Source organism: Musa acuminata, chromosome BXJ3-2, assembly GCF_036884655.1.
Source record: "Musa acuminata AAA Group cultivar baxijiao chromosome BXJ3-2, Cavendish_Baxijiao_AAA, whole genome shotgun sequence".
NCBI classification, from domain to species: Eukaryota; Viridiplantae; Streptophyta; class Magnoliopsida; order Zingiberales; family Musaceae; genus Musa; species Musa acuminata.
Genome location: NC_088350.1, coordinates 23,275,735 through 23,409,459, shown reverse-complemented (window position 1 = coordinate 23,409,459; position 133,725 = coordinate 23,275,735). Strand labels below are relative to the sequence as shown.

Below are 133,725 nucleotides of genomic sequence, written 5' to 3'. Positions count from 1 at the left end.
GAGTTGTGACCATGGCATCCAACCCTATAATGGATTGGCAAACTGTTGCTTGAACAAGACAGACCCTTTCACTTCTCCTTCACCTCCCTCCTCCCTCCTCCCTCCTCTGATTTGACTTATCTGCCATAGATCTGAATCTTTGATCCGGTCTTCGGGTTGAGGATTGGTGTTTCTCCATGTGGAAAAGATGCATCTAAAACAAGGATTTGAATCCCCCTCCCAATCACTTTTTCTTTAGATCATCTTTTGGCTCACATTCACCCCCTGCGTGTGCTGCTTACCTGACTTTTCTTTTGGTTTTGTTTGGTTTTGGAAGCTCACGCGCGACCAACCATCAATCAAGTTTGACAAAGCTTAGGTTATCCATTTCATGAAAGCCGTGCCACTCGTATACATACTAGAAAACTAGGGTTCTGACTATTTTATTTCTGGAACAGTGCGACTGTGAATCGAACAACATAGCACGAGAGAATCTCATTGGCTGGGGGAGGTGTCAATTTGATTTTTCATGAAAGCCTTTGCTTGGTTTCATGCCATAGATTATGTGGTTTGTTGAGGAAGCTTAATCTTCTCCAGAGTTGGTAAGTCATAAGATCCATTCATAAGTGAAATTTTGGTTTGCAGTTCAAAGCCACTCATCTTCTTTGTTATTGGACACTAATGACTGGAATTGCTTGTAGGCTGCTGTAGCTGTAGGGCAGACTTTTGGTTTAATTAATACAGGTATAGTTGGCAAGTTGGTGGTAATGGTCATATTCTAATGGTTCATGTGTAGGGCTCAGTTGTCAGGTCAATAGTCTGAAGTATGAAACCATGATAACAGGGACTTCATCATGTAGGGTTGGTTATATGACATACTCCTTTTTCTCTCTTCTTTCTATGACATTACTGGGATTTCTTTGCATGATTCATAAAGGTCAGCACATGCTAGTTTTGGAGGAGTTTGATAGACATCATTCTAACTCAAACATTAGTAGATGTGAATAAATGGAATTCAATGATGACTGAAGCATAAAGTTTTGCCTGTGGGATATTTGAAGATCTTTGTGTAGTGATCTCAGTGCTTTTAAAAGGATGTCAAGGTTTGGAAGAAGATGAGTGTTGAGTGAGAAGGTTACTATATATAACAGAGAAAGGTGATGGATGATACAAGGAAGGATTTGTGTGGTCAAGGGATCTCTCTATCTATATTTTCAGAGAATGAGCTACTTTGACCATCATTAAATCAATGGGGTCAATTACAGATGTAGCATCAATGTCTGTCATAGTTTGTATTTATTTCCAGCTTCAGGAAGGCTATCTGATTTGTTGGAAGTGAAAGTTTCATTTGTTTCTGGTTAGATGTCAAAACCAAAGTGAAAAGGAGACTGATCTCAAGTTCACATTTGAATTGTCTAAACTACAAGTCCAGCAGTGCTGTGGATGTGTGTAATAGAAAAAAACCATGCAAAGGGAGTTAACCTAAGAAGAGAAATTATGAGACTGATATAGAATTATTTTGATGCAGTTTGATTAAGGTTGTTCCTGCTTAGGGGAGCCAAAAAGGTGTTCTGTGCTTGGTTAGAAGCAGCATAGGAATATATTAGGAAAGCACTCTCTCTCTCTCTCTCTCTCTCTCTCTGGTGTGTGCTCGCCACCTGCCCTCTGTGTGTCATACTGTCCTACAGCAAAGGCAACCCTAATTTCCAACTCTTTCTTTCTCTCTTTCTCACTCACTAAATAGCAATTCCAAAGCATTACCAACCATTGAAGCACCAACCCCTCAACACCAACGGCAAACTAATCACTGCTTCCACCTTATAGTATTAAACACAGAAACAAAACCTCTCTCTCTCTCTCTCTCTCTCTCTCTCTCTCTCTCTCTCTCATCCCATGCAGTTCTCCCTCAATAGCTACTCCCAAGCATCACCTAACCATTCATCACCAACCCCACAACAGCAACATCAGACCAATCAGTGCCCTCACCATAAAATATTGAGCACAGAAACAAAACTTATCTTGTGCTCTCACCACACCAAGTCTTTCTTCTGGTCTTAGGGCATGCCCACTTGCATTCCTTGGTTTGAACAAAGACTATGAACAATATTATATTAATAGCTTCCCTCCCAAGAAAAAAAAAGAGCTAAGGACAAGATTATATTAATAGCTTCCCTCCCAAGAGAAAAAAGAGCTAAGTAAAGGCACATTTCTCAGCTCTTATCTCTCCATGATGTGGTTGTATTCTATCCCCCTCTTTCCTTCCTGCTTCCCCACTTAAAGCATGTACTGTCTACCTTCTCTATTCTGTACCCGGAAGAGAACATGGATATTTGAGCGTGTTCAGATCTTAATCCTTCATGTCGCTCGTGTATCTTTTTCTGTCTCGGTCAACCACACATGTTTAGATTGATGTAAGATCTATTGGGAGCCCGTAGCAGTTATTACAAGCGAAGGAAAAGGCTGGACAAAGCTCTGCAGGAGAAGAAGCGAGCAGACAAGGGAAGAGACTGACAAGCTGGCGGCTAACCGGTGGTGGGAAGGGCAGCTGAGCCTTCCAGGAGGGGAGGTCGGACCCTCCGATCACGAGAATCACAACCAGGAGATGGAATTGAAAGAACCCGATGCCGCCGGCACTGGCGGAGGAGGCAACGACGAGGACAACGATAACGACCGCGAGCCGAGGGAGGGAGCAATCGTCGTCAGCACCCGCCGCCCCCGCGGCCGCCCTCCGGGATCCAAGAACAAGCCCAAGCCGCCTGTGTTCGTCACCCGCGACAGCCCTAACGCCCTCCGCAGCCACGTCATGGAGGTCGCGGGCGGCTCCGACATCGCGGAATCCATCGCGCAGTTCGCGCGCCGCAGGCAGCGCGGCGTCTGCGTGCTCAGCTGCGCCGGCACGGTAGCCAACGTCGCCCTCCGCCAGCCTTCTGCGCCGGGCGCCGTCGTCGCCCTCCATGGCCGGTTCGAGATTCTGTCGCTCACCGGCACCTTCCTCCCGGGCCCTTCCCCGCCGGGGACCACCGGGCTGACGGTTTACCTGGCCGGAGGGCAGGGTCAGGTGGTGGGCGGCAGCGTCGTGGGGTCCCTGATCGCCGCGGGGCCGGTGATGGTCATAGCATCCACGTTTGCCAACGCTACCTACGAGAGGCTGCCACTCGAGGAAGGAGACGAAATCCCGGGCGGTGGTGGCGGCATCCCGGAGCACCTCCCTGGTGGACTGGCGCCGCTAATGCCCGGAGCCTCAGGACCAGGCCGACTGCCCGATCCCTCGGCGCTTCCCATCTACAACTTGCCGCCACATATGGCACACGACGAGGTCGGCGGGCAACTGGGACACGAGGCCTTCGGATGGGCTCATGCGCGGGCGCCATTCTAACAGCACAGAAGCTTCGCAGAAGGAGCACAACAGGTTGAGCCCTCTCAATTGTTTCGGCTTCATTTGATGCAGTAGCATTCAGTGTGTAGTTGTAGTCGTCCTATCATCTCATTGTCTTTGCACCGTGACGAACTAGTCAAACTCAGAAACACGTTGATGTTGTCGTGATTTCAAAGTGTTGCTTCCTCTGAGGGTTAATTTATGGAAGCCATTAATGTGAGCTTTGTCTTGACATGAATTGTGGACCCTATAAAACAGTGAAGACCTTCATTAAAGTTCATGGAACTTGGAACCCATCCATGGAGGCTTGATTCAGATGTGATAATCGATAGACCTTCTCCACTGTGTATCGTAACATGATGTTTGACCATATGCCTTTCCTTATCACATCTACTTGCTGTAGACATCACAAGGTTTAGTTTGACATTGTTTACGTTTTCTGTACTTCTAAAAGCAACAAACACAAACACTATTCATCATTTGTTCATGTTAATTTACTCCTCTTAGAAAGTTCATTTAGTAGACACCTCCAATATTAGGGGTCAATACTTTCTTTCTTCTTCTATAAAATTCTGCTTTCACTCCTAATATTTTAAAGGTTTTTTGTTGGTAAATTCCATAAAAAAAATAACAACATAAAAAGGTTCATCAAATTTATTTTCTTCATGTCTAAGTCAAAGTCATAGGGTTTCTAAAACATTTCTTGAGCAAATGTTCAGAACTTCAATGCATTCTTGAGGCCTAAATCTAATCACAAAATTTCTCGCCTTCTATCGTTGATGATTACTATAAGTTAGGCTTAATTTCTTGAATCACTTTTATTTAAATTAACAAGGCTAATTATTACAGCATCGACTGCATTACATGTTGCAGTAATGATGATGTTGCTCAGTTCCACATATCACATTGCCTCTCAATCTGATAGGACTATGTTGTTTGGATCCCTTCTTCCTATCCAGACACCAAGATGTGAGTACAATGTGGATCAACACAAGGCATACATAATGGAGACATCTGAACTGTGGGGAAAGGAAAGAGAAATTAAGCTGATCAGTAAGGAAAGTCTCAAAGGACATTGTTGTTCTAGGATCTGATTATTGTGGCAGAATAAGGAAGAAATCATATATAATTAATTTCTCTAGATTCAAGTTGCATATTCCAACATTTATTTTCTCAAGCACACATTTCCTTCACATTATTATGCTTTAATTTTGTATCATTTCCAACAATTAAGATAATTATATCATCATTATCAAATTTATCACTACATCTGTATAGCATGACTGTAATCTGATATGATGGTTTTAGTTGTATTGTCTCCAACAACTAAGATAATGTAGTTCTATCTTTGCAATATTAATCACCACCAACTGCATAGTATGTTTGATGAAGAAATCCTGCTTCGATCAGTATGAGCTACTTTCAAATACACTCGAGTGTTTGGTTGTAACCATTGAAGGAGTTGACTCTTCTATTAAGAATTAAGTGCACCTTAAAACCATTCATTGCCTTATCCTTTCATTTTTCTATTGGTTATATGTTGTCATAATACTTTGTCCACCTTATTCTTTTGATGCATTGTTTTGCATAATACTTCGAAGAATCCATGCTCAAATCACAGCTATCGATCTGTTTTATGTTGATTTCAACCCAATCATGTGTCTCTGAGCCAGAGGTGAAACTGCGCAGTATATTACGATTATATGGTCCTAATCATATGAGTTAAAAGCAAAATCATTGATGGAAGATAATATAATTAGCAACGAAGTCTCAAATACTACAATCAACTATACATGTTTGGATAGATTCTTATTGACAAAACAAGGGTAGGTTTCGATATAGGCTGTTGAAATAATTGAACTCGATGAGTTTATTAGTACATTCTTCTTCTCACTTACTATTTGCATGCAAACATAGTAATAGTAAAAGCAAAGCAAAGAAGTGCAAAGGAGAACTTAGCAAGCAAAAGAAACGCTTGCCGGTGGATATCATGTCACACTCTCTCTCTCTCTTTCAAGGACTGATCCTGGATAGACTAGAGAACAGTTCTCGGATGGGGAAGGTTCGATGCGCACTGCTTGACTTCTCGACACAAATGTCACATGGCGTTGCCTCGAGATCCTGTAGGACCAAGTCAGGCGGATGACCCACGTCGCCTGGTGCAAGGAGTTGATCCAGAAACGACCGGATTGAAGCGGACAAACCAGTCGTTGAGTCATCAATTGCTTTCGGTAAAGGAGCACTGTAAGATTACAAAGAAAGCAAGGCGGAAACAGTCTCATGCTCCCATCTGTCGCGGTCTTATGACGATGCCGCTGTGGAATCTCCATGCAGTAGTAATTAAGTAGCAGATGTAGTGACCATTGACTCCTCATTTGTTGTTTGTGTTCCCAAAACTACAAGCAATTATACTGATGCAACTTTCTAAGATATGCTACTCGACGATTTTAGTAGTTCTTTTTTTTTGTTTTTGGAAAAGCTTCCATTAGTTTAGTTTGCTCAAACATGTCAAATATAAAAATAAGGACTCATTTTTATATGAAAGAAAAATAAGATGTAATGAATACTTTCGGTATTTCTGAGCTTTTAGAAAGTTCTTAAAGAATATAAGAGAATAGATATATATATATATATATATATATATATATATATTATTCATAGCTTATGTGATTGGATATTCAAGAATATTTGTGTTTAAGTGAAAATAACTCAATGATCTTATAATTAATCTCGAATCGTGTTATCGATGGCTTGTTTACGGAAGAACTAACCCTATGTTAAACCCAAGGTAATAGGAAGAGCTCCAAAGTGCGGGTCATGCAGGAGTTGTTTGGATTCCTCTTTGGAGGAACTCCAAAGTGCATGTCATGCATCAACCTAACACATACAGCTAAAGACAAGGATGAAGTGATCTGTAGATGCATTTGAGTGTTGATTTAGAACCTGTTTGTGATATTAGATTAAGAGTAAGTATCGAAATAAAAGATCATATCTTTAGCTTCAAATTAAAATCAATTTATGTTTCAAGAAGATGCATCCAACGAAAGTAGATTCCTATATGGGACCGTTAATTAACTATATAACACAAACGAGAACTTTGTGTTGGACTATGATTTTTAAATCTCCCGAATAAAAATAAAATCCTCAGTCATTTGTTTACTCTTTATGTAATTTTTTTAGTGCTCCCTCATCTCATTTTAATGCTTTTCATGCATAAGCATTATTCATTTTTTAAATGATATAGTGACTGATTATGTAAATGCTAAAATTAATACGAAGCCTCGATATGGTGAAATAAGTGTTGTCATATGCCCTTCTTCACTTTTATTTTTATCAAGAAAAGGAACATAATATTGATCATCATAATCAACTATGGGTTGGAACAACATACAGGACTAATTATAGATTATCCTTTGTAAATAGTTACATTTAGCATCTCAGACTCTATACATTTAAAAGTTATATTAGGATCTTCATACATATGAAAGTAATTATTGAGATCCTTATACATGGTTAAAAAGATAATTTCAAAAGGTTAAAAATTAGGATTTTACTGAAACAATGAGATTAAATATTTTACTAGAGATCTCAATATAACTTTAAAAATATAGAGACTGAAATACTAAAAATAACTAATTATAAGGATAATATGTAATTAGTCATAACGTAGTTGATAGAAAATTATAACAATATAAAATGTTATATCGAAATGGTAAGTATGTTAAAATTTGACGCAAGAGATTTATACTCATTTCTTTGAACGGAGAGTGAGAGAAAAGAGATTATGATATTAATGATTTTATCTTACGAAGCTTTCAATTATGTTGGCAAATAGAAAACATCGAAAAATCGATATTTTTTGTGATTTTGAATACAAAAACAAACAAGAGATGAGTGTACAAGACTCCTCCGATATAATGCTTTTACCTTATGATGTTTAATGGGATCTCCAATATAAAAATGATTTCGAGAACGAGACTATTGAATTGGCACCAATGTGACATATATATATATATATATATATATATATATATATATATATATATATATATATATATATATATATATATATATATATATATATATATATATATATATATATATATATAGTTTATTCATTTTATTTTCACATATAATTAATGTTAAAGCATTAATGTTGGGCTGTGGATGAGAAGGCTCAAAGGCCCATTGGGTGCTTGAACCATCGGATCAGTCTCAAAGCCCATATGTATCCCTTCAAGTTTTTGAACTTTGCCAAAACTATAATTTTGCAAGTATATATCCCTCTAAGTACTTAAATCTTTGTCATAAATCATTTCCACTGACATCGGTCCAATTATCTCAAGTTAAATACTATTAATCACGATTATTAATCAATTTTAAATCTAAAAAACCTCTGATTACTTTGACCAATTATTTGACTCTCATATATATATATATATATATATATATATATATACAACACTTTTGAAAGGGCTTTTATTGCCAATTTAAGTTGCTACATACATCACTGTGCTAAAAGTCACCGAGAAAGAAACCACCAGAGAAACTAAGAGAAATAAAGAGGGGTTTTCTTCTGAAACTACATTGTGATCAAAGCTTCATGTTCTTGATTCTATTCATCATAAATAAGTCTGAACTCGATATAACTTTACTGGTTGATGTTATTATGTCCATTTCTTTAGACCGTAAGTGTGAAATATTTTCGCCGCAAGTTCTACAGATAGATTCGGAGAATCTAATACTCGGATCTTTACCGACAAGAGAAAGATTCGAATCTTGTGAATGAGTTGACTGTGTAGCTATCTTCATCTTCTTCAACCCAATAGTTTGTGGGCATAGAAAGGATCGATGTTGCGGACTTAGAACATTCTCACAAAGATCTTACCATTGACGGAGGTTTCGACATGAAAATGTAAGATAATAAGCTAAATGCCTCCGAAGGTGGTGTCCAAATATCTGATTCATAATGAAGGCAAGTTGAATACAATCAAGCCATTGGCCGATACCAATACACATAATTCACCTAACTTCCTAACCATTTAGAACTAATCATCACTCTTAATATGCTACCCAATCTCCTCCATCCATAATCATTCCTTTCCTACAATGTAAGTAAGCTATGCGAGTGGGAGATGAGAAACGTAATGAAATGATCATCAACATAAGAGACTCTACATAACGTGATGAATCATGAACATGAACAAGAAAAAGATGATGAAATTTGAGTCTGCCTAAGAAAATAGTGGAATCATTGAAGTTGTTTTATGACAAGTAGAACATGAAAAATATAGTTCGTTCTTCTTCCACTCGTAAAATGTATGGAATACACACACAGCCTTGGGAGACAAAATTGCATTCAAGTTGTTCTAGGAAATATATGATCCACCAAACCCTAAATACATGCTCGGAACTCAAGCATATGTTATAGCCCTTCGGTTCTTATCATCACACATATTCTTCTCCAAGAAATAAACGTAGAATTAATCGAATAGCAACCATTACGCCGTGGAGAGTAGAATAGACTAACCGAGTGGTGAAGCAGCGAGTGTGAGTCATGGGTCATGGCCGAGTCGAAGCTCCAAATCCACTTCTTCCATCTCATCATCTTCCTCCTCCTCCTCCTCTCCTCTATTCTTTACCGTCCTTTCATGCATCTGTGGGAGCAATCCCCCCTCGCCACTAGAACGAGTTGGTTCGCTCGGCCTGGCCTGCAAACTCCTGTCGGCACCAAGTGGTGGTGCTACTTCTCGACCCGAAGAACTCGATGACACGAAGCACACAGGACGAGACACCGGAGGATAAGAGCGTTGGTGGTCCACGCTGGGGTCATAAGAAGCGCCGCCACTACCTGATCCTTCACCGTCTTTCTTGCCGGAGACTCTCGTCCTGGCTCTATCCTTTCGGTGGATGTTCATATGGCCGCCCAACGCTTGCGCTGTGGTGAAACCTCTCCTGCAGAACGTGCAATCGTAGAACCGGCCGGCGCCAGGGTTCTCCTTCACTGGTTCCGACGAATCCATCTCGTCGTTCGATGGCTCCGTTTGCTTCTTCTCGCCACCTTCCATGACCGAACGACTTCTTCTGCCTTGACCTAGCAACGGTGAGTACAAAGGCAAACGAGAGCGAGGAGGGTTGATCTATGCGAGAAGAGGATGATGTTGTGTGTGTGTAAGAGAAGGGACAAGACAAGATACAGCTACTCTGGAGCTTGGTCTTCAGTGAAGAGATATAGCAGTGAGGAGGAGGACACGGTCTTGACGCAATAATAGCGTTGTAGTATATAATTCTTCGGCCGGCCTTGCAGCCATTGTTTTACTTGGTAAGGAAGTCTAAAGTGGCTGTGTAGCTATTGTTTCTATCTGCCAGGTTTTTTATTTTTTGCTTTGAAGGTGTCCCATGACTGAGACCAATAATCATTGGGTGGAGATGACTAGTCTATGTTGACACATCAGGATTGTTGGTATAATATTATACAAATGATAGATCTTAGGTTTTATATATATATATATATATATATATATATATATATATATATATATATATATATATATATATATATATATATAACATACTTAGAGTGGACAAGTAGATAATAGTTTCTTAACAATCATATTGAGATAAATCTAAAACATGTAATCTCTTTGCTTGTTATAATATAGGATGTTTTTGTAGTAATATATAAGGCTCAGAGCTCTGGTATCATACATGTGTATAATTACCTCACCAGAACAACCAGTCTCATCATGGTAAGATATATTTTGGGTCCAAGCCTCCTCAAAATCGATGTCATGCCACGCTATAGCCATGTCAGCAAGAGAAGCAACCCCATCCGTACCAAGGCATTGCTCAGTACGTCCCATCCCGAAAAGCCCAGGATAGCATCGCATGGCGTCGTTCCGTGTGCCCCGGGACGGTGGTCGCACGAAGGTACCATCTCACCTTTGGAGGATCGGTCACCATGCCAAATCCATGTATGACCGACCCTCGTACAGTAGTATAAAAACCTCGGGCTGGCATCCGGCCCGGAGGGAGGCAAAAAAAGAACAAATCAACCCACGACTAACTTGCTTGTCGGAGGGGCCACAATTAACAACCCCCGACGAAGGCTATTTTTGCAGGAAGGCAGCCACCCTCGAGCGACAAGCGTTCTGACCTTGGAGTCGTCGACCAGCGTCCAGACGACGAGCCGCTAACTAGCGTCGGGACTGAGAGACGCTGATCAACACCCCGGCATCGACACCCCATCGCAAGGGCTCGACCAACCTCGGCGACCAGCTTATCCGACCGAAGACTCCTGACATCGACCTGTGGACCAGGCCGTACTGACTCATTAGTCACGGCACATCAATTCACCAACATTTTTAGCGCTAGAAGGAGGGCCATGTCGCAGGAGCATCCCGCAGGAGCTCTCCTCAAAGGAGAACCACCGGTTGGTCACCCCTCTGTTGGGCCAGGAGATCAACCCCTCCCCATCGTCAGAGATGGGGGGATCCCGGCCTTGATGCCAGATCGCTACTGGCGCCTGTTTAACGACTCGGGGTTGTCGCCCCCTGACTTACCACAGGACCCTCGGCCGTGTCGCCTGAGGCGTTCCTCAGCCTGACCAAGCAAGTACAAGCAATGGCGAGGATGATGCAAACGATCATCCCACTCATTCCCTAGATCGTGCGGCTAGCGGCTCCCTCGACCAACCCGACATGGCAAAGGGCGAGCAGGGAGCAGGTCGGGACGGGAGAAGCCCGAGAGCAGACGATGGACCCAAGAGGTCTGTCTGAGCAGAGCATACTCACACCCTGCAGAATCACTCCGCCCCACTTCGAGCCTGACACCATATCGTCCGACTCGACGGATGACTTGTTCAGGATCCAACTGTCCTGGGTCAACCAATGCCTGGATGAGTTCCAACGTGAGTTCCAAAAGTCACGGGGTGAGTCGGGCGAAGGCAGCTTGGGCGGATCCCCCTTTACTCAGGAAATACAGGACAAGCCTGTACCCCTCAACTTTAGGCTGCCGGCATTGGAGACATACGACAGCGGCTCCGATCCCGCAGAGCACGTCGTCGTGTTCCGAGCTCAGATGACCCTCTATGGCACCTCTGATGCCCTGATGTGTCGGACATTCTCGACCACCTTCAGGGGACCAGTGCGAGCGTGGTTCAGCCGGCTGCGCCCGTCCTCGGTTTCGTCTCTCGACCAGCTCGCAAGGGAGTTCGAGCAGAATTTCCTCGCTAGCGTGTTACCCAAGACCTCCATGGCCACCTTGCTCGCATTGTCCTAGCGCGAAGACGAGTCGCTCTCTCAGTTTGTGGCACATTTTGTCACTGAAATTCGGGGAATCTCGGACACTCATCCCTCTTTAATCATGCAAGCATTTCTGATGGGTTTGAAGCCTTCAAGGTTCTTCTGGTCGTTGATCGAGAAGCCGCCATCAACCATACCCGAGATGCTCTAGTGCGCCAACCAGTACATCGCCGTCGAAGCTCTGGTGGCGGGAAAGTGTTGAATCTCGTATTTTGATGATGAAACTACTTGATATATGTTTATGATTTAATCTGTGTTTTAAGTGACGCAGGATGCTTCGATCCGGATGAGACAATTAAAGCAGGAAAATCATGTTGTGCCGAAGGAACATGTCAGAAGATTGGACGTCGGGCCCGTGGATCGGTCGACGTATCGACAGAAGGCTTCGGGCCGTGGACTCGGGCATCGGGCCAAGAAGAGCGGGTATTGTGCCAAGGATATCGGAGTTGCGGAGTCAACTGGCCAATTGGGCAATAGGCTGCAGGAAAGGACGATGCGCCGAAGAATCGGACGAAACGTCGAGGGACCAATGACAAGCCGGACAACTTGGTTAATTGCTTAGGATTAATTATCTCGATCGAAGTTTTTGTTTTGAGTGTGCAGGATTAACTACGATGAAAATAAGATATGCAGCAGGAGTTGCGCAGGAGTCATGACAATGATCACGTTGGGAGTTCGAGAGCTCGACGGAAGTTCGGACAGTCGTCGGAGGTTCTGCGGGAACAAATCCGAGAAGTCCAGAAGCTTGCCAAAGGAGCTCGTCGGAACTTGCCAAGTGGATCGTCGTAGTCCACGAGTTTGCCGGAAGTCCGCAAGAGAATCACCGAGGGTTTATCGGATGATTGACGGAAGTTCGCCGGAAACTCGCCGGAAGAAGCGAGTGACGCACCAAAGCAAGCTGCAGAATATGTCTTAGGAAATAATCGTAGTTAGCACTTTGATTAAGTTAAAAATGGGAGGTGATCCCATTAGCTTAATCTTGGGGCAATTGGGCCCCTGAAGAACTCAAATTGGGTCGAATGGTTCAACCCATTCGGACCCAGGTTGCTGTGGGAGGTGCAACCGCCCAGGCAGGGAGGTAGCACCACCCAAGCTATGTCTCCCAGCGAGACTGGGCGGTGCAACTGCCCAGGGCTCAGTCTCCGAGCGAGACTGGGCGGTGTAACCTCCTCTGTCAGGAGGTAGCACCGCCAGAGCTTAAGTTTCGAGCTCTGCTAGGCGGTGCAACCTCTCCAGTCAGGCGGTGCAACCGCCTGAGCTCAGTCTTCGAGCTTTGGCAGAGAGGTGCAACCGCCCCTGACAGAGGTAACACCGCCCAGAGGCTCAGTCTTCGAGCTCTGCCAGGCGGTGCAACCTCTCCAATCAGGAGGTGCAACCGCCTGATCCCGGAATTCCGGGATTTGATCGTTTTGAGCTCCAAATTTGAACTGGGTTGGGGCCTATAAATACCCCACCCATTCATCACTGAAAAGATACAGAACTACACCGAATTCTTGATCTTTTCTGTGATTCTAAGAGCTCAAATTTGTGTTAAGTCCAAAAGTTCTCCTCTTTCTGTTCTTCAAGTCTTGAGTTGTAAAGAGAGGAGAGAAAGGTTCTGTAAGGGTTGTCTCCTGAGCCCGTCAAAAGGAGTGAAACTGTATAAGGGCAGTTGGCCTTCGCGTATTGAAGAAAGGCCTCTAGTTGACGTCGGTGACCTCGTCGGTGGAGGAAGCCAAAAGTGGAGTAGGTCAAGACTGACCGAACCACTCTAAATCTCTGGTTTGCTTTTATTTTGAGCACTTTATCATTACTGCAAACCTCCTACATAGCTACTGCTCTCTGCGCTTTTACGAACAAGTTTCTAAGTTCTGATCTTTCTGAATCTGCATTCAGACGTAGATCGGTGTTTTCGTACGATCTTTCTTTGCAGTTTACGTTTACGTTTTGATTCCATTTATACGATCTTTCCGAATCTGCCATTTCTCTCTTTGCAGTTTACGCTTAGACGCAATCTGCGCCTAGACTCAAACTGCGCTTAGACGCAAACTGCGCTTAGACGCAATCTGAGCTTAGACGCAAACTGCGCTTAGATGCAAACTGCGCTTAGACGCAATCTGCATTTAGACGCAAACTGCATTTAGACGCAAACTGCATTTAGAAGCAAACTGCGTAAACTGCGCTTAGACGCAAACTGTGTTTAGACGTAAACTGCACTTAATCATAAGCAATCTTAGAATCGGCTTTTGCATCAAAATAGTTTTTATCGAACGAACGCAGCTTTCGTTTTTAATCACTAAAAGATTTCCGCTGCACTAATTCACCCCCCCCTCTTAGTGCTCTCGATCCTAACAATTGGTATCAGAGCGGGGTATTTCTCATTTCGGATTTACACCCGAGAGAAATGGCTCTTCAAGAGGGCTTTTCGGTCTTTCGTCCACCGTTCTTTAACGGATTGGACTACACTTATTGGAAAACTCGAATGAGAGTTTTCTTGATTTCTCTAAATCTGGATTTATGGAATATCGTTGAAAACAGTTTTCAACTTCCCTCTAAACCGATGAACGAATGGTCGGATTTAGAGAAGAAGTATTTTTCTTTAAACGCAAAGGCTATGAATGCCTTATTTTGCGCTTTGGATAAAAATGAGTTCAATCGGGTTTCTTTGTGCGAAACGGCTTTCGATATTTGGCGCACTCTTGAAATCACGCACGAGGGAACTAGTAGAGTCAAAAACTCGAAAGTTAATATTTTACTGCATGATTTCGAGCTTTTTCATATGAAACCAAGCGAAACCGTTGTTGACATGTACACCCGTTTTACGGATGTCATCAATGGTTTAAAATCACTTGGTAAAAGCTTTTCGGATTTTGAACTCGTTAATAAAGTTTTGCGCTCACTTTCTAAAACTTGAGATTCAAAAGTAACTACTATTCAAGAATCAAAAAACTTGAACCAATTTCCACTTGAAGAACTAATTGGTTCATTGATCACATATGAAATGACGTGCAATGCACGTGAAGAACTTGAGAACCACCTTCCAAAGAACAGGAAGGATTTGGGACATAAAACATTTGAAGACCACTCGAGCATAAGCTCAAGTGATGGTGAACTTAAACTACAAATGAAACAAAAATTAAAAAGTAAAAAGAACGGAACTACTTGCTTTGAACGCAAGAAGAAGAACAAAAATTGGGATGAATCGAGCTCCTCCGAAGACGAGGAGAAAATCAACAAAGGCGAGGTGGCAAATTACGCCTTTACGCCTTTCGACGCTGAGGTAATCAAAATGCCTTTAATTTACTTTGAAATTACATAATGCTTTTCATAATACATTTTTCTTGAAAATTGCATGTTTAATAATTTTATAATGAAAATACAAAAAATTAGGAATCATGCTTATCATTCTAGTAATTTTGAAAATAATCATGAAAATTGCTTGTTTATGATAAACAAAATGATTTTTATTAAAAATACATTATGAAATCATGCTATATGTGGTTGAGAAGTAATAATGTGTATCATGTTGATTTCCATTGTTATTTCTCGATTTTGAGTATATGAAATCATGTTCAATTTGAAGTTATGATTAATGAGTATATATTTTTGAAATTATGGTGATTATTGATTATCGATTTTCATGATAATAACAGTGGCTTTAAAAAATTGATGCATGTTTTCATAAATGAAAATGCATGCTAACATAAAATCGACCACTTAAAATGAAACACTTAAAAAGGGGAAAAATATATTATCAATGAAATCATGAATCTATTTATGTTATAAATTTTGTGAGCCATAAAAATGATTTTGATGATTTAAATTTGAAATGAGTTTTATCAAAATCATGATCTTGATTTATCAAATTGAATGAATTAAAAATGAATGATGATTTTTCTCTTGAATGATTGTGACTTGTATTCCTTGTATTCATGATATGATTTTTATGCAATTCTTTATACTCATGAAATATTTATCTCATCACCCAATTATTTCTTTTCAATATTCCTCAAGTGATGATATGAATGCATGAGATATTCATGAATTTATATTGATGTATGCAAATGAGAAGTTTCGATCATGCATGGTAGGATGCAATGTGACAAATTAAGACCATGATGATTTGAAATATTTATGATTTGGAATGATGCATATGCTTTTTATTATGATAATGTATGATGTATCATGAATGCTTAAAAAATTAAATAAATAATTTTTTATATCATGTTAAATGGTTTTACATATTATGCATGATAAGCTATAGTGATGAGTGAAACAATGATTGAAATAATATGAATGATGATTTGGAATCATGCATATAATAATGAGTTTATATGTTTTGAAAATGTGCATGTTTTAATTTGAAAATATAATGATGCACAAATGAGATTGATACTTACCTTTGTCATGATTTAAAAATTGATGTAAAGGGTTTTTCCCTTCTTTTTGACAATGACAAGAGGGGAGATAGCTAGCTTGCACAATTCAAGAAGAAAGAAAAAATTGCACTTCTCAAAAGAGAAGAAATTGCTATCTTGAACATCACCTAGAAGTGCTATCTTGTAAATCTCAAGATACACAAATGCAATCACGCAACATTTGTAATTTTGCACATCATTAAAATTTATGATGCTTTGGTGATTATGCATGTTCTAAAATGTTATAAAATTCACTAGCTTGCATGATGTAGAACTTAGCTATATTGAACATCACCAAGGAATGCTATCTTGCCTATCTCAAGAAGCAAAAAAGTTAACTTGCACATCTAGCAAAACTTATATTTCAAGAAGCAAGAGTTGCTTTCTTGAACATATCAAAATTGCTAGCTTGCGGGCCTTAAAATGTAGAAATTTTTTTGCTAGCTTGTATATGGTAAACTTGCTATCATACTACCATGATGATGAGCATGCCTTATCTTCATGATTATATTTGAAAAACTATGGCAAAAATATGTCCGAATGATTAAACGTGTTAAAATTATTTTTTGGATTTTTTTGATTGAATGATCAAATCACTTGATTGCCATAATGATTTTACACAATTACTTGCCATGATTACATGTTGGAAATTATGTGCTTAAATACAAAAATTTCCATGATAATAATCATATTTTACCTTCATGATTGTAATTGAATATCTCTAGTAAAACCCTGTCCGAATGTATGAAAGTGTCAAATTTCATTTTCGGATTTTCTTGATCCTAACAATTGGATTTTCTTGATACATTATCCTTTTCCGAACTTAACAAGCATATGTCATATCAAGTTTAATTCACATCATTGATTTTTGACATATGGAATCATCTAGCAAATGCACTTATATGTGAAAAATATTTTTCGAGAAACATATTTGATGATTCCCTCTTATAAAAGGACGATATTTTTATATACAAGGATTTGACTCACTTACATATCTTAATCCTTGCAAAAATGAAGTGTGCTTTAATATCTTATCGATTTGAACTTCACATATGGCTTTCCTCCTTCATGTAAAAAGATAACAAATAAAAAGGAAGAAGCAATAAAAGCTATCTCCATGTCATGTTTTCCTCGAGATGTTTGCATAATTGGTATCCTATCACTCACTATTGGAAAATGACATAAACCAACTTATGGCATCGCACTTATATTTAAAATTTGCTTATATCATTCTCCTTGTTGTTGATGACAAAGGGGGAGAAATATATAAATTGATACTATGAGTGCCATATTTGAAGAATATGAATAGATGTCATGAATGTCATATTCTGATGAGATATCAAAAGCAGCATTCATATGAATAGGTGCTATGAATGTCATATCATGTTAAGATATCAAGAACTTGAATCGCAATTTTACATATTGATATCTTACCATTTGATGATAGCAAACTTGCATGATGGTAACAATAGATATTATGTTTTTCATGCAATGAGTTAAAACTTACATCACAAACACTTGATTGTGATACCTCTCCTTTTTGTTGATAACAAAGTGGGAGAAGTATGTTGATGACATCACATGTTATGCATAAGTTTATGATGACATGTTGCTTGGATTTTTGAATCCAAGAGTTTCTATCAATATGGCATATTGATAGGGGGAGTTTGTTTAAACTCTGGGAGTTAAGGTTAACTCCGATTTTGATGACATGTTGCTTAGATTTTTGAATCTAAGAGTTTCTATCAATATGGCATATTGATAGGGGGAGTTTGTTTAAACTCCGGGAGTTAAGTTTAACTCCGTCATCAAGTGGTTGTCATCATCAAAAAGGGGGAGATTGTTGAATCTCGTATTTTGATGATGAAACTACTTGATATATATTTATGATTTAATCTGCGTTTTAAGTGACGCAGGATGCTTCGATCTGGATGAGACAATTAAAGCAGGAAAATCATGTTGTGCCGAAGGAACATGTCAGAAGATTGGACGTCGGGCCGGTGGATCGGTCGACGTATCGACAGAAGGCTTCGGGCCGTGGACTCGGGCATCGGGCCAAGAAGAGCGGGTATTGTGCCAAGAATATCGGAGTTGTGGAGTCAACTGGCCGATTGGGCAATAGGCTGCAGGAAAGGACGATGCGCCGAAGAATCGGACGAAGCGTCGAGGGACCAATGACATGCCGGACAACTTGGTTAATTGCTTATGATTAATTATCTCGATCGAAGTTTTTTGTTTTGAGTGTGCAGGATTAACTACGATGAAAGTAAGACATGCAGCAGGAGTTGCGCGGGAGTCATGACAATGATCACGTTGGGAGTTCGAGAGCTCGACGGAAGTTCGGACAATCGTCGGAGGTTCTGCGAGAACAAATCCGAGAAGTCCAGAAGCTTGCCAAAGGAGCTTGTCGGAACTTGCCAAGTGGATCGTCGCAGTCCACGAGTTTGCCGGAAGTCCGCAGGAGAATCACCGAGGGTTCATCGGATGATCGACGGAAGTTCGCCGGAAACTCGCCGGAAGAAGCGAGTGACGCACCAAAGCAAGCTGCAGAATATGTCTTAGGAAATAATCGTAGTTAGCACTTTGATTAAGTTAAAAATGGGAGGTGATCCCATTAGCTTAATCTTGGGGCAATTGGGCCCCTGAAGAACTCAAATTGGGTCAAATGGTTCAACCCATTCGGACCCAGGTTGCTGTGGGAGGTGCAACCGCCCAGGCAGGGAGGTAGCACCGCCCAGGCTATGTCTCCCAACGAGACTGGACGATGCAACCACCCCAGCCAAGAGGTGCAACCGCCCAGGGCTCAGTCTCCGAGCGAGACTGGGCGGTGCAACCTCCTCTGTCAGGAGGTAGCACCGCCAGAGCTCAAGTTTCGAGCTCTGCCAGGCGGTGCAACCTCTCCAGTCAGGTGGTGCAACCGCTTGAGCTCAGTCTTCGAGCTCTGGCAGAGAGGTGCAACCGCCCCTGACAGAGGTAGCACCGCCCAGAGGCTCAGTCTTCGAGCTCTGCCAGGCGGTGCAACCTCTCCAGTCAAGAGGTGCAACCGCCTGATCCCAGAATTCCGGGATTTGATCGTTTTGAGCTCCAAATTTGAACTGGGTTGGGGCCTATAAATATCCCACCCATTCAGCACTGAAAAGATACAGAACTACACCGAATTCTTGATCTTTTCTGTGATTCTAAGAGCTCAAATTTGTGTTAAGTCCAAAAGTTCTCCTCTTTCTGTTCTTCAAGTCTTGAGTTGTAAAGAGAGGAGAGAAAGGTTCTGTAAGGGTTGTCTCCTGAGCCCGTCAAAAGGAGTGAAACTGTAAAAGGGCAGTTGGCCTTCACCTATTGAAGGAAGGCCTCTAGTTGACGTCGGTGACCTCGTCGGTGGAGGAAGCCAAAAGTGGAGTAGGTCAAGACTGACCGAACCACTCTAAATCTCTGGTTTGCTTTTATTTTGAGCACTTTATCATTACTGTAAACCTCCTACATAGCTACTGCTCTCTGCGCTTTTACGAACAAGTTTTTAAGTTCTGATCTTTCCGAATCTGCATTCAGACGTAAATCGGTGTTTTCGTACGATCTTTCTTTGCAGTTTACGTTTACGTTTTGATTCCATTTATAACCGCAAACTGCGCTTAGACGCAATCTGCGCCTAGAGGCAAACTGCGCTTAGACGCAAACTGCGCTTAGATGTAAACTGCGCTTAGACGTAATCTGCATTTAGACGCAAACTGCATTTAGACGCAAACTGCGTAAACTGAGCTTAGACGCAAATTGTGTTTAGACGTAAACTGCACTTAATCATAAGCAATCTTAGAATCGGCTTTTGCATCAAAATAGTTTTTATCGAACGAACGCAACTTTCGTTTTTAATCACTGAAAGATTTCCGCTGCACTAATTCACCCCCCCTCTTAGTGCTCTCGATCCTAACAGAAAGCACATGGACAGAAAGAGGCCAAGGGCAGAATAATCCTAAGGAACGACCTCAGCAGCCCTGGTGCAACCCCGTCGAAGGCCCGACCGACAAGGGCTGCTACTCCCGAGGCCCCCGCCTCTCACTCTAAACACATCTCGTACCGAGATCTTCCTCCAAATCATGGAGAAGGGCCTCTTGCGACAGCCCAACCCCATGAAAGCTACTCACAAAGACCGGTCCAAATATTGTAGGTTCCACCAAGACTACAGCCATAACACGGAAGAGTGTCGTGACCTCCAGAATCAAATCGAGGACCTGATCTGAAGAGGTCACCTCAGGTGCTATCTCAAGGAACCTCGGGGAGCAACTCCGTGCCCTAGGGGACCCGTCGAAAGACAGATTGATGTCATCTCCGAAGGACCGACAGCCGGCAGCAACAGCTCGACGACGAGGAAGGCCTATGCCTGGAGCATGGTCGAGAAATGTCCCTGACTTGAGCTCAACCCTGAAATCACTTTCAGAGCCGAAAAGGTCGAGCGCTCCTATCACGACGATGCTTTGGTGATCTCCATTCAGAGCGCCAACGTTCGGATCAAAAGAGTAATGGTCGACACCGGGAGCTCTACCGACATGTTATACCTCGATGCCTTCAAGAAGCTCAACTTGACCAAGGAGGACCTCACTCCCATGGCATCGCATCGGCACTCAATGGGTTCATGGGGGATTCTATCTCCCCGCTCGGGACCACCATCCTTGTCACCATTGGAGAAGAGCCGTGGGCCAAGACGATAATGACTACCTTCATGGTAGTCGACCTACCTTCGGCCTACAACGTCATCCTCGGCCGACCGACGCTCAATAAGTTGAAAGCGGTGGTATCCACCTACCACCAAGCCATCAAATTTCTAACTTCGGCAGGGATTGGGGAATCTTGAAGTGGTCCGGGAGAGTCAAGACGATGCTATCTTACAACAGTTACTCTTCCAGAGAAGTCTCACCCCGTCAAGTCCCAGATCCCCGCAAAGGACCCGTGGCATCGATGCAGCTGGAACCCCCCGAGCAACTCACCGAGATACCCCTGAAAAGGAACCGGCCCGATTTGACCATGAAAATCGAGACGACGCTCCCCGAAGTAAATCAGCTCCAGCTCATCAATTTCCTGAGGGAAAATGCCGATGTGTTTGCATGGTCCCCCAAGGAGATGCCCGGGATCAACTTAGGGGTGACCCATCACCAGCTCAACATCGTCCCCGAGGCTAGGCCGGTGAAGCAAAGGCCAAGGATTTATTGTTGAGATGAAACACCCTTTGTGGTTGTCGAATGTACTCCTCGTTAAGAAACCCAATGGAAGCTAGAGGATGTGCATTGACTGCACCAATCTTAACCGGGCATGCCCCAAAGACTGCTATCCACTTCCCAGGATAGACCAATTGGTCGACGCCACCATAGGCTATGAATTCCTCACGTTAATGGATGCATTCTCGGGCTACAACCAAATCCGAATGGCACCTCAAGATCAAGAGAACATTGCCTTCATCACCCGCAGAGGAGTGTATTGCTACAAAGTAATACGTTTCAGCCTAAAGAACGCTGGGGCGACTTACCAAAGAATGGTTGACAAGCTGTTCAAGCACTAGCTCGGGAGGAACATGGAAGTATATGTGGACGACATGATCGGGAAGAGCAAGATTGCAAGTACACACCTGCCCGACCTGGCGGAGACGTTCCAAATGCTCAAGGAGTTTAACATGCGCCTGAATCTCGCGAAGTGCGTCTTCAGGGTCAGCTAGGGGAAATTCCTCGATTTCATCATCCACCAGAGAAGGATAGATGCCAACTCAGAAAGGTTCGGGCCATAACTGAGATGCACAACCCCCCGCCCGCTCGATCAAGGAGATGCTACGCCTCACCGAGAAGTTGGCGACACTCAGCAGGTTCGTGTCACGATAAGGCGACAAGTGCATCCCCTTCTTCTGGGCTCTGCAGTAAGCTAAAAACTTCCTATGGACCCTGGAATGCGAGAAAGCATTCAAAAAGTTAAAGGGGTGCCTCGCTCGCTTGCCCTGACTCGCCTCGCCTGAGCCGGGCGAAACCCTCGGTCTCTACCTGGCGACCTTGGCGCAGGCGATCAGCTCAGTTTTAGTTCAGGAAATGCCATCAACACAACAACCTGTCTATTATGTCAGCCACGTCCTCGTCGGGCCCGAGGTGCGGTATTCCCTGATCAAGAAGCTGACCCTCACACTGATGAAGACGTCTTGAAAGCTGTGACCATATTTCCAAGCTCACACAATCAAAGTGATTACCGACCAACCGTTGTGGCAAATCCTTTCCAAATTTGATGCGTCGAGCTGAATACTAGGGTGGTCAGTCAAGCTCGACAAATTTGACATCCAATACTCCCCCAAAACCGCCATCAAAGCTCGGGTACTGGCTGACTTTATCTCCAAGTTAACTCCTAAAGATCATGCTATTGGGCAGGAGAACAATGAGAGCACGTGAACCTTGCATGTGGACTGCTCGGCCACTGCCGAAGCAGCCGGGGTCGGACTTATCCACAAGGGCCCGTCCGGAGAAACCTACGAGAGATCGCTCCGATTACAATTTCGGGCCACCAACAATGAGGCCGAATACGAGACACTACTTCACGGCCTGCGCCTCACTCTGGAGATGCATGTGAGCAACCTTGAAGTCTTCAACGACTCCCAACTAGTGATGGGACACACCAATGGAAGCTACGAAGCTCGGGACCCAACAATGACGTTATACCTGACAGAAGAAAAATGGCTCACCCATCGCTTCAACCGCCTCTCGGTCACTAGAGTACCTCGTGCGCAGAACATGCATGCCGATGCGTTGGCCAGATTGGCCTCTACTCGTAGCCTGGCGACAACCCCAACAACTGAATCCGTAACGGCGCCGACAATACCAACTCACGAGGTCACCGAAACATAGGACTCGCCAAACTAGATGGAAGAGATCCTCCGCTTCAAGAAGGATGGGACAAAGCCCGACGACCCGACGGTCACAAGACGATTGAGGCGAACCCAAGCATGGTACTACGTGGTCGGTGGAAAACTGTACCGTAGGGCTTTCTCTCAATCTCTCTTGCACTGCCTCGTGCCATCAGAAGCTGAAACAGTCCTCGTCGAACTCCACAAGGGGATTTATGGGGAGCACATCGGGGGACGAACCTTGACCTTCAAGACTCTCAAACAGGGGTACTACTGGTCGACCATGTGCCAAGATGCCATATCATATGTGCAGCGGTGCCAATAGTGTCAAAGGCACGCCCAACTACAACATCAGCCGACAGTTCCTCTTACCCCGATAGAGGCAGCCTGGCCCTTCGCACAATGGGGACTTGATCTCCTTGGACCTTTTCCTCTAGCTTCGGGACAACGACGCTTCCTTATAATGGGGGTCGACTACTTCATGAAGTGGATTGAAGCCGAACCCTTAGCCTCCATCACCAAGAAACAAGTTTAAAGCTTCACATGGAAGAACATTATTACCCAGTTTAGGATCTCGAGGGCTATCGTCACCGAAGTTCAAGGCCTATTGCTAGTCGTATGGGATACAATTGAAGTTCAGCTTGGTCGCACACCCCCAAACTAACGGCCATACCGAAGTAATGAATCGGGCGATTCTGGAGGGCCTCAAGAAGAGGGTCTCGGGCGCGCACGGAGCCTGGGCGGACGAGCTTCCTAGTGTTCTATGGGCAATGCAAATGACTCCCAAAACTGCCTCTGGGGAGTCTCTGTTTAGCCTGGCGTTCGGGATCGAAGCAGTCCTCTCACCTGAGATGGTGTTCTCGACTTTGCGCACCACCAACTACAAACGAGAAGACTCCGAGGAGGGCCTACGAGAAAACCTAGATCTCCTTAAAGAAAGAAGAGCCAAGGCACACCTACATTCCTTGGCATACAAAAAGGCTACGACTCGGATGTACAACCACAAAGTTAGTCCACGACTGATCAAGGTTAGGGACCTCGTTCTTCGAAAGGCGGAGGTGCGCGACCTGACCCGAGCGAGGGGAAAACTTGCACCGAACTGGGAAGGCTCCTATCGGGTCTACGACATGGTCCAAGAAGGGACCTACAGACTCTAAGACTATGAAAGGAAACCCTCTGCCAAGGATGTGGAATGTGACAAATTTAAAGACGTTCTATCCGTGAAGACCAAAGACCAAGGTGCCGAAAAGGCATGTTTTATTGGTCAAAAGAAGCATGCACATCAATAATCGGGAAAGACAAAAAGTCAGGATTATGAAGCAACAGCTTTTTATTGTTGAAAAGACATACACATTGTGGTCGGGTGATACAGTTTTAAAATACAACCCGACCAAAGCAAAAGAAAAAAAAATACAGCTTTTTGTTCGGAGGAGCCTCAGGCCCATCATCAAAGGGGATGCTCGTCGGCATGTCGATGTTCTGATCCTTCGGTTAGTCGGCGAATGGGTTCGACTCTAGTTCCAGGTCCAAGTACCTCGCTCGAAAACGAGCGTAAGCCACACGGTACCCAAACTCATATGTCACCCACCCCGGCCTCACTAGGCCATGCTCGAACCCGGTAGATGACTTGTACTCAACAATCGCCCCCTTGATCTTCTTGGGCAGCGCCAGCCACTTCCCCCTCAGGACCTCTTCGGCGGCCCAAGCCCAAGACCTAGCAGACTCAACGTCGTGGGAGAGGGTTAGCAACTCATCATGCAGCGTCCAGATGCAAGATTGGCTTTCCTCCAGCTCGGCCTTCAAGCGATTCGCCTTTTTGTCCAGAGCTGAGGCGTGTTGTTCAGCTGCAACCACGGCCTCCAGGCCAGATCCGCTCCTCAGCTCCAGGTTTTCGAGACGAAGAGCAACATAGATGTTCGACTGACGTTCGATCACCCGCCCGATGTCAAGGACCCAGTCGATCAGCGCCATAGTGTAGTGCTGACCCTACACAAACATCGACATTAGGACCCACGCAAAGAAGGAAGAATCGAACGAGGAAAGAGCACCACCACCTACCTAGACAAACAACTTGGTCGCTCGATCCGCTGGTGCCTCCGAGGAGGAGCAATAACGCTCCTTGGCCATGGCCGGGTGAAGCGCCCCCTAGATGAACTCTTGGGCAGCCGGATCGTCAGCCCAGATTCGACTATCGACCGTAAGAATCACCCTCCGAGAGGCATAGGGAGTCCCCGGCTCCCCTGTAGGAAGATCGGCCATACTCAAGGCCTGGTACCGCTCGCCTTCGGCCTGAGACTGGACACGGCACAGGTCCTGCATCGACTTCGGGCGCACCGGTGCCCTCTTTGAGGGGTCGTTGCTGGACGATCCGATCACCCCCATTCCTCTTATGCTCCCCGAGCCCTTGCCTTGGGGAGCAGCCCTGGACGACTCTGGAGCTGCACTCTCACGAGCAGCTGAGCCCGCATATGTCTTTCGCACCGCAATTTTCACCTTCTTTTGAGGGCGTCCTGCCTCCAGAGACCCCGGCGTCCTTTTTGGTGTGCCCTTCTGTGAGGCATCCCCAGCTCTAGAACCCTCGTCACCCCGAGACGGTGGCACTACAGCCTTAGTGTGAGGTGTCTTCTTCACCGATTGGAGGTCCACCATCTCTGCAAGCAAAAGCCCGATCAGTTAGCTAGCTCGAGATGAGCGGATGATCTATAACATCCTAATAACCATACCCCCAACGGTTTGGCTCAGTCCCGCCTCGATTAGCCACTCCTCGGTCATCTCCCTAACTACCCGAGAAGAGGACAAGATGCCCCTCAGTTGATTCACATCCACTGTTTCTTCGACAGAAAGCAACGGGGGTGTGTTGTCGATGGTTCGGGAAGTCCATCCAGTACTAAAACCCCACCCCTGACTACAACTGACGAAAAAGAAGCGACTCTTCCAACTTTTGTTGTTGGAAGGAGCGCCGCTGATCTTAAAACCGTTGCAGGTGGTCAGGTAATACCCGCTTCACCCCTTACACAGATGGAAGCAGGCTAGGAAGAGGGTCCTGGTTGGCTCAATCCCAACTCCTCGACACTCCCTAAGAAAAGCTGCCAGATAGCGCTAAGAGTTCGGTGCCATTTGGGACGGTGATATGCCCCACTTACGGAGGCACTCCTCGATAATGGGATGTAACGGGAACTGCAATCCCGCCTCGAGTGCCCCCACGGTTAGCCCGAACCCGTCGGGAAACTGATCGTATGACCGCTGACTAGGCCGAGGAGCGTGAACACCATAGCACTTAGAGATGCGATAGCGATCTCGAAGTACCCTAAAAATTCCTCGATCACCACCGAGTCTACATCATGCCACGACTTGAGGGTTTCAAGCGTAGCAGAACTCCCTGCGGCCTCCGAAGGCACACCATCCGAGGATAAACTAACAACTTCAGCCTGCAGGCCCCCAAAAGAAGAAGAGGAAGAAGAAGACAAAGAGGAAGGCAGGGACATCCCGGCCTCAAGGTTGGAAGGAAGGAGCCGGGGCATAGGACGAAGGACTGAGCAAAAGTGATGGCAACTGTTCTGGAAGATGCTTATAAAGAGCAGTCTAATCCATCGCGAGACGACGATTGGGCTTCCCGAGGAGAGAGATGGTCGCAACATTTAAAACCCATCATAACTCCTCGGATTCTCCATATTCGTCGGTCTCAGAGCTCCCGCTAGAGGCGCCTCGTCCCCCGAAATCTCCCTCCAGGAGTCATTCGTAACAAGAAGTTTCCCGCCAGGCCCTGCGTCGCTCCACCAAGCATGCCACGTGGCACGGTGGCACCCGGGCAAACCCTAGCACGCCGCCCAATGATGCCCCTAGTCTTCATCCTAGTCGCTCCAGATCGGTTCCCGACTTGCGACTAGCCAGTCCTTATCCGAGTCGCGCCAGATTGGTCCTCGGACTTGCGACTTGCCAATCCGGCCTAAGCCCGAGTGCAGACCCTCGGCCCACAGGCCTAGTCTTCATCCTAGTCGTGCCAGATCGGTTCCCGACTTGTGACTAGCCAGTCTTTATCCGAGTCGTGCCAGATCGATCCTCTGACTTATGGCTCGCCAGTCCAACCTGAGCCCGAGTGCAGACCCTCAGCCCACAGGCCCAGTCTTCATCCTAGTCGCACCAGATCGGTTCCCGACTTGCGACTAGCCAGTCTTTATCCGAGTCACGCCAGATCGATTCTCTAACTTGCGACTCGCCACTCCAGCTTGAGCCCGAGTGTAGACCCTCGGCCCACAGGCCTAGTCTTCATCTTAGTCACGCTAGATCGATTCCCGACTTGGGACTAGCCAATCTTTATCCGAGACGCACCAGATCGGTCCTTCGACTTGCGACTCGCTAGTCCAGCTTGAGCCCGAGTGCAGACCCTCGGCCCACAGGCCCAGTCTTCATCCTAATTGCGCTAGATCGGTTCCCGACTTGTGACCAGTCAGTCTTTATTTGAGTTGCGCCAGATCGATCCTCCGACTTATGACTCGCCAGTCCAGCCTGATCCCGAGTGTAGACCCTTGACCCACAGGCCCAGTCTTCATCTTGGTCGCGCCAGATCGGTTCCCGACTTGCGACTAGCCAGTCTTTATCCAAGTCGCGCTAGATCGGTCCTCCGACTTGCAACTCGCCAGTCCAGCCTGAGCTCGAGTGCAGACCCTCGGCCCACAGGCCTAGTAATCATCCTAGTCGTGCCAGATTGGTTCCCGACTTGCGACCAACCAGTTTTTATCCAAGTCATGATGAATCTGTCCTCCGACTTGCGGGTCGCTAGTCCAGCCTGAGCCCGAGTGCAGACCCTCGGCCCACAAGCCCAGTCTTCATCCTAGTCACGCCATATCGATTCCCGACTTGCGACTAGCCAGTCTTTATCCGAGTCGCGCCAGATCGATCCTTCGACTTGTGACTTGCCAGTCCAGCTTGAGCCCGAATGTAGACTCTCGGCCCACAAGCCCAGTCTTCATCCTAGTCGCGCTAGATTGGTTCCCGACTTGCGACCAGCCAGTCTTTATCCGAGTCGCGCCAGATCTATCCTCCGACTTGCAATTCGCCAATCCAGCCTGAGTCCGAGTGCAGACTCTCGTCCCACAGGCCCAGCCTTTATCCTGGTCACGCCAGATCGATTCCCGACTTGCAACTAGTCAGTCTTTATCCGAGTCGCGCCAGATCGGTCCTCCGACTTGCGACTCGCCAGTCCAGCCTGAGCCCAAGTGCAAACCCTCGGCCCACAACCCTAGTCTTCATCCTAGTCGCTCCAGATCGGTTCCTGACTTGCGACTAGCCAGTCTTTATCCGAGTCACGCCAAATCGGTCCTCCGACTTGCTACTCGCTAGTCCAGCCTGAGCCCAAGTGCGGACCCTCGGCCCACAAGACCAGTCTTCATCCTTGTCGCGCTAGATCAGTTCCCGACTTGCGACTAGCCAGTCATTATCCGAGTTGCGCAAAATCGATTCTCTGACTTGCGACTCGCCAGTCCAGCCTGAGCCCGAGTGCAAACCCTCGGCCCACAGGCCCAGTCTTCATCCTAATCGCACCAAATCGGTTCCCGACTTGCGACTAGCCAGTCTTTATCTGAGTCGTGCCAGATCGGTCCTCTAACTTGCGACTCGCCAGTCCAGCCTGAGCCCGAGTGTAGACCCTCGGCCCACGGGCTTGGTCTTCATCCTAGTCGTGCTAGATCGGTTCCCGACTTGTGACTAGCCAGTCTTTATCCGAGTCACGCGTAATCGGTCTTCCGACTTGCGACTCGCCAGCCACAAGCCTAAGCTCGAGATCAGTTACTCGGCCAGTAGGTCATCTCCTCCCGGCTCACACAGTTCGGTCTCCTAACCAACAACTCGCCAACATCATCCTGCATGGGCCCAGCCACCCGACCGACGGTGCAAATCCTTCCCAAAGCATAGGGCGCCACCCCCGAACTGCCTCACGACAAGCCAATCCGGCTTTCCCTCGCAAGCAATCAATGCGAGGTGGTAAGGGGAGGGGGAGTGGCACACGTCGATGGGGGGGGATGGGGGGGGGGGGAGGGGGGGGGGGGGGTGTGCGGGTGGTAAGGGGAGGGGGAGTGATAAGATATATTTTGGGTCTAGGCCTCGTTACAATCGACGCCATGCCACGCCACGCTACAGCTATGTCAGCAAGAGGAGCACCCCCACACACCGAGCCAGAATTCATACCAAGACGTTGCTCGGTACGTCCCATCCCGAAAATCCTGGGACGACGCTGCATGACGTCGTTCTGCATGCCCCGGGACGACGACCGAACGAAGGTATCATCTCACCTCTCGAGGATCGGTCACCACACCAAACCCGCGTACGACCGACCCTCGTACAGTAGTATAAAAACATCAGGTCGACATCCGACCCAGGGGGAGGCAAAAAAAGAACAAATCAACCCACGACTGACTTGCTCATCGGAGGAGCCATAGTCGGCAATCACTCAACGAAGGCCATTTTTGCAGGAAAGCAGCCACCCTCGAGTCACGAGCGTTCTGACCTTGGAGTCGTTGATCATCGTCCAAACGACGAGCCGCTAACCGACGTTCGAACCGAGAGACGCTGATCAACACCCCGATGCCGACACCCCATCGCAAGGGCTCGATCGACCTCGGCGACCAGCTCATCCGATCGAAGACTCTTGACATCGACCTGTGGACCAGACCGTGTTGACTTATTAGCCACGGCACATCAGTTCATCAACAGTACTCATTCCTTCGCAAAATATTAATGAAATCATCTTTCCGACATGTTCTCTATAAGTCTTGTATGTACAACCAGTGATGCTAGAGAGCGCTGAGTTTGCAAGTTGAGCTACTTTTTACTGCATACGAATCTTAAGTTTCATCTCCGCTGATGGAAGGGTTTCTTTGATGCGAAGTCTGAGAGAGGAGATCTGAAGACAACAACTCTCTGTAGTCCTTCCGAATGTTCCATAATATTTCAGCACAGCTCCGCATGCTGGGTCTATTTTGCCTTGAAGGAGCTAAACACTGGAAAGCCAGCTCAAGAATCTTCTCCAAAGCCAGATTATTTGCCGGAGTATGTGGAATATTATGGTCCAAAACTTGAATTGTTTTCCCTTGTTGGAAGTTCTTCAACGCCTGTCCAGATAGATTTATGAGATCATAGGAGGATGTAAAATAAGGCTTAGATCACAAGGTGGTCTTATGATTCCAAAATAAACAACATAAAATGTATTAAAAAAAGCTTATGAAAGAGGATATACCCATTTTATTGTTATCCTTTCCTTGAGTTCTCGTTTACGCTCTATTGGGCGCCGTGAAGATATTAATTCTACTAGCAACACACCAAATGAGTACACATCACTTTTGTCTGTGAGTTGATAAGTTCTAAGATACTCTGGGTCCAAATAACCAGCAGTCCCTTTTACTTGGGTGGAAATATGGGTAACTCCAGCCTCGTTTACACCGAACCGGGCAAAGCCAAAATCAGCAACCTTAGCCCGCAAGTTTTCAGTAAGAAGAATATTAGATGATTTGATGTCTCTGTGGATAATTGGATGGTCTGCATCATAAACAAATCAATGGATCAGCGCAGATATTAAATGATAAATAATACAATCGTTGTCTTAGTCAAACAATCTTAAATAACTCGGGAGAAGCATGCATTGTTATAATAGGAGTTTGATGTATAGAAATGTAGAAACTTGCACAATGAAAATAGATTTAGTGAAACAACTGTTTCAGTTTTTCGACCAAACAGACACAGAATATTGGCAGTATCAGGCCAAAATCGATGAACCTGACCAGTTTCTTAATCCGATGTGACCAAGAACCCACAGATCTAAGGTGTATAAAGTATAAAAACATCAATTCAGGGTAGACAGTGACAAAGAAAAGTCAACTTGTGAGTACAGCTTAAGACATTTGTTTTCTGGTTATTAAGGATGTAGCTGTGATAACACTACTTAACTGCCAAATACGAAGACATACAATATTACTACTACTATCATGAACCCAGTTTCAGGGTTACTTGACCCCACATATTTTTGGCTGATCAGAGGTGGTGTATTAACTTGTCAATGTAAAGGTCAAACCATGATATTATTGGCTATAACAGTGTTCATTTTTCCAAAGTAAAATCTGGTTCAATTTTCTTCAGATGAGAAAGAGATCTTAAACTCTTTAAAGTCCATGCAGCAGAATCCTGAAGCATACACCATTGTTGATTATGTTAAATTTGCACAATATATTAAATAGTACCAGAATACATCACAGAAACCCATGTTCATCATTGAGCCCAACCTGTAAGACCAAAAATATGGAGCAAACAGAACTACAAGACAGAAGATTAAGAATGAAGCAGACAAGGATTTCCATGCTGGTTGTCTACCAAAAGACCAAATCACAAAGCCAGAAAAATATAAGATATAAAGAGACATGCATCATTAAGTAGTGAATAGCATGAGTATCTAGTACATTGTCCACCAAAACATTTGCAACTGAAATACCACTGCATAGATCATATATGATTCCTTTACCAACCATGATAAAACAACTTCTCCAGTTTCCAAAAATAGAAAAAGCCTGACAAAAAGTCACCCATTATCATATTAACAGGTAAGGGCTTTCCGTATTTGAAACATGAACAGAGGAGGCACAAGAATCATTCTGCCACTAAGTTCTTGTTTTATGTAATAGTAGGGGCATTAAATAGGAAATGGGAAAATAAGTTCCAGTACAATTCACGACAAAAAAACGTTCAAAGGAATATAAATAAAAAAAAACTAACCAACATACTCAACACCCTAATTTTGAAATCTTTTAAGAACAAAGCCAACAGCTGATGCCAGGAGGGCCCTAGCACATACATAGTAATTACCTCCACTGTCAAGTCCCCAATTCCCCATAGTAGAAAGGATGAATTATGAAATGATATTCCATTCCTAAGTACCCTCACTTTATGGTCAAATGCAAGGGAAAGAAAATGAAGAGGTCTATTAAAATTAATTTATCAAGCATTAATGCACAAGAACAGATCCATACATTGTATTTCACACAAGACTAGCATTTAAATGTTGCAAGTAAGTTTATTGAGAAACTACATCAGCACCGATTCCTTTTATTTCTTTAAATCCTTTAAATTATAATGTATTACTAGAAAAATGAAAAAGAAGGCATTGAGCTAAATATTTAGTATCAACAAATGATTTCCTTTCCTTTATTTTTCCATGAGATCAATTCAATTGAAGAAGCTGATTATACTTAGGTTAAACTTTGTAAATTCAGTGATGGCACACATAGAAGGAAGTTGCAGGTGCACAGGTAAAATTTATTCCCTACATAAATAGCATAAAAGATATTCTGAAATCCTTTTGCAATTTTCAGCTTGCACTGATAGGAAAAAAACAAGTAACAGAATCAATCGTTTCTCTCAATCTAACCTGCGTACATATGAAGGTATGTGACAGCATGAGCTACATCAACTGCAATATCAAGTCGTGCTGAAAGCTCAAGAAAGTTTCCACGAAATCCTGTATTTCCCAGAGTGCAAGTTAGCCACTATTAGTTCTCCTCAACAACAAACTACGAATTCAATGCCAACAGACAAAAATGGGACTCAATCACATGAAAGGTTGTCCATGATGGACTTGTGATGATGAAAGCAGAAGAATCCTTACCATCAAGATGCTCTCTTAGAGTTCCATTAGGCACATATTCAGTAACAACGACCCTCTCATCATTATCCTCCAAATAACCAAAGAATCTAACCAAATTCAAGTGCTCAATTTGTCCCAATATGTTGATCTCACTCTGGAACTCGACACTCAGATGATTCTCATACGTGCTCTGCATAGAACATCAAAAAATTTAAAAGTTCACATCAGCAAGAAGCTGCCACATTCAATGGCAAAACCAGCAAGGGACTCCTCTAACCTTCTTGGCGCGTTTAACTGCAATGGGTGTGCCATCGTCAAGTGTCGCTTTATAGACTGTACCAAACCCACCTTGCCCAATCTTTAACGATGGGGAGAAGTTCTTCGTTGCTTTCAAGATCTCCTCCATGGTGAACTGTGTACTCCCAGTTTCTCTCTGCCATGGTGAATCTCTGCCATGGATTGTCCCTTTTCTTGATTCCCTCAAGCTAGAATGCGAAAGACGACTAGGGGTTGCTACAAAATGATCAGTAAGTAGTTTAATTCCATTCCGGCGTTGCAGGAAATCTAAAAATTCAGAACTCAATCCCATCGTGTGGAATCATTCTGTACAAATCCTAATTCAGAAACACACACTTAACAAAAGTAAGAAGGCATTCAAAAGATGAAGGATGGCAAGGGAATTTCCAGTTAATCACAACATAATGATAGAAACGGGGAATTCAAAAAAGGGATTGGACTTTCCGGTTAACGATCTCTCAAGATCAAAGTTCAAGAAAAACATAACCAAGTTATGGATACTATAAAACTTGTACCTTTGGAGATATCACTGAAAGCTAATTTCCTCGGTTTCCAGCATTCGAAATGCCAGTATGAGCGAGTCAAGTTGAGGACAATAAGAGATTCAAAATCTCAAAATAGGATGTCTATATCGAGAACAACAATTATCCAACAGGATTACCAACTTGTACCATGTAGCCGGAAGGGAAAAAGGAACCGAACGTCCAGACCAAGAGGCAGAGCATACCGTAAGGAGACTCGAGGGTTCGAGTCGTCCTCGGTCTCGGCGACGTGATCTCAGGCTTGAACGAGGATGAGGAGAAGAACGAGACGAGCGCCCTGAGGAAGGCCTTGAACGCGTTCCGCTTGCGAACCGGCGACTTTCTGCGGCCCATGGCGGCCGAGGACGCGAAGGAGGCGGCAGAGCTCCGCGAGTTCTCCCATCGGTCCGGGGTCGCGACGAAGGAAGACCTAGATTTCCGCCCTCCGGGCTGCGATTCGGATCTTAGATTCATCGGAGGCGGCAAACGCCGGCGTCGCAACCGCGAAACAAAATTCTACGGGACGTCGCCTTACCGTGCGCCCGTCCGGCGTGCTTTAAGCGGGACTTCATCAACCGTGGGACCCAGTGGAGTAAGGAGTAAAAGTCTATGCCGAGTATCCCATCCAACGACTATTTTAAATAACACTCCTCATGCCCAGATCCCGCGTCACACCCCGTCAACCCGGTCATCGGAATCACTCCAATCGTGTTATTTCGGGGCAATAATTGGATGGGATCCTACGACAAAGGTCTCTGGTCCCAGCTTGCGAGAGTGGGTACGGACTCGCAATTCCCTTCATCGGAAGTTTCTATTGAAAATAGAACAACGCCCGATGTCGAAAAGACTCGATGAGTCTTGTATTAATATTTGACTTCTCGAATTACCTTGGGACATTTTGACCTACTGCTTCTCAAAAAACCTCGTTATAATGATCCAATATATGACAAGTTTTGCAAGGATAGACATGGCAATACCACCGGCTTAATTTTGTATCGGTATGTGGTGTATGTTTGGGATCAGGGCAAAGCCTAATGGATCCACACCCAAATGATTGGGATGGGAGTTAATGCGGCACCGATGATTGGTTAGAGAACCATCGTTCTCGAACAAGGAAACTTCTTTACGCCCAAAACACCACAGGCCACAAGTAGAAAAATATAGTTTCCTATCTATTATTTGCATATATGCAAGTTCGATTTGATCCATTGCATCGTATTAAAGCATTAATTTCATTGAAAAGTGCATGACGAAGACTTTTGATCTCCCAGTTCGGGCCACCTCATGATATATTTAAATAGTTGATTATGACTAATGCATGCACCCAAGATGAGAAGACCATACCAGCGTTATAAAGTGTGACAGTCTTCTCCTTGGCTTCTCGCACGGTCCTTTATTCGCTACTTCAAGCGCATGCGATCGCAGCCACCCCTGTGAAACGTAAATCAAAAGCATTGCAGAAGGACGAGGAAGCCGCTGCTATGGTGACTTGTAAGGGATGGATGCTCCTATGAGAGTGTCAGCCCAAAAGAACGGAAAGGCCAGAGGAGAGTGTCGAAAACAGGGGGCGAGACAAATAACTTTTTGTTACTTACAAGACCCGTTCGATTGGGACGAGAGACTAAAGTCCAAGCGGAAAGTCGAAAAGCTAGAAATTAGGTGTAGCTATAATGAATACACAGGAAAACGGAAAACGACTGTAGGTTTCGTGCAAGACAAGTTGATTCAATACCTGGACCAAATTTTGCCTGACATCACTAGCAATCTGGATTGTAGGATTCTCGACTGTTGTGGAATTTGAACTTTGACGACACTCAATTCACAGGACTTTCAAGCTTCATACTCCAAACGGACGATCTCTAACTGGCCTGGAGAACAAAAACTGGGTGGTAAGAGTGTTACATTCACATCCCAATATCAAGGAAATAGAAAACCTATGCATTTTAGGCTCTTCCGAACACAAAGGAAAGCATTCGCCCAGGGTCAGTTATAATAAGAGTATCGGCTTGGCAAGCGTACAAACGCTCGACTCCAGTCGTGTGTGTGCGTCCCTGCTGAACCACTAGTTCCTGCAGACTCGGAGTGGCATCAGATACCACTGAAACCAGTCAAAACTATTCTGCCAGAGAAAGAACCAGTAACAGCAAAATCTCACCTTATGCTCATCGTCGTGACTGCAAGATCTTCAGATGTATTGAGTCAAGCATGCGAGAGGATCCTAACCCAGATACTCCCCTGTACAACACAAAAGGCACAAGAACAAGTTAGTTGATGACTCGATCCGATGCAGGAGACCGCTCACGTTTGGAGAAACAAGTTCATATGACCCAAAACCTATGAAGAATTAATATAAGAAATGAGCTTTGAGTGATTATGCACTTTTAGTTGAGTCAATATAGACTTGATCATGATAGCCAACATGATGAACATCTACAAAGAAAAGGTGACGATTAATAGCATCAAATATCACCTATTCATATCGAAAGACTATACAAACGGAGAAAGAAACTGAAGAGAAACTTGGAGAAGGAGACTAACAAAATGCAGAAACAATTGCCAGGCACACACCTGTACATGCTTTGGTGACACTAGAACAAACAAAAAAGGATTTGCATGATAATAATTTCAACCAGAAATTACAATCATTTACCTTTTTGTTTCCTACTGTTCCACAACAGGAATTCAGAAGAATTTGACCCAGACATCGAAACTCTCAACCAAAACATCAAATTGCTTCTAGCCACATTTGTTTTTCTGGCACAGTCCTGCACAAAAGAGTAAGAAGCTTTCATCTGGATGAGTATCCATTAGAAAGGGTTGCCCACTAAAAACTCTTTTCAGGAGACACCATGTTATACATGGTGTTGATCATCATTATCTGCAAAATGAAAACTGCATGATTATACCATGAACATATAGAAGACCTGCAAGACAAGGAATAGATATTTTTTTTAAAAATGGAATCTACAATCCTTGAAAATCTGTTGTTTCATTTTTTAGATGAAAACTGTGCACTAACATAAAAAAATTAGGCATCGAACTACAAAATGCTACAACAAATATCAAGGAATTTGACATGCATTTCTTCAGAATTTCTCAATGAGAAACTTCATCTTTAGATTCTTGTTATTCTGGAAAAGGCTAGAGAAACCAACTGCCAAGATGCTTAAAAGATGGGAAGAAAACTAAGAATCTTAAGGTGATTATTGGTATATTTACTCTATCTACATGAAGACATAAATGCTAAATGCCAATACTGCATAGAAATAAATGAAACTGTACCAGGTGATGAATGTAACAAAATAAAGTTGCCAAACAGACAATGATGAACTTCTCTGCATGCATACCTGGTCACAGATGGCACAGGTGTCTCATCTCTCCATCCATTCAAGAATGCAACACAATGGAAATGGTGTTCACACTTTGTCATAACGTGTGGATTCTCTGCATCATAATCTGTCAAAAAGAAAGGAGATAAGGAATTTCATGAGATTTGTAATACTTGGAAATGTCCTTTTTAATCTTGGTCTATGTCAAAATATTTTCAGGATCGGACTAAACACTGAATACTTGGAAACATTAATGTTCCTCAAGGAAGATGTGTTCACATGCAGGTCTCAACCTGATTCCTTCATGCTAACAGAGAGTTGCACTTAGAATGCAAATCAACTTAATTTATAATGTCAAAGTTCATTTACTCTCAAAAGAAAGCATGACACAGAAAAAACTTCAATAGTACCACATTAGTATTACCTCATTGAAGGTCAAAGCCCAATGCAGAAAGCACAATGGACACAAACATTGTAAACAAAAATAGTCTAGTAATATTGTCACAACAAACTGCTAATGACAAAGCAGCCCTAGCAAAAAAACGGACTACTTCATTTGGTTGAATAAATAGATAAATAGAAACGTCACCAACCAAAAAGGAAAGGTCCAAATTGTCCATATCCAAGAGAGGCCCATATATTCACCAGAAAATGGACATGTCGTCTACGGCACATGCCAAATAGAGTTTTTGCATATCATATAATAGATCATTAACTAAAAGGAGAAAAAAATGAATTTGCAAAAAATGAAGGTGCTTCTAGCTTAGCTAGTAAAGACTTTAACAGTTTATCACAATATCATGGGCTCAAATCCCGCCTTCGTCACTTACCCTTTGCATAAAAGAAAAAATCTAAGAAATTAGTTTTGATTTATGTAATTTCAGGAGTAAAAAGGATTGCTAGAAAATAAGTATAATCAAGATACAGTTAAAGCACATGTATAATTGCTATAAACAGTTTCAAAAAATATATAAATAATTGAGTTAAGTTCATGAGAAACTTGAAGTATTGTGACATAAAGCAAGAAGAAATAGTTCTCTGAACATAGAAAAAAAAAATTGTGACATTTATCTTCAAGGCAAATGGGGCAAGCATCCACCTCATCTTTCGTTGATAACTGCGGGAGGTGCTTGGTAAGTGTCAGGAGTTGAGGTGTCCAGATTAGTATAAAAATGTAGTCCTGAAAAGACTAAGAAACCTATTAATTTATCACTATAGATATTAATGAGCAACATGTAATCATGAGGGTGATATTATGCACAATGACAAATTGATATAACTTGGTTTAAAGTACAGGTTTCGAACGAGTCCAGTTTGAATTGAGTATGGAATCTGTCATATCTGTAAGTTTACACCTTGACAACATGGTAAGTTTGCTTCTTTGGAACATGGGTGACCAAGACTCAGGTCACGGTACATTGACCTTTCCCAACCTGTATAGGCAGATGCCTAAATTCACCTAGGCCATATCAGGTCAACTTTCATTATGGATTCTCTTCTCCATTCTCAAAGAATTTTAGATGATATACATTTATACATATTATATAGTTTTGGATGGCAAATCCAGAATTGGATAAGTTCATTCATTATTAATTCTCTTTCTTTCATTAATTTTAAGTGATAAGACAAAAACATCTGAGTAGTGCTAATCGAAATGATGTTATAGCTTGACAGAACAAAGATGCCATTAAAAAAAGTCAATCTACCTATGATATAAACTGAAAATGATGTTGCACAAGTTCAAAGCAGGAGTATTTATGCGTAGACAAAGTGATCTAGATAAATAACATTTACTATAAGGATCTTAACATGTTTATGCATCTTTTATGTACTCAATCTGAAGCATTCTTAAAGTCAATTTATTTGACATGTGAATATCATCAGTGAAGTCCTGAAAACTTTATCAGCAGATGGCAACCATCTACGGAAGGCTTGATATTTAATCAATGCCAACGGGGTTCGTATTGCCTACTGCAATCCATAGCCTTAATGCATCTTTTGGCTGGAACACCGAAAGCCTTCTACTTCATTCAATCCAACATTTGCATCTAGATATTGAATGGTCCATCCATCTACATATACAAACATCTAAATTCAATAACTAATACTATCCAATCATGAAACAACGAGAGCAAATCAAAAGCCACAGAACACATGCTCGGATCGCCTCGGCAATATCCATAGACAAGAAAGACAAGCACATAGATAAAAAAAAAAAAAATCAGCAGAATTCCAAAACAAACCCAACTCCAACCGGTCAAATCCGACTAAAAAACCGCTCGAGATCATCATCCGAATCAATAACATCGACCAACCCGCAAAATCACTGATCGAGGGCGGGAAAAAAGGATGGGATCAGACAGAGTATCGATTTCGAGAGTTCGGGTATTCTACCAGGAGGGTGCGGCGGAACCCCAAGACCAGGACGTGTGGGATTCCAGCGAGGGTTCCCTGAGCCATGGCCGACGCGAAGCGAGAGGGTCGCCGTCGGCCTTTCTTATTCCTCCAAATTCTGAGAAGGCGACACAACAATAATACATGTTAGACTCGTCAACATACCCGTTGGTGGATCCCACATATGAAGGCATGCAATTAGAGAGAAAAAGGCAACTACGTGTACGTACGGGTAGGGTGACGAAGGAAAAGATTCCGCTTCTTTTCTGGTTAACGAAAATACATACACCTGTGGGTCCATCGTCCTAGTCGCATCCACCTGTGGGGCCATTGGCCTTGCCAATCACCAGGCAGGTAGGTGACGTGCCCTTTGGTAAAAAATAAGTGTGGATACTCGAAAGAAAGACCGAAGGTAACGATTTCGCGGTGCTGGCGCCGCCGTCGCGACCACACCTTACTCTCCTTAGCCCCACGTCAGCCTATCGTGGCTTAAGTCGGGCTGCGAAGCTGCGTCGTGTCCTGTTTCCTATAAACACCTAAAAATACTCATTTGAGAGAGTCTATAAATGACCTTTAAATATTTGTCTTCTTGAACTTTGAAAGAAATGAGAAGGCAAATATAGTTTCTGTGCGTAGCAAACTACTTTAATATGTATCGAAAGAATCTATTAGATACAGTGGATGTCCAAATTAGGAAGATAATAACATGAGAGCTAAGCAATGAATGGTTCACTATCAAAAGCTCAATATGAAAGAACAGTGTGATCCAACATGGTCAGTAAAGTGGAAGTATTGATTGTTTAGCAGAAACGCTCGTTCTCCAAACATAGCCGAAAGCCGAAGCTTATGATTCAAGGGAACGAGTAGTTAATTGAACTCTGTGTGGGATTGAGATTTAAGAAGCTATCTTGATGTCCACGGAACATCTGAAAACAAGCATCTTTTTCCTTGAAGCTTCCGCATTGTGCATGGGGGACTTCAGGGCTGAATTCTTCTGTTTTAAGCTCAGCAAGTGTATGGGGGACTAAAAGAACTTGAAGAAAAAGAAAACTTGCTCCAAATACATCAATCAACTATCTTGAACATTGGAAACCACAGAATGAGCCATCAATTTCATAGTACAGAGACACTCACATCAAGTATCTTAACTTACTATATTGAATAATGATGTCATTTCTCTATTATGAGAAATCGATAATTGCCCTTTTAGTAGTATCTTGTCAGGAAACAGGTGATGTAAATCGACATGAAGCGCTTGGATTACATGTCTTCTGCCTTCTGATCATCCATTTCAGCTTGGTTTGTTCTGATATGAGCTCGGTGCCTTCGTTTCTCACATGGATTGTACCAGTTGTTGTGATTAGGAGGAAGCACCCAATCCTTCCCTTCGACGTAGGAGATGTCCATGAAGGAGGCTGCTTGACACTGATCCAGTTGCTTAGCATATGATGTTCTTAGTGTGTAGTTGGCTCCTGGACCCATGCATTCATACTCGCCAAAGTATACTGACCTGCAAGAGCATAGATCCAAGTGCAATGTATTTTGCAGATATCAACGATTTGAGTTGGAATTATAGATATGATCAGAGAAGGAGTATGAGGAAATCAGAAACTTGTATTAAAGATCAACCACAGACTGGTCTCTGCTCGGATCATTCCAGTCATTCCATCCTTCAGGAGCTATGATGCTCGCCATGTACGTTCTGGAGAAGACCACAGTTGCGTAAGGCCACCATGCTCTGCCAAGCCACACTTTCCCTGTTCCACCGATGCTGCAATTGACGAAGGAAAACCCCGTCTTCTCGGTCGCCGACGACCTTCCATGAGCCGTGATGCATCCGGTGACACCGCCCACGTCGCTGGTTGCTTGCTTTGCTATGGAATTGATCGTGCAGGCCTGCATGGCAATGTGTCGAACACCAAACTGCTTTAGTAAATGCACTTCGACACCTATCGAACAGTGGACGCAAAACAAGTCTCTTTACCTCGTACAGTGATCTGGCGTTGCCAAAGATGAAATCGATCGAGCCTTCGATGAAGCACTCACGAAAGTAATGCCTCCCGCGCTCGTCGAGCAGCGTGTCTTGCGCCCCGTAGAATCCGCAGCCATAGAGGGCTGCTTGGTCTCCGGCTATTCTAAGCGCCACCGCTTGCGCTCCAACGTCGCCAGGGGATGCAGGAGGTGCTGTGTTCTGCATTATACCATGTATAATCGGAAACAGAGTAGCTAACAAAAGAACCAAGTCATTTGACGGTGGACTGCTTGCCTGAAAACTTATGTTGTATGCTATGAAATTGAAGGAAAAGATGGAGACAGAAGCACTGTAGATAGTTCCTCCAGTGGAGTTGGCGGTGTCGTTCCATGCAATGGAGGTGTTCAAGAAACCTTGGCCTTGCATTGTGATGTTGGTCTTGTTAGCCCACACGAATAACTTCTCCCTGCCACACAACAAAAACACCTCCATCGGTTGTCTGAGTCACAGTCAACAAGCAAGAAAGTAGGACTTGTCGCATGGAGTAGAAACCTGTATACGCCGGAGTCGAGGATGATGAGAGTCCGACTCGGACTGTAGTCTGGCACGGCGTCGATTGCTCTCTGCACGCTGCTGAAGTTTGCGCACCCTTTCTGATCCACTGTCAGGATTAGTGTTGCATTCTGCTCCAACGCGAGCGGCGACACCCACTTCGAGTTGTCGCATGCTCTACGTCGTCTCCTCCGGTGATTTTGCCGGCGGTGGCGGTGGTGGTGGTGGTGGTGCCCTCGCCACAGCACTTGCTCGATCAAAGACACGACATTGTCGATGAAGGCTGAGCTCGGGCTTAGCACACTGCTCACGATGTTACCGAGTAGGTCGCCACTGCTAGTGGGAGTCTCAGAAAGGACTGTAGCAGGAGGAAAGGTGTTGAAGGATAGTAGAACGGAGACGAGTGCAAAGGAAATGGCTGAGAACCAGAGGAAGGGCTTCCCAAGCCTCCTCATGGTCATTTTGCTACGTTGGTCCATGATGGTTTTGATCATGTAGGGGGTGTGTCTACATTTATTTGGGGAGGTAGGGGAGTCGTAGAGGGCAAGGAATGGGAGCGTACATGATTGTAAAGTACGCCTTTTGTGGTAGTGGAGGGAGTGACGGTGACTGTGGAGGTTGGAGAAGGCCGAAGCTAATGCCTTTAGCAGCATGCAGAGTGGCACTGTGATGCAAGCCGACCAACATCTATTGGCCTTTGTTTGATGGAAAAGGCTGGCAAAGATTAAACTAAGGAGACCAAAGATCTCTCGTCTTGGATGCAATCGATGGAGGAGATACAAAACCGAGCTACTCTACCTTACAAGCCAACATTCTCCAGTTTCTTAAGTCAAAAGGGCGATACGATGAACGCAAGATCAATGCTGAAGAAGTTGAATGTGAGTGCACTCGATGTATTCTTTTCGATGCAGTGTCAAGATGATGATGTTGCTTCTAAATGTGGAAACTGGGAATAGTGTGATGGCGGTTCATCGATTGCACAAGGAGGAGCACCTAGCAATTTATGTAAGACTGCAAAAACAATTGTTCTTGATAGAAGCAGGAAAAGAAGAGATTCTGTCTTCAAGAACAATGATGAACAGGTATTTCCTCAATAGAGAAGAAAAGAACAAAGAAATGATGAATTCTACATAGCCTCGAATTTTAGATATATATGGTTATAATATATCATAAATATGTATATCATTTCAATTTTCATGTCATGTATCTCCGTTTCTTTTGTTTTTTATTTCTCAGAAAATGATTTTTTTTCCTTTCTATTTTTTATTATTCCGACCTAATACCGATACACGTGGCAGTTTTAGCAATAAAAGCTTCCATACGGCACGAATGCCGCCACGTCACGTCGCATTTGATGACCAATCCTGGCCAACATAATAAATTATGCCACGTAGTCCTTTGTGGTGCTAATGGGCGAATTCCTAAAGTTCGTGTACCGAGGTGCAAAAAGGACAGAAAAATATCGTCTCTCGCGGAATCTGACCACTCATCAAACAATCACACGACTCTTGATGAGCCGTGCGCCGCGGTCGGCTACCGTCACTGCACAGGATTGGAAATCTCACATCCTAGATATTTTACACAAGTGTTTCTCGATGACGTGGAGAAGTTCGGAACGTTGGATGAGGATCAACAGAAAACGATGAGGTCCCCGTAAGCACCTCGCGTAAGAAAAGGTAGTGGTCATAGGCGTCTACTCTATCTTTCCTATACCTAACAACCGTGAAAGATTAATTAAAAGAACAATCCGGCCTCTCTTTCGATCGAAACCCTCCGCCTCCGTCTCATCGATTCCTCCTCTCATCCATGACCGTCGGCGCCGCCTCCTCCGATCGACCGCCGCCTCCCGCGGTCGCCGCCACCCGCCTCTCCCCGGGCTTCCGTTTCCACCCAACCGACGAGGAGCTCGTCAGCTATTACCTCAAGCGGAAGGTTTGCGGTCGGTCGCTCCGCGTCGACGCCGTCGCCGAGGTTGACCTCTACAAGCACGAGCCCTGGGATCTCCCCGTCCTCTCTCGGATCCAGAGCCGCGACCTGGAGTGGTACTTCTTCAGCCCCCTCGATCGCAAGTACTCCAACCGATCGCGGACCAACCGTGCCACCGCGGAGGGTTATTGGAAGACTACTGGCAAGGACCGGCCAGTACGCCGTGGCCCCCGCATCGTCGGCATGAAGAAAACGCTCGTGTTCCATGCCGGCCGGGCGCCGCGCGGGACCAGGACGAACTGGGTGATGCACGAGTACCGCCTCGAAGATGAGGAGTTGACCCAGGCCGGGATTTCGCAGGTACACCATGAGCTTTTCTTCATTTTCTTTGGATGAAATTAGGTAGTTTGGTCAAGGATTGAATTTGGGATCATGGGTGGGGAAGGATGCGTATGTAGTATGCAGGATCTTTCAGAAGAACGGTGCTGGGCCCCAAAACGGGGCACAGTACGGAGCACCATTTCTTGAAGAAGAATGGGAAGAAGAGGCAGATATGGGACCGGTTTTGATGCCAGATGGTAGGGAAGATGAATTTAACGAAGCCACAGAAAAGGAGTATTTGCAATTCAGTGACTTCCTGCAGGTGACTGAATCAATGTGCCATTCTTAATTCTGTTTTCATTTTCTTTCCATGATCAATCAACCATTTTTCTTGAGCTTAATTTAGTAGTTTAAATAAATCATTGGTGAACTACATGTGTTATGTTACATGCCTTTTATTTGGTTTTGATATTTACATATCTTTCACATGCAGATATGGCATATAGCTTTGCATGATATTTTAGCTATTACAATGTTCAATATGTGTCAACTTTTTTGTAGAGATGATATTGTATCTGGTAAAGCACACCTATGGTCTCCTACTGGGTACACCCCTTTTCGGTCGGATGAATTTCCAATTCTTATCCACATGAATGATTTTGTTGCCTTTTACTTCGGCGATTATTGTTATGTTGTCTGATATAAATTTCACTGTAACCACTAATCTTGTTACTTTTGAGTTTACTGCTAGTTCAACGATTTTTTAGGAATACCTTATACCTCAGTATCCTGTTTATTTTTCATCTGATGTTTGTTTAATTTGAGAAACTTTACCTAATACCTACCAAACATCAGTTCTCATATGTACTTTCTGTTACCATGCTTCATTTTGTCTGGGTATTGCTAGTAGGAGCATAGTGCTATATTATTTTTGTTAGTTCGTATATCTGAATATCTTTATAAATCAATACACTTTTCCACTGAAAAATGTACTGTTTAGGCTCAATTTTAGCTTATAGCTTGTTTTTAAATTGAAACTCATGCCTTGGAAACCTAGGCATATTCATTATACCATTTTGCACAGAACTATTCCAACTTACTCTGACCACCTTGTTGTTGTTTAATTTTATTTGTTTCTGAGAGGAAACTTCTTTTTCTTCTCATAGGTGCTATTAAGTTCATCATAAAGGTCGAGTGGAATTGCATAGTTTAGTATGATAAGTAGCGTGGCCAGATCTAATAATCAACATTGGTGGTCTTTGAAATTTTTTGGAACATGAAGCACAATATTCCCAGAGCAGCACTTTCATGGAATTGCATCATGGGTTTAAAGATTATAAATTGCAGATTATTTTCGCTATGAATTGCCACCAGTTATCTTGTCTTTGCTTGTATATTGTTGCTATAAACGAAAAGCATTTCAGAAGCGTTAAAGTTCTATCTACGAAATGCTAGACAGTAGGATATAAGGTTTCAGCCAGGCTTTCAACTATGTTCAGCCAATGATAGTGATTCTGACATTGTAAATTCATGTTTTTGTTTTTGAACCATATTGAAGGATCAGAATCCTGAAGGCTTTTCTTTGACATTCCAATTTCAATGACTTCTATAGGAGACTGTTGAAGGATAGAAATATTCTTTATGTTTGTTGTCCTCTTTGCAATGCTACCACATAACATTTGAGTTTGAAGTGGTTAGAAGGACAATGACTATAGCTATGCAAATGCTTGTTTGTTGTGTTTATTGTTGGTTATCACTGACTAAAATGTATTTATTGGAAAATTTCTCGTGAGTCGCTGACCTGAAGTCGCACATGTATCCTTGTAAAGCTTGGAATATGCAATGAAATATAATCTTGTGTACATTTTTCATCCATCCTATATGCCCTTGAGCTTAGTCTTCATCTGTTGGTCAACAGTTAGAAATTCTCATATGATGCTATACAGAGATGACATGGAAAGAAGTGCCAAATTGTTGGCTCACCATCTGTTAGGTGGATGTCACATCATCATGACATGGATGCCAGGATGCCACATTATCCTCGGCACCAATGTGACATCCATATGGTGACATACAGAGCTGACATGGCAATGGGTGCCAATTTTTTGTTCACCATGTGTTAGATGGATGCCAAATTATCATGACATCGATGCCACCCTACTACCACATTATCATCTTGTGGATGCTACATGATATGATGTAGCAACAGTCATTATGTGAGGGCCTGAACATCAGCACCCAATTTCTTTTTGTGGTTAAGGTCAAGTCTTCTTTTTTGGCATAAGTTGGTCATTTGACAATACATTAGATGGGTATAACTTGGGTTAAAACTGACATGGGATAACATGCGGAAACAACAAGAATTACTTGTAGGGTATCTAAATTTTGTACGAATAATTTACCAATACTTTTAGGGTGTGGTGGACTCTTTATACATGTGGACATCTTGCAAACATCTTAGTCAAATCAAATTAGCAGATCTGATGAAAGATTAATATTCATGTTATATATACTTTTATTTGATATTGATCTGATATTTTATTTCATGTAATAATTTAGCGTGATATGTGGTCAAGTAACACTGTTGATGTATACATGAACAGTTCTGGAATATGTCTCCAAGTTAATTGGGGACTAATGTATCTGTAAATTATTTGTGAAAATTTACAAAATTTCTGGAGATTTTGACACTTTATTTCAATTTTCAATGGAAATTGTTTATTGTTATCCTTTACTCGACTGGGATAGACAATATATTTCTGATTAGCAATTTTTACTAAAATTTTGAATTATTTTCAGAATGAAGACTTGGAGAATAAACATGTGAATGATTCCAATTTTGTGGCAGATCTGGATCGGAAGGACTGTGTTAGCCTTCCAGGAGATGCCACCATTTTACTGGATGAGGTACCTTTCACCAACATGGTCGAGTTTGTTAATGAACCTGGACAACAGATTAATCCAACTCCCATTGATGACATGGAAAAGAAGCCTCTCATTGAAGATTTTGCACATTATCATACTCGTCCAAATGACAAGGATGAATACGTGGAGTTGGATGACCTTGCAGATTCTGCAAATGTTGTGTACCCCTTCAGTGAAGAATATGGTTTTCCTATAAAAGCTTGCCATGCTAAGAATACGCATGGGGCAGGTGGAAATAGCAACTTACAGAAGATACTTGATGTTGAGGAGTTCTTTGACACAATGAGCCAAAATTCCGATCATTTAGAATCACTCCAGATGTCCCCAGTGCAGGAGAATTTCTTTGTCCAACCAAATGATTTGAATCCTTTAGCCGAGGGCTGTCCATCCAGTCAACAGCTTCAAGAGAAAACGGTATTCTATGATGCACCTAGTGACAATCCATCATTCAGGCATGAAAATGCTCCAGTGAATGGACTTCTGTACTTACCCGCCTATAACCCATCTGGTTTTGAGATGGTTGATGACTTGCTAGCTTACTTTGATGCTACTGATGGTAGTTTACATCATGACACTATGGGTTTTACAGGAAGACCAGAGTGTATCAAATCATCTGATCAGTCCACCTTTACTGGAGAGGTAAGAGCCGGCAGACTGTCATATATATGGAAACTTTTTTTAATGTCTATGAAATACCTTTTGTTTTCTTTCCATGTATAATAGGTTGATGGCAGCAATTGCCCAACAAGTAAGGCAACAGCACAGGTGCTAGATATAGATACTGTGGGTGGAGCATCATCATCAGCTTCATCTGTAGCTTATAAGCAGTCTAAGGGCAATTATGAGGAGGTTGCTGTAAGACCAGGTATGGCTGTGTTCTTTCGTCGGTGGTGGTGGTAAAACTATAAAAAAAAAACATAATCATATTAACTACTCCTATTATGTTTCTATTACTCTGCAAATTCGTGGATTAATTAAGTTCCAATTTCCTCCTAATCTCTCCGAAGTTCCCCTTATGTTTTATTATGTATCATATTTTTCCCATTAAACTGTCATATTCTCGGTAGATTCTGGATGTCTTTAATGCACTATTAGCTTATTTAGTGATGGTTGGTTGCATAATTGTCTGATAGTTGAACTGTCACAATTACACGATAAATTGGATTCAGCTCTCTGTAGCTTAGTTAGACTTGTTCATACCCTAAAAGTTCTTCCAACTTCTTGGTGCAGATGTCCAAATGAGTGATGCCAACGACAAAACTGTTACGAAACATCTGTTGAACATGTTGGGCTCAATCCCTGCGCCTCCTGCATGTGCTGCTGAGTTTCCTTCAGGGTCAGGAAAGTCTGTGGCACAAATCTCTGGAAACCACTCAGCCAGTTCAATCCATGTCACAGCTGGGTTTTTTCACATTTGCGGTTCAACTATGTCAGAAAATGCTGGCTACTGGTCCTTGCAGAAGAATGGACATGTGGATCTCATCCTTTCCTACAACAGTATGGCAGATAATCTAGTCAGAAAAACTGTGGGCCCTGGATGTATCGCAAAGAATCAGGTTGATGTGGTGTCGGTGATGCTTCGAGTTGGCTTATATGTTTTCTTCCTTTCAGCATTGATTCTTACAATCAGCCATAAAGTGGGAATGAGTATTTGTGGAAGGTAAGTCGGCTTTTATCCCAGTGACAGTTTACCTGAAAACTATGTATGCTCGTGTTCGGGGATTATGCAATGTATGTGTCTTAACTTGGAAGTGTAGCTGGTTCAACAATGCCATTTTGATAGAAGCTGGTTCAAAAATATGTAGAGGATTACATTGTATTTGGTTGTAGGTAGCTCCACAATGTTTAACAGGACATCATTTTCTGGTTAAAGTATTGCCTAATTGGCAATTCCTTCAAGCCTTAATGTATGAGACTGGGTTTACTCCTCTTCACCGGCCGGTTTCATCTCTGTGCCTGGGTAATTAGGATGTTGTAGGGGATGTTGTGTACCTTTACAGTTGAAATGGCAAAAGCAGAGTACCTCACAAGCTTATTAATAGGAACTTGGGAGTGATATTTCCTTACACCTTTGCTTCACAAGCTTATTACTGATCACGGAGTTCGGCTTTGCTGACTGTGTGTGTACCTGTATCCCTTGAATGGAGAATTCGAACGCAACAAATCATTATGGCATGTGTGGCTTACATTGAAAGAAACTCTATTTCTCTGCGTTGTGTTCGTATGTGACGTGAATCGTGCCAAATTGACCTTAATTCATAATATTTGAGCCATCAAGATTATCCCTATGAAATGGGCTTTTAATTATGGAGATAAAAACTACCTAAGTTTACCTTACGATCTTACTTTAAATCATTTCCAATGAGTGTAAGCGCAACTAACCAAATCGAAGTCAATTTATTCACAACTGTCTTAGTCGCAGCTCAGCTGTGTTGTAGTTCTCTACTCTGGAAACAGAGAGTTAGAGAGAGAGAGAGAGAGAGAGAGAGAGAGAGATGCGGACACCGGCTGACACCAGCAGCACTTGTAGTCTTGAGAGGACCGCTTCCGGTTACTGGTAATGGTGGATCTCCGTATTCTTTCCGTCTAATTCTCTTCTCGTTGTCTCAAGGAGAAGAAGAACAATGGATCCCGTGGGGGAAGACATTGGTCACAACAACAACATCGACAACAACACTAACAGCAATCGCCAGTTCACCCCCGCCGCCTCCGTCGTCAAAGGCAAGAGGACAAAGCGGCAGAGGCCAGTCACAGTGGCCGCCACCGTCCCGGCTTCTTCGGCCGAGCTTTCGAGCAGCCCCATCGAGGACGACGACGAGAACATGGCCAACTGCCTTATCCTCCTCTCTCGGGGTCACTTGTCAGACACTGAAACGACGGCGGAGGAAGCCATCACCGAAGCCGCCACGGCGACCCAGGCGAAGGCCGGGTTCTGCTTCTACCGGTGCAAGACGTGCGACAGATGTTTCCCATACGTCCAGGCTCTCGGAACAAGAAGCCGAAGGTTGCACCCCTCCACGAAGACGGTCCTCGAGTAAGCATGGATTCCATATGCGGGTCGGAGTTCTTGACCGGGCAGGCTCTCGGCGGCCACAAGCGGCGGCACCGGCCCATAACAGCGGCCGAGTCAACCGAAGCCAAGAAGGACAAGAACGTCCTCTTACTGGACCTTAATCTCCCTGCGCCATCGGACGATAACTGCGACGGGTTGCCGAAGTCGCCGTCATCCGTGGCTTTTTCTCTCATCGTCGGCCTTAGTGGATCGCCATTACTGCTAAACAACGAATCCGTTTTCCTTTTCCTTGCAAACATGATTCTTTGGGTTCTTTGACTTCATTTCTTTTCCCGTAGATATGTTGTGGATGTCATGAGAGAAGACAATTAATCGTTCTCATGACAAGAGAAAGAGTGCAAAGTACACTCCATCAAGCGACAAAGAGGAGAAGAGTGTGAGCGTTTTGCTTCTCCACCACCAAGGAAAAGTTATGGGTCTGATTTGCCTTCAAGCCAACCTCTCTTCACATTGAATGCCAAAGGAACAAAAGAAGAGTCGAAGAACACGCACACACTTGCACTCGATAGAACCGCAGAAGGTATCTGTACGCTTGTACGTATCTCCTCTGTTGGGAGGTCCAAACGTACTCTTAGCCCAACACATCCCCACAACATTACATGTTAACGATGAGAGTGGATCACAGAAGATTGAGCACGACTTGGCAAAGAGACACCTGAAGAGCAAGTCAGTGCGCAGATACCTTCATTAAATAGTCCAACGAATTTAATGCTCAGTGACTCAATCTAATCGTTGGTGTCAGTGAAGTGCACGTTTTGGCATGGAGGGGGAGAAGTCTGACATTGTGACATGGGGAGAGGATCACCTTCCCTTCACTATCCATCCACTACCTTCTCTAGCTTTGCGTTCAATGGAGTTGCAGACTCTTAAGGAGATAAACATGGCACCCTCTTCTGGAGAGGGTACTTTTGACCTCAGGATTTCAAAGACGACCAACTTAGACGAATGATATGTACCATCAAACAAATCACTGAAACATATTTCAATTTCGTACTAATTAAATTGTACACCCTGAAGCCAACCACGACACATTTCTTTCCTTTCCTATGAAAACAATATGGAGTGAAGAATACATCACAGAACAGATTGGACATGCTGCTATTGCGTATGCGTTACTTGCTTTATTCCTTTTTGTATTGAAGTCAGGGGACAATTTCATCTTCTAGGAGGAAGAAACAGCAGGAGACTGGGTAATGCCAGCGATCATCTTGAGTGAAAGGCAAGGCTGGTCCACTGGTACCTGTACAGAGGAGATCACAGTTTGTACTCAGAAAAAGCTTTCATGTGTTGTCGCATGTTGTTGCTTCCATTTTGAATCTTTCATATGCAAGAAGTTATTCAATCTCACACATGAACATGTACTGCTAAGAGAAAGCAGCATCCAACATGTAGCTGGAGACCACTGTTTGCTTCACTAGATGAGACAAAGAACAGCAGGCCAAACCCATGCAGAAAGGGGATACATGCAGAGTGCAGAGAGAAACACAAAAGACTTTCGAAAATTGAGATTGCTATGTCAATGTAAATGTTTCAGATGTTATGTAAACAAATAAATAAATATTGTTATGTCAAATTCCATTACCAAAATTTTGAGAGAGAACATTTCAGATATGTTGGCTGGACAGCATAAATATCAGATAGAAGTAGTAAAAATAAAGAAGACTCACAAAATGTCCTGCTTTTAGGATCCAGTAGAAATGCAAGTTCTTGTAAGACTTGAGGAAGCCCTTGGTGACTCCAGGTTCCTCAGTAGTGCAGTATAAAGGTGTTCTATCAATGCTGTTAAAATCCTTTAGCCCTTCCCATCTGAAAAATAATAGGGAGAAAAAACCTTCATGAACTAAAGTAAAGACAATGTTTCCAGCCAAGGATTTGAAAGGAGAACATAGAAGTGGATAGATTAGAAGTGGTTTATGATGCTCACTTCAGCTTTTGAACCCATGCCTCAGTGCCCTTAGTTGCACAAATCAGATCAACCTGCATGGAACAAAAATCAAGTGCATGCAGATGGGTTATACTGCTGTTTACAAGGGAATTACTTTCCATAATCATAGCAAAAAAATATAACACAAATCAAGAGGAAAACTGGATGTATCATATTTATTTGGCCTAATAGTTGGTACATCTTTTCCTCCAGAAGTAGATCTGTGCATGCAGATGGAGATTGAAACATTAGTAAACTATGCTCTGTACTCTAAAATCCTCCACCTGTTGAATAAATAAGCCCAATTGTGAGCCACTTGAATTATTGTCCAATTCTTCTTGGTCAAAATCGACAGTACTGCCAGTAAGGATCAGTACTGCAGGTGATGGGCTTTTCTCCCTTCAGACTTCTCAGTAACTCATCAATGAACTCAAATTTTAGTTCATGCATTTCTTCCCCCACCATTCTTGATGATAAGACCTAAGCCATCAACCAAAACACCTTTTCACTAAAGATGTTCTTATGGCTCCCAGAAACTTCTCATTCAAAGGCCTCCCTCTTTTAAGAAAGCAATTGGGACCAACAGAGGATGTTCATTTATCCTTTTATCTTTTGTTCTCATCACATGTTGGTTTCATTGGAATCATCAGATATGAAATGGTTAAACAGGAAAAATCCAATGAAAGGGTGACAAACAAGAGATTGATTTTATCTTATCTACTGTCATTTGATCCTCATTTAATAATTGGAAGATTGATTGGATATGGATATCTCAAAGGTCTTCCTCACTAAGTGGACAAATTTGACCAAGCTGTGAGGATCATAATAAGCAAATCATTTTGGGCTTGTCAAAGTTTTCTTTGTTGGTCTCTGAGAGCCAACATGTAGAGAAAATAGTGGGCAATCCTTACCTGTCCATTGTAGATGGTGACATTAATCCCAAGGGAAAGGAGCTCATCAACCTGCAAGGAAGGGTAAGACCAGATACATTTTGACATGTTGTTAACTACATTGGAATTAGTCTAGTTAGAATAAGCTAAGGTATTGAATTCAGTAGGTGAGAGGCACCTCTCTGATCCTTGGCCTCATGAAATCACTTGAAAGGGAATTAAAGACATCATCAGACTGATTTCCCCAGCTGCAAAAGAAGGCAACAGCTCACAGTCAGCTATGAACCCATACTCATAGAATCTGTACTCAGAACTGATTGTAGAATAAACCATACCTTACAGTTTTTGGAATTATCTTAAGCTTTTCCCTGATCACACCATTCATGAGGCTTGAAATATCAACAGAGCTGGAAGCCTTGGAGCTCAGGTATGTTGGGTATGCCTTCATTGTTAGCTTCTCCGACTGCTGAACTGCTGTGACAGAAATCGGATCGTCCGCCGAATCCAATAAGAAGTTATAAAAATCCTGTAAATGTTCAATATCATTGAATTATCACAAAAATCCTTTTAACACTTCATTAGAAACTTATAGATCGGTGGAAGGCTACTGACAACATTATTACTGCCGGAAATAATCAAGCCCTCCAGATCACTCCATGAGTTTGTGGCATCAAGAAATTGACCTTTCTCTATCTCTTGTCTAATCCTTTCAGCAATACTGAATTTTGCAACATTGCAAATTAGATCAAATTATGTTTGCTTGATAGGAAAAGAAGGAAAAAAAAAGAGAGGAGTAGATTACATGTTTGACTTGTCTGCATCTTTGATGTCAAGCCTTGAGACATCTCGAAGTAGAGGCCCCCATGAGAACTGAATCACACAACAAAAGAGAGGAGGAAGGAAGATCACAGTTTGAACCAGGAACTGACTTGTTAGGAGAGCAAAAAGGCCATGAAGACTTGCCACAAAATCTTCAGGTGATATCCAGCTATCTCCCAAAGCAACACCTGCTCACATACAACAAATCGTGTTCTTGATGTCAAGATGTAGTAAGATGCAGATCAGGGAAAACACTACCTCCAAGCTTAAGCTTCAATTCCCCGGCCTTAATGGCTTCGACGATGGTCAAGGCGACGGTGACCGCGTACTTCCCTCCGTAAGACTCTGCTACGATGAAGAGTGGGCTGTTCCGCCATGACTCGTTCTCACCGTAGAGCTTCTTCAGAAGCGTAGTCAGGTCGACGGCTGCCTCCACATCTGTCCTCACGAAGAGGCTCTCGTCCTCCACGTAGCTGAATCCTGTTCCCACCGGGTTGTCCTACATTTCTCATTCGGTGGAAGGATCAAATGATTTGAAGGCACCGCAACGCAGCTTTCTTCATCGGACAGAGGACTCACCACAAAGAGGAGATCAGCTTTCTGCAGCCATGTCGATTTCCGAGGCTTCAAGTCGGCATCCAGCGGCCCGATCTCCTGGAAATTTCCGATCCCCACGCCCGAAGCACCCTTCCACCACGAAAACATGAATCAGAACTCAGATGTGGTTTCTGGTTTGTGGATTGTGCGTGTTAAAGGCGACTCACAGGCCCGCCCTGCAGCCACAGCACCGTCGGCCATGGAGTGGAGCCATTCTCGATCCTCTGCGGGCTCCGGTAGCGCCACCAGAACAGGTGAGCTTCTGCGTTTGCAAGACAATAACAAATCCATCACGTAAACGGATAGAGTTCGGTGCTCGGCGTTAACCATACACGAAATGGAAGATTACTCGGCCGGACTTCGACGTAGCCCCATTGCTCGGATCCGTCGGCAGTGCCGGTGGCAACGCAGATCTTAACGGAGAGAAGAAAACAGCAGAGGAGGAGAGGGAGGAGTAGACGAGCAGAAGAAGTCTTCACCATCGTAAAGGGGAAGTACGGAATGGAAGTCGACGAGAGTGCAACGCAGGGAAGGAGGAGCGTATGTGTGGAGGATATAAACAGATATGTTGGGATTGGAAGGCAATTAAATAGATAACGACAGGAAATATACATACAGATCCCATGCATTTAGAAGCCGATCGGGTAACAAACTATATCTATTATATATAGGAGGTTGGATTTCACGTACCGAACTGCCATAAAATTGGGATTCGGCCGGCATTTTTGGGAAGCCGACAAATTCCATCATTTAAATATAGAAAGAAAACAATAGCCATTGAGATCTCGATCTCGGAAAACACGAATGTCGAAGAGATTGGGCATCGGAGAAATGGTTCCTGTGTTTCCGGTTGACGGATTGGCGGAAGAAATTGGAGGGCAAAAGACCGATTCGACCCGATAATACGAATGTGACTAAATCGTATTTGATCTAAAGATGGAAATCTTTGACAAAAATAAAATTGAATTTATATTTATTGTCGGACATGAGGGGCGAATCCTTAGCCACGTAGAGAAGATTCATCCCTCTCGCTATTCCTTCTCTTGCTTCCCCACTTTGACAACCTCGTGATGGAAATCATGGACGAGAAGAATGGTGACATCTCAAGGTTTGATTTCTGGACTCGTGAAACATAAATGAAAAGAAAAGGAAAAGGCGTCTGTTTCCTTGTTCTTATCTCTTCACTGTTTTTGGCATCATCATCGCTCGACGGCGACGGAAGGAAGTATATGCAGAGAAGACGTGGGCAGAGATGGCGGCGAAGAGAGGACGAGGTATGGAGGGTTGTGGCACTATGGAGATCACAAATGGTTGGTGTTGGTGGAGAGAAAGATGATGGCAACGCAAACCACAAGGCTTTAAGCCGGAGGAGGAGGTGGTGGTGGTGGTGGTGGAGACTAAAAAGATATTAGTAGTAAAATTGAAAGGTAAGCAAGCCGAGGTGGAAAGGCATTTTTGTCATTGCAAATTTTTTTTTTTGTCCAAATCCTCATATTCAACTTTGTTATTGAAATTATAAATACAAATGTATTTTTCCATGGTAAATTATTTGGAAAACAAAAATAGCAAAAATTCTAACAAATGATCATTTTTATATTTTGTTTTTTTTATTTTTAAGATTATTAGATAGACATCTCAAGAATAAGATATTTACATAAACACTCCGATTAAAAGAATATGATCGTTTCAATATACTCATTTATGAGGAATTTAAGAATGCAAAAGTAGTGTGAGAAATTTAGAAATTATTTTAATAAAAAAATAATTTGAAATAGATAATAGTAGAGAAATCCTATCCCTATCACCCGAAACATAATTAGAGGTTTTGAAAAGATTACACATATATAATTTTTACCTCTAACATCATCCATCCATATTTATCGATACGAAGTCGTAATATTTAAAATACAAGCCAAAAATACTATTGATCTATTTCAAAGTAATTATAATTATCTGTATGTTCGAGAATTAAGATTTAATGGTTTTTTTCAAAAATCATAAAATAAAATCATCATCTTATGATAATCTATAGAGGTATAGGACAAAAAATAAACTCACATGCTATCATTTATTTTTCTTATTTTCGCTTTTATTCCTTCAATGTTAACATAAACAAAAACAGCATTTGTAATTTCCAAAAAAATTATAGCCAAGTTGTGAAATAACTGAGCGAGCATCTAAGTCAAGATCACATCCTCCTCCAACATTGACTTTGAATGGGAGAAACGTGAGGAATAGTCGCTAGTCAGACATGATGAAGAGCAGCTCATTAATTCACCATCGGCCAAAAATTCAATGATAATTGCTGACCGACAGATTCCTCAACAGTTCTTTTCGGTGTTCATTGGATTCTCCGGTTTTTAGGTGTCAGTAAAGATTTATATACGTCACTTCAAAATTTGTAATGATAAATATGATATTTCCAAGTATTACAAGCACATATGTGTTGACCGAAAACAAGAGAGAGACAGAGAGAGAGAGAGAGAGAGAGAAGAAGAAGAAGATGATGATGATGATGGTGGTGGTGGTGGTGAAACATCTCCGAGCGTTTGTCATACACCTACCGAAACATGAAATGTCATGTGAAGGCGATGGGTACGATCCAAGCATGTGGATGTTCGTCCACCAGCGTCGTCAATGTGACCATCCAATGTGCGTTGTCATGCGATCATGTCATCAGTCAACACTTTTATTTACTTACTGATATTTCATATCATATTATTCAAACAATTCGTCCTCTCGCTGGATCACCTGATTTGGGTGGTGTTTTGGTCAACATGTTTGACCGTAGTTGTTGTGGGATTTTACGTATCTATCTTTTAAAACTAAGGTTCCCTATCGAGTAATAGTTAAATCACGATTAACTCGTGGATATTACTTACCAATATATTCATATGTCCTAATTCAAAGATTATATCTATATAATTGTATGGTAAACTTAAATCTAAGAGACAAATGCAAAATTCAAGAGGAATATTGACTTTCATTTTAAAATATCAATTTTGGCCCTTCGAAATTCAAAAGTCAACTTCTTGATTGACTTCTTAGTCAAGAAGTTGAGGAAATTCACAACCTCTATGTTCTTTCCTGGGTTCGATTCAAGAAATTAGAATTGTTTCCGATCAATCAAGCAAACATCGTAAAAAATACAAAAAAATACACATAAATATATTTTTAATATATATAATATTTGCAAAGATAGGAAAAACTAAATCCCTAAGATTTTTATATAATGTTTCAGTATTTACAAATGCTCAAACTAAATCCTTCATGACCTATGTCCCTACCTCAATCCAGGGACATCAGGGAAAAAGAGTAATGCAAGATAGCATTTACAATATGGCTGAACAAAGAATTGTATTCTACATAATTTACTTTTATCATCAAAAGCAATCGTGGAACATTTTGCTGCTCACTAAAAAAATGCAGCAAGCGAAGACATATATATCGACAACAAAAAATTCTAACGCTCATGAACATATGTCAATCGCTCAACTCATTTTTTTTCTTTGTCGTGTCCAAGTTCATGTACTACAGAATAGAGTAGGCTCGGACGACTTCGACGATAGGTGCACGACACAGTGGACACCTTTCTCCCCTTCCAAGTAGCTCATGAGCACACTTTGAACAAGCGCACATGTGCCCACATCTGATAAAGTAGAGAAAAGAAAAATATATCATTGTGTATTTATGATGTGATTCTTTCTATCTTAATAGGAAGATACACATACCTGTAGAGAAGGGAATCGATATGATTGTCGCAACAGACACAACATGTCCCTTTCCTTACTTGACTCCACTTGAATCCATCCTTAGATGATTTTTCAATAAACCCTGAAGCACACAAAAGCCCAACCATTACAAGAGGCACATAATGACTCCAAACCCAACTATGATGAGTGTTGTTAACTACAACCAAACATCCGCCTATCTATAGATCTATCTATACATTAGCCATCTTTCTTAATCTACTGAGTCCCAAATACCTCGAATATCTTACTGATATAAGGGATGTTCAGAAAGTCTATCCAGTTTTCATCCAAGGACATCATAGATACAAGGAAAAAAAGTTTGCTGATGCCTTCATAGCATGTATAACGAAGTTGCTGCTTAAGGACTTTCCCTTATTGTCAAACTTCTACTGTTTTCTTGTTTCCTTGAAACCTTTAATCCCTTGTGCTTCCCTGCCACAATCTTAACTAATTAATGTGCACCTTTGTGTTAGTATCTACTTCATGACGCTGCTCGTCGCTTGTATTAATTGATACAAACCAAGCTTGACCGAACAACTTGACTCAGGCTCCACCATGGTTCAATTTGGTGTTCACAATTAGTTTTAAAGGAAAGGAACATTGATCAGAAAAGAAATATCGAAGTGATCAACAGATGGAACTCGGAAGCACGCTAAGATGCATAAACCAACTTTTCAATCCAACAAGCCTTAAGAGAATAAACCTTTTGTCCATAGAAAAATTAATGATGATCTCAAAGAAGAAATGACACTAACCTTCTCCAGCAGATCGATTCAAAGCTGCAGAAACTTCCTGTCTAACCGCGCGCTGTAACTCTATTTGCATATCCATGCAAGATTCCAACATCCTCTGCATCTCACTCATCCCTTGTTGTAGGCTAGTCATTTCTGCCCTCAAGTCATTAATAGCATCCCGTTCCTGAAATATACAGTAGCAGTCAAACAAACACATGATGCATGAACTTGTATATTTAATATAGTTTAAGCTTCATGGCAACAAATGAATTTCCTGAAGCCACAAATAAGAAATGCTTCAGGTAAGAGTCAAACTGCAAAAGAAAAGAGAATGAAATACCACCACTAACAAATAAAATCAATTATAGTGATCACCGGCATCATGGTTAAATTCAGAATCTGAATCAAAAAAAGAAAGAGGAGAGTTGATGCCCATCATTTGATTTGGAAAATTGAGCACCAATGCAAAAAATCATCATTCAGTTTCAAGCATCATCATTGACCGATTGTAAAAACAGTGAATGAATGAATGATGACAGAATTTGTGTTGCCAAAGAAATATATATATGAGAAAGACAGCACACAATTTCTGAATGGCAATGCATGTTTTGTCTAACCCAAGTGTTGTGATGCAGGTTCGAGTGCCATAGTGGTGGTGGTGGTGGCGGCAAAGGTGGAGGTTGAAACACATTAGACCGCCCTGCAGTGCTATCCTGAATGGCCTGATCTGAATCGTCCTGTCGTTGGTCCTGAGTTTCCTCCCGAATGGGGGCAACCGGTGGTCTATACAGATCCCAATCAAATGAAAGTCTACCTTGTTGTTCAATATAGGATTCTATCAACTGCTGTTCTAAAGTTTCACGGAACGTACTGCGAAGAAGGTTGGATACGCTCCTCCTGCAAATGACAAAAGACTTGGACAAATCAATAACAAATAAGAACGGTAACCATTAATCATGAAGAATTAGCAATACCTGCTAAGGAGTTCCCTGAGTTCCACATTGTATACTTCATCATCAGGTGGAATAAATCTGTTGCCACTTGTAGGTGGACTAGAAGACCTTTGATCTATTAGGGGATCTGTGTGTTCGTCCTGCCAGGTTTCTTCAGTATCGGCAGGTTCATCCTCATGCCATTCTTCATGAACTCGTGGCAGATGACTCTCTCCTCCAACATCATACCCAGCTGTTTCATGGGGCCAATCTTGGTCCATGTTTTCCTGCCAGTTTCCATTGAAGTCTTCCCTGACCTCTTCTTGCCGATCACCAAAACCACCGTTTGTATTCGGTTCCCGGTCTCTGCTCTCATGCCTTGCATCTTCATTTTGCAGTCCAGCTACCTCAGCAGCAGCATATTCTTGCATGTCAAGAGTATCATCATGACTACCACTCTCCGACTCAGGTGTCTCTTCTCTCCCTGTTGTTTGGTGAACATCACTATCCTGGATCCTATTTAGAACCTCTTCATGGTTGTAATTGGGTAACTCTGTAACAATGCCTGCTTGAGATTGATCGGCAGCAGAAATGCTTTGGTCAGCTGAAGATTCAGGCTGGCTTGTACTTTGACCCCAAACAATATTCTCCAATTGGAAGTGCAACCCCTCTCTAGTTACATAAAATATAATTTTGTTAATATGTATATTAGAAAAAGAAGAAAACCTCATATTTTGATAAGATAATACTACGATGCGTGCGAAAGAAATTGTCATACAAGATTTTTCAGATTAATGCTGAACAAAGAGAAACTGAAAATTTCTTACCAAATAATAAAAAGAATAAAACAAATGAAGGGGCATAAGAATAAGCAATGCATGCAAGAAGCATTATTGGACATCACAAATACAAACATGATTTGGGTTCACACCCGACGATCTTAAAGACAACTGAGACAGGACCTGACGGGCATTAGCGACAGAAACAGTATCGATAATGCTATGTGCCACCATATGAATAACACCTTAATTTTATGCATATGAATAGCCACCTAAACTTCAAAGAGAGATGCAGTGTAATGCTTCTGATTGCAGTACATACATGTACGGTTGAACACAATACTTCTTCAAAAAGAGAAGGAAATTATGAGGACAGCTAACAAAGGCAAACATAGAACTAGATAAACAAGAGATTCAATCTTTGTAAGATATTGGTCAGTCTAGTGGATGCAAGTTACAAACAGAATATTCCTATGATTAGAAAGAAAAAAGATAAACTTGTGAGGATGACCAAATCCAAAAAGCAACCATATGAACTAGATCTGCAGAAGATCATGATCTTCACAAAATGCTGATTAATATCTAGTGGATAGTGTGTTATGTTACAACAAATAGATTAAGTTACCTTAGAGCAGAGACATGACGATGTTGCCTCAACTGACCTAATTCTCTTTCAGCTGCTGAAGGTGGCCTCTCTTGATCATCTTGTACCACTTCACCATTTCTTAAGAATCTTCCTCTGAGTAATGACTGACAAATTGGACTAGTTAGGTTTTCCCATAGCAGCAACAAATACACCCCATGATTAATCAGATAGAAGCAAAATTGTAATATACTTTCTTAAAAGGTAAGTAAATCAGAGAAACAAAGAACATAAATGAGAAAGAAATGCTATATCATTCTTTAACAACTTTAAATTAAAAAACAAAACCAAAAAGCACAAAAACAATTAATAACTACATGAACTAGGTCAATAGATTGTTCAAAATAATTCAGCTGATTACAAAACAATGAAAATGAGAAAGCGATAGGGATGGTTCTCATTTAGAAAAGGGGATTTCACACCTCTGGAAAGATATCGATATCCAGATAGAACATGGAAAACACAAAGAAATATATATACATTTAAATTCTCATAACTGGAATATGTATCAGAAGAAAAAGCATTCAAATGTATGCATCACATAACCAAATTATTCTTACACAGCTTGAGAGTTCAGTTCACCTTTGACTTGATTTGAAACATAAACAGAACTCCAGAAATTGAAAATTATATTATATTCAAAACTATTGCATTTAACTTTAAAAGAATTAAATCAAACCATAACATCAAGATATAAACTAGTGACAAATTTAGCCTCTGTAATGAAACAGACTAAGACTAGCTAATGTCTTAACAGGCCAAATCAATATTCACAGCCTACGGGGGAATACGACATTAGACCTAGATTACAGTTGTAATTAATACCATATTAACTCAATAAAGAAATAAATCAACTCAAACTCAAATGAAAGATCTTTAAGATTTGAATAAAGTAGTACCATAAACCAGCCAACACAGTGCCTTCTGATTGGTAGTTTCCTTGACATTAATTGTAATTACTGTGGTGCAGAAGTCATCTTTGCCTTATTACACACAAGGAAACATAAACCAATTTGATCAAACATAGTAAATATTTTCCAGGCAGCAAGAAATATCATCATGAATATAAATCTATTAATTTGCATAGATAGATTAAGGTAGTCTTGCAATATGGGCACACAAAATCATTTTAAGATTCTTATAATCCTAAGCAACGCTATGTGAAGTTGTAAAGAAGTGATTCCACATCATCAAACTACTTACTTGAATGCGGCTGCGGTGAGCAAACTCGGAAACCGGCCGATGCTCAGACAAAATCTGGAGCTCCCTCTGCCTCTCTGCTGCCATCCTCCTCATGATTCGCTCAAGTCCGGCCTGCCTGCCTCTCGGCCTCAGCAACTCCCTTCTGACATGCTCTGCTTGGCCATACTCGTGATCCGTATCAGACCCATCCCTTACCCCCTCCCTCTCCCTCTCCTCCCTCCTGCTAGTTCGGGCATCTCTCTGCCGCTGGCTAGTCATCTGCACCGACTCTCTCACCAATCTCACCCTCTCCCTCTCAATCTCCCCAAGCCACTGCGCCCTTTGGGTATGATTCCTGGGTGAGACTCTAGATTCTGTTTCTGCAATCCCGGGCTCTCCACGTACAATTTGCCGCACCCTCTCTCTAGCATCTTCGCCAGGGTCAGGAGATTGCTCCCGACTTGACCTCAGATCATCTGCATCTATCTCACCGGGTCTTTGCAACGAATCTATATTTCTGCGAGTCCACTGGTCATACCCATTATAGTCACTCTCGCTCACAGAAACCGAGCCATCTGCAGACGCTGCGACGGTGGTCCTCCGCTCTGTCCTTGCGGCACTCGTCATGTCCTCTAGCTCCCGCCACATCTGTAGGATCGAGGAAGCGCGAGCGGCCACCGGCCGCTCCACGTTGGACGTGGCCAGTGGCGACCTGCCGGACTCCCTAAGGAAGGAAGGATCGAGCATCGACACCAAGTGGAGGCCGGCGATGGCCATGAGCTCCGACTCGCGGTTCCGCCGTTCGATGTTGATGATCATCTCCTCCGCCTGGCGCGCGACCCAGCGGCTGAAATCCCGCGAATAACGACGATCAGAGGCCGAGGACTCAGCGCTGCGGGCAGCGAGATGGTCGGCCGCGGCTGTGGGGGAGGCATTGCCGTCGTCGTCGTTGTCGCAAAAGCCGGCGCAGGAGGAGGAGGAGGAAGTGAGCGCGGCGGTCATGCTGCCGTCGAGGTGGCCACGGACGTGCTCCTCCAGGCCGAACCGGAACCCCCGATCGGAGTCCCTCTGCAGGAGACACGATTGATCTCGATCAAGAAGAACAAGGAGAAGCCCGGGCGGAGTGCAGGAACCTTGAATCGATGGCGAAGGTTTCAATCGCTACTCAGGCGACGGCGTGATAGAAGCGCGAAGCGGCGCGATCGATATTTCATGGTCTAGCGATCAAAATCGGCATCCAGAGAGAGGATGGAAAGCCGATATATATATATATATATAAAAGAGAGAGACATGATACGAGTCTCCCAGATATTCTTATATTACACTGCGTTGAAGTGAGAAGGGATTATTTATCTATGCAACCCGAGAGAGAGATACATTTTCTTTATCTTGGGGTAACAATATCGTACTGAGGCGATGCAGCTTACGTCATACATCCCCGATCAGAAGAATGCCCGACACGTGGATTTGTGTCATCTTACTTCTTCTAAAATAACAAGAGTACCCTTAGTTGGTTAATAATCCCATAAAGTAATTGTATTTTCATACTATATATACACCTAAAAGTTTGCAATTTTATTCATATCTTCAAACATATTACCTTCCATCTTCATAAACACTAATTTTGAGCTATTATCATGAAAAAAAAGTCTAATACTTACCCCATTTTTAGTACTAACCCTTTTTATCCATTTAATTTTATTAATTAATATTTTAATTATTTGATAAGTTAGGAACTCGTATCCAACATTATTCTAATTTCCAAACTCGTCACATTTCTAACATCAATGAGATGAGATATTTGAGGTACCCGATAAAAACCCCTTCAATGTTTTACGTTAATAATGATTTAAAAGATTTAGGATTATAGAGCATATAATTTTCTTATATATCTTTAGGGATGTTGTTGGAGGCATCTTTTATGGTGAGTCTGATAATAATTGAATTTAGATAGTTTGTAAGATGATTATATAAAAATTATCGATCATTATTGAGTCATATAAAGATGTTTGTTGAATCATCAAATATTACAATTATAGTATGAGGGCTCATGCTAACATTAAAAGTGTTGGCATTAAGTGTTGGATCGAAAGAGTGATGTGTCATTAGGATGCCTATGTATTACTCTCTCTCATCGTCTACCTCATTATTATATTTTGACACATGAAAAGAGTCGGGACACAATATTACATATAATCAGTAAATTGGCTAAGTCCTTCATTCTGAATATTATCATACCTTAGCTAGTCAAACCTAGTTGTATAGTTGTCAAAGTAATACTTCATGATCAAATTTAGTTGTATTATTGTCTGGTAATATTGTATGGTTGGACTCGATTATTATGGGATGTTTTATGATTGAATTCGATTATATCATTATTAGAGGACAATTCATGGTCGGATTTGATTGCATTATAGTTAAGGGATGCTTCATGGTTGAATTCAACTATATCATTATTAGGGGATGCTTCATAGTGAGATCGATCATATCACTATTGAGCGATGCTTAATGATCAAATTTAGTCATGTTGTTGTTATGGATGGATTTGGTCACATCATTGTTAAGAGATGCTTCTTAACTGAATTTGATTGTATCATTATTGAGAGATGTTACATTATTGTTAGGAACATTTCATGGTCAGATTTGTCACGATCAAATTTAATTACATTTGTTAGCGGATACTTCATGGTTGAATTCAATAACATTTTTGTTAAAATGGCATATCATTAAGTTGTCCACATATTATTCCTTCTTATCAAATTTGGATTAAATTGATGTAAGTTTTAACTTTAATTTAATTGATATTATTTTAAGAAATTTGATTAGAATGATATTATGTTTAGATAAGATATTGACATAATTATGCCCTAAGGGATTTATATAATTATACTCAACTTCAAGCATGCTTCCTTGATTCCTCAAGGCTAACATTTTGATTGTAATGTACTGATATTATATTATCTCATGTAGAGAGGTCAATTGATTGTCAATTGGGATGAGAAGAATCTAGAGAGTCTTAGCTTAAATATGAATCATGAGGATTGAGGGGTGTAAGTGATATCTTAAGCCGTATTCATGAATTTAGTGATGTAGTTTACTAGTATCTTTTCTTCAGCATGTTTGATTATAAGTAAAACACTGAATTATATGTTTGGGATGCATGTCCTTGACAAATTGATGTTTGAACTCCTTAGTAATTTAAGTAAAGGAGTTGACTAAGAGTGGTTTAAGATAAGAATACCACTAGTGGGTGGTGCTTTGCATGTTTTGTGAAAAGATACGACACATTAAGGTATCTAATATATTATAAAGTGTTATATGGATAAAAAAGTAGGCACTCGGAAGCTCGGGGGATTGATTCTTTTTGAATCTTGTAGACAAAAGGGGATTTGGCCAAGGCAAAACGCACTCGTATAGTGTAGTTGTTAGAGTCCAACGATTAGGCCTCTAATTCAAGTGTCGACGACTAAGGATAGTCTAGTCTATTAACCTTAATAGTGGGATATTGCGAAGCCTTGCTCGCTTGATTATCGATCAATCATTGGCATTTTTGGAGTGATAGGCTTCACGGCCAGCCTAGGCATATTAGCTGGCATTGGAGGATGTGTAATCTACTAAGGGGTTGTAGTTGTCATGAATTGAGCTAGTTGTGGAATGAGGGGGATGATTGAATGTATTATCCTAGTTAACATATGGACATGTTAAGTGGCACCACCACCCACAGTTTATTCATTGTAAGTCAATCTATGATCACGTTATACACCAAGGGAATATCCACCACCATCAATATTATTTTACAGCAGGACTCACCTCCAAATGTAATGTGCAAGTTCAGTCCCGAGAGATGACATAGAGTTGCTAGTGAACTCCATCAATGAAAAAGTCATTGAGGTAATATATTGTGTGACTCCTCATGCTTGCCCAAGATTATTGCTACAGCGGTAATGTATGGATTGACCATTTGAAGTGTCTCACGTATGATCACTAGTGACATCTTTATCAACAACTAAAAGAGGCGAGAAGCCTATCACTCTTGAAAAAGTGATAGGATGGTTGCTACCCCCCTTAGGATGGTTGCTACTCTCTTGAGTGAAAGTATTATGGGTCAAAGGCAAGGTTTCTTCACTCGAGTGTTCATTAAGATGATTAGCATGTGGGCATTTCTATGACATCGGGCCCTCCTTCTAATTCTAAAAATATTACGATAAGATATTGTTGACATCCTAGTTAGTCCGACATAGTTCAAATCTATATGTATAGGATTGTCTGAGATGCCGCTGAGGTGAAGACACTAAGCTCCCGAAGTACCACTTATATAAAAATCGAGGTCATGAGAGGTTTCTTGACGCGGTCCCTTTGATGTCCAAATTAGTAACGTAAGATAGATAGATGCAGTTGTCAATGGTAAAATAGTGACTTATTAACTATATTAAAAATATTTTTTTATACATGATAATAAATAAATAAAATATTTTATGAAATATTCTTCTAGAGGATAATTTAAAACTACCCATCTCAATTTAGTCTCTTCTCTTCGTATGTGACAAAGGATAGAGACAATATATAATTATCTATTTTAGACTCATCCACATGATGAGGGATAATTTTTGTTTCAACTTAGACATCAAAGAACATTGATCAATATTATATTTTCTATTAATTATTAATTTTATATTCATCAATAGTCATAATATAACATAGTGAAAAGATATATTTTCTATGCCTAATTTGTTAAATATCCCAACAAGCCCTCGATTGTCAGATTGTCATATGACATGCATCTATTGTTACTTCAAAATCTATTGTATCATATTTGTAAAAAATACATGAGTGTTTAATTAGCTATGTTAGATAATGGGTGTTGAAAGCCACCTTGGAGGAAGTCTCTTTCCCACTCATACTCTACGAGAAATTAGGGAAAGCTTACTCCAACCAAAGGCAAAAAGAACAGTGATCGCTGATTTGATCTTGTGTACTCATGTCGGGCAACTTTTAAGCAACAAAGTTTTCAATTATCTTCTCATTATGTTTCTTTAATCATCATCATTATTAATATATAATGTAAATTTTAAATTATAAAGTTAACCTAGTTTGTGATAATTTATTTGCCTCATCGACGAATATTACAAACTCAATTTTATTTACGATTATTTTCGATATAAGATTAACGTCACGAATAAATATGAAGTGAGGTCATCCGACCGATAAGACTTAAATATTATAATAAATCTAAAAAAATATAGATCATTACAAACTTTAGAAATTGTGTAATTGACCTTCCAAATTATCCTAAAGATCAGGATTCCTTACATATATCCATCTCATTAACATCCATCCAAAGATTTTATGTTAGTTGGTGTGGGGAATATATATGTATAGAACTCATGAACTGGGCTTTACCGGGAGAGCTTGGCCAAACAAAGAGGAGACTTAGCTGATATGGCCTAAAGCCAAAGTAGACTCTTGTCTTGATAGAAGATGGACACATGCAAGGGAACCAGCAAAGTTAGCACAGAAGTGCACTACCAGCCTGCCTAAGAAACCTTTGTTGCAGGTAACATCAGTGCTGTTCCATGATGGCACCAAGTTAGCTACTTGTCACCTTGTGTAATGATCATAATATTTTGGATTTATTTCTTAGATGGTCCTGTTTCATCACCTAATCTTTCTTCATGACTAAACTGAAAAGACCCTGGTGGAGGAAATCCACAAACATGATAGATGAAAGAGACATAGCAGTGGCCACAGCATGAGAGGCCATGAGAACTTGACAGGGTAGCTCAGGTCCTGTTCTTGAATGGGATTGCCCTGATCACCACCTGGTGGTAGAGGGCAGCAAGAGCAGCTCCAATGAATGGTCCAACCCAGAAGATCCACTGAGAAAAAAGATGAAATGAGAAAGGGGATCCCATCCAAACTGAGTCAGAGAAGCTCTGCAAGAGAACAGACTTACATGGTCATCCCAAGCATGGTCCTTGTTGTAGATAACTGCAGCTCCAAAGCTTCTTGCAGGGTTGATGCCAGTGCCGGTGATGGGGATGGTGGCCAGATGAACAAGGAATACGGCAAAACCAATAGGTAATGGGGCGAGGATCTGCACAAATTCACAGGTATGTCTTTGTCGGAAGCCAGAGAAAGAAGTTTTGGTGAGGATGGCCGATGAAAGTTCTTACAGGCACATGAGAGTCCCTAGCGTTCCTCTTGGCATCAGTAGCAGAGAAGACAGTGTAGACAAGGATGAAGGTGCCAACAATCTCGGCACCCAGGCCATCACCCTTGGTGTAGCCAGCAGCCACAACGTTTGCTCCGCCACCATTGCTCTGGTAGAGCCCCTTCTGAAACCCCTTCACCACACCAGCACCGCAGATGGCACCCAGGCACTGCATCACCATGTAGAAGAGAGCTCGGTTCAGGGAGAGCTTCCTCGCCAGGAGCAGCCCGAAGGTCACGGCCGGGTTGATGTGGCCACCTGACAACTTGGAAGAGCTCGGTGTGGGCGTTGCTGCAATCTGAAGTCACAAAGGGAAGAGACAAAGGAAGCGGTTGCTTCACCTGAGATCCCAGCGGTGCAGTAGACGAGGGCAAAGATCATGCCACCAAAGGCCCAGGCGATGCCTTGGATGCCCACGGTGGAGCACTTGGTGGTGGACTTGACCACGCCCATGACAGTGAGGATGGTGATGTAGAGGAAGAGGAAGGTGGCCATGAACTCTGCGATGCCAGCTCTGTAGAAGGACCAGGAGAAGAACTCTGCTGGCTCAAACAGTGGAGCCGGAGGTGGCTCCTTGTAGTCCTTTTCCTGGTTCTGGGCAGCCGTCCCTATCGGCTGCCTCTCTGAGAACCTGTTTGCTCCGAGCCTCACATCCTCCTCTTTCCCTTCCATCTCCACTCTCCTCCAAGCTCCTAAATTCGAGCAAAGGAAAGCAAGCGGACGTCCATGATGACTTAAGGGGAGGAGCTTTTATAGTGGTATGAAAAGAAAAAGATGAGGGTGTGTGTGGCCGACTGTTCTCTAACTTGAATGTGCAGATCTAACACAAAATCTATTATCGTATGGCTTTCCAAACAATCCATCAAAAGAACCGAAGACAACCATCACCAGCACAAGCATGTTTATCACATCGAACCAAAGTCAACACAGACGAACATTATTCTTTGGCACGCTGCATCATTAGAAGAAGATGGAGGGGGTGAGGCCAAAGTCTCCATCTGCCATCGTGGAACAGATGCAGAGAAGGATGGATCAGACAAGTGACTGCTGCCAATTTCCAAGAGCCGCCTGGCCGCCGCTCTTCTCCTGGCCACATGACTTACCTCAACCTCACTGACACAAGGGGAAGGAAAGGAAGACTTGGAGAAGATGAAGCACCGTAATATAATTTCCTATTGATTGATAGGGTTGTTTGACACCTAATTCAAGCCGCCCCACTTCTCTTGTTTTCCATAGCATTTACTGCAAATATTCACCAACAAAACACATTGCTACACACAGTTCTAAGGTTTGGTCCAACCGACACTGTTAGTCGATGTTCTTTTTGTCTTGTGCGGTCTTTTCAAGCTTAGAGATCACGAAAAATGGTACGTTGACAATACTGCTTTTGAATCTTCAACATTGGAAACAAATCATTTGTTTTATATATTGACATCTAAGCAAATCCATGTCTCGTTATATTACAATATCATTCCATTTATCAATATTTCCTAATTTGGCATTATCAAAAGATCATTTTGCAAATCAAAATAGCAATATTTTCCCCTCTCTCTCTCTCTCTCTCTCTCTCTCTCTCTCTGTGTTCACTGTTTTTAATCTTTGGTGCAGATTTTATGTGCCATTATGGATTTCGTGTAGATGTTGGTTTAAGACAATCACTGGGAATTTTACATAAAATGCAGCACTTGTTGTCTTAAATATATATATCTCACGAATTGATTCTTGTTCATTTCTTTTTAAGGATGATTAGCATCATATAAGAAATTTTCTGATTCGTTAAGTTCTATAAATTATTAGATATAAGACACAGATTACGCAGGAAGAAAACATAATTATTTCAAGTGTTATTCTCCTCAAATGCAACTAATTGAATCTGAAATATTATTTTCCATGAAGAAAAAAAATATGGGAGGACCTCAGGAAGAAGATTAGTACAATAGAGATTAAGATCATTGTTGCCCACAAAAGACAGCTGTCGACACTCGAGTTTCAAGAAGAAGAAACCTACATCAAAAACTAGACAGATTTTTAAGCATCACCATGACATTGCTTCTTGTTGAAGGATCAGTCAGTGGCTGTGTTGCATGTCATGAACATGTCATCTATGTAATATGCTAAGTTCAAAAGAAGAGGAAATCTATGGAAGAGAGAACATGGGGGCAGATACAAGATTGAGACAATATTTTCTACATCCCCTTCTTTGGACGTTTAGAGGGCTTCGTTGTATGCTTTCCGGACTCCTGAGGAGTTTTTCTTTTAATATACTGCTGTTCCTGAAGAAACAGATCAACCACAGGAATTTAGAAACCACAAAGAATGCAAAACCAGCATTATTACCAAAGCACTCTGAAAATAAACACACAATTTTCTTCAATAACTCACTGTGGGGCTCAAAACAACATAGAGATGAATTAGTAGATGATACAGGAATTAAATGGCCTGGAAAGATTATAATAGAACCACCGTAATCAAATTTTCTCACAGAAAACTGCTATCGCGGGTTCATTTGTATGCTTCCAAGTCTGCCCTTAACACCCTCAAAATGAACACCTTTTGAAACAAAAAGAAACAAAAGGAAGAAAAAATAAAAATGAAGAAAATAACTACAACCTCATATACCTTCAAGACTTTAACGAAACCAGACCCACTACCAATTGATACTGCAAATGAAGTGAGACAAGCAACTGCTACTGCAATTTAGCATATTAAGTTATAAGACACTAAAGGGCTCACAAGAGAATATAAGAAAATAACCAGATGAGCCAAGAAGAAAACGTAAAAACCAAATTAACGCTCACGAAATTTACTCTGATTTTTAATCAATAAACTCAATTTTTCACAAAAAAAGGAAAAGAAATGCAAAGTATATTTTAGAAGTTCAAAGACAACATACAGTGTGTGCATCATAAACTAAAATATGCTAGAAGAATGAATCATAGTTTCTGGAACCCCATCTATAGAGTTTAATCCCAGCAACTTTGTGGAATAACTCCTCCAAGGCATAGGAACTAAGTAAATCAGTGTGGGTAACCAACACAGATGAGAAGATCAGATAATGGAGTGGTAGGGAGCTTTCATTAGAGATCAGAGTTTCCATGAAGTTGGATTGAATGTTTTCCATGTGCTTAAAAATTCTCCGAAATGAAACAAGAGCCCACTCATAAATTGATTTCTTTTAATAGAGAAGCTAGTTCGGTAGATACCATATTTGCAACTAATATATATCTTGTCATTTTAGCTGGTTTAAAAGAAATGACAAATGGAAACATGTACCGATCTATAATCCTTACAAGAAAATTTTTAAATGGTGTTGACAATTTAGTATATACAAATGATGGCTGTTAACAAAAGCAAGTACGCTGATCAAAGTAAAAATTAAGTCGGATTCAACCTCTTCCCATTTTCTTTGAAGTTGTAGAAGTTTCTGGCAGCAGGCAAGACACTCAGCATGGTAAGCAGCAGCAAGTTCTTTTATCAAAGCTTTCCTCTTGATGATGCCAATCACTGTTATATATATAAAAAAAACACATAATGGAGAACTTTACACTTATAAGAATATATATGTAATGCAAAAGGTTCCCAGAAAACAATTTAAAAGACTGTCTTTGCCATGAGGCAGTTTAGTATGTATAACTGAAAAGATTTTTGTTCCAATCAAAGACCAATAGTTTGGTCTACCATGTAACAGGTTGGCAACCATTCACACCTACAAAGCTAAATATACCCTAGAAACAACAGATGCTCTTCCATAACATAAACTGTTTGCAACAAATGCTCTTTCATTTTCTTCAGAAGAATTTACAATGATAAATTAACATACTCCATTTGACACACGAACCCTAATGAAGAAAATCTCATATTGCGTCAAGATCCAAAACCAGCTAGGACTTTAGGGCTTGGAGATGAAATCATATTGCATGTTTGACTTCCCATGGCTTTATGATCCTATGCAAGAAAAAACAAGGTAGACTAACATGATTCCAATTCTACAGGAGCAAGCAGATCTTGCAATTTTCCTTCAGAGACTATGAGAGCATTCCATCCTTGTCTAAAGAAGGTACCTGATGAGAGATTTATCGCTTTATATGAAGGTGTGAAGCCGAGGTAAACAATTAGCCATTCGGGTCAGCGATTTAAAAAGGCGCTCGGGCGCTCGCCTAGGCGCTCAGGCGAGGCGAGGCGAAGCCCGAGCGCCTCGCTAAACTTCCAGGCGGCACGCTTCAAAGAGGGGCCGCCTGGGCGCTCACCCGAGCCCAGGCGCTGGGCGCTTCGGGCGAGCGCCTGGGTTAAACCAGGCGATCAAACTAGGATTTTAGGTATGGTTCAGTCTTCGGTGGTTAGTTGGTTCAATCGAACCAACTAAAACCGATATCAACGATAACCCAACCCTAACCCTCGTTGCCGCTGCCGCTCCCGATCCCGATCCCGCTGCTCGCCACTGTCGCTGCTCGCAAACGTTGCCGCCGTCGCCGCTCGCGCCTCCGGCTGCTCGCCGCTGCCGCTGCCTCCTTACACTCTCGCGCCTCCGACTGCTCGCCGCTGCCGCTGCCTCCTTACACTCCCGCTGTCGCTGCCTCTGCCTCCTTACATTCCCGCTCCCGCTGCCGTTGCCTCCTTACACTGCCGCTGCCTCTGCCTCTGCCTCCTTACATTCCCGCTCCCGCTGCCGTTGCCTCCTTACACTCCCGCTGCCGTTGCCTCTGCCTCCTTACATTCCCGCTCCCGCTGCCGTTGCCTCCTTACACTCCCGCTGCTGCCGCCTCCTTACTCTCCCGCTGCCGCTGCCTCCTTACACTCCCGCTCCGGCTCCCACTGTCGTTGCCGCTTCCTCTTTTCTCAATTAGCAGTCAGCACCCTCTTACACTCTTCCTTCTTCTCCTTCTGTATACTGTTAACAGTATACTATATACTGTTAATATTGTTAGGTTTATTTGAAATTATTAATTTTTAATACTGTTAATAGATTAATAATATATTATTTTGATTTTAATACTATTAAATTTTATTTATTTGAAATTATTGTTATTTTGAATTTTGAAACTTTTTGTTAATGTGACATTATGATTTTGTATCTTAGATTTTCTTAATTTAATGACATATTTTTATTTAAAATTTTAAATAATTATATTTATTAATTATATTATATATTTTTATATTTTAGCACCTCGCTTCGGTCGGGCGAGCGCCTAGCGCCTCGGGAGTTTTTGGACCTTAACGCCTTTTGGCACCTAGCGCTTTTAAATCATTGATTCGGGTAATGTATATATCGAGAATTTCGATATTAAGATATTATTCTCTGAAACCTAATGTCATTACAGGTTATCACTACTTCGATGCAACTTGAAAGATAAACTGATAAATCTTAAGTTGCAAAGCAAAAGTAAAGACCAAAATCAAACAGATATAAACTTGATCCAACAATAATTAATTGATTAACAGGTAACTTACTTCTGCTTGGATCAAAATCAGGTTCATCTTTGGATGATTTCGCAGGCTGCTCAGAAGTATCAGTCACATCCATCGGCAAGGCAATGGCTTCAACACTGCATGCGCGAAAAAGATATATATTACCGAAGAATGAAGCGAGAATGTTGTCATTCTACACAGGTGAGCTATGGAAGGTCACTAATACTTTCATTAACACTCGTGATTCGTATTATCTGAGAACAAATTAGCAAGAGTTGTACAGAGAAAGCACTTTTGGTCTCTTCTTGTTCGGTAAAGTATACCACAATTCTCTTTGCCTAAGCAGAGGACAAAGAATTGCACAAAATTCACAGAACCCCTGTCAATTTGAACAAAAATCGTAGGCGAAACATCCAAAAATAGCAACAGATCAAGACGAAAAAATTTACTCTAATTCATGAAGAAGAGAGGACAAGAGTATGCGAAAATAGGAAAAGCAAGAACCTTTTTCCTCACCGGACAAAGTAAATCCGGAACGAGCCTCTCCTATCGATTAGGGTTCCCGGGAGAACTTCCTTCGGCGGCGCCACAGACGATAGATGGGTGAAATCTCTAGGGGGAAGAACAGAAAAGACCGAAGTAGGGGACAGCGTCGACGGCGAAGGGGACGGTATGCGAAGTAGTCCGCCTAGTTATTTATATGCGATAACTAATCCTGACCGTCTAAAAATCCCGATGATGGATTATTCAACGGATGCGATAACTAATCTTCTGGCGCATTACAGCGAAGAGCGCCGTGAAGAACCTGCACCACTCAAAAACCCCAACATATACCCGCGTGTTGATTGAGCATTCGCGGGACCCGCCATGTCTCTTTTCTGAAAGGAAGTCCTGACGGATACTGATCGGACGGCGGAGAGTTGCCTGATTGATGGAAACGAAATAAATTAAAACAAAAAAGTAAGTAAAATAAAAATTCAAACATAAGGGCCCGACCGGGTTCGAACCGGTGACCATTTGATCTGCAGTCAAATGCTCTACCACTGAGCTACGGACCCTTTTATGACTTTGGAAATTAAAATATTTAAATAATATAAATAAAGTCTGTAACAATTAATTTAAATCGACAACCAGATTTATATAATTATATATATTATTATTATTTTACTTGCCTTAAAGAAATATGAATCTACCACCAATTTGTTTCTTATGAAAGGATCCGAAATAAAAGTCACGGCAAGCAGTATGCAATGAATGGCGTGAGGATGGAAGCAAAGGCAGGGAGATGGTCCACAGCCTGCACAGGATGGCGTGATCACGACGAGCCCATTAAGCAGGGCTCGACAATTCCCACTGTTGTGCAGGTCCATGCTGCGTTGTCTGCCGATGAGATGAGAAGGTGGAGTGGTTCACATTCTTTAGCCCACGCCTCTCCCCCACATCCGTGGCTGCAGCTCTCTGAGGAGTCGGGAGAGGGAGGTGCAGGGTGACATCGGATTGGCGTGGGCTGGTGGAGGCCCCTCCCCTCCCGTCTCTCTCTCTCTCTGAATCTGGCCTCTGGAATGTTGCAGGCTACTTTGCTCTCAACACGTCACATGGCCATGTCCGCTTGGAAGATTCATGTGGCTCCCAAGTACTTGTGATTTCCAGGGAAATCAGTGGAGCCAAGTGAGCTCTCTTTGGTGAATGCTGTGTTATCAGTGCACAGAGTCTTTTGTATGGTCATCTTATTGCACTTGTCGGGATCGCTTCATGTTTGCTCCTGCGCTTGTTTGAGGATTTTTAACAAACACTCGATGTGCAGCACATCTTCGATGTCGTACGAGCTGAGACCCGCCCAGGCTTGACATCTCCGATGACGTTGAGAACGGCCGATGGAGGAGGCAGCTGAGTGTGTAGTGGGCGTAGCACTTGAGGTTGGCCACGTTCCTCCCATTAATGGCTCTACTACTAAGATGGCGACGACAGCTGCCGGCTTTTGGCAGTGCCATACAACATTACCATCTCTGTCTCCGCCACTGTACATCCCCACATGTTTCCGTCGCTGTGACTGTGACGACAGTGCCACTCCTACCTCCTGTCTCGAACTTTTGGGCTGAGGAGTGTAGGATTCACCCCCATGCTCTGCTATGTATCATCCTTACTTCTTCTTAACGTCGCAGCATGGAATTAAGCAGCTGATGAATCATTTTTGTAGCTCGATATGCTATTAATCCTTTGGATTTATGAGAACAATTACTATGATGTTGAGGCAGGTAAGGAAGAATCATCCAACCTTGTGGTAGTCTTAGGGTGTGAGAGAAGAAAGTGACACCATCTGTTGCATGAGCTTTAAAAGTTTGGTCCGCTTGTGATGGAGACAGCCAGAGCTGTTGCCATTTCATATTGTCCAAATTCTCCTTTGGGTGAATGAAAGGATATCCATGCATGCATGCTTCTAATATTTATATATATTGAGGAACAGAATTATATTATTTAGTCGAATGAACCTGAATTGAATCGGTCAGATCACTATAATATTATATATATCTAATTTCCTTCACATAATATTTAATTTTTGGATCATTTATCTCTAAATATTATGCTAATATTCAAATCTTTAAGTGTGTGTATATATATAGAGAGAGAGAGAGAGAGGAATGCTGGGAGGTTATTATCGTAAATTGGGAGAGGTGTCTTATTGGGCACCGTAGTTGACAGCTTCCCTCTCCTCACGTCCTAAACGTGAAGCAAAGCAACAACACCAACAGTAGCAGCACCAACAACTTCTGGTCCACCAGAGACTGCAGCTTTCATCTCTCTCTCGCTCTCTCTCTCTCTCTCTCTCTACGCAGCCTCTTGATGTCCTCCTAAATCCCATATATGAACCTTCAACACAAACAGGGGAAGAGAGAGTGCATGGAGACGGAAGGGGTTGGTGTGGGCAGCTGAAGGAGAATTCCAAAGGGATCGCATTGATCTCTATCGTGCTCCCTTCTTTTCTTCCGGATTCGAGAGATCATGCCATTCCTTTGGAATTTTCCATCTGTTGCCGAATGTTCTTCTCTCTCTGCTTTGGCAACCAAAGCAATCTTCCAGGTCCTCGACGCACTTGTTGTTCCTTTCTTCGCTCATCAGCTTATCATCATGCAGTGAGTATTATTGAGTCAGTTAATCATTCAGCAGTGCAATGGTCTGCAATAGCAAATCATCGACTCTGTTTACCGAGTGCATTGTTTCTTTCATATCAAAACTATCATCTTTCTTGTTCATGACATCGACTAGTTCATTGCAGACTGTCTGTCACCTTTTGTCATCATCATGATCCTTTCGGATTCATGTTTCCATTTTTCACAGACAATTATTGAGGAATTAAATGTTTTTGTTTATGTTAGTATCCATTCATTCTTCCACTCTAACCTAAGAACTCCACTAGCACAGAGTTGGGCAGTGATCAGGCATCCATGGTTACTTCTGGAAGAATCAGATCTATTGGCAACTTCTTAATGAGTTTTTTTTCCTGAGAAATATGTCTCATAAGATTTCATGTCACAGAGATTTGGAGAAGCAGCCTAATTAATGGTTTCAGGAGTCGAAGGAGACATATAGATATTAAGGAAAAAGGTACAAGGCAAATAGTAGGACAGCAGAAACAGAAAGGTAAGAAGAACAAGGTGACATTCCCAATCTCACTGTTGATCCTTCGTGTCCATATTGTTACCATTCATCCCTTCTATATCAGGGATCGGGTTGAAGCTTGTTCTGATGTCTGCAACATGAAGAAACTTTGGCATCATCGGCCGTACCAAATGATCTTTAGATCTTGCACAAGGCTTCTTAAAAGAAGCATATTTACTGCATTTCGTATAGAAAAGGAGTCCAGAAGAAATATGAATTATGGAGGAGTACAAAGGCTTCTTAGAACGAGCAGCAAACTGATTCCAACATCATGTTGCATATGAAAGGAGAGCAAGTAGAATTATGGGTGAAATGAAGGACTAGAGAGGAGGTGTCATTTGCTTTCTAACATTCATATTTGCTTTCTTAGAACAAGCAGCAAACTGATTCCAACATCATATTTGCTTTCTAACAAAGGAAGAAAAAGTCACTGAATTCAAACATTCACCCTACAAGTCAGCACACACCACAGCAGATGTCTACTGAGCCTTTAAAGTGCTTCTTGGAGTCTCATAGTCAAAATGGGGGCCTTGCTGATTGAATTGTGCAAGTGTCTTTTGAATTCCTGTCTCACATTCATTTTGTTTCAAGTGTTCTATCAAATGACACATGCATGTTTTAGCACATCTGGATCCACTTTGTCTTCCTTCTTCTTTGACTGACAAGCTTTACTTGACCTTTTGCTGCTCCACACCCAATAGTTGGATCTTTTCTTGACAGATGCATTATTTATGTTTCTGCATTTTTGTTTGAAGATCAATATTTTGCAGTTCTTTCTCCCTAAACCCTGAAACTCCAAATAACAATGGTGTTAGTGAGATGTGTGAGTCCCATTCTAGTAAAAGCAAAACACAAGTGAGATCATATGTATGGTAGTCATTCATAATATGTTCTGTATATTTTTATTTAGAGCTGCAGGTACTAATTACAAGCAGACAGAAATAAGATGCATCATCAGATGCCAAAATGTTAGAGGTGTAATTGGTGGAATTTCATCTTACCAGAGAAAAGAAAGTTGGAGAGCCAATCTATCCTTATGATGTGATCAAAGTATCTTTTAATACTCTTTTAATTTTCCATCAAATATTGTCTTTTCCATGGCGAGTACCTTTTAGCATCAAAAGCCAAACCAAAATAGACTTTAGGATATTAGTTTGACTGAATCAAAGCATTACACTTACTGCGATCATAAAAGGAAACGAGGAGGAGGATTTGGAATGCTTCCCACCTGCGATTGTACCAAGAACACTTCTTTAGATGTACGTTGTTGCATTTTGGCAATAGACTGCCACATGCAGACAACATCACTTGCTCCCAAGAACAGTTCTTGATCGCATTACGTGGTCAAATCGAACACCTTTCTCCATGGTCTATTTATATGGCACTTCCATGGAGCGCCTCTCGAGCTACATTGCCAGGGCGTCGAGGATAATTCCATGGCCTCCAAGTTCTTCGCCTCGTTCGGTCTCCTGATCGTCTTCTGCGCGTCTGAAGCACAGGTAATCTTCCTCTGTCCTCACACCAGCCTCGCAGGGCGCGGCACGACGTGCGAGAGCTTCGACGCGGTGTCGGCCGCCGGCACGCGCTGTGTGCTCGAGAGGAACGCCCGCGGGGGGCGGCCGGGGGCGTACACCTGCGCCGCGTCGGAGATCGCCGCCGAGGGGTTCAGCGACTGGGTCGAGACGGACGAGTGCGTGGCGTCGTGCGCGCTCGACCGGGGCATCGTCGGGATCTCCTCGGACGCGCTGCTGGACGCCGACTTCATGCGGAAGCTCTGCTCCCCGGACTGCTTCCATGGCTGCCCAACGTGCTCGACCTCTACTTCAATCTCGCTGCAGTCGAAGGTACGATGCAAAGCGTGCACCTGATCACGAGAGAATGACAGAGGATGGTGCTGACCTCGGTGTGTCTGCTGCAACAAGGGCGTTCCTTCCCAGTCTGTGTGAAGCGCGACGTGCGAATGCTGGCCGAGAAATGGCGGAGAAGAAGCAGTGGAGCAGCAGAGGATTTTGCTTACCCTCCATGCAACGTTTGCTGATGCTACAGTCTGTGGAAGATGCATCGTGTTGATTTTGGTATGAGAGATTAAGAAAATTTTGGAGAATTTTTGGTTCTTTTCCTTTAATTTAGATCCAGAATTGAAGATTTGATATGTAAGATTGGGACAAGTTTGGGATGTTACCAGTTGCAATAAATCAGATGACACTTTGCTACATCTTTACACACTTGTAGATCAATTTTCTAGAAGTGAGAACTTCCCACATAACTTTTGCTGTCAATTATATGTAAGAGATCATTGTAATTATATACACACACACAGACAGAGTTCAATCAACAACTTACATGAATTCACCATAAAGCATTCTCAATGTTAGTACAAAGTTGAGAAATGTGGTTCCAACAACACCACCTGCAGTCACCCTTTCCAAGCATGCAGTAACTGAACTGATCTGATAACTATTCTTCCTACAACTATCTTTTACAGGTTCAGATTACATGTGATTTTGAGGATGAAAATGAAGTAGAAGCTTTAGAATTAGACTGGACTGCTACATAAGGGCCATTGAGTTTTGGTTAATGGAGCAATTGCCATGTCTGTGGACTTGTGTAAGTTCACACATCTTGTAAGGAACAAAATGAACTCCATGGCTGGTTTCATGCTGCAAGCAAGCTCTTAGGCCTTACCAGTCATTGAAACTTCCATCAAGGCATAAAAATTCAAGAGAATTTTCTGAAAATGTTAACGCATATAAGATTTTTCACAAGAAAAAGGCATAATAAATAAAAAGAAAAGCCAGACTGAAAATGTTATCACAAGAAATTTTGTAGTCCATATCAAGATGGTATATGTCAAGCCTTTGGTTCAAAGCTGTACATTAAGGTCAGGGATATCAATAACTCACACATCATTAACTGTGTGGTGAAAGTAGAGGAACCAGTAGATTCACAAACTGTCAGTGGTAGAGAGGTTTCAGTATATTATTTGCAGTTCATCAACTGTTCAATTTTCTACATAGAACAAAAAAGCAGAAGAAACAAAAGGAAGCAAGAAAAACTATGAACACATTAAACAAAAAAGAAAATTACTACACCAAAAACCTATTAACTTGAATCCATTTAAAGCATACTGTCTGTCTTTGCTGGCAAGCGCCTGAAGAAGTTTAGAGGTGCCGAAGGTATCCTGTGCCGGAATCTTGGATGCCTCATGATATAGAAGCCTGCCAGAGCAGCCAACACCTGCAATGGGGTCACATACAGCACGAGTGCTGCAATCAGGCAGAATAACACAAATACCGAAGTGGCCCGTGGATCCCTCCAGCTAAGCAATGCCTGGACCCTCTCCCCTTGAGTCGCTATATCACCAACCACAGTTTGTATCCGTCCAGCGACACTCCTTAACCGATCGTACCTCATACGAACAAGTTCTGCGCCTCGGCTGGTAGGAAAAGAATCAAATTCCTCATCAAGCTCATCAGGATGCACAGCCTCTGCATGAGAAATTTTTGTGTTCATGTGCGGAGGATAACGTGGTCGATAGCGGTAGTTCCAAAGGCCTGCCAGGAACATATATAGAAATATCGTAGAAAGTATTAGTTCCGGGAAGCACACTAGCATGATGAACAGAATGTGCACCAGTACAGTGGTGATGGGGTTCTTCCATTTGCAAATATCTCCAAACCATCTGCTCACCGAAAACAAGCCTGAGAAAACTGACATGAGTCTGAAGAAATTTGCTTTGCTTCGGCGCATACTCCATAAGTGAGAGTCAACATCAGACATGTATTCAACAACTTCCTTTCTGAGGGGTGGCTCCATTCGATTAAGACGTGCAGCTACTATTTGGACTGCTTGGTGCCGCAGCATATCCTGTTGCATCATCATTAATGGCCGTATGTAATGCATCTTCGGTAGCAGTGGTTGCGAGTATATGTACATCATGTTAACAAACGATGTAGACGAGAACCGTATGGCAAGATGGATTTCACCCATCTTCTTAACACCCGATGGGTGTAAAACTAGAAGTGGGTATGAGTGTGTGTACACACGACCTGTTTCAAGTGTTGATAGCCGTATGCGAACCTTGCCAATCTTTGCATCCTTGTCACCATTAGAACCCTTCTCAAGTTGGCAATTGTCAAAGACACCAACTGTAAGAACTGTAGCTGGATCATAAACCTCCCATGTGTACTGCTCATTGTATCTTGGGCTTAGGCTGTCGATGATGGTACGAGTACGCACCCATTTCTGACCATACTTGGCTACACAATAGGTATCTGATGTCCCTTTTCCTTCTCGTGACTTCATAGGATGAAGACCCTCTGCATTAAGGATGCCAAGCTCAAGCAGTCCAATTGAAGGTTTCCATAGCTGCTTTGCTGTTGGTCTTAGGTCACTACTATAGTGGGTAGACTCATCAAGCACATGATATCCACCATCCAGGCAGACTCGGAGGAAAATCCGGGTTGAAAACTTATCCTTCTTCAGCTGGTCTACGTCGATCAAAACAGGCTTCTCGAGATCGAACCAGTGACCTAGTATAATGTGGTCATCAACTCGCTTCTCTAGGGATCCCAAAGGAATAACAACACGGCCTAACACCTCATCTTTGTTTGGTGCTACACGGTCTTCCACAGAGAGGATGAGGTGATCTTCGAAGGGTTCTGCAGCCACAAACATGAGGTCTTCATTCCATAGAGGGTTAAATGTCCGTGCCTGAACTGTTCTTGTCTTCAAGACCTGATTGCCTAGCTGAGCCTTGACATAAACATCTGGAAAGCGAGCCTTTTCTTTTATCACAATATCTTGTGCCTCAACAATGTTAACTCGAACATACCACAGCCTGGGTGCATGGTAGACTTTTGACTTTATGTGAGAGAGAACAGAAGAGGCATCAAAACGTGCTGCTGCATCTGAGTGCCATGCATCAGGAAATGACTCATCAGCTTGGGTTCCTATCCAAACTGCAAGCATCAATTCACCTTTGGTTTTATCCCCCTTCTTGTCCTCGAGACGATACCACTCTGGAGCCAATGGGCTATCTGGTGGGACACGTGTTGGAACATCATGTAAATCAAATTGTATGATCCCAACAAAATCATCCTTGAGAAGATCTTTGTCTTTGATGACAACTTCAAGAATTGATGCCTGCATATGTTCTCTGGAGAATGCAAATACTTCATTCCATTCTGGGTTCTGCTTCTTCTCAAAATGCTTTGTGGTCCCCTTGTAGTTACCCACTTTCACTTCAACATATGGATCTAGGCTTCCTGTGACATCCATGGCTGGTAAATCTCGTGCCTTCACAACACGTACAAAAAGATATTGCATTTGTTCCACAAGATCATATGTACTAGCTGGCTTCTCAGCACGGATAACTCTGCCTCCAACAATCTGACCACCACCTAGGAAAGGGCTAGTTTCTTTCAGTGCATAGTCCACTGGTTGTTGAGTCGATACCAATGAGTACACCCTGAACATTCTATGGGGTTGAGGCTCAGGTTTCATAGAATCAACTACATGCCTCACTGGCTCACTGACTGGAGCAGAATAACGGTGCTGGTCAAACTTTTTTGGAATACTGTGAAATGTATGTCTTGAATCTGATTTGTTTTCTCGCGGTGTGCTTGTACTTAATATTGGGACCTGGGCAAGTACTTTGTGAGCTTGGCTTGGAAGAGGGTTATTGGGATTGGAATCAATAGCTGGAAGTGGGTTGGAAGGTTTTATTGAGGGATCATTGGTGAGGAATACTTTTAGGCTGAGTTCTCCCTTTACACGGGAAAACATTCCACGCTTTTCCAATGGATACTGCATGACTACAGCATCTGCAAAGGGGACAAAAGAGGCCCCAGCAATTCGAACCTTGCCAAGGAATGTCTTAGAATGTGTGGCCTTGTTAAAGTTGATAACAGAAGCTTCAAGTGCAAGTTCAGGGAGAGAAGCAGGATCTGCAATGTTGAAGTAGAAGCGCTCATCCCAGACAGGATTGAGGTCTTTTTCCTTGATGGTGGTACGAAACTTCTGGCCATCAAAATGAAGCTCCACACAAGGACTCGAAGAACCATGCCCACCCTTGGGCATGAGGTCATGGGCACTTACAACTTCCACGCCCAATTTGTAATTGCTCATCTCTGTCAAATCTTGATGGACTTTCGTAAGAGATCTACATAATTGAAGGGTTCAAGATAAAAAGCAGTGTCAGTAAACAGAAGGATAGCAAGATATTCTCATAATGAACTAAGACGAGAGAAAGAGATTCCGAAGTCAATCAAATACCAATACTAGTGATAACCAACCATAACACTGTGACATTCTAACTGGCACGGCAAGATCACAAAAAATTTAACTTAAGGAAACGTATTCAGAATCATATCACTTTAAAGACTCTCAATAATCTAGCAATCATGGGAATGATATCAACCAACACTTGTGATAAAACTGAAACTTACATGACTATAAACAGTAATTAAACACATTTTGATGCTAAAGGGCTTTATAATTTTTTTTCCTATTACGTTGTCTTTATATTTTCCTAGAACAAGTAGGGTAGAAGACCATTAACCCTATTTGTGTCACAGCCCACAGAGGGGTCATCCACCATAGCTGTAGAGAAAATGGCAGATTACTCAATATGGGGACCGAATATCAAGTCTCTCATGGCAGGAGCAAAGATAGTTTACCATCTAAGACAAGGGGTGGTGTCAGCATGTGTGTAGGTATTTGTTCAATGAACAGTATAACCGAGAAAGAAATAGATGTCACATATTTTATTATGGTGAGTACAAAGGAGACCAAATGGCTTTGATAACAACCCAACTAGCAAGGAAAAGTAAAGTGAAAAGGATCCCATAATTATTGTATTGATGTCTCTGATTACAATTGGGAAGCCAGAAAAAAACAAGATATTATTATGCAATCTTGCCAGAATACCGTGGTAGAATAATGCAATTCAGCATGTCTTGTCCAAGGTAATTATTCAGAAGTTATTAAAGCATCTCTGAGATATGATCTCAAAGGTCACAATTGCTTGCTATAAGCTTAACCACCATAAAGATTCAAGTGAAGAATAGTTAAATCAAAAGAAAAAAAAAGCTGAATGGCAGATTGAAGCTCCAACTAACTTAGAAGTTGAGAAATGAGAAGGCAAATAAATAGAATTAACAACCAAGGTTGGGAGTTCCGGAGATAAAAAAAACTACCAAGGTTAAATCTACAATCGCACAGCAATAGCCCAGGCATATTTGTAGAAAAAGGAAGATTTTCCCTAAACAAGAATACGACAATGCAGTAAAATTTCCCTCAAATTCATCTTTTCCGTTGTAGTTTCATTTGTTGAATTGATGGGAGAGGAACCAAGTTCATGTCTTTTTCAGTTTAATTCTTTTTAGCCAATTTTTCTCTATCATCCCCATAGATACAACTTTTCTTGCAGGCTGAATTAGAAAAAGAGAATAACATGAAAATAACAAATTCAATCATCTAGTAAAAGGATGAAAATTCATCCTCCCATAATGTGATTGTCATTATCTGCTAGGGTATCAAATGTTAGCACATTAAAAAGGGGAAAACCTCATTTACTAAGTAGGTAGCCGAAGGAAATTCCAATATTCAATTAACCAAGTTATAAAAAGGACCAAGTTTCATAATTCCAGCAACTATTATAGAACCTCGAACATCGAGGCTCTTTCAAAAGAAAATGTTGGACACCGAAATCAAGCAGCAGCCGGGATTTCTCCAGCTTCAGGTGAGCAATCGATCGACGGAATCCCCATCTTCCTGTCTCCCAAAAATCGAAAAGTCTAACCCGCTCTAATCAACGAAACTATCTCTCCATCTAAATCTGTTACCCACGAACACCATAACAAACCATTGTCCCCACTTCTCCCCTCTCGGAACCATAATCAACAAAGCCAAAAGAACGCATCTTCTCGAGATCAAGAAGGAAGCATAACATGCAAGACAAAAGAATCGGGTCGAATGCGAAGTCGCTCACCTTGCGAGCTAGAGAACCCCTTCGATTGTCGTCTCCAATGGCACCGTGGGAGGTCGAGAATTCGAGCTGTTAATGGGATCCTACAGTAATATGAAACCCTATTCAGAAGCGAGACAGAGGAGGAGGGGGGGGGGGGGGCGCGGGGGCAGGAATCATATAAGGATTAGGAAGGACGAGGGGACGCAGTCGCAGTGGAGACCGGTAGAAAGAGAACGTTCGCTCTCTCTTCCCTTCCTCTTTTAATACGACCGTTCCTCATTAATCTCTCTTTTTCTTAAGACCTCGTTAACTCCGTCGTCGGGCCGACATTCTTTTAGTTTTGGACGACACATACTCGAACCAATACCTACCGGTGACCCAATCAACAAGCGGGTAAGAAGTGGGTGGATAAAAAAATACTGCTCTCGATGACGTGGTGCACGCGACACACCTGTTCTGCGGCCGCGGAACTAACGGTGGCGTTACTTTTAGTCACCAGTTGTGGGCAAGCGTACATTATTATTATCCTCAAATGCATGTTTTTTGAAAGTTATGAGGATATTATAATATAATTCTTAAATGATTCGAGTTTTCAAATTTCGAATTAAAACTAAGTACCAAACCCAAGTTGGGTCCCACACGATCATCCCATTAATCCGTGGACTCGTGGCACGCGTATACGTAATTGTTTTGCGTGACAAAGAAGGCAAGAGTAAAATAAGTAAAGAATAGCTACATCAGTTTCTTGGGTTCCTAAGAAACACGCGTCAGTTTGGGTCTTCAGGTGGTTCACCTTCCCGTCCCCCTCCCCCTTCCCCTTCCCCTTCGCCTTCCCCTTGTCGAGGAACACGTCGTCGTCGACTTTGGACGGATGTGTGCATCGAATCAACACGACGAGTGCGTGGAGCAGTTGAAACGTTGTCATGAGTCCTTTTCTGGATGCATTTGAAGCACTTCTCGCGTGCCACCCACAGCTTCTTTTCGTATGATTCCTTTTCTTGATGCATTTAGTCCACAAGCGGCTGAGTTCAATGGCGGGAAGGCCTCGGCTTCTGATACATCGGTTGTTGGTTCGGTTGAAGCGTGTGTTAGAATACCTAAGTTGGTCTTTTCCATGTGGTGACTTTGACACTTTCCAAACCGGGCAATGGTACAGGGAGAGTCCAACTAGGAGAATGAAATTGCTCTTGAAGAACAATTGAAGGACGACAGTAGTGTATATATATATTGATACGGTAATTAAATCTCATATTCATTGAGGAGCATTGGGAAACAAGGGTTTATAAGTTGGACTCACCTACTTCGAAAAGGATAAAATCATTCTTTGTGAGCCTATAAATCGCACCAATAACTGATCGATCAAATGGTCTTTTATAAGATTGACCGAGCAAACTCGCTCCCAAACCGTATATATATATATATATATATATATATATATATAAAGATTAATCTGATACTTAAATCAATGATACAGAGAATGATATATTGAAGTTTAGATAAGAGATATGAATGTGTATGAAGCCTCTTTATAGATAGCTTTTACAATCATAGATAATTAATCAAGAATTATCGCATAGGAGTATCGTAAAATAATCGAACATTACTCCAACGTTACTTGAATCATTAGGTGTTATAGGTTATATTATCATGTCGATCATGTACCTTCACTTAGTCATGCTAGCAAGACATGAGTGTCACTCGATCAAGAATCCACGTGTCAATGTCTCAATATTAGTATATATATTATTTATTTATTTATCATTAATATTTTAAAATTAAATGATATTATGTAAAAATGAAAAAGAGGATTGATATCGACATTTCAACGAGATCATTTTAGGTGGCTCAATTTTTTTTTATTTTTCCTTAATGTATTCCAATAGTACTATTGTTCTTGCTATATTGTATATAGAGGAATTTGAAAGATAATAATAAAAAATATTATATTAACTATCATGATCAAATTCTTCTAAATCCTTATAAAGATTTATAAAGATTAATCAATATAATAGTATACTTATCAAATCCTTATAAATCAATCTTAGTCTTCTAACTTTAGTCGACTGATATCAAATATCATGTCATAAATATGATGGACTAATTGATTTATTAACTTCGTTTAGCTTAAATCATTAATCAAAATATCTAAGTTAAAATTAATAATAATGTACTTATCAAACATTGGGATTAATCAGGAGTATTACGTGAAATATAGTGTTCATAGTATTCACAATGATGATTATGACATATGGTTCTCTAATATCCATTTATGATTGATTTTTATTACATTATTTTTATCTTTTTCAAAGCTAAGTATAAAAATATTAAAAATATAAAAGTAAAAATTTTATAATTAAATATATAATTTTATTTTTTCGAATAAGATAATATTCTTGATTGATATGCTTATATTCTTGTAGATCAATCTTCAATGAACCTTTTATCAGGATTTGAAATCTTCAATCATAATTATAATTTATTTTTTTTAGTTCTTTCCTTAATTTAAATGTTTGAAATCTTTTCATAATTTCATAATTTATTTAGTAAGTTACCATATTATAATATATAAAATACCATTCAAACTAATCAAATTTACCTAAATAAAAGATAGATAAGTTTAATTTCCTATCATCTAATCTTTGATCACAAAGAAATTATCTTACAATTGTACCGCGGCCCCATCTCAATTTTATTGATAGAGTAATAGGTCATATGACTGTGTTAAGAGCACAATCGAAATTTTGTTCTATTTTATCTATATTAATCATAGGCGTGGTTGCTATAAAGTTTACAATTACCTCACTAACCTCTATGCACATAATTATATTATGCAGCATATAACTATCTTCACATTGCTTACATGAAACTGAAGGGTATGATGGTAACAAATTTTGTCCGGGTGGAATCTATAATATTTTTTCCTTCTACTCCATTTCGTTTCTATATTCATTTCATTTCCTGCAACATAAAACTATTTATTTAATAAACGTCAGAGCAGTTTTATTAGGATCAGAAATTATTGGGGACAAAATAGTCATTTCAATTCATCATTAAGCCGTAATTAGACGCTGCCTTCCCCAGCGAGCAGAGACGCAAGCACTTATGTCATCGGAACACGGACGGCTGCCGCAGGATTCGTGTCTTCCGCCACTTCCTTTCCAGAAACCTTCCATTACGGGTGACCAAAGACTGCCCCGTCTCTCTCTCTCTATAGGTACACTCGGTGGAGGTGGAATGAAGAAACAACTGCATAAGATTCCTTGTATCAGGAATGTTTTAGGAACACTTGGTGGAGATGATTGATTCACCTGTCAAAGTGAGGCCTAATGCTACTTTGCTTCTTTATCATATAAATTTGGTTTATTAAAAATAGAGTTTTTTTTCCAATATATGACATATTAAAAAAAAATTAACTATGCAAGTTGTCAACGCATTAATCTTATATAATAAACAATTATAACGTTTTTAATCTTCCCCACCAAAAGTCGCTGAAAGATGCATCAGAAGAGAAGCAATTAAGACTGTAATAATTATCTGCAATTAGAACTGTAATTTTCTCTACTTTCACCCCTTTTTGAACACCGTTGCGGGTGAGTCCATCTTGGACTGTTTGACCAGGATCGGAAGTCCTGGGTTTCGACGACCGGGTCAAACCCCAAGGGCGGAGTTCATCGCACCCGTTCGTTATCATTCCCCTCGGTGATTATCGACGATCGAACGGTTGCCGTCAGATACATTTAAGCGTGTTTGAAAGGAGGTGAATCACGTGGAGGCTGTAACTGATATGGACACCCACTGGCATGTCCTCCGCTTTCCTCTTCGCTTCCCCCGCCTTCCCGCTTGAACCGCGCGTGACCTGTTCGTTCCGTCAACGTCTCCTGTACGCAGCTTCCCACGAACGAGTTCAACAGATCGGCGGACCGATCGCAACCGTGGAGTGTGCCTTCCGGTTTCACGCGTCCACGTGTGATTGCGTAACCGTCAGTGCGGACGCCACGGGCGCTGGAATCGTTGTGCCTTACGCGTCCTCCTGCGCTTGACACGTGTACTCACCTCCCCGACGACCTACCCCAGACGACGTGGTCCCATCACCCTGCTCTATTTAAAGGCGCCCTCCGTCGTTCCATTTCTCTCCGTCCCCGCTGTGGCTCGCGCTTGTTTCTGTTTCGATTGGTGTTCGTGTGTGGTTGTTTTGGTTTGAGCCGTATCTATTCGTTTGTTGCTTTTGTTAATTCGGGTAGCAATTTGAGTGGTGGAAATGGAAGGGCTCACTCTCACCGGAGTGCTGAGGAATGCCGCCGTAGAGTTCCCCTCCCGGCGCGCCATCTCCGTCCCCGGCCGACTCGATCTCTCCCACGAACGCCTCCACCAACTCGTGGATGACGCCGCCGCCCGCCTTGCCGCCGCCGGCGTCAGCCCCGGCGACGTGATCGCCCTCGCTTTCCCCAACACCGTCGAGGTTCGTCCTGCTTTCTATTGCCTTGGTTTGATTGATCGCCGCCGTGGGGGTCGCCGAGGCGTCCGGCTGACGTGTTGCTTTGACGTTCGTGCAGCTTGTGATCGTGTTTCTGGCGGTGATTCGCGCCCGGGCCGTGGTGGCGCCGCTCAACTCCGCTTACACCGAGGATGAGTTCGTGTTCTACCTCTCCGACTTGGAGACAAAGCTGCTGGTGACCAACGCCGAGGGCAACGCGGCCGCGGAGGCCGCCGCTGCCCAGCTTGGAATCCCCCGCGCCGCTGCATCACTCCGCGACTCGTCCGGTACGCTCGAACTCTCACTCCCAGATGGCGCGACGACGGCCGACGTCGCCGTCACCCCGCTCGCTGGGCGCGTTAACGACCCCTCTGACGTCGCGCTGTTCCTGCACACCTCCGGCACGACTAGCCGACCCAAGGGCGTCCCTCTGACCCAGCTCAACCTCGCGGCGTCTGTCACGAATATCCGGTCAGCGTACCGGCTCACCGAGTCCGACTCGACCGTGATCGTTCTCCCCCTGTTCCATGTTCACGGCCTGGTGGCGGCACTTCTGTCCTCCCTCTCCGCCGGCGCCTCCGTGGCCCTCCCAGCCGCCGGCCGCTTCTCGGCCTCCACCTTCTGGGCCGACATGCGTGCCTCCGGCGCCACGTGGTACACTGCGGTGCCCACCATCCACCAAATCCTCCTTGACCGCCACGCCAGCCGGCCCGAGCCGGTCTACCCGAAGCTCCGCTTCATCCGGAGCTGCAGTGCCTCGCTGGCGCCGGTGATCCTGGAGCACCTCGAGGCGGCCTTCGGTGCGCCGGTGTTGGAGGCGTACGCGATGACAGAGGCGGCCCACCAGATGGCGTCAAACCCGCTCCCGGATGACGGGCCCCGGAAGCCGGGCGCCGTGGGGCGTCCGACTGGGCTGGAGATGGCGATCCTCGACGAGGAGGGCGCTCGCCGCCCGCCGAACGTGCCCGGGGAGGTGTGCATACGGGGCCCCAACGTGACCAAGGGTTACAAGAACAACCCAGAGGCTAACAAGGCGGCTTTCGCCTTCGGTTGGTTCCACACCGGCGACGTCGGCTTCCTCGACGCCGACGGCTACCTCCACCTCGTCGGCCGCATCAAGGAACTCATCAACCGCGGAGGTACGCATCCATCTCCACCAATTCCCATCGTACCCTGCATCCCGTTATGCAATCTCTCAGTCCTCGAATCCCTTCATCTTCTTCTCAGGCGAGAAGATATCGCCCATCGAAGTGGACGCGGTGCTGTTGGACCACCCGGACATCGCGCAAGGGGTGGCGTTCGGCGTGCCGGACGACAAGTACGGAGAGGAGGTAAGCCGCTGGATCCGTTGGTTTCTTATCGGACGGCGACGATTATTCTAACATGGGTCTTATCGATCGATGGCAGATCAATTGCGCGGTGATACCGAGGGAAGGGGCGGAGGTGGACGAGGCAGAGGTGGTGAGACATTGCCGGAAGAACCTGGCAGCGTTCAAGGTGCCGAAGCGGGTGTTCATCACGGACTCGCTGCCGAAGACCGCCACCGGGAAGATCCAACGGCGGATCGTGGCCGAGTTCTTCGTGCCTCCGGCCAAGGCACCAAGGGCCGGCGCTTAAAACCCTCGCCAATAACATACGGCTATCAACAACCATGAAGCATAAAAAATAATTAATTAATTAATTAACTATTATAATAAAAAAAAGAGGAGAAGAAAACGAAGGAGATTAAGGAGTCTTCTTTGTATTTTATTTTTAATCATACTTTTCAAATATAGCTTATTTATTTATGAAGCTTTTTTTGTGTGTCATGTCATGCAATGTCATGCAAAGCACAAAACCTACTCTAATTAGACTTCTTTTGGCGAAAAGTAGTGCCTCACGCGCTTACCCCCCAAAATGCCATGAACCGGCTGTGTCGAAAAGTCCTCGGGTGAAGTTGACGTAGGCGGAACGGACCAAAGAGGCACACGACCTGAATTGGAAGTCCGTCTTCTGCTGTCCACCGTGACGAGGACGGAGTTGCCACCCGACCCCACCGAAACTCTCAAATACGCTTGCTGACGATGGTTGTGCGCGAATCTCGATGACGCCGAGATCGCTTCAGCACGTGCATAAAGAGCTAAAATCACAAATTAAGCCTATTTTCCCATCTCGCTCGCATTCAACCTATCACAGCTGCGACTTTGTTCCTCCCTAAATTGAGGCTATTCTAAAGCAGAGCTGCACCTTCCGGAAAGGTGGACTGCTCATCCACCAACCGGACTCGTGTCCTATGTTACGAGGAAAATGATATTTTCCAGCTTTATGACTTTGTAGATAGAAGATGGTTGATTTTGGGCATATTTTTCCTGCAAGGCCACCTTTGCTGACTTTTCTCCATTGTTTCGTCTTCTTCGACTGTGTTGACATGAGCGGCGAAATGTGTTACCGTTCTCTGTGATGGAAAAAATAAAGAAAAGATTTTTAATGTAATCGCTAATGTTTTGCTTTCGTAGATGGAATTATTTAATTCAAATTGATGTTCGATCTCCTTAGCATTTGTGATAACAATATGATTTGGAATCAAAATATGTCTTTTAATCTTTATTCTTTTCTAGTCTTCCTTTTTATTTTTAGTAATATTCGAGTTCATGCAGTCTCGGAGGATAGCCTTAACAACAGAGTACGTCATGAAGTAGTAGTCACTCTAAAGATAGATTTGTTGATCTCCTTGTAGGTTCTTCTCCCCCATCAGTTAAATGGTCTATTGTTACCTGAGAGTATACCAAGTGCAGACGATGACAGCAGAAGAAGTCATGGCGGCCTAAACACGGCACGAAGTTGAGGAGGATGCATTCCCATGTAAAGGGAGTCAACCTGGATTTGCTCGCAAGCACCAAACTTTTTAGGGATAAGTCTTTGCTTGCTTAGCTAATCTTAGACGGTATTGCTTGATCCACAAAGAAAGGCATGGAACAGCTCTATAATATTGAGATAAATTAGAGATCATTCAATAAAGTTACATTGCTGAAACAGCAAAACTGGGTTGTCGACACCTCTGTTTTATGCAGGGGAGGGGGAGATCCTTGCGGAAGGTGTTTGACCTGGTCAGAGACAAGGTCAACAAATGTCAACTCTCTTTACATAAATAGCATCCACACTGGACTTTAAAAGATGAAGCTGTAGCTCCATAGTGCCAAAAAATGTCAAGGAGAAAGTTGTTTCATGTGCAATTACAACTTCTGCAATCTTCTTTGCCTTCGCATGGATTCTTTCTTACAGTTGGTAGCATTTGACATCAGCAAGTCTATGCTGCAACCCTTGGGATGGTTCAAACCTGATCATGACACCACAGTCACAAAAGAGCAATCTTATCATGATGCCACAAGCAAGAGAATAAAGCTGCTAAAATGCAAGATGCTATATAAGAATTGTAGAACCTATGCAAAAATAAAGCCAACTGCATTTGTTTTACTGTATGAATTACAAAGAATAATTAATGTATATGTTTATGATCTTATAGATCTTACAGACCTCCCAAAGCGCGTTGGCATTTGTTCTTCTGAATTCAAATAGTACACATTTCTTCATGAGCCTGGAGAGATTTTGACATCTTTTAGAGACATCAGAAATGAACAAATTGGTAGCTGCAGTTCCATGAAACGTATGATGGTGGGACTGCACTACAATCTAGCGTGCATGGAATGCTTACAACTCGTTCCCTTGTTCTACCCAAGCTTTTTGCTCCCACATCTCCACTTGCTTCACAGCATCAGCTGTCTTCTGACTCAGATGTTGGAGCTCCAGCGAAGTGAAGGGTGGAGGCAATGTGCATGGCTCCGAAACATGAGTTGATTTCTCCATTGATTCCAACAAGAATCTCTTTACGTTATCCTGAGCAGTGCAGGCCATGGACTCCAAGCAGAACTCGGTGGCTTTCTCCGGTACAGTAGGCTTGTACCTCAAAAGTTTCGCGTATTCAGTCAATACATGCAGCATGTAATCATATACATAGTCCATCTTCACTTCTTCTGTGAGAAAGTTGCTGCTCGCCTTTCCCATAGCTTGTGCCTGTTAGAATTGGTAATGATTAGATTAGGATTATCCAAGTTTTAACCTGATAAACGTGTTACACAGTAACTACCTCCTCCTGGTGCTGATTACCCCAGTCGACGGCAAACTTGATAGCCCTGCACTTGTTGTTCTCTGGTATCGGCCAGTAGTGATGTCCCGGCACGAGACCTCTTTGGAAGAACTCGTACCAGCGAGTGTTCACAAACAATGTTGGCGAGTTGCATGCCATGATGTACTTCTGGCTCACTGACCATGCGAGACCGTCCACATATATCCTGTATCTGCTCATCAAAATCTTTCCATATGGTGAGATATGCAATTATAATGTTTTCTTGTTTAACAGAAAACAGAAGAAACTTACCGATGGCTGCATTGCTTGGCCAGGTTCGATTGCTGGAACCCTTGCTTTTCTTCCCGATTCCAATCCTGCAGAGAAGTCCTGATATTGATCAGAGATTAAAGAACTAAGACTCTAGTAATCTCATAGAACATGTAAATCTGCTAAAAGCAATGCGTTCAATGCGTGCCTCGTGCACCATAGATTTGTTTTGCTCTCTGTTGAGCTAATGGCACTTGCTAGAGATGAATCAGTCCATCTTTACAAAGAATTTCTCATGCTGAACAATTCAAAATTACCTCCTCAGGAATATAGTGAAGAAGCTTTTTCATGAGGGATTACCAATTGTGCCTAAAGGAATGCAGCATGAGAGCTGATATGATGCATCCATATTGTGTTGCTGACATGACAGCTAAGTCTATCAAAAACTTCTCAAGCTATTTCAATTGGACAGAAGTATCATTGTCATGCATTTCTTCAGATCACAAGACACAATATTTAAAGAGAGACTGAAATCAATCAAGTTCAAGATGTTACCTGCGAATATATCCTAGCATTCCAGTCCTGTTCATTCGTGACATTGCACTTCAGAAGCTCCTGCCTGTTGCTGCCCATCGTCGGATTGCCCTTCCAAAATGCAAAGGGTTCTCTATCAATCCACTTCACCTCTTCATTCGCTGCTTTCATCTCATTCATCAGTGGCACCCATGGCTTTATATTGGTCTCAGGCCTTCCAATAGCCATTAAAACCAGTTAGCACAAAGAAAAGGAACCACCATCACTGTTGAGTTTGAACATATTACCAACCCCAGAAGGACCAGTCAGGGAAGAGTATATCCGATGTCTGATCATCCTTGCAGTAGTGGAACACCGGTGGCAGAGTCGAAGAGCTATATTCAGCAGATCTAACAGACGGCTGGTCCACGCAGTTGAACATGAGATCAAGGTCAGGGACACGCCCAGGATACCGATTAACAAGCTGGAGGATGCCCCAGAGGGTGAACACATTCCTCGTCATGGATTGTCCAAAGTATTCCTCGACATAAACTCGACCGTCAAGCACCACCAAACGGAAGGTCGCTAACTTTTGAGCACCCTCAACCATCTCTTTTGTGATTCCGGTGGACTTCCAAGGACGCAAGTCCTCGTGAATCCACCGGAAGTATGCAGGACAGGTAGGGGATTGCTGGGGAGTGGTGAGGGAAAGAGCTGAGACCAGATTGGAAGATCTTTTGCAGATGGGTGATGTTTGGTTTGAACAGGTTAAGGTAATAGGCATTGCTTGTGCTTTGGAGGGCTGTGTAACTGGCACTGTTTGTGCTTTGGAGGGCTGTGTAACGGGCACTGCTTGTGCTTTGGAGGGCTGCGTTTTGAGAGACTCTGCATGGACTCCTTGTTCACTCCAACTGAAGGTCTGCCAACCCAAACAAGAAGAAGAAAATATCTCTTTCTCTTTATTTCTTTCTTTTAAGCTAGATATCATAACTCACAGAAATGACACAAAGCTGGAAATATGATACAACATTGTAATTATAGAATCAATAAACATGTAGCTCTTTTACAACCACATTGATCATATAACTATGGATAGTTTGAACTACCATTAATAAGAAATTTTATCAACAGGATTTGTATGAAAGTTGGATTACAATGAGATAAATAGTTGCTTGCTGCTGTTGCAACATTCATATTTGCATGAAAGAGCTTGCTTATGCGATCTTAACATTTGCATGCATCTTCTGTTCTTAGCATTAAAGGTTTGCATTAGTAGCATTTGAATCTTAAAGCTTATTGAGTTAATTATGTCATCGTGCACCCAAAATCGACTATTTGCTACCACGAGTTTAGATTGAAGTGTGCAAAATATATGACAATTCCTAAAATTAAAATCATTAGTTCTATCTTAACCCATAGGTTTTACCTACTGAGAACTTATACCATTGGATTTCTCTCGAAGAATCACACTCTCGATTTGTAATGGTTGGAGTAAAAATAAGAGAAATAGAAGCCTCCAGAATTTGTCATAATTTGTCACAATTGTTGTCCTGCTTAATCAATGTTCCAAATGATCCAAAAGTGCATAAGAAAATTCTGAGAAATTGTGTTCCTAGTTTGCTTTTCGGCCAATTCTGCTGAAGATGTCATGTCTTAGGTACATGCTTTGTTCCGTTTCTAGTGTGGCCAATAACTTTTAGAAACTATTACTATTTTCCTTTCCTTCGGTATCTTAGCATCACACAGGTTTGTCCCTAATGTCATGCAATTAGATCTAGTATGAAGCAGGGGGCATTCGGAACCTAGAGAACATGCAGCATGTGCATATTTGGTGAGGCCTTCCTCTGTAGTTCAAATTAGTGCCATAAGTCTGATGGTCTTGACAAGTTGAAGTACTGTTCACTCATTGAGAATTGCAACATGTTTGTTTTGGTCTCACATCAATGCACAGTTCAATTTGGTAGATGGAGAATGACATATAAGACAAATAAAAAACGTTTATCATAGAAATTTTTGGTATGAGGTCTCAAGAACTTGGCATCACTAACCAAGCAAAAGATCATCTACCGAATCAAACATGTGAAATGGATGATATCTATTTGATTAACATTACAACACAACTCATTTAGAAGAAAATGTGAAGCATTCCTTTACCAAAATTGAATCTCATGCTTTGAAGGAGTAATCTGAGATGAAAGATCAGATAGGAAGATGGACAAATGAAAACCCAATTTGTTAAGATCACTTTTTTGTGAAATCCTCCGAAAGTATCAGAAAATTAGAGATTGTTTTCTGAAACAGGATTTTTAACCCCAAAATCTGCCTTTATAGTTGAAGAGAAAGGAAACACTGAGACAGACTCTCAAAAGAAAACAAGAAATCTACCTAAGAAAACCTCGGACATAGAAATCACAGTATCAGAAAGAAGAAGAGGAAGATCCAAGGGATGCTTACTGCGCTGTTAGAGATGAAGAAAACGATAACAAGGATGGCAACCAAAGCGGCAACTACAAGCTTAATAGGGGAATGCTTCGAGGCCGGGGCGCTCTTCCCTTTGCTCTCCAACGATGAGTGCGTCGCTTGCGACCCATGCCACAATCTGCGCAGGTTTGCCCTCATCGCCATATTTGCTGCAGCTGAATCTGGCAGCAGCAGCTGAAGGAGGAGGAGGAGAAAGGAGAGGCACAATTATTGGATCATCACAGAGGTGAAGTGGTTGGGTCTCAGTCTCAGGAGGAATAACTTATGGAGTTAGCCTCTTGATGCCACCATGTTCATCTCCTCCTGCACTGCTCCAGCACAGTAGACGTGTAGGCTAGAAAGTCAACGTCGCTGCCTCCGGCTGGACCATAATTTCTCGTGTTTGGTAACAAACAACCAATAATTGCTTTAAGGGCAATTTAATAAAATTATTTTAGATCCACGAGCTACTTTTGTCAGATTTAGGTGATTCAAATCGGATTGATTCGTATCGAATTAAACTTTTGTTAAATCTAAGAACGAGTATAACTAAAATATTTTCACTGAGGTAATTACTTATTATCCTCTTATTGTTAACTATTATTAGTTTTTTCATCCTTATACTTAAAAAAAAAAAAGTATGGGTTAAAGTCCATTTTAACTCATATGATTTTAGTCATAGACTATTTAAGTTCTTATGATTGACTCACAATAAATCATTAATATAATGACACATATAATTTAAATTTAATAAAAGGTTAAGGTCCATTTTGGCCCATATGATTTTGACCCTATGGTTTTGACCATAAACCATTTAAGTTCTTATAGTTTATTCGTATATAAGATAACCCCTGTATTTAAAAAAAACATAGTATATAAACCCCTCCCACTAACGACGTACTCACGTAGTCTCTCTCGCACTAACGACGAGCTCAAGAGCTTCCGGTCCTACCTCGGGTGGATGCATGTCGATCAATCCGATGTTAAGCATGCAGTGGTCTCCTAGTCTCTCTTCCTCCTCTTGGGCGTTTTCGTCCCCTCCGCCTCCCACTTCGTCCTCTCATACGCCCCCACCAATCGCACTTACGACGTGGTAGTCTAGCCCTCTCTCACCCTTGCCTCCGGCCTCTCATATCTTTTCCTCTTCACTTTCGTCCATCATTACGACCTTCATCTCTTCCTCTTCCTCGACAAGATGGACATTCACCCTTTTTTAAACTTAAATTACATATATCATTATATTAATAATTTATTATGAGTCAATATATCACATAAGCAGACTCTAATGTTTGTTAACTCAAACTTGATGTGAGGAGCTTATATACTATCCTTTTGAAAATGTAAGAATTAATTTAGACATAAGTAAACCATAAGAACTTATCCATGGCCAAAACTATATAGACTAAAATGAACATTAAGAGGGGCTAAAACCATAAGAGAGGTCACTATCGAAGCGAAAATCCACCGGTTGCAAAATGCCTCAGAGCATATCTCCGATCTTGGATCAATAATGTTTCGCCTTTGATGTCTGTTAGGGTAGTTGACCTTCTCAACCTTCCTCCTATGATACTCCAAGAAAGCCTTCCTCTTAGTTGTCAACAGGCATAAGTTCTACAGGTCTTCCGGCAACGTGTCGTGCACTCTCCACCATATTGTTTGCGTCGCATCACTAACGAAGCCCCAAAACTTTTGCAAGTTTCAATTGCAATCTTAGTCTTAGAAGTACAACCATGACTTCAACCCCAGGTAGTGAATCACATACAACACCATAGGATTAGCATGCTCTTACGTACATAACCAAGTGCAATGGGTGAGCAGGTGCGATAGACAAGCAGGTTAGAAGAGGAGGAAGGAAAAGTTTATATGAAATTAATAATTTAAAATTAATAAAAATTATTTTTTATCCTTTTCATTTATGTCTTTTTTTTAATGCGATAACACATGTGATTTTTTCCATCGATGAAATTAACGATGTAAAAAAAATTTAGGATTAAATATTTCACCTTCGTAAGTATAGGGATCCCAATGCTACTTTTTAAAGTATATAGACCAGGATGCTAATCATAGTTAACTACGAGGGATAATATGTAATTATCCCAGCCAATTCAAACTTCTCTAAAACTATTAGTATATCATTTTAAGATATTTAGTTTTTTTTTTTGAGTTTACGATGAATAAAATTTTAAGAAGGATATTTTTGGGTTGAATCAGTGATTGAATGTAACCCATTGAATTTTTAGCAAATTCATCCTACCTTCTCATGAACTATTAGGGTGAGATAATAAATTTATGAAATAGAGTATTTTTTATGTTGAATCTATAATTGAATATAACTTTTTAAATTTTTACCAAACCTATCTAAACTTTTTCAAAACTACTACGATGAGATGCTAATATATTTATTATCGTTTATTTATTTTATTTTTTTATGAATTTTCGATGATTAATTTTTAAAATAAAATATTTTTATGTTAAGTTTATTATCGAGTGTAACTATTTGAATTTTCATCAAACCTATCCAAATTTCTTTGGAACTATTAGAGTGAGATGCTAATATGTTTATTGTCACTTTTTTTATTTTTATATAAATTTAGGATAATAATTTTTGTAATAAGCTTAGCTTGAGTGTAATTTAAGTTAATTTTCATCAAGTTAATCTCATTTTTTTCAAAACTACTAGTACTTAATTCTAAGATATATATTATATATTTTTAATTTCTTATGAGTTTAGGATGATTAAGTTTTCAAATAAGATATTTTTGGATTAAATATATAATCGAGTATAACTCGAGTTATTTTTTAACAAATCAATTCAAACTTAATACTAGCACATTTATGATATTTAGCATATTTATGATGAATTAAGGATAATTTTATATAAAAATTAATATATATATATATATATATATATATATATATATATATATATATTAATATGTTCTATGAATAAGTGTAACTTAAGTGTAATATTTTTAGGGTAATTTAGGATAATTATTTATAAAAATTAATATATTTTTTAGGATAACTTAAGTGTTTTAGTTTTATTATAATTTTTTAAAATATATTTATATAAAAATTAATATTTATTTTAATGTATCATGTAAATGAGTGTAACTCTGGGTGTAATGACTAATATAAGTAAATTATGGTAAGGAAGGAGGAGGCGGGGGTGAGGCAGGTGAACGAGAGAGGAGGGGAGGTGGTGGAGGTGGCTGAGAAGGGAAGTCAAAGGCGAGAGCGAGGAGGTTGTAGAGTGGGACGAGGAGGATGAGGAAACTAAGGGAGGGGTAAGGAGGAAGAAGCGACCGAGGCTGAAGAAAAGGTAGCAAAGTGGGACGAGGAGGTAGTGGAGGACGTCGAGAAGATGGAGGTAATTTGAAAATAAAATTAATGGAATAATTTGAAGAAAAAAAAAAGAGATAATCTACGATTTAATAGGAATAAATTAACTACTTAAACTTCTATTGAACTGGTCTAGTCCGGTTCATGACAAATAATTCGATTCAACCCAAAGTCAACATGGTCAACAAATATCGACTATCTTTTTTTTATTTTATAAAAAATTTTGGTCATAATATGAAAAATGGGTTTCCTTTAGTAAAAACTAAATATGAGGGTGTCATTTGATAAAACCTGAGTTTTTTTTGGATAAATTATTTATGCTTTAACACATTTCAAATATTTAGATATTATATCCCTTACCTGGTTGCCTCGACCTCGTTGCCTTTCACCACGCTAGTCATCGGACCCTCTTTATACACCATCATTCTCTCGTTGTTTTCGTTTAACCCTCTCTATCTCCATTTCATACGAATACCCTCCTAAAACAACTATGAAACCATAGTTATATCACATATTAACACCATAAGAGCTATGATAGATAGGAATATCAATAGGACAAGATAGAGAGTGCTTTCCTCATCCCAACTATGAAACCATAGTTATATCACATATTAACACCATAAGAGCTATGATAGATAGGAATATCAACAGGACAAGATAGAGAGTGCTTTCCTCATCCCTATCTCATCTCTCATTCTCCACCCCTATCCCCATCACATTCCTCATTTAGATGGGGCGAGGGCGGGGATGAGGAATCCCCATTTGGAGTAACAAACCAATGAGTTCTTTATATTTTCTTAATTAATCTATTTTATTTTTTTTAAATAAAATTATTATCAAAACTAATTAATAGTACTAAAATTTATAAATAATAATAATATTTATAAAGTTTATACATCATAATAATATTCAAATATAAATATATCCAAATATAAACAATAATATTTGTTGATATGGTATCATCTGATTTAATTAAATAAAATAACTCGTAATTGATTCGCAATCAACTCAACTATTTGAATCAAGTGTACAGGTATGAGACAAAGAGGGGAGTGCTTTACCCATCCCAACCCTATAACTACGTAGGTAATAAAAAATACTCTCATCCTCGTCTGTTAGGGACTAGTACTTACAAATACTTATATCTACGAGTATTATTGATGCTTGTACTCATGGGTATTATTGGTACCTCTAGTGGTGAACCACAAATATAAGGGTGGAGGAGGTTGTACAGGTTATGGTGGAGAGGTGCTTGGTTGGAATGTTTGCCGCAATCTTCTTTTCCATAGTCCTTATAGTATTCTCTCATGAAAATGACAAAGATACGATAAAAGGGCATTGCATGGGGGAGGACCTTGCCACTAGTGTGACGAAAAATAATAAGACCTCGTGATGGATCGGAGGCAATCAGATAACAACGAGTGATATTAAGAGCATTACTAGACATCAAATGGGATGAGTAAAAATTGAGGGCACTTTTTGAAGAAAAAAAAGAAAAAGCAAGAGCTTTTATGTATAGTATCATATCAACCCAGCCAAAAAAAAAAAAAAGTTTATACTAATTGTTTCTTTTTTTCTAATGAAAATATTGTCATGCGTATTTTAAGAGCCAAACATGAATTGCTATCGTATGTATGGCTAAATTTGCTTTCTCATACGTTAGCCTTTTTTCCCTCCCACGACTCGATTTGCTTCAAAACAGTAGCTTTTCTCTCCATCATCTCTTGTAGCTCCTCCGGATTGAATGGTGGGGGAATTCTGCACGGCTCTGCTTCCTCTGTCCGCTTCTCCATCGACTCCATCAGGAGCTTCTTGACGATGCCCGTGGCAGGACAAGCCACAGACTCCAAGCAGAACTCGATAGCTTTCTCCGGTACAGTAGGCTTGTACCTCAACAGCTTGGCGTATTGGATTAGTAGATGTAGCATGTAGTCATAGACGTACTCCATCTTTACTTCTTCTTTCATGTGGCTGCTACTTACTCTTCCCATGGCTTCTGCCTGTTAGTTCTACGTTGATCAGAAACACACAGGTTCTCAGGTGCAAGAAGGCTGGAGAAAGGATGCATACCTCCTCTTGGTGCTTGTTGCCCCAGTCGACAGCGAACTTGATCGAGCTGCACTTGTCGTCTTCTCTTATGGGCCAGTAGTGCAGCCCTGGCATCAGACCTCTGGAGAAGAAATCATGGAAGCGAGTCCTCACAAACAGCGCAGGCGAATCACACGCTAAGATGTACTTATTACTCACTGACCATGCCCGGCCTTCCACAAAGATCTTATACCTGCACGCCATCACAAACCTGAACCTAAGAGAGGAGAAGAGAGAAGGAATGTAGGAAGGATGAGAAGAACAACTCGCCTATACTTGCATTGGCTTGCCAGGTTTGAGTTATTGTAACCTTGCCTCTTCTCACTGTCCCAGTTCTACAGCAGAGTACCAGCCAGATTGAGTTGGAGCATATATCGTAGAAGTAGCAGATGCAGTGTTGTGTGGCGTACCAGTGCGTAGAGACGAGCATTCCAGTCGTGATGCTTGGAGACGTTGCACCTCATGAGATCGCTCCTGCTATCAGATACCCATGGATTGCCCTTCCAGTAGGCATATGGCTCCCTGTCTCTCCATTTCACTCTTCTGTTCCCTTCTTCCAGCTCCTTGATCAGGGTCCTCCATGGCTTTATATTGACCTCAGCCCTTCCAGTCACCATTACAGCTACTTAGAACAGAGGAATCTAAGGACAAAACATGGCAACAACATCTGGAGTGGAGTATCTTGCGCATGAACTTATTACCAACCCCAAAACGACCAATCAGGGAAGACGATGTCCAGTGTCTTATCATCCTTGCAGTACCGGAAGAGTGGAGGCGGAGGTGACGACCGGTGGCCGGCTGACTTGACGGAAGGCGTGTCGTTGCAGTTGAACATGAGATCGATATCGGGGATGCGACCTGGATATCGATTAGCGAGCTGGAGGAGGCCCCAAAGCGTGAACACGTCTCTCGTCTGGAATCCTCCTCCATAGTGCTCCACGTAGACCCGGCCATCGAGCATCACCAACCGGAAGGTGGCGAACTTTTGAGCACTCTCCACCACCTCCCTCGTGATTCCTGTGGTTTTCCACGGTCGTAAGTCCTCGTAAATCCATCGGAAGTAGTCGGGGCAGGAAGCAGAGGATTGGGGCATGGCGGGGGGACGAGAAGGAACAACTGATGCAGAGACTTGTCTTTGGCAGATTGGAACTGCTGTTTGATTTCCACAGGTCAAGGCGATAGGTTTTGGTTGACGTATCGGCGCGGGGTGTGCACTGTGGGAGATGTTTGATTTGAGAGCTTGTGGAGTCATGGTGGTTACCATTCTGTAATCCTGCATTAGCAGAAAGAAGTAACAATGATGTTATTGCAAGTGTAAATCCAAAGGGTAGAGAAGAAGAAGAAGATCCAACTGCACTCACAGAGATGTTGGCGATCCAAAAGGTAGAGAACACAAGAACTAGCAAGGCGAGGAAGATGACAACGACTCCCATTGTCGACGATCGTATCGTGGCCGCGACGCGGTTCGATTTGTTCTTAAACGCTGCAAACATCGCCTCTAATTCACGCAACCCATCTGAGTACCCTTCTAATTCTCTCTGTGCATCAACCATCGGTTGATAATTGCAGGGAGGGAGAAAATGGAAGAACAAGTAACTCGAGTATTTGGATCGAGATTTCTTATGAAATCATGGTTTCTATATGTCTATTAAATTGTTTGATATCATTCCGATATGGATAAGCTGTTTTATCCATTCATGATATTCGAGTATATGTCGAACTTATCCATCCCAACTTCTCCGTTGGCCTCAAATTCTGATCATATAACAAATGAATACAATCAAGTTTTCTTAGGTCTTCGAATCAAATCAAACACCTTTATTCCAAGCTTGCTGCTGCCACAATTCCACTTGCGTCACGGCGTCAGCTTTCTTCTCCCGCACCACTTGGAGCGCCTCCGGATCGAAGGGTGGAGGCATCGCGCACGGCTCTGTGTCGTGCGTCGACTTCGCCATCGACTCCATCAGGAACTCCTTGACGAGGCCGGTGGCAGGGCAGGCCATGGACTCGGAGCAGAGCTCGGTGGCTTTCTCTGGTACGGCGGGCTCGTACCTCAGCAGCTTGGCGTACTCGGTTAACAGGTGCAGCATGTAGTCGTAGACGTAGTCCATCTTTAGCTCTTCCTGCACGAAGCTGCTGCCTGCCCTTCCCATGGCTTGTGCCTGCAAAGCTTCCGTGATTGAGCGTCTCGTAAGATTTGGAGCAAGAAATGCATGTGATGCCTACCTCCTCTTGGTGTTCGTTGCCCCAGTCAACTGCGAACTCGATCGATCTACACTTATCGTCCTCCTTTATTGGCCAGAAGTGTAGTCCTGGCATCAGAGCTCTGGAGAAGAAGTCATGGAAGTGAGTCTTCACAAAGAACGCCGGCGAGTCGCATGCTAGGATGTACTTCTGGCTCACTGACCATGCTCGGCCCTCGATGTAGATCTTGTACCTGCCATTAACGAGAACCTCCCCCGTAAATATAGCATGCGAGATTTCATTTACAGGTAAGAACAAGCGGAGAACAGGAAGCAACTCACCTGTGATCACATTGGTTGGCCAGGTTTGAGTTCCTAAACCCTTGATTGATCTCCCTATCCCAATTCTACGGAGAAGTAAAATAATAGAAAGCTCAGAAGCATCTCAAGCAGTGTTCTCGATCCAGTCTTTGGTGTTGTACCTGATCATAGAGACGAGCCTTCCAGTCGTGATGTTTGGAGAGGTTACACTTGATAAGATCCCTTCTACTGTCGGATACCCATGGATTGCCCTTCCAGTAGGCATACGGCTTCCTGTCCCTCCATTTCACCCTTTGATTTCCTTGCTTCAGATCATTCGCCAGTGTCTCCCACGGCTTTATATTGAGCTCAGCCCTGGCAGCGCCCACAGCAACAAGTTACACATCGCAAGACATTGCTTCAGAACACGCGGCAAGATTGTGGATGAGCCCATTACCAGCCCCAGAATGACCAGTCGGGGAAGACGATGTCCAAGGTCCTGTCGTCCTTGCAGTAGCGGAAGAGAGGTGGAGGCGGCGATGACCGGTGGTCAGCCAGCTTCACGACGGGTGTGTCGTCGCAGTTGAACATGAGGTCGATGTCGGGGACGCGGCCGGGATACCGGCTGACGAGCTGCAATATGCCCCACAGGGTGAACACGTCTCTTGTCTGAAACGCTCGGCGGTAACGCTCGACGTAGACTCGGCCGGCGAGCACCACCAACCGGAAGGTGGCGAACTTTCGAGCTCTCCCCACCATCTCCTCTGTGATGCCGGTGGACTTCCACGGTCGGAGATCTTCGTGCACCCAGCGGAAGTAGTCAGGGCAGGAAGGGGACGACTGGGGCACAGAAGAGATAGCAGACGGAGACGGAGATGGAGACAGTGATCTTTGGCACACAGGAGTTGTTTGGTTTCCACAGGCCAAAATTATGGTCTTTGACTCTGGTTTGCGGGGTTGTGAGCTAAGAACTTGTTCATTCTTGGAGCTTATTGTTGTGAGAGTCTACACAAAAGAGACGCTACAAGATCAATTTACAGAGCAATCAATAGATAACACTGTCATCGTAACGAAAGGTTGGAGTATACACTTCCATGATTGATTTCTAAATGATTTAAGGTTCATATGTATCAGAATATTTCAATTTTATATAAAATACATGAGATTTCATCTTAGAACACAAGACAAATTGTTAGCAATTTGAACACACACAGCCTATTTTGAAGTGCCATTGATGTTTATCGTTCACCAAGAACACAATGGCACTATGTTTGTGCAGCAGTGGGGCTGATGGCTGGGGCACACCCTTTACAAAATGGAGTGGCATAGTGGCTGTCCTGCGAGTGCAATCTCAATTATTGTCACTAAAGTTGCATTCCACTGGAACGAAGCCCATCACATTAATCGCACTAGGAATAATCTCGTAGGCAACTCCGGTTTGGACATTCTCTGTTTGAGTCCTCAATACACCAAGAATCCTAACACTGCTCGATGGTACTGTGGCCAGGAGATTGAACGGGAAGCCAGCAGAAAGAATGATTTAGCCGGAAAGAAACGCGAATTCACTTACTGTCCCATCGATCCAATGCGTGGAGATGACGATGACAAGGACGACGAGTGTGAGGAAGACGACGGCGACTCCCTTCGTCGACGATCGTATTACAGCTACGGCGCTGTTGGCCTTGTTCTCCAACGACACGTTCATGGCTTTCAAGCATGTCCTCATCTCGGCCTCTCAATCTCTCCTGCTAGTGTATATGCTTGAGCTCCGGCGTCTGCTATTTCCTTGTTCCCTGGATCATCATCTAACTGCACACAAACAGAGAGAGAGAGAGAGAGAGAGAGAGAGAGAGAGAGAGAGAGAGAGAAGAAGAAGAAGAAGAAGAAGACTGAAGAGTTGCGGAGGATGGAGATTCGTCGCGAGGGTTTCCCCTGTTACAACATCCTTTCCACGTTCAACAACACGCCTCTTGGCTTCTCCTCTTCCTCATCTGTCGTTTTGACGTCTAGAATTGGAACTCTGCACACGGGCCACTTTTGGAGTCTTCGATAAAGTAAGTCCATCTTCCACCCTTACCTGCGCGAATTCCATCTCGACGACAATCGAACATCCGGCCTTGGATTCAGAACATGGACCAACCAATGGAGACGTGCCATGTCAGCAATCTGGACTTGGTCAAATCTCATGCCAACACGGCCACGACCGAGTCATGACTTGTGCAGCGACATCGGGTTGAACTTATTTTGGACATCTCGGTCCGACCAACCCACTTAAACCGGGTTCGTCTTCCCTTTAATCGAGCCTGGATTGGGTTCGCTGAGTCAATTTTACATTCTCTTCACCCACCCCCGTTGTCATTCCATTGCTAAGACACAACAATAGTCCACGCATCATTAGTTTCGTCGACGTGAAAGATTCCCCAACTTCACAAGCTTTTAAAAGTATTCCCTGTATGATTGACGTGTTCTCGCAAGTCACATAGCAACACAAATGTATTTGTAGCGGCAAGACATCTAAAATTATGTGGGTTCTTATAATAAAGTCATCAGTATGTTCAAAGCATGAACAAATGCAGCTTCATTGAAGTAGTGTCATCTGGAATATGACTACTAAAGCTGTTCAGCTATTCAGATGAACAGAGGTCCGAGTTTGGCCCATACTACCACACAGAAGATTACCTGCCCAATAGCAACAGTTCTGCTCGTTCTCATCTCCTCTGTTCCTACAAGTTCTAACCCATACGATCACACAGAAGATTACCCAACCTAGACATCTTTATCGAATACTCCACATGCATTCCTACCCCAAAGTAGTGCACATTCCGACTCTGGGTGTTGCCAAAACCACTAGTCACAGTTGCAAAGATCAAACCACTCGTTAATAGTATGAAAGGCATCCTGTAATCTCATTAATTTGTTCTAGCATTTTGGATTCATAAGTATCATCTGTGGTTAGCAGCATTCCCAAGTCCAGGAAGCAACAAGACCACGAGCAGAGGAACTCCCTGCAGAGACAACCTATGCAGAGAAGCAATTGAAAACAATCTCCTGCCCCCATCCATCTCCACCAAAAACACTGCTGCTCTCGATGATTCCCACGACGGAAGCTCGAGACTTCCTCTCCTTCTGTTGCTGCTGCTCCTTCCGTAACCCAGAGCCGGTCGTCTTCCCCGACTCGGCTGCCACCGCCGCCTTCTCCTTTCTGCGCCTCACAACGTACTCTTCCGAGATGTACACGTCCATGGTGGCGGTGGTGGAGATCGGGTGAGGCTGCACGTTAGCTCGAAACCTCGGTCGGCGCTGGAGACTCTGCGGGCAGTGCGGTGGCGCATATAAAGAGGCAAGAAAAGGTGGCGAGAAGAGCGGAATCCAGTGGGCTTTAGTCCCACGATTTGCTTGTTGGGAAACCACGAAATCCACGGTTTGAGGAAACCCATCAAACCTGACTCGTACACGCGTCGAACGCACGGCCACACGTAGACGATGATGCCTCTCGATGAAAACACCTTTGAATTCCCTAAACATGGAGACGAGCTTTAGTTCTCGTGAAAACATCTGTTTCTGTTTCTTTTAACAAGAAAAAGAAAACGTTTTCCTTCTTTGTGTCGGTCTCAAGTTCTCTAAGGGCGAACCCCGAAATAAAACCCCAACCGAATCAGTTCGGGTTCGCCTGGTACTTTCGGCCGCCGGTCAAGCGTTGAGCCAGAGAGCGACGCAGGCAAAGAGGAAGAGGAGGGATGGTGACCTCGTCGGTGGTGAACACGTACCCCCTCTCGAACTACACGTTCGGGACGAAGGAGCCCAAGATGGAGAAGGACACCTCCGTCGCCGATCGCCTCGCTCGCATGAAGGTCAAGTAAGTCCACCACCCTGATCTCTCCCGAAACCCTAGTCTCGTTTCTTTTCTCTTTCGTATCGAACACTAGTACTATTTGATTTGTGGTAGGCTCCTCCCTTTTGTCCAATCCACGACGTAAGTAGCGGCGGATCGCAAGATCAAAGACAGGGTTGATATAAGAGTTTTGGCACCTTCCCTAGATCGTAGGTACACTTACATTGATGCTGGAACTGTTGGGGGTAAAAACTCAGTGATAAAATATTAAATCTGATTTAATTAATAAAATAAAAATAAGAAGATTAGAATTCATTCGGAATCGCGTTTGTGATGCTGTCGTAAGGAATCCTTCGCAGATTTGTGGTTCAAGGATACGACTGGGATTCCTCTTTGCGGGCATGACCGTGAGGAGGTTGACGCTACTAGTAGAAGAATATTTTTCATATACAATTGATTGATAAATTCATTTATGGCTATGTTTAATCATAACCAATAAATTCAATTAAAGTATATAAATCAATCAGAAATAACGTATACAAAATAAGGAAACAAGTAAAATAAAAATAAAATTTGAGATTTCTATTTTTAAAATATAAATTATCTAACAGAAATGATGCATAAAGTCCATTATTAGGTCCAGTTTTATACAGTTGAATTCATACTCTGCGGTTGACACGTAAATGTCATGACTGGATTTGGAGGCTAATAATACTCCTCTTTTCTGATAAAGTTTATCATCCAAAAGTCACATCTTTCTTTTATGCAAGTGTAACGGTTGTGGACTAAGTAGTGGCACCTGGAATGATGGTGGCTTGAAACAAGGATCAAATAAGTTGCAAACTTTAGGTTAAATTGCAGATTGCTGTAGAATTAGTAGGTAATATGAGGTTACTTGTGGACTCCAATCAACAAGAAAGTTGTATCAATCCACTGTATTCTTTACCACGCTCATAACAGTCATTTACTCATTGATTGGATAGATTAAGATTCTTACTAAAAATATACTCTGATCCATGGTTCACATTATCGGTCCATACCTGTGTATCGACCATCTATTAATATGGTACGTACCAAGTTGTATCGAGCATACCAACACATGATATACTGGAGTGTGCCGATGTACTGCTTGTATTGGTCCTCTTTCGGACTAGAACATGCTGCTTGTACCGAGTGATACACTTCAGTACATCAAACCTTGCTATGATCTCTCTCTTGAAACCCATGATAATTGGTGTTTTAGTTTTTTTTTTGGGGTCAATATCCAGGTGTATATGTTAGGAAGGACAAAGTTGTAGTATGCTTTTAATTGTAGAAACACTAAAAGTTTGCATGACTTAGCTTTTTTATTCTTGTTTCCTATTGGAATGGTGCTCTCTTATAGCTTTTTTTTCCTGTTTCCTATTTGAATGGTTCTCTCTTAACCGAAAAGGATAGCATTGCATGTGCCTGCATGTTGAATTTCCAACTCCTTGTATGACCTGTGGTTGATAAGTTTGCTTCTTAACATGCAATCTTAATTGAGCACTTAATGTTATTGTGGGTAGTTTCATCTTCCCTGGGAAATGATATGCACTTAATGTTATTGTTTGATGGGATAATATGCACTGGATGAAGCACTGGAAGGCAACAAATATGAAAATTTTGATTGAAAGAATATTAGTTTGTGTAAGTTGTCTTTATTGGCTGGGTCTGTAAAACTCAAGGCTCATTAAGAAATTGATGATTACCATCTTTAACATGTATCTTTATTCAAAGTGAATATTTTGGATCTTGTATCATGTATGTTTCTCCAGTATCTGCCTTCAGATTTAAGCTATTTGCTTGTATTTTCCATTGAAAATGGAAAAATATCTTAACATTCTGTGAAAGGCTATATCAACTTACTGTGTTAATGAAATGAAATTGCTTCTTCTACGTCTTAGCATTGAGGCACCCATTTGATCATCAACTGTGGATTGGAGGCATCTTTAGAGGAATTTAGGCTACTTTTCTTATTGATTTGCTAATGATGTCATACAAAATTTTCAATTAATAACTGGAAGCCTGAGTTGTAGCTAATGTGTACTTTTTCCTCAAGACTGTCATGATTACTTTAACTATTTTAGGTGTTATTTTGTCAAAATCCATTTTTACGTGTGATCACTATTCTTTACATCGTCACAGCTAAAACATTCTTGCTTGATACTAACTTTTAAAGCCATTCTAAGACACAAAGAAAAATGCCTTGGTTGCATATTCTTAGAATGGTGACTACCATAGCCAATTGATGCTCACCTTTCAAATTATTCCTGTTGATTTTTTTTCCATTTTGTTTTTTTTGTTGGTTGCAAACAGTACATCTCTTGAAGGACCTATCATATGATTCTATGTCATGTAATTTTCTTTCTTTTAAAAAGGATATTACTGGTGGAGTGACTTTATTCTTAAAGATGTAACAAAAGAAAGACGATGAAGGCGCCAAGAGTGGGCAAATGTTGGTTGAATTTTCAACTGCAATTAAGGAAATTTTCATAATTTAGCAGTCTTTGAAGTTGTACATTTCTAAAACTTTTATGGTTATTGTCAAACAGCAACTTCTGTTTTCATACAAAACCAAGTGCCGCAATTGCCCATAATTTGGCACTGGGACTATCCATAAATAGAAATTTGTGAATTGATAGTAACTGATAGTAGAATGAAAACCACTGTTGTTTTCTTGTCAGAAATTTTGGAACTTACATTGGAGAAAGACCTTTGGCATTTCTCATCTCTTATGGCACATCTCTAATGTGTCGTACTGGAACTTTTGAACTCTTCTATTGTTTGACTTCTTCCTTTTCTGATTCAGCTATATGAAAGAAGGTATGCGGACAAGTGTTGAAGGAATTTTACTGGTAAAGATCTACACAATATACCAGTATCTTATCAGCTTTTAGTTGCGTTTTGGTTTTCTCAACATTGTGGTTAATGGAATATGGTGTTCACATTTTTCTTTGACAGCAAGCTAATCTATTAAAAAATTTATGGTTATGTACGTTGTGGTGAATTTGTTGGTTATTCTCAATTCCTACAAAAGTGCACTCTTGATTTGGTTATAATGTGGAAGTGCTCACAACAGTAATCGTGAGTTTGTAACATCAATATTTTGTCCTTGATTTTAAAATACATTTAATCTTTGTTCTAGACACTGAGTTGTACTCGCGAGGTATGCCAAAATGCATATTGCAAATATGGACAATGATTAATTTAATACCATGAATTTAGAATGAAAGAATCACAATTGTCAGGATCTCGGACAGGATAGGTTTTGGAAATATAATAAAGATCCACATTTTAGCCTCTTCACACTTGGTTGTGTTGTAATATTCTTATTTGATTTTTTCATCCCTAGTTTCTTTCAGGAAATGTTTTGGAAAATTGTTTTTCTTCATAGTGAAACCATGGTATGTAATTTCGAATGGTACCGCCCGATACGGGCAGTATGTACCGGTCCGACGGCATACCGGTACGCGGACCACCCGCTACCGGACGGACCATGCTATAGTGCTACAGTGCTATACTGTTCGGTACGCCGGTATCATACCGTACCGTACCAAGCCAACCTCGAAACACTGGTACGGTATGGTATTGCATGCCTTGAGTGAAGCCATGGACTACTTGATTTTTTTTGTTAGATTGGGCTAGAATTAAATCAATTAGATGAGAATTATTTTGGCTGGTTCTGGGATGAATTATTTGTCGCATATTATACATGAGCTTTGGGCAAATCAACTTGACTGAGCAAATTTGTTGAAGTGGAATGCATATTAGCTGCAAAAAAAGGAAATTTGGTTCACTCATCACGACTCTTTTCTCTTCCTCTTTGCTCTTCTTTTTCCTATTTCTGTGTTGCTTCTTGTTTTTTATTTCTTCCCTTAATCTTGACTAATAATTATATGCACCAAGAAAACCTTTTCATCCTTTTTGCTTTCACAATTCAATGAATGATTTTTAAGCTTGGGTGTACCTCAAGAATATGTTTTGTATATACTATATACTGTCTTTGTATTTTGTTCATTCTTTTAAATGCAATTGAAATAACCTATTAATTTAACTTGGATCCTTGTCATTCATTTGTCTATCTGTTGTTTGGGAAACTTCATTCAAGTCTAATGCTCTACATAATACTCTCTTGGGGAGTTGTCTGTTGTTTGGTAGCTTATCCATATGGAATCATCAATCAGGTTTCTTTTGTTATTTGAGTTTGGCTAACCTCTGTTGCAAATTTGAACTTTCTTCATTGAAGGTCCCTAAACATCTAGGATAATTATTAATGTTTATCTCAGTGAGCTAATTTTCGACATGTTTTGCCTCAAGCTTTCTTAGCTGCCTTAGACATTTTTTTCTTTAAATATCTTTGATCAGGGAAACCAAATTTAGTGGGAGCTAGCTGCTAACAAAATACAACAAAGCAGTAATGTCCCAACTGCTAACCAAATGTCTTCAAATATTGTGATGATTCCTTCTACGTAACATGATTATTGTTCTGTGCTGTTGTGCATTGCGAAAGTTATCGATAGCATATCATGTCTTGTTATTCACCCAAACATGTGATGGTCATAATTTTCCTGGGATATCTTGTTTTCATCAAAAAAATATCAATGTGGAAATTAAAAGTCTATCGAATTTGAGTTTTCCCGTCACTAAAGTTAAAACTTCATTTCTTTATTTGTTCTTGTAGGTCCAGGAGCACAATCATCCGCACATACTGCTACTGCAAATAGGCAATACTTTCTGTAAGCTTCCTGGTGGACGTCTAAAGCCTGGGGAGAATGGTAGGTTGTCAGTAATGCAAAATCCTATTTCCTGACATGTTCTAGCTTTGATAAATCTTTCATGGGGAGTTTTCACTTGTCTGACCCTGTGTTCATGTGATTTGATTTGTCAGAAATAGAGGGTCTGAAACGAAAGCTTTGTAGCAAACTTGCTGCAAATTCACCTTCCTTTCTGCCGAATTGGCAGGTACTTCGCCAAATTAAAATTTTCTTGGCCTACACTAAATTCACTTTCTAGTTATAGACGAAAGAACTCTATAAGAAGGAACACACACACCATGTGCATTGATTATAATTTGTAAAGCAGTCTTGTTTCTGGTTAATTCATGTGCACAGAAGCATTCATCGCATGCTGAGAAAAATGTTGCACTAACATTAACATTGTGTTGGCCACAATGTAGCCTTCTATATCATTCTAGTCTCAGCAACTTTGCCTGATCTGGTCCACATTCTGAACTATCAGATGTGTCAAACAACTAATACTTCTCCAGCTTGTTTCTTATTTCCTCAAGCATGAATCAGGGCATTCATTTCCACTTTTGTGGTGTTGGAGATTTTGACTCAAATGCACTTTTTTCCTCTTCTAATGGCATCGCTGAATGAGGTTTTATATCATTACTTCTTTGCCAAAGTACTGTTTGTTATTTCTTTTACCAATTGTGGTGCATATATTGACTATGTGCCGAGCTCAAGTGGCACCTATTATGGTGACATTGGTTACATGTTTGCTTTAACTTGCAGATCGGTGAATGTGTTGCTACCTGGTGGAGGCCGAACTTTGAAACAGTAATGTACCCATACTGCCCTCCTCATATAACTAAGCCCAAGGTATGTTGCACTTATAGCTTCATAAATTGACTAATGAATTCAAAATTAGTGGGGTCTATTTTCTGATTCTAAACCCAAAATTGTCTATTTCCAGGAATGTAAGAAACTTTTCCTTGTGCACCTGTCAGAAAGAGAATATTTTGCTGTTCCCAAAAACTTGAAGTTGCTTGCAGTTCCATTATTTGAACTATATGACAATGTTCAGGTACCAGCATACACCTCAACTGTTAGAAGATCTGCTTCACTACAACAATTGCAAGAATTGTGCATTATGACTCTTTTTTAAGCTGCTATCTATTGCCTTTTATACATAAAATAAAGTTACCAATATAAGGAGATGATGAGAGGTCCTTCAGGTTTTAGCTTATGGATCTGGAGGATAATATTCTTTACATTTTACCAAACCTACCTGATATTGTGATATCGATCATATGCTGCCTTTTACCGTATCTGTAACCGTAATCTTCTAGTTTCTTACCCTAGTTCACTTTTGTAATGTTAAAAAGTCTTGTTTGTTTGTTTTCTATTAGGCATATATTGTTCTTCTCTAACGTAGAAAACATACTTGTCCTTTGAAATGGATGCAGAGATATGGGCCCGTTATATCAACAATTCCACAACAGTTGTCGAGGTTCCAGTTCAACATGGTTACATCATGAAACTGATGAAGCTAATCTTGATGACCTCCAAGGAAATTCAATGGTAGGAACTTGCTTAGCTACTAATTTTAAGCATCCGATCTTGTTGGATACTCGGCTATCTTTGTTAGTACTTCAAAATTGTATGGTCCTAATAAGTTACCAGCAACTCCTATTTTTTCATATTAACTGGGTTGCAGAATCAAGAAAAGGTTTTTTCCTTGCTGCTGCTCAAAGTATTTGGTATTTGGGGAAGATATACAAAATAAAATAAAAACTTAGGTAGCTTTAATATATTGAAATATATGAAATTTGTGATACAACATGCAGTTTGCTGGTGGTGGTAGTAGTGTTGATTTGTTGGAGGTACAAAATAGTGGAGTTGATACAGGACCCACCTGTGTCCATCCAATCCCTTGGCAGGAGGTCCCAGAATCAGAAATGGGCGTCGACAAGATCAGCAAACACACGTTCCAGCAGTTGCCACCACGAGGCACAAGTCATATTAGCCAACGTCTCCTTGTTCCTCCTCCACTCGCCTTCTCCTCCTTTCCTTCTCGTTCATCGCCACCGGGTTAACTCCCCCCCTACATTTGCCATCTTTTGGACCTGTTAACCTCATAGCCACAATTGTCATTGGTTTGACTATTCTAGACCATCGGCATAGGTAGTTCAGATGAAGGAAAGGTGATTAATGTACTATTTATGTACCATGGCATGAGAAATCAATCCCTCTTCCGTTAACGTTCTCTGTTTCAGCTCGCATTGGTGTTCCCGTGCTAATTTAATATTTCCTTGGCTCTTAAAGCTTCTTGACATCACAGACTCTCTACCCTGTCATTCTCAGCATCTTCGGATAAGAATAATAACAAATGGGTGCAAATACGAAGGAACCAGTGGAATCCAACTTCCAACACCTTGAAGTGATCACGCAATCTTTACTCAACACTGTTGCAGAACCAATCGCTATACGTGTGGGCAATGAACAACACTACCTCGACATCCTCCGACATTTACACGGAAGAAGAAGAAGAAGAAGAACGAAGAGTGGAAGAAGAGAGAGCACGCTCCGAATGGGACTTCCGCCTATGCACCGTGGTCTCGTCAGGACAAGTCCCCGACATCGTCGGCGCTATCGACTTGCCGGCATCGCGAGGAAGATAAGAATTTACAGCCTCCGCACTTTGCTGCCGCCAGAAGGACATGCGGGCGGCGCAGCGGCCTTTTACGGCCACTCCACTGCTTGTGACTTCTACATCTGCACTCCGGCCAAGCTCGGCAGCCTGCGGTGGCTCCCGGCCTCCGGCGGTCGCGTCCTCGGCTCAGGCGGCTACGATGGTGTGGTGACCGAGTACGACGAGGAGCGGCGCGTCGAGGTGTTCGAGCGCGACGAGCATGCCGGCTGTTAGTGTAAACAACTTTATGCCGTGGCCTCGGGGCCGACGCGGCTTGGTTGGGGTCCGAATGATGGGGATCTGATACGGCGTCCCTCGAGATTTCCCAGGTGGCCGATTACGGTGGTTCGGTCGGGACGTTGCGTCGAGAGGAAAGCTTTCCCGCAACGCCGGGAAGAGGCAACCCCGTCCTTACACCTGCACACAAGTCGGGTCGGAAGCTCGGCCCGACCCCTCCGACAATCAAGTTAGTGGATGGGGGGGGTTCAGATGAAGAAGTGTTTTTCTTCCTCTCCCATTCGTTTAGAACTCGGGGGTATTTATAGGTAAGTTTAGTGTTACCTGATGTGCCTGCCCGTAGGAGCAGGATCGTACCTCTGATGGCGTTTGACATTGTCGTTGGCGTTGCGTGGAGAACCGAACTACCACAGGGCACGGGCGAGCCTCGGTCGTCGTTCTCCTCTGCCTCGGCCAAGCGTGTTGGGTCAGGCAACGATGAAGTCGTTGTCTGAGAGCGGGTGACGTCAGCGCACATCGCGTCGGCATTATTGTCTTCCTTGGGCAGAATGTCGTTCAGGCATGGCTGACGTCGTAGGGCGTCATGTCACCATTATTACCCTCATCATATTCCCCCCCTCGGAAGAAGCTGTGCGTCGGTTGTTGCCATAGGGGGGAGTCTGAGGCATGGCTTCATCCTTCGGTACCACGGTAGTCTCAGGCGACATGAGGTCGCGCACGTCTCGGGCAGTCAGGCCACGCCGAGGAGGTGCTCTCGGGCGACATGAGGCCGAGGAGCACGTCTCGAGCAGGCAGGCCGTGCAAAGGAGGTGGTCTCGGGCGACATGAGGTCGAGGAGCACGTCTCGGGCGGGCAGGTCGCGCCAAGGAGGTGGTCTCGGGCGACATGAAGCCGAGGAGCACGTCTCGGGCGGGCAGGCCGCGCAAAAGAGGTGGTCTCGGGCAACATGAGGCCGAGGAGCACGTCTTGGGCGGGCAGGCCGCGCCGAGGAGGTGGTCTCAGGCGACATGAAGCCGGGGAGCACGTCTCTGGCGGGCAGGCCGCGCCGAGGAGGTGGTATCGGGCGACATGAGGCCGAGGAGCACATCTCATGCAGGCAGGCCGCGCCGAGGAGGTGGTCTCGGGCGACATGAGGCCGAGGAGCACGTCTCGGGCGGGCAGGCCGCGCAAAGGAGGTGGTCTCGGGCGACATGAGGCCGAGGAGCACGTCTCGGGCGGACAGGCCGCGCCGAGGAGGTGGTCTCGGGCGACATGAAGCCGAGGAGCACGTCTCGGGCGGGCAGGCCGCGCCGAGGAGGTGGTCTCGGGCGACATGAGGCCGAGGAGCACGTCTCGGGCGGGCAGGCCGCGCCGAGGAGGTGGTATCGGGCGACATGAGGCCGAGGAGCACGTCTCGTGCGGGCATGCCGCGCTGAGGAGGTGGTCTCGGGCGACATGAGGCTGAGGAGCAACTTTGGTTCGGTCAGTGACCGATTGCTCAGCCGTGCGCAGGTACAAGCGGCCAGGTTGTTTTCTTCCTGGGGAAGCTCAAGGGGCCGTCTCTTTGGGGAGTCACCGACTTTCGAGGCTGATATGATTAGCGCCTCCGTACTTCGCACCGCGCGACAGTTGGCCGCCACGTCAGGCTATATTTATGGCGAAGTGACGTTTGCGTCTTCGCATCGCACTTCAGGAGAGGAAGGGTCGTCGTTTTGGCGGGATGTGGCCTATAAATAGCGCACCGTCGGCTTCCTGCATGTCCTAATACCTGCATTTGCTCAACCCTCTCTTCGGGCGACCTTGTTTCGTACCCATCGGCTGCCCTACCTTCCTTTCCAAGACTTAGTAAGTTTGGCTTCTCTTTCTCTACCCTTTTCTTCCTCGCCTTCCGCTTCCGGTACTGTCGGAGAGAGGGCATTGCCGGCGAGTCCTCGCTCGTCGTCCGAGGCAAGGGCTGTCAAAGCCCTTGAATCGCTAATGTGGCCACACGACCTCGACTCAACTGTGAGCGAGTCGTCGCTCGGCTCCCTTCGAGATCGTTACGGTATCCCGACGGAATTCACGCTCATTGCCCCCGAGCCGGGGCAGCGGGCGTATGATCCTATACCTAGGGGCTTCGCCCTAACCCTGGACGCCTTCGAGGCCGGGTTGCGCCTCCCTCTCCATCCAGTCATAAGCTCATGTGTCTCGTGGTGGCGTATCTCCCCTTCTCAAATGGCGCCAAACTCCTGGCGCAATTTGGTGGCGTTCCTAGGGGAATGCTACTACGCTAGGATTCCCCCAAGCCGGTCTCTTTTCCTCTCCTGCTTCCGTCTATCCAGGGGGTCGGGGGGTTATTACCTGTCCGCCCGACCGGGCTTCAACTTCCAGCTCGGGGTGGCACGTTCTGAACTTGCCCAGGGCAATTCGGCCGATATTACGAGCGCATCGTTGTGCTCGGGTTGTTTGGATGCCTTGGCCGGGAAAGTGACCGCGGGCTCAGGCCCGCGCCCCGGAGCTTCGGTCTGTGCGGCTCGGGCGTACGCCTTTCTTCCGGTCATGGAGTTTCCACCAGATGCGGGTCCGCGCGCTATCACGTCGATGTGCTGTTCGACGAGGCCCTCCGGGCACGGCGAAAGTTATTTGTCCTGTTGAAGGTACTGGCCGAGGTGCCCTCTACGAATAAGCTCCTCGATCTGCCTTTTAAACTCGCGGCACTGCTCAGTGTTATGCCCATTCTGCCGGTGGAAACGACAGTACTTTGACCGGTCTGCAAGTTCTCGTGGGCTCCTCATCGGGTGGGGATCTTTAAGTAGTCCCTTCTCCCTTATGTGGAGGAATATCTCTGTTTGGGACGAACCCAAGGCGGGGAGAGGGGGCCTTGGTGTCGGTGGGTCAGATCTGTCCAACCTGCGCCGTGGTGCAGCGGATTGTTGCTGTCGGGGTGGCTCTGGCCTGACCCTCTTGTGCTCCTCACGCCTCCCGACCATCCACGTTTCTACGGCGATGAACTGGCTTGCTCGTTGAAGCATCTCTGGTACCGCGGTGGGGGGTCGCTCGACAAGAGACCAAAAGAACCGGGAAGGCCGCATGTCTATCATGAATGCCTGCATTAACAGAGAGGGGTGAGCGTCCGTCGACCCCCGAATTTGCGTCGTAAAGCGGCTCACAAAATGGGAGAGGGGCTCGTCCTCCCTGTGGTTGAGTCCGAGGAGCAACGCCACGGACGACTTTGGTCGAGCGTAGGCCAGGAAGTTGAGCTCGAAGTCTCTGGCGAGCTGGTCAAAGGAGGTGATGGTCCCGGTCTTCAGGCCGTTGTACCATGCGCGGGCTGGCCCCCTCAAAGTCGTTGGGAACGCCCTGCACATCAATGTGTCAGAAGTCCCATATAGCGCCATTTGGGGGCGGAAAGCGGCTACGTGGTCGGTCGGGTCAGCGGCGCCGTCATAGGCGTCTAGCGAAGGGAGCCGGATGTGTGGTGGAATCGTTTGATCTTGTATTTCGGGCGCGAACGGGGACCCTTGGTGTCCGTCCGCCCCGAGCTCTCCCTTTGACCTACGAACTTCTTGCTGTACTTCGTCGAGCCTTTGACTAAAAAGGCGCAGCTGGGCTCGCAGGGCGTTCGTTGAGTCCACAGATAGCGCCTCGGGTTCCGGGCGAGTCACCGTATTTTCCGCCCCTCGATTCCCGAGTTGGGTTGATCCGTTCCGAGGCGGCGTGGGGTGCTCGGGAAGTGGTGCATGGATCCGAGTGGAGGGCTCCCGCTGTTGCAGAGGCTGGGTCATATGCGGGGGTGTCGGTTGGGAGACGAGCGGGATGATAGTTTGCACCACGCCTGTCAGAGCTCGGACTTGATGAGCGAGGTCGTGAAAGGCTTCGGACGACACAGGCGACGGGCCGATGGGGGCACCGTCGGGCGACGATAAGCCCGGGTTATTGAACAACTGCCAGTAGCGCTCCAATGTTGTAGCGGGGCGTTCGTCTCGGGACTCATCACGCGAGGGATATTCTTCCGGGGTGCTGACCCGACGCAACCCCACAGCTGCGGGTTCGTCAGAGTGGATCTGCTGATCGCTCGACATTCGGGCCCTCCTTCTAGCGCAAATCTGTTAGTGTAAACAACTTTATGCCGTGGCCTCGGGGCCGACGCGACTTGGTTGGGGTCTGAATGACGGGGATCTGGTACGGCGTCCCTCGAGATTGCCCAGGTGGCCGATTACGGTGGTCCAGTCGGGACGTTGCGTCGAGAGGAAAGCTTTCCCGCAGCGCCGGGAAGAGGCAACCCCGTCCTTACACCTGCGCACAGGTCGGGTCAGAAGCTCGGCCCGACCCCTCCGACGATCAAGTTAGTGGATGAGGGGGGGGGGGGGTTTCAGATGAAGAAGTGTTTTTCTTCCTCTCCCATTCGTTTAGAACTCGGGGGTATTTATAGGTAAGTTTAATGTTACCTGATGTGCCTGCCCGTAGGAGCAGGATCGTACCTCTGATGACGTTTGACATTGCCGTTGGCGTTGCGTGGAGAACCGAACTACCACAGGGCACGGGCGAGCCTCGGTCGTCGTTCTCCTCTGCCTCGACCAAGCGTGTTGGGTCAGGCAACGATGAAGTCGTTGTCTTAGAGCGGGTGACGTCAACGCACATCGCGTCGGCATTATTGTCTTCCTTGGGCAGAATGTCGTTCAGGCATGGCTGATGTCGTAGGGCGTCATGCCGCCGTTATTACCCTCATCACCGGCCGTCACATCCGGAGTGTGGATTACTCGCCCGACAGGGAGCTCGGCTCGTCGGGGTGACGGCACCGCTCAGCAGTGGGACACCCGCCGCGGCGGCAACGGGTGTGTGGGGGTGGCGCGGCCGGGAGCGGCGGTGTGCGGCGTGGAGTTCGATCCGGGCGGCGGTCCGTGGGTCGGGGTGGGAAGCGCCGACCGGCACGCATACGTGTACGACGTGCGGGCGGTTTCGGCGGGACCGGTGGCGGTGTTCGCTGTGCACGGCCGCGCGGTGACCTACGTAAGGTTTGCCGGGGGGCCGGGGCGGGCGGTGGTGTCGTCGGGGACGGACGGCAGCCACCGGCTGTGAGACAGGGTGGGGGGAGGAGGCGGTGGAGGGGGTCGAGGAAGTGCGCGCGTACAGCGGGCACCCGAACGCGCTGCGCTTCGTGGGAATGTCGGTGTGGCGCACGGGGGGGGGCTCGTGTACGACCTCCGGTTGGAGGAGAGCCAATTTGGGTGCGGGGCTTCGAGGAGCACGGGAGGGAAGCGGAGGGCGGGTTCGTCAGCGCCATCAGCTGGAGGCAAGCAGCGGAGACGGAGGCGCAGGAGGCATCAAAAGTTCTCGCCGGCGGATCGAACGGGGCCTTACAGGCCTTCGTTTGCTTCGAGCGCCGCATGTTGGGCCAACCTTCCCTTCCTGTGGCCGAAGGAAGGTGGCATCAAAGTTGGCAACTCAAGCACAGGAGAACGAAATGGGGTTTCATTTAGATAGATTCGACAGCAAATGAAAACTCGACCGAAAATTAACAGTGAATCGATTCGTCTCGATGGGTTCCAATTCGATGATTGTATATACAACAAGCTATTAGGCTGTGCACTTCTTTATTCTTTTTCGATATTTATGCAGTTAACTTTAATGATCAATAGACGATGTTTAACTACAAGAATATATATATATATATATATATATATATATATATATATATATATATAATTGCGATTTTAATAAGCAAATTACTTAGCTAGAAGCGATATAAATGCAAATTAATCTTTATAAAAGGGGGAGTCTTCCTTCCAAAGCACGCTGTGTACCATAAAGTAGCTTGCCACACAAGGAGGGAGTTCACAGTAAATGCTACGGCCGTTAAATAGGAGGGCTTTGTCGTGCTGCTCTCTGCAGTCCTTTTGCTCTCCATCAATCTCTGTGTGTCTCTCTCCCCCGCAACCCTCTCTGTCCCTCTCTCTTCTTTCCCGCCTTCGAAGTTGAAAGGTCGAAAACCCTAGCACTCTGCTACCCTTCGTTCTCGCGGGAAACTTGGGCGGCGCTCCTCCGCGTTCCGGAGGTGAGAAGGCATATATTTGCTTGCTTGTCTCTTCACGTTTGGCGTTGGGGTCCGGAGGAGAAGAGAGGCATGGTGGAAGAGTTGGATGTGGGAGAAGCCAAGGCGGAGAGGGCTCCGGAAGTCGCTCCGTCGTTTTCTTCTCCGGTTCCTCCTAGGTACGAGGGATCCCAGCTCTCTAGTTTGGCTTTTGGTGCGTCTTCTTTGGCGGTCCTGCGTTTTAGTTCATCTTTGCGTTGGGTGGAGAATCGATGTCAAGAATTGGTTTTGGTTTAGAAAAGCATAGATCGTTGGAATTTTCACAAGTCTTATTCTGCTCGGTGTGCTTTTGATATCATTGTTGTTTTCCTTGGTTTTCTGTTGAACTCGTTGGTTGAGTGGATTTGGCTGGCCTGAACTGATCTCTACCGCTTATACATATTATAGATGCTGAATCATAAAAATAGCAGTTTTCATCTCTAACCTTAATTCTTGATTAATTTGATCGCCCCACGGTGATGTGTGAATTAAGCATTGCTTTTGATATCTTTTGATTGAAAATGGGACCGTACTCGTGTGGGATTCTTTACATGATAGGCATAATGATTGTAGTTTTTTCCCCTTATATTTTCAGAAAAATAAGTGGTCCGACTCGGAGATCAACAAAGGGGGGCTGGACAAATGAGGAGGTGAGCACTATGTGATTGTGTTTGAGATTAATCTTGCGAATGAGTGTACATATCAATTTGTTCATCTAAGATTGCCAGTCTGATTCAATTAAGAATTCAAAATTTAGATCATCGTATACCTATTCCTTTTTTCTGACTTTAACGGGCCTTCAATTGCTCAGCACTCAGGAGAAGAACAATTTGGTCTTTGTTTGCATGGCTCGTCTCATCATTCTAATTTCCTGACCCTTTTTGCATAGCATTAGCACACTTCATTGCATGCTATTTTGACTTGTGGAAGGCATATGCTTATCGAGTGTAGAATGAATTGGGATAATCAAAGGGGCTTGGTATTAAGAAAATCTGAAGAAGCTAATAGTCAATTGCTGGTTAGGTGGCTATGAAGCTATTTGGTGGATATCTTCCTCCTTGGGCACTGTTTGTAGATGATTTTTTGGATGGCAGTTATGTCTTGGCACTTAATGAGATTATTTTAGAAGAGTCTTTGCCATAGGAAAGGTCAGTTTCTCTTTGCAGCGTGAGTTCTTCTATGGTGCCATTTTCAGGCAGGGTAAATTTGAGCTACTGGTGCCACATGTGGTTAGGAGGTTCTAATTTTACTCTCAAGGGTTTGATGCTCTAACAAGTGAAAGTTATTTTTCAGGTATTTCACTACATAACTTGAAGACTTTGTGAGAATAAGGATTGCCTTTGGTATGTTTTTTCAGATGAAACATAGATGAACCATACATCAGCTTTAAGAGTTGAATTTGGAACAAGAAACCTGACCAATTTCGGTGCAGATTGAGACCATATTGTTCTTTCTTCCTAGCATCCCTTTAAAATTTTCTCAGATATGAAGTTTGTAAAGTCTCTTTTGAAGTCAGTTTGGAAGATTTAGTCTCCTTGTGGTAAAGATTTTCATTTAATTGGCTATCTATGCATAAAATATAGGCCATGGTAGAGTTTAACAATCACATTATTAGAGAGGAGGTTTGGAGTCAGGATTACATCTATTTTGACTGTTGTCGGGTTAAAGAACTTTGGCCAAAAAATTTTAGAGGCCATCTCTTTGGACTTCTCTGACTATTTCGATTCCTTTCCTTTGCTCCTAGTTGTAGCTGGTCTTACCAGGAAAAAGGAAAAGTTGTTTGAAGATGTTACTTCGTGTTGTCATGTTGAATAGCATGGCTGGAATGCAACAGAAGGGTGATTGATGGTGTAGAGGAAGATAAATCTGGAAGTTCGGGAGATAGTATGATATTTAGGTAATGTTGGATGATGTTTGATAGTAGATATGGGAGGGAAGCATATTGAAAGTGTGGTAAGTTCATGGTAACTGTCTTCCTTTAGCCTGGGGAATGTTTGTTTTAAGTTTGTTTTATTATTTTCTATTCTTTTTTATCCTTCTGCTTTCTGTTTTTTCCTCAAGTTCATTGCCTTGCTCTTTTATTTCCTTTTGCTGTTTTTCTTCTGTTTACCTCTTCGGCTTATTCTTTCCTTAATAAATGAACTGGGAGTGTAAATTTATCCCGCCTTTCTTAAAATGTTCCACTTTTAGAAGAAAGGTGAGGTTAGCTAAATGTATATATTTTTATCTGCTTGCTTTTTAATCATGCATTTTGATGACAGGATGCCATTTTATCTAGAGCTGTGAAGCAGTTTGATGGAAGAAACTGGAAGAGGATAGGTAAAAAAAAAAATCGCAACTTCTGTTTGCATGGTTTCTTGATTAGTTATGTTCAATATGTAGCACTTCTTCCTTTTTCATATGTTTAAAGACCTACAAACAAGTACTTGTGTTTTTATGGTTAGAATAAAAAGGTGTGCAAATAACATGAAGACTAGAATTCTCTGTTGAGTTATGCCCCTTTTTTTTTAAAACAACCCAATATAGAGTAAATTCATTCATGAATAATTAGCAGTTTCAGCATTGGCTACTTTTGGTGCTTGAATTAATGAGTGTAATGATCCTCGCCAGCTGAGGCTTTCCCATGCCGGACAGATATTCAGTGCCTGCATAGGTGGCAGAAGGTTCTCAACCCGGAGCTAGTTAAAGGAAGTTGGACAAAAGAGGTGCAAGCCACTCCTTAACTAGGAAATTAACGGCATGTTTGTTGATTGCTCAAATCTGGTTCTTCTATGATGTTTAGGAAGATGAGTGCATTATCAAGCTAGTTGCAAAGCATGGTTGTAAGAGATGGTCTATCATTGCAAAGTCATTGTCGGGCCGCATAGGCAAGCAATGTCGTGAGAGGTATGTACCTTAGGGCCATAATATAATATTTTTGATAGTTACCAAATTCACTGATGCATAGCTTATACATCAATAAAAATTTCTTAGTCGGATGCTCTGGCATTTTACTGATATAAGATCAGCTATATGTTGATATCAAGAGCAAGGATTTCAATCTTGATCATACTAGACCATCTGGAATTACCCAAAAAATAATAAAAGTATAAATCCCCACTGGTACCAACCTATGTGGCCCTATACTGGTCCTTGGTTGCACTAGTAAATACCGGTCTCTACTGACCAATATAATTGAAATTTAATTCCTTGATCAATAATGTTGAAGATGCTACCTTTGTTGGAAAACTTCAATATATCAGTGGGAAATAAACATTTCATATTTTGGTGCCGTGTGAGTGGATCCTAGTCGCAAAATTATTTTGGATTTAAAATTATTACAAGTGTATTGCTATATTGGTTAGAATATCAAATATTTTAGAATTTTTCGGTGCATTTCTCTTACTTAATTTCCATTTTGTGTACGCAATAGTTAACTGGTTCTTGCAGACGCCTGAGTTTGAATGGGTAGAATTAATGCTTCCACAATATGTTTTTCAGGTGGTATAACCACTTGAACCCTGCAATAAAAAAAGATGCATGGACGCCAGAAGAAGAAGTGACATTAATTTATGCCCATAAAAAATACGGAAATAAATGGGCTGAGATAGCCAAGCATTTACATGGAAGGTATTGCTCTTGTTTTCCATTTGAAAAAAAACACTTAATTTGACATGTAGGCTTGCACAACTTCATTATAGGCAATGTACTATAATTAGAGTGTAACTCGAAAATAGCATATGATATGAATAAAGATGATACTTCATTTTTCTGACTGTACAATCTTTGCTTCAAAGGTGTAATTAATGCCTTACCTGCACTCCTGGTTTGCTAAATATTCAATGTCAAAGTTGCTCTTTCTAGTCCTTTGCTTGCATCTCCCGTCTCTAACTATTTTCATGTGAAAGTATCAATTCAGATGATATTTAATGGAAACCTCAATCTGGATGGAGGTTTCCTTTGCTTCCATCTTGATGCTAGTGCAAAAGATAGTTGGTGATAAATCAAGGTTTGCAAGAAACAATGTGGTCTTCTAGAATATTTAGCTGACATGCTCTTCTTCTGATTAAATTACATGCATTTTCATGAATCCTTTATTTTGTTTCAATACTAATAGGACCCTCACGTGCAGTCGATATTTAGGGTTTTGCTGGATTTGATGTTTTCATCGAATAATTAGTTCATACATTCATGATTTGATCAATTATCTGACAGGGCAGAGAACTCAATCAAAAACCATTGGAACTGCTCATTGAAGAAGAAGCTGGCTTCTTATTTATCATCCAAGAGTTTTGACCAACCATCTGGTGTTATTGCTCTTAATTTGGAGGACTGTATACAGAAGGTGGGATGCTTAGAAGCAGATTCTTCAGAGCAAGGCATACTTGGGTTTGGTAGTCATTTTACGGCTAATGCTGCCGTTTTGGATCATCAGAATCCTTGTAAACGGGCACTTGATGCCAGCTTGCGACCTCTTCTCGGTGGTGTATCTAGATGTTTCAGAGTAAACAACCAGAGTATGACATTAGAGGATTCAAGATTCTTAGACATAGAGATGAAAGTTATTTCAACAAGGTGTAAACACATGACAGAGGTAAATAATTCTACGAGCCATCTTAACTTTTCGATTGATGAAAGCCCTGGTGCAATTGCCCAGACTGCTATGTCTTGCAGCAGCTGTGAGCGATCATGCCACGAGTCTGATACATGGCACAGAGATGGTTCTGCTCGTGGAAATGCTTCAGATCTACAAAATTGTTCCACTATTCAGTCGGAAATGAATCCTTCTTCGAGCAATCATCTCTGCTCAGACGATCATTCTTACACTGATAAATCAAATATTCCAGGATTCGGTTTATCCAACAATGATGGAGGTCGCCAGAGCGACCTTGTTCCTGGGACTTACCTCCATGTGCAGGTGCAAGATATAACGGTTTCCACTTCAAGTGAAGAAAGGGCTGTCTCAAACGGCCATATACAACAGAATCACAGCTCCGGCGAATGTTTTACACCTCCAAACCATTCTCAAAGTCTTGCTAGTATTCCAGTAAGTCCTGCATCCTTTTTGAGAAGTGCAGCCAAGAGCTTCAAGAACACCCCCTCCATTTTGAGGAGACGCAAGCATGAGAGTTCCAAGCAATTGTTTGTGGATTGTTGAATAAGAAGCTCCCGTGGTTATTTTTCAAGCTGTAATTTGTAGAGAATACTTCTGAGCTTGAAATTGGGCCTTAAACCTCAAATTTGAAAAAAATATTCTGGTTGTATTTACCAAATTTGTGGTGCCAATTCTCTCAATTATCAGTTATCTTAGATTGCCACTGCTGTCTGATCTATAGATGTGGCTATTACAGGGTGATGATGCTCTACTCCAAGAACTCATTTGCAGAGCTCGTAGTGCGCCTGATCAATATGCACGCAGTTCAAGTAGACCGCTCGGCGTTGGTCAATGATAATGGGTGATTAGAATATGGTATGAAACCCTTTTTACGTTGGTCAAAGCCCCCATTCGTTGTACATGAATTAGACATGTATTAATCAAATTAGGCTAATCGAATTAGCTCGATCAATTCGTCACACTTCAAGTTCGATAATTTCAATAAAAATATAAAATACATTACATGATATTTTTATTACAAATATCCTTGATAATAAATAAGAAAAATAAGATTATTTACATTTCAAATGATCCGACTCGAGCCGATCTGTCTCCATTTTCATGGCGATCTGATTGATCCGCTTGTGAAGGGAGTTGATCCTTCTCTTTTACGGTCAATGTTAGGATAACAAAACAGTGGGTGAAAGTGATGTAGCTGCCGAAATCACTGCAGGAAATAAAAAAGAAAAGGTCAACGCCAATCTTCTGCGTCAGCCGTCGCTGTCCATCCCATCGCTCGTCGCCTACGACTTCGGACTTCTATCGTACACCAACCCACCACTGATCACTCTGCACAGCCACAGATGGCGCTCACCACATTATTTGGGGGGTTAAGATACGTAGATTATGTTAAGTAGACAGTCCGATCGGAGGCCGATCATGACCACAAGTATGATTACCGTCGGGACTTGGAATGGTAAGTAGATCTCCTCTTTGCGCCTGTAAGCCTCGGGCAGCTCTTGGGATGACCTAAGTTGATATGGTCCGAACAGCCGTCCACCGCCACACGGTTGCTTAACGTCGACAATTCTACTTTTGTCATCGTCATAGCTCGCCAATAATTACGTTTTTATATCATTGTCAAATCACATCCGAAAGCTTATGTTGACAGACAAGATGGTATCATATCCTCCTTCGAAAAAAAAGGAAAAATCGATAGTGATAACTCGATAATATCTGAATCTTAGAAAAAAAAAATTATATAAATGATAGCGATAAGCTGAAAAAAAAATTATATAAATGATAGCGATAAGCCGATAATATTTGGATGGCTCAAATATTTTTTGAGAATTAAGATGGACTTGGTTGCACTTTTCGACCTGAAGACAAAATTTTGATAGATTTTTTAATCTCATCTTTTTGACGTTCAAGTTAATCTTGACGACGAGAGTGAGATAAATTTAGTAAAAATAATAATTCTGATTATCATGCCTAAGCTAACTTTTTATAGTGGGTTAATAAAGAGGAATACTTGGTAAAATATTTTTGAGTAAAATATTCTTTATCGTTGTTTTTGGTTGATGTCCAGGTGACTTATTTATTGATTATATTTTATTGTTATCATTGATTTTATTGTCAGAGTCGCTATAGACGAAAAAGATTTTTCTTTCAATAACCATTTTTTTTCATAAAAATATTATATACATACTTGTTGAGTCCACATAAGTAATTTAAATTCAATATAAAAAGAATTGAATCATCTAAATATTTTATAGGGCATTACAATGAATGTGTCGTACTACTAGTAGTAGTAACCAATAAAGTAACTAATATCTTCAAATTTCAAGCAATATCTTATCCATAAAACTCATCTACGACCAGCTTAGTCATGTTGACTTCTTAAAAAAAGAAAAAAATTGATAGTGATAAGTCGATAATATCTGAATCTTAGAAAACAAAGTTATTATATAAATGATAATGATAAGTCGATAATATTTGGCTAAGTTCGACGTGACTCGAGCCCATGTGTATAAGAGGGGTGAGATGGAGTAGATTGCTCAAAAGCTTTTTGAGAATTAAGGTGGACTTGGTTGCACTCTCCATGATTGATCTACACGAAGACAAAGATTTGATGAATTTTTCAATCTAATCTTTTTGACGCTCAAGTTAATCTCATAATGAGGCAAATTTAGCAAAAAAATCATTTTGATTATCATGCCTAAGCTAACTTTTTTTAATAATGGGTTAATAAAAAGGAATACTTGGTAAAATATTTTTGAGTAAAGTATTCTTCATCGTTGTTTTTGGTTGATGTCCAAGTGACTTATTTATCGATTGTATTTTATCGTTATCAATGACTTTATTATCCTATTGACGAAGATTTTTCTTTCAATGATTATTTGTTTATAAAAATATTATATACATGTTTGTTCTTGTCATCGATATGACCAGACGGGATGAGTCCACATACCTAATTTAAATTCAATATAAGAAGAAGAATTGAATCACCTAAATATTTTATAAGGCATTGCAATGAATATGTCGTACTAGTAAGGAGTAGTAGTAACAACCAATAAAGTCCCCATTAAGTGGTATCCATGAAACGAGGGGAGCCTCTCCTTTTGTGCTTGTGGTTTTACCCCCACTGTAATGAGCTATGCAAACTGTGAGCTGGTTTTCTAATAGCCATTATCACCGTCACCCGATCTCATCCGTACGTGAACTGATCTACATTCATTCCTCCACACGGTAGAAATCTTAGAATACAGAAGGAGAAGGAACGAGGCACAGAAACCGTGTTCATCGGTGACCTAAAGCAATAGGTAGGATAAGATATTGCTTCAAATTTCAAGCACTATGTGCTGTTTGACACAATTTGGATTCGGATTAATACTAAATGGATGCAAGAGCCCGATAATTTTGACTCACATACCGATATTTTTATGACTCTACCGACCATTCGTTATTATTTAAATATTTTTACTCTCTAATTGTTTCAATCATGCGAGTTTTGATATACAGTGAAGTGAAGGTTACTCCTGCATGATATGAATAAACTACATCTAACATATGATAATGATTGAATGATCAACTCATCTACGACTAAGCTTAGTTTACTTTAGATCTACTAACTAATCGGGATATATCTACGATAAAGTAAGGTTATTTTCAACGATCACTCCTTGTATCATCCGAAGATGATGATGATGACATGATAACCACTCTTGGATTCATTAGGACCAAAATGGATGGACTTTGGTATCGTTGCATGAACCAGTATGACATGGTAAGCAGTATGGGTGTCATAAGCAAAAATGACAAGATTGAAATGTGCACATCTCTTCCTTAATTGCTCATCCAATTTGGCCCCACAGATTGCAGCTTGTGTTGTCATCAGAGCATTACAGGCAATTGATTCCTGTCTAAGAAACCCAGATGCCAAACTAGAGGACTAGTTTGCTTTGTAGGTTTCCATCTCAATCAAAATGATGATGGTTCCAACAAGCCTTTTGGACTGTATTGACACAACTGGGAGTTCCTTCTCTGCCTTGCAATGGTGCACATTTGGTCGATGCCGCCATGGATAACAACACACTACCTTCTCAAGCACTGCTTCTTCTCCTACTCCAAACACACCCTCCTACTTTCTCTCTGTAAGGCTCAAATCAGCTTCTGAGCACTGTTGGTTCCATGAAACTTGTCGGAAGCTTCATAAGAATCGATGATGGCTAGAGAGAGAGAGAGAAACAAAAAGAATATTTATTTCATCAAAAGCACGTGGTTGAAGCATCAAATGTTGTTTTAGTACAAACTTACTTTTCATTTATTTATTACTTATTTCTTTCTTTATGTAGCGTCCACAAGAAGCCATGATATGATGAAGCTTCAAGTCTCCCTCCCATCACGAGCATCATTCCACCCCACACTGTGCTCTAATATTACCACTAAGATGTTGTCACACGTTTCTAGCAAAAATTCACTAACAATATTCTACTAAATAGAGAGAGATACTCTAATCTTTGCATTACCATTTCATTACCACCTAATGCACACAGTATAATATATATATATATATATATATATATAATATAACAATTTAAATGATGGTATTTTTCACATTGAAAATAAAGCACACTTGATCACATCTTAATCATGATCTTATCAGATCACGTGCCACTCGTGATTTCTTTTGTGTTGTTTTGGTATGAAGACTGTTCCGTATCTCGTCATTATCATCTAATCATACTTAGCTCGACGTGACTCAGCGCCGTATGGGCTTTTACCATAGCATATAAAACTTGTTGATGCGTTGGCGTTGGCGTTGACATGATCTCGTGTTCACATCCCCAAGTCTACGCTGCATCGATACGGACACACCGTTGCCGTGTCGGTGTCGGTGCATCGGAAAAAGGGTTAAGGGTAAATCTATGTGCCGCCTTGTGGTGTTCTCATCTCCGGGATGTAAGTTGGATTCTGTGGTCAGATGGGTGAACTCGATTTAGGTTTGGGGATGGGAAATTTTGAACAGGAGTTTTGGCGTGGGTGAAAGGAATCGGCTCGCACGAGATCAGTGGCTCCCCCTTTCCGTGGCCTGCCTGCTTCGGCTCTCGGCTATAAATACCGAGGGGGTTGGGGGTCGCTACCACCGTCGCGCTGAAGCACCGCCTGTTGTTTTGCCTTCCCCTTCCCGTCTCGTATACCAAGGCGTTGCCGGATCGAGACAGAGAGATCGTACCGCTTCTTCCTGGACTTCGAAATCGGTACGTCGATGGAGATTCTTGAGCTGTTCTTAGTTTTGTTCTTGTGGTTCCTCACCCCCGCAATCTTGCACGAAGACGATGTTTTGATACGAAAAATCATCAAGTTGGGGGTTTTTGGGCCCATTTTTGGCTTATTTGGTTGATTTTATTCATGAGCAACGGAAAAGGGCAAGAGAAAAGCGACTTCTTTTTTGCCTAATGCACTCGTTCTTACTTCTTCTCGCCTCTCGATCGTAGAGGCAACAGCTTTGTCTCGATACTTGAGATCGGACCCCGATTCTTTCCTCGGACACATTGGATATCCACATGCGTTACGATCCGTGCACCATCCTTTTGCTTCTGCCCGAAATCTTCTGATAGTGTAGGTTAGGGATTTCGATCGGTGCAAGAATCATTTTCAAATTGGGAAAGAAGAAGATTTTAGGTGACTCGGTTGATGGCTTCACGGAAGTTATGCCTATTTTCTCGACACCTTTCCTTTCATTTAAGAACCTTTTTGGATGGTTTTGTGTCCCTATCGATTATTCTCCAAACAGACAGAGCATGTGCCTGTGCGATACCGCTGCATCTTTTCTCTTTCGTCCTTGAAAGATTTCTTTGGTTGGTTGGCATCGAAGCGCTTGGTAAGTGTTTACATGTGTCAACTTTGATCCAGAAGATATAATATACTCTGCCCTTCGCTTTCTTGAGACCGAATTGTTCTTTCTTTCTTCTCACACTTCCTCTTTTTTGGGAAGGAATCATGGTTTCATATCACAAGTTTTGGTGTCTGGTGGGTGTGTTCTTGCTCTTTGTTTTTTGCTCTGAAACTATCACCTACTGCTCATCTTAGAGTCAATGGCTTCGACTGTCCTTTTGAATTGTTCCTTTGGTATCTGTTTTCCCTGCTACTGATCAATGGAACTGTTAGAACAGTAATTTTGAGCTCAGACGATCGTAAACTACATCAACTTCCATACTTTGGAAACGCAATTGCAATCATCGTTCTTCCTCTTTGACAAATTAAACCAAATATACTTGTCTGGATCTTGATTTGATATTATCTGGAGATCATCTTAATCTTATTGTTGTTGTAACCACAAAAACGCTTGCATCTTACCTTATATCTTCCTTCCTTCTTCTCTCTTCCGATAGAACTTTTATTACACTTTGGATGCCGATGCTTCAAGACGATGGTGGTAGATGTCTCTTCCTCGTAGGGAAGAAGGCAAAAAGATGCTCCTTTTTCTTGCACAGTCCAAACACAGACTGCAGGTGGTATTATATTTCTATTCTGGA

At 42.6% G+C, this 133,725-nt stretch overlaps 18 protein-coding genes, 1 non-coding gene and 1 pseudogene across 36 annotated transcripts in view; 8 read left to right on the top strand and 12 right to left on the bottom strand.

Moving 5' to 3' along the window:
* The first annotated feature begins 2,166 nt into the window (after nucleotides 1-2,166).
* Nucleotides 2,167-3,587, top strand: LOC103971624 (AT-hook motif nuclear-localized protein 19). Its single transcript, XM_009385685.3, has one exon. It carries the CDS (start codon nucleotides 2,582-2,584, stop codon nucleotides 3,353-3,355), a length of 774 nt encoding a protein of 257 aa, XP_009383960.2. The 5' UTR covers nucleotides 2,167-2,581; the 3' UTR covers nucleotides 3,356-3,587.
* Nucleotides 3,588-8,910: 5,323 nt separating this feature from the next.
* On the bottom strand, nucleotides 8,911-9,423 carry LOC135631528 (transcriptional regulator TAC1-like). Its single transcript, XM_065139264.1, has one exon. The coding sequence runs from the start codon at nucleotides 9,421-9,423 to the stop codon at nucleotides 8,911-8,913; it is 513 nt and encodes a 170-aa protein (XP_064995336.1).
* A 14,171-nt stretch (nucleotides 9,424-23,594) lies between these two features.
* On the top strand, nucleotides 23,595-24,071 carry LOC135631527 (uncharacterized). The gene has a single exon (XM_065139263.1). The coding sequence runs from the start codon at nucleotides 23,595-23,597 to the stop codon at nucleotides 24,069-24,071; it is 477 nt and encodes a 158-aa protein (XP_064995335.1).
* Nucleotides 24,072-29,611: 5,540 nt separating this feature from the next.
* Nucleotides 29,612-39,216, bottom strand: LOC103971615 (calmodulin-binding receptor-like cytoplasmic kinase 2). Of its 11 annotated transcripts, none has more exons than XM_065137729.1 (13): nucleotides 39,081-39,216; nucleotides 37,786-38,758; nucleotides 36,705-36,813; nucleotides 36,008-36,235; nucleotides 35,513-35,592; nucleotides 35,292-35,426; nucleotides 35,090-35,225; nucleotides 34,702-34,788; nucleotides 32,817-33,052; nucleotides 32,561-32,729; nucleotides 32,324-32,413; nucleotides 30,146-30,444; nucleotides 29,612-30,020 (listed from the first exon to the last, which is right to left on the bottom strand). In XM_065137729.1, exons 9-13 carry the CDS (start codon nucleotides 32,943-32,945, stop codon nucleotides 29,754-29,756), a joined length of 954 nt encoding a protein of 317 aa, XP_064993801.1. In that variant the 5' UTR covers nucleotides 32,946-33,052; nucleotides 34,702-34,788; nucleotides 35,090-35,225; nucleotides 35,292-35,426; nucleotides 35,513-35,592; nucleotides 36,008-36,235; nucleotides 36,705-36,813; nucleotides 37,786-38,758; nucleotides 39,081-39,216; the 3' UTR covers nucleotides 29,612-29,753. The 11 variants fall into 11 exon arrangements, with proteins under 11 accessions (XP_064993801.1, XP_064993803.1, XP_064993798.1 ...); XM_065137731.1 differs by having other exon boundaries at nucleotides 35,377-35,426; XM_065137726.1 differs by having other exon boundaries at nucleotides 35,090-35,426; nucleotides 37,786-37,866; nucleotides 38,659-38,758.
* A 954-nt stretch (nucleotides 39,217-40,170) lies between these two features.
* On the bottom strand, nucleotides 40,171-42,067 carry LOC103973826 (putative pectinesterase 14). The gene is made up of 5 exons (XM_009388491.3): nucleotides 41,605-42,067; nucleotides 41,347-41,518; nucleotides 41,065-41,271; nucleotides 40,717-40,976; nucleotides 40,171-40,590 (listed from the first exon to the last, which is right to left on the bottom strand). Exons 1-5 carry the CDS (start codon nucleotides 42,063-42,065, stop codon nucleotides 40,341-40,343), a joined length of 1,350 nt encoding a protein of 449 aa, XP_009386766.2. The 5' UTR covers nucleotides 42,066-42,067; the 3' UTR covers nucleotides 40,171-40,340.
* A 1,269-nt stretch (nucleotides 42,068-43,336) lies between these two features.
* LOC135631801 (NAC domain-containing protein 78-like) lies at nucleotides 43,337-48,675 on the top strand. 3 transcript variants are annotated; one of them, XM_065139710.1, is made up of 6 exons: nucleotides 43,337-43,890; nucleotides 43,976-44,173; nucleotides 46,651-46,758; nucleotides 46,843-47,415; nucleotides 47,500-47,641; nucleotides 48,007-48,675. In XM_065139710.1, the coding sequence occupies exons 1-6, from the start codon at nucleotides 43,411-43,413 to the stop codon at nucleotides 48,438-48,440; spliced, it is 1,935 nt and encodes a 644-aa protein (XP_064995782.1). In that variant the 5' UTR covers nucleotides 43,337-43,410; the 3' UTR covers nucleotides 48,441-48,675. The 3 variants fall into 3 exon arrangements, with proteins under 3 accessions (XP_064995782.1, XP_064995781.1, XP_064995780.1); XM_065139709.1 differs by having other exon boundaries at nucleotides 46,840-47,415; XM_065139708.1 differs by having other exon boundaries at nucleotides 43,338-43,890; nucleotides 46,651-47,415.
* Nucleotides 48,676-50,802: 2,127 nt separating this feature from the next.
* Nucleotides 50,803-54,678, bottom strand: LOC103971578 (serine carboxypeptidase-like 51). The gene is made up of 13 exons (XM_009385638.3): nucleotides 54,429-54,678; nucleotides 54,247-54,341; nucleotides 54,062-54,169; nucleotides 53,741-53,981; nucleotides 53,627-53,670; nucleotides 53,466-53,533; nucleotides 53,276-53,381; nucleotides 52,999-53,189; nucleotides 52,842-52,911; nucleotides 52,685-52,735; nucleotides 51,774-51,826; nucleotides 51,517-51,655; nucleotides 50,803-51,089 (listed from the first exon to the last, which is right to left on the bottom strand). Exons 1-13 carry the CDS (start codon nucleotides 54,559-54,561, stop codon nucleotides 51,012-51,014), a joined length of 1,377 nt encoding a protein of 458 aa, XP_009383913.2. The 5' UTR covers nucleotides 54,562-54,678; the 3' UTR covers nucleotides 50,803-51,011.
* Nucleotides 54,679-57,480: 2,802 nt separating this feature from the next.
* LOC135631062 (uncharacterized) lies at nucleotides 57,481-63,318 on the bottom strand. Its single transcript, XM_065138451.1, has 7 exons — nucleotides 62,123-63,318; nucleotides 60,902-61,026; nucleotides 59,540-60,169; nucleotides 59,183-59,462; nucleotides 58,587-58,749; nucleotides 57,811-57,913; nucleotides 57,481-57,728 (listed from the first exon to the last, which is right to left on the bottom strand). The coding sequence occupies exons 1-7, from the start codon at nucleotides 63,101-63,103 to the stop codon at nucleotides 57,611-57,613; spliced, it is 2,400 nt and encodes a 799-aa protein (XP_064994523.1). The 5' UTR covers nucleotides 63,104-63,318; the 3' UTR covers nucleotides 57,481-57,610.
* A 4,394-nt stretch (nucleotides 63,319-67,712) lies between these two features.
* LOC135631060 (aquaporin PIP1-2-like) lies at nucleotides 67,713-69,408 on the bottom strand. The gene is made up of 4 exons (XM_065138448.1): nucleotides 68,654-69,408; nucleotides 68,275-68,570; nucleotides 68,055-68,195; nucleotides 67,713-67,977 (listed from the first exon to the last, which is right to left on the bottom strand). The coding sequence occupies exons 1-4, from the start codon at nucleotides 68,982-68,984 to the stop codon at nucleotides 67,882-67,884; spliced, it is 864 nt and encodes a 287-aa protein (XP_064994520.1). The 5' UTR covers nucleotides 68,985-69,408; the 3' UTR covers nucleotides 67,713-67,881.
* Nucleotides 69,409-70,231: 823 nt separating this feature from the next.
* LOC103971555 (uncharacterized) lies at nucleotides 70,232-74,372 on the bottom strand. Of its 2 annotated transcripts, none has more exons than XM_009385611.3 (4): nucleotides 74,223-74,372; nucleotides 73,761-73,855; nucleotides 71,704-71,816; nucleotides 70,232-70,585 (listed from the first exon to the last, which is right to left on the bottom strand). In XM_009385611.3, the coding sequence occupies exons 2-4, from the start codon at nucleotides 73,831-73,833 to the stop codon at nucleotides 70,499-70,501; spliced, it is 273 nt and encodes a 90-aa protein (XP_009383886.1). In that variant the 5' UTR covers nucleotides 73,834-73,855; nucleotides 74,223-74,372; the 3' UTR covers nucleotides 70,232-70,498. The 2 variants fall into 2 exon arrangements, with proteins under 2 accessions (XP_009383886.1, XP_009383894.1); XM_009385619.3 differs by having other exon boundaries at nucleotides 74,235-74,372.
* Nucleotides 74,373-74,704: 332 nt separating this feature from the next.
* TRNAC-GCA (transfer RNA cysteine (anticodon GCA)) lies at nucleotides 74,705-74,776 on the bottom strand. Its single transcript has one exon. It is a non-coding gene; the product is annotated as a tRNA-Cys (tRNA).
* A 5,557-nt stretch (nucleotides 74,777-80,333) lies between these two features.
* LOC135632092 (FT-interacting protein 3-like) lies at nucleotides 80,334-85,519 on the bottom strand. The gene is made up of 2 exons (XM_065140480.1): nucleotides 85,369-85,519; nucleotides 80,334-83,538 (listed from the first exon to the last, which is right to left on the bottom strand). The coding sequence occupies exon 2, from the start codon at nucleotides 83,502-83,504 to the stop codon at nucleotides 80,493-80,495; it is 3,012 nt and encodes a 1,003-aa protein (XP_064996552.1). The 5' UTR covers nucleotides 83,505-83,538; nucleotides 85,369-85,519; the 3' UTR covers nucleotides 80,334-80,492.
* A 3,951-nt stretch (nucleotides 85,520-89,470) lies between these two features.
* LOC135631416 (oxalate--CoA ligase-like) lies at nucleotides 89,471-91,612 on the top strand. Its single transcript, XM_065139077.1, has 4 exons — nucleotides 89,471-89,806; nucleotides 89,901-90,960; nucleotides 91,049-91,152; nucleotides 91,229-91,612. The coding sequence occupies exons 1-4, from the start codon at nucleotides 89,606-89,608 to the stop codon at nucleotides 91,436-91,438; spliced, it is 1,575 nt and encodes a 524-aa protein (XP_064995149.1). The 5' UTR covers nucleotides 89,471-89,605; the 3' UTR covers nucleotides 91,439-91,612.
* A 1,631-nt stretch (nucleotides 91,613-93,243) lies between these two features.
* On the bottom strand, nucleotides 93,244-97,510 carry LOC135631415 (uncharacterized). 2 transcript variants are annotated; one of them, XM_065139076.1, is made up of 7 exons: nucleotides 97,161-97,510; nucleotides 95,551-95,625; nucleotides 95,015-95,517; nucleotides 94,749-94,941; nucleotides 94,236-94,300; nucleotides 93,945-94,155; nucleotides 93,244-93,871 (listed from the first exon to the last, which is right to left on the bottom strand). In XM_065139076.1, the coding sequence occupies exons 1-7, from the start codon at nucleotides 97,329-97,331 to the stop codon at nucleotides 93,509-93,511; spliced, it is 1,581 nt and encodes a 526-aa protein (XP_064995148.1). In that variant the 5' UTR covers nucleotides 97,332-97,510; the 3' UTR covers nucleotides 93,244-93,508. The 2 variants fall into 2 exon arrangements, with proteins under 2 accessions (XP_064995148.1, XP_064995147.1); XM_065139075.1 differs by having other exon boundaries at nucleotides 95,015-95,625; nucleotides 97,161-97,506.
* A 4,231-nt stretch (nucleotides 97,511-101,741) lies between these two features.
* Nucleotides 101,742-104,149, bottom strand: LOC135631140 (uncharacterized). Its single transcript, XM_065138578.1, has 6 exons — nucleotides 103,958-104,149; nucleotides 103,298-103,869; nucleotides 103,007-103,199; nucleotides 102,867-102,931; nucleotides 102,579-102,789; nucleotides 101,742-102,508 (listed from the first exon to the last, which is right to left on the bottom strand). Exons 1-6 carry the CDS (start codon nucleotides 104,147-104,149, stop codon nucleotides 102,161-102,163), a joined length of 1,581 nt encoding a protein of 526 aa, XP_064994650.1. The 3' UTR covers nucleotides 101,742-102,160.
* Nucleotides 104,150-104,404: 255 nt separating this feature from the next.
* Nucleotides 104,405-107,432, bottom strand: LOC135631141 (uncharacterized). Its single transcript, XM_065138579.1, has 6 exons — nucleotides 106,650-107,432; nucleotides 105,537-106,084; nucleotides 105,262-105,454; nucleotides 105,122-105,186; nucleotides 104,823-105,033; nucleotides 104,405-104,758 (listed from the first exon to the last, which is right to left on the bottom strand). Exons 1-6 carry the CDS (start codon nucleotides 106,803-106,805, stop codon nucleotides 104,405-104,407), a joined length of 1,527 nt encoding a protein of 508 aa, XP_064994651.1. The 5' UTR covers nucleotides 106,806-107,432.
* A 1,304-nt stretch (nucleotides 107,433-108,736) lies between these two features.
* On the top strand, nucleotides 108,737-115,393 carry LOC135631114 (pre-mRNA cleavage factor Im 25 kDa subunit 2). Its single transcript, XM_065138539.1, has 7 exons — nucleotides 108,737-108,935; nucleotides 111,742-111,787; nucleotides 113,614-113,707; nucleotides 113,821-113,894; nucleotides 114,449-114,535; nucleotides 114,630-114,740; nucleotides 115,123-115,393. Exons 1-7 carry the CDS (start codon nucleotides 108,817-108,819, stop codon nucleotides 115,192-115,194), a joined length of 603 nt encoding a protein of 200 aa, XP_064994611.1. The 5' UTR covers nucleotides 108,737-108,816; the 3' UTR covers nucleotides 115,195-115,393.
* A 5,857-nt stretch (nucleotides 115,394-121,250) lies between these two features.
* Nucleotides 121,251-122,023, top strand: LOC135631526 (WD repeat-containing protein RUP2-like; annotated as a pseudogene).
* Nucleotides 122,024-122,347: 324 nt separating this feature from the next.
* Nucleotides 122,348-127,910, top strand: LOC103971496 (transcription factor MYB3R-5). Of its 4 annotated transcripts, none has more exons than XM_065138935.1 (8): nucleotides 122,348-122,753; nucleotides 123,209-123,263; nucleotides 124,875-124,932; nucleotides 125,224-125,318; nucleotides 125,396-125,499; nucleotides 126,094-126,222; nucleotides 126,808-127,186; nucleotides 127,270-127,404. In XM_065138935.1, the coding sequence occupies exons 1-8, from the start codon at nucleotides 122,668-122,670 to the stop codon at nucleotides 127,273-127,275; spliced, it is 912 nt and encodes a 303-aa protein (XP_064995007.1). In that variant the 5' UTR covers nucleotides 122,348-122,667; the 3' UTR covers nucleotides 127,276-127,404. The 4 variants fall into 4 exon arrangements, with proteins under 4 accessions (XP_064995007.1, XP_064995005.1, XP_009383798.2 ...); XM_065138933.1 differs by having other exon boundaries at nucleotides 127,267-127,401; XM_009385523.3 differs by having other exon boundaries at nucleotides 126,808-127,910.
* Nucleotides 127,911-132,144: 4,234 nt separating this feature from the next.
* LOC135631371 (E3 ubiquitin-protein ligase RMA1-like) overlaps nucleotides 132,145-133,725 on the top strand; it is a 2,941-nt gene continuing 1,360 nt past the window's right edge. The window contains exon 1 of the mRNA XM_065138988.1: nucleotides 132,145-132,447. The gene's annotated coding sequence lies outside the window, so the exon portion shown is untranslated. The remainder of the gene's footprint in view (nucleotides 132,448-133,725) is intronic.

Excerpts from the sequence above, each read along its gene's own strand:
- LOC135631141 (XM_065138579.1), bottom strand. The coding sequence starts at position 106,805 with ATGAGGACATGCTTGAAAGCCATGAACGTGTCGTTGGAGAACAAGGCC. Across the intron at positions 106,085-106,649 it reads CGCATTGGATCGATGGGACA|ACTCTCACAACAATAAGCTC; the intron begins GTAAGTGAATTC and ends TCTTTTGTGTAG. Across the intron at positions 105,034-105,121 it reads GCCAACCAATGTGATCACAG|GTACAAGATCTACATCGAGG; the intron begins GTGAGTTGCTTC and ends CGTTAATGGCAG.
- LOC135631415 (XM_065139075.1), bottom strand. The coding sequence starts at position 97,331 with ATGGCGATGAGGGCAAACCTGCGCAGATTGTGGCATGGGTCGCAAGCG. Across the intron at positions 95,626-97,160 it reads TCTTCATCTCTAACAGCGCA|ACCTTCAGTTGGAGTGAACA; the intron begins GTAAGCATCCCT and ends TTGGGTTGGCAG. Across the intron at positions 94,156-94,235 it reads GCCAAGCAATGCAGCCATCG|ATACAGGATATATGTGGACG; the intron begins GTAAGTTTCTTC and ends TTTGATGAGCAG.
- LOC135631062 (XM_065138451.1), bottom strand. The coding sequence starts at position 63,103 with ATGACCGCCGCGCTCACTTCCTCCTCCTCCTCCTGCGCCGGCTTTTGC. Across the intron at positions 61,027-62,122 it reads CTCACCGCAGCCGCATTCAA|TCATTACTCAGAGGAAGATT; the intron begins GTAAGTAGTTTG and ends CCAATTTGTCAG. Across the intron at positions 60,170-60,901 it reads CGTCATGTCTCTGCTCTAAG|AGAGGGGTTGCACTTCCAAT; the intron begins GTAACTTAATCT and ends TTATGTAACTAG.
- LOC135631140 (XM_065138578.1), bottom strand. The coding sequence starts at position 104,149 with ATGGTTGATGCACAGAGAGAATTAGAAGGGTACTCAGATGGGTTGCGT. Across the intron at positions 103,200-103,297 it reads GATTGGTCGTTTTGGGGTTG|GGCTGAGGTCAATATAAAGC; the intron begins GTAATAAGTTCA and ends GGTGACTGGAAG. Across the intron at positions 102,509-102,578 it reads GCAACAAGCACCAAGAGGAG|GCAGAAGCCATGGGAAGAGT; the intron begins GTATGCATCCTT and ends TAGAACTAACAG.
- LOC103971578 (XM_009385638.3), bottom strand. The coding sequence starts at position 54,561 with ATGGTGAAGACTTCTTCTGCTCGTCTACTCCTCCCTCTCCTCCTCTGC. Across the intron at positions 52,912-52,998 it reads ATAATTCCAAAAACTGTAAG|CTGGGGAAATCAGTCTGATG; the intron begins GTATGGTTTATT and ends CTTCTTTTGCAG. Across the intron at positions 52,736-52,841 it reads TGAGGCCAAGGATCAGAGAG|GTTGATGAGCTCCTTTCCCT; the intron begins GTGCCTCTCACC and ends CCTTCCTTGCAG.
- LOC135631060 (XM_065138448.1), bottom strand. The coding sequence starts at position 68,984 with ATGGAAGGGAAAGAGGAGGATGTGAGGCTCGGAGCAAACAGGTTCTCA. Across the intron at positions 68,571-68,653 it reads CTGCACCGCTGGGATCTCAG|GTGGCCACATCAACCCGGCC; the intron begins GTGAAGCAACCG and ends CCAAGTTGTCAG. Across the intron at positions 67,978-68,054 it reads ACCATGCTTGGGATGACCAT|TGGATCTTCTGGGTTGGACC; the intron begins GTAAGTCTGTTC and ends CTTTTTTCTCAG.
- LOC135631528 (XM_065139264.1), bottom strand. The coding sequence starts at position 9,423 with ATGGAAGGTGGCGAGAAGAAGCAAACGGAGCCATCGAACGACGAGATG.
- LOC103971496 (XM_009385523.3), top strand. The coding sequence starts at position 122,668 with ATGGTGGAAGAGTTGGATGTGGGAGAAGCCAAGGCGGAGAGGGCTCCG. Across the intron at positions 125,319-125,395 it reads AAGGAAGTTGGACAAAAGAG|GAAGATGAGTGCATTATCAA; the intron begins GTGCAAGCCACT and ends TATGATGTTTAG. Across the intron at positions 125,500-126,093 it reads GGCAAGCAATGTCGTGAGAG|GTGGTATAACCACTTGAACC; the intron begins GTATGTACCTTA and ends TATGTTTTTCAG.
- LOC135632092 (XM_065140480.1), bottom strand. The coding sequence starts at position 83,504 with ATGAGCAATTACAAATTGGGCGTGGAAGTTGTAAGTGCCCATGACCTC.
- LOC103971624 (XM_009385685.3), top strand. The coding sequence starts at position 2,582 with ATGGAATTGAAAGAACCCGATGCCGCCGGCACTGGCGGAGGAGGCAAC.
- LOC103971615 (XM_065137723.1), bottom strand. The coding sequence starts at position 33,831 with ATGAATCTAAGATCCGAATCGCAGCCCGGAGGGCGGAAATCTAGGTCT. Across the intron at positions 32,730-32,816 it reads CAGTTAAACGCGCCAAGAAG|AGCACGTATGAGAATCATCT; the intron begins GTTAGAGGAGTC and ends TGTTCTATGCAG. Across the intron at positions 32,414-32,560 it reads TCTAAGAGAGCATCTTGATG|GATTTCGTGGAAACTTTCTT; the intron begins GTAAGGATTCTT and ends TGGGAAATACAG.
- LOC103973826 (XM_009388491.3), bottom strand. The coding sequence starts at position 42,065 with ATGACCATGAGGAGGCTTGGGAAGCCCTTCCTCTGGTTCTCAGCCATT. Across the intron at positions 40,977-41,064 it reads ACGCCAGATCACTGTACGAG|GCCTGCACGATCAATTCCAT; the intron begins GTAAAGAGACTT and ends ATTGCCATGCAG. Across the intron at positions 40,591-40,716 it reads AATGATCCGAGCAGAGACCA|GTCAGTATACTTTGGCGAGT; the intron begins GTCTGTGGTTGA and ends ATGCTCTTGCAG.
- LOC135631527 (XM_065139263.1), top strand. The coding sequence starts at position 23,595 with ATGAATCGGGCGATTCTGGAGGGCCTCAAGAAGAGGGTCTCGGGCGCG.
- LOC135631801 (XM_065139708.1), top strand. The coding sequence starts at position 43,411 with ATGACCGTCGGCGCCGCCTCCTCCGATCGACCGCCGCCTCCCGCGGTC. Across the intron at positions 44,174-46,650 it reads AATTCAGTGACTTCCTGCAG|AATGAAGACTTGGAGAATAA; the intron begins GTGACTGAATCA and ends AATTATTTTCAG. Across the intron at positions 47,416-47,499 it reads AGTCCACCTTTACTGGAGAG|GTTGATGGCAGCAATTGCCC; the intron begins GTAAGAGCCGGC and ends CATGTATAATAG.
- LOC103971555 (XM_009385611.3), bottom strand. The coding sequence starts at position 73,833 with ATGGATGTGACTGATACTTCTGAGCAGCCTGCGAAATCATCCAAAGAT. Across the intron at positions 71,817-73,760 it reads TGATTTTGATCCAAGCAGAA|TGATTGGCATCATCAAGAGG; the intron begins GTAAGTTACCTG and ends TATATATAACAG. Across the intron at positions 70,586-71,703 it reads TTCAAAGAAAATGGGAAGAG|GAACAGCAGTATATTAAAAG; the intron begins GTTGAATCCGAC and ends CTGTTTCTTCAG.
- LOC135631416 (XM_065139077.1), top strand. The coding sequence starts at position 89,606 with ATGGAAGGGCTCACTCTCACCGGAGTGCTGAGGAATGCCGCCGTAGAG. Across the intron at positions 89,807-89,900 it reads CTTTCCCCAACACCGTCGAG|CTTGTGATCGTGTTTCTGGC; the intron begins GTTCGTCCTGCT and ends ACGTTCGTGCAG. Across the intron at positions 91,153-91,228 it reads ACGACAAGTACGGAGAGGAG|ATCAATTGCGCGGTGATACC; the intron begins GTAAGCCGCTGG and ends GATCGATGGCAG.
- LOC135631114 (XM_065138539.1), top strand. The coding sequence starts at position 108,817 with ATGGTGACCTCGTCGGTGGTGAACACGTACCCCCTCTCGAACTACACG. Across the intron at positions 108,936-111,741 it reads CTCGCTCGCATGAAGGTCAA|CTATATGAAAGAAGGTATGC; the intron begins GTAAGTCCACCA and ends TTTCTGATTCAG. Across the intron at positions 113,708-113,820 it reads TCTAAAGCCTGGGGAGAATG|AAATAGAGGGTCTGAAACGA; the intron begins GTAGGTTGTCAG and ends TTGATTTGTCAG.